Source organism: Xenopus laevis, chromosome 7L (genome assembly GCF_017654675.1).
Source record: "Xenopus laevis strain J_2021 chromosome 7L, Xenopus_laevis_v10.1, whole genome shotgun sequence".
Lineage (NCBI taxonomy): Eukaryota > Metazoa > Chordata > Amphibia > Anura > Pipidae > Xenopus > Xenopus laevis.
This window is the reverse complement of record NC_054383.1, coordinates 131,311,503-131,419,945: the sequence shown is the minus strand read 5'-3', so window position 1 is coordinate 131,419,945 and position 108,443 is coordinate 131,311,503. Positions and strand designations below refer to the sequence as shown.

At 40.7% G+C, this 108,443-nt stretch overlaps 2 protein-coding genes and 1 long non-coding RNA gene across 7 annotated transcripts; 1 reads left to right on the top strand and 2 right to left on the bottom strand.

Annotated features, from left to right (window-relative positions):
• Positions 1-8,000: 8,000 nt before the first annotated feature.
• On the bottom strand, positions 8,001-16,505 carry cox6b1.L (cytochrome c oxidase subunit VIb polypeptide 1 (ubiquitous) L homeolog). The gene is made up of 4 exons (NM_001171702.1): positions 16,488-16,505; positions 13,616-13,727; positions 9,902-10,002; positions 8,001-8,206 (listed from the first exon to the last, which is right to left on the bottom strand). Exons 2-4 carry the CDS (start codon positions 13,719-13,721, stop codon positions 8,153-8,155), a joined length of 261 nt encoding a protein of 86 aa, NP_001165173.1. The 5' UTR covers positions 13,722-13,727; positions 16,488-16,505; the 3' UTR covers positions 8,001-8,152.
• A 23,376-nt stretch (positions 16,506-39,881) lies between these two features.
• LOC121395658 lies at positions 39,882-42,106 on the bottom strand. Its single transcript, XR_005962615.1, has 2 exons — positions 40,760-42,106; positions 39,882-40,613 (listed from the first exon to the last, which is right to left on the bottom strand). It is a non-coding gene; the product is annotated as an uncharacterized LOC121395658 (long non-coding RNA).
• Positions 42,107-45,746: 3,640 nt separating this feature from the next.
• Positions 45,747-104,783, top strand: LOC108696938 (dual specificity tyrosine-phosphorylation-regulated kinase 1B). 5 transcript variants are annotated; one of them, XM_018226645.2, is made up of 12 exons: positions 45,747-46,114; positions 78,601-78,808; positions 85,471-85,625; positions 90,490-90,609; positions 91,444-91,632; positions 92,368-92,515; positions 93,688-93,974; positions 95,866-96,012; positions 97,254-97,394; positions 98,983-99,286; positions 101,114-101,217; positions 103,086-104,782. In XM_018226645.2, exons 3-12 carry the CDS (start codon positions 85,563-85,565, stop codon positions 103,596-103,598), a joined length of 2,016 nt encoding a protein of 671 aa, XP_018082134.1. In that variant the 5' UTR covers positions 45,747-46,114; positions 78,601-78,808; positions 85,471-85,562; the 3' UTR covers positions 103,599-104,782. The 5 variants fall into 5 exon arrangements, with proteins under 5 accessions (XP_018082134.1, XP_018082136.1, XP_018082133.1 ...); XM_018226646.2 differs by lacking the exon at positions 45,747-46,114 and adding an exon at positions 60,769-60,908; XM_018226647.2 differs by lacking the exon at positions 78,601-78,808.
• Positions 104,784-108,443: the final 3,660 nt, after the last annotated feature.

The following is a 108,443-nucleotide window of genomic DNA, read 5'->3' as shown; positions in this document are numbered from 1 at the left end:
TCACATTCAGCCTGCATGGCTGCCCAGAAGTCGGCACAGTCTGCAGCATGCTGCTATATATCATCAATATGTTGGTGCTCTATAAATACTTGTTAATAATAATATACGCATCATTAACTAGACATGCAGCATTTCATATGGGTCCAAGATTAGCTATAAATGAAATACAATTTTCCAATGATTTTAAAGTAATCTGTGAATGAAACTGCAATTGAAAAAGGTTTGTTGTCCTTTGCTGTTCCCTACTCTGCTTTCTCTGACTACTGATATTTTTACTGTATCAACGCTCCTCCTGCCAAGACTGTTTCTGATTGGATGGTCGGTCCATAATTAGAGATGCCACCTCACCTCTTTAAAACCCAACACATATGGATTTTTTTTTTGTTACAACAGCACCACCTGCTGGTCATTTTCCCACCAGTCTGACCACTAAGTAGTCAAGGAAGTTGTCAGGAGAAAGAAAGAGGCTGCTCTGATGTTCTTCTGATTAGGAATAAAATTAGAAACCTTTCTCACATCTTTCCTAAGCAGAACATCAGAGCAGCCTCTTTCTTTCTCTGGGCTCTGATTGGCTGTTGAGAAGCTAAGCTTAGGGCTCGTCACTAATTATCCAGCAGAAAATGAGCTTCCCTGGCTGTAATATAAGCTGATGCTACAGGTTTGCTGATTATTAAATTCTGATGCTAATTGCACTGGTTTCTGTGCTGCCATGTAGTAATTATGTGTATTAATGACTAATCAGCCTTATATTGTGACATTTCTATTCTATGTGTACTGTATATTGTGGGTGGCTCCCTAAGCTCAGTAAGTGACAGCAGCACAGAGCATGTGCAGTGAATCAGCAGAAAAGAAGATGGGGAGCTACTGGGGCATCTTTGGAGACACAGATCTTTACTGCTAAAGGGCTGTGGTTGCCTTGGGCTGGTACAGAAGCACAAAACATCATGTAAAACATGTCTAGCTACTTTCTCCTTTAAGTCCTCCATTCCCATCCAAAATCCCTTCCTACATGCACAGTTCAGGCCAATGCAGAGCTTCTGTTGGAGACATCTATGTGGCCACAGGGCAGGAGCAATAAAAAATGGGGCCAAGAGATGCAGGAAGCGTCTACTGAATTTTCCCCTGTATTGCAGTGGGATGGTCCAACACTGAACATGAAACCATAATGAGTAGTCACGGGCGAATAAATTCGACAGGCGCAAATTTGCTGCGAAGTTCCGCGTTTTGCCGCCAGCTAATAACTTTGTGAAACTGCTATGAAAATTCCAATTCGCCAAAAACCAAAAATCCAAACCAAAACTTTTGGGACCTCCCAACGGCAGAAGAACGGCACCTGTATTGCAGTGGGATGGTCCAACACCGAACATGAAACCATAATGAGTAGTGATGGGTGCATAAATTTGTCAGGTGCAAATTTCTTCGTTTCGTTGCCAGCAAATAAATGCGCAAACCTGCAGCAACAATACAACGGCGTCAAAACATTTTGGAGGCGTGTCGGAAAAGTCGCTTGCGTCCAAACCGTTGGGTGCCCATTGACTTTAACACAATTTCAAAATTGACGTGAGCGGCAGAATTGACACGGGCGTCCCGTTTTGCGAGTTTTCGCCCATCACTGATAATGAGTTCTAGGTCTGTGCCATTAACCAAGATCCAAACCAAAACTTTTGGGACCTCCCAACGGCAGAAGAAATATAGGGCCTGTAAACGGCTGCAGGAATCCAGGGTGATATCCCTATATGGGTGGTACAATAGTCCCACTCTATTATTATTATTATTATTATTATTATTAATAAGCACCCAATAAATAAACGCTACATGAGTGCCCAACACAAGGAGCTGCTTTGTCCCTCCCAGCAGAAATTAATGGAATTGTCCCCAATCCAGTCACTCACAGACACAAACCAGACATTTGCTTTAATTAATATATATATATATTTTTAATTTCACCAGAATTTTTCAAGCCATTATGCTGATTTGCTGGTTATTGTGACGGTCATTAGACAAGGAACATTTCTACGACATTACTATATGAACCTGGGAGTGAAAGAATCTGGACAATCTGGACTAATGTAGTGACATCTTGTGGCCAAATGAGAAAACTGTAGGTGGTGCTTTAAAGGGCTTGTAAATCCAACCGTAACGCTGTCCCACAGCTTGCAATTCACTCACTCTTCTAGCCAAGGAATGGCCAACAAAAAACCGACCCTCAAATTTAGCAGGTTTAAATGTATCTCTTCCAAAGGTTCAACTGGAGCAGAGGTAAGAGTATTCAGAACCAGATTGAGGTCCCAAGGGGAACTTGAAATCTCATCCAAGGTCTTAGTCTTTTAAGTTTTTGGAAGAACATATAAATCAGGGGGTTTTCTGCCCAACGGAACTCAGAAAAATATGAAATTGCTGTAACTTTTTAGTGTTGAAATACTCAGGTTCTTCTCAAACCCTTTCTGAAGGAACTCCACAATATGAATGTCAGATTTTTTGGGTCCACCAAACACCAGGAAGCAAAACTTCTCCCAAGAAGAAAAATACGTATAGTGGAAGGTCTTTTTGCCGCCACCAACATATTCACTGAATATTCAGAAAGGCCTGAGGCTAGCAATTTTATCATTTCAAAAGCCAAGCCACCAATGCAAGTTTGCTTGGGCACAGATGAGTCAGTTTCCCATGAATCAGCTGACTGTTTAAAGCAGTCACTGACTGTCCAGATTTGGGTGAAAGTTCTGGAAATATTTTATTATCTAATATTGCTTTAAGATACAACCCTGATGTTGCTGGACTACAGCTCCCAGCATGCCTCAACCTTCATTATATGTTACATTATTTTGGGATATTAATAGTCCGGCAACAACTTAGGAAAGTTTGGTTGAGCAGTAGTTTTTACTTACCCTTTAAATAGATGCGGATTCTTATTTATGTGGTCTCTTGCACCCTGGTAGCCACCGTGGCAGCAAGCAGGGACCCCCTTGATGAAGAATTTGGAGTCAGTCAAGCACATGCCAATGTTTTTAATAACATTGAAATGTGCAAATTTGACCCCAACAAGAAGTGACCCCAACAGCAGTTGGTGACTGGAAAGCAATTCAGCCACTAGGGGGTCAGGAACCCCCCAAAAAATCCATTGGCTGTAGGACCCTGAGATTGGTCAGTTTGATGAACATGAAGCCCATGGATGGCAACTTGGTGATCAGAAGCTTGAGGGGATGGAGGAGGAGGAGGAGGAGGAGAAGGGAACAGCTTGGCTCCAGCCATAAGCAGTGAGAAAGGTTCTGGGGTGCAGGAACAAATATTAACCAAACTAATTACTAGGAAGAAACTCACCATTTTTGCACCTCGCTGAAGGAAATCTCAATTTTAGTAATTTCCACACTAATGCCACTCACTTTTATAAATGATTATTACCACCAGACCAATAATTGGCCCACTGATCACCTGAGCCCCCCTCTGCCAACAAGTATAAGACCACTAAAAAAGCACTGGTCGTGTGATGAAGAAATCTGGGTTGCATCTACTTCCCCTTCAATTTTTTTCTTTTCCTCATTATATGAAAAAATAAATCTGGGTTTACAGAAGACTCCCTGGCTGAATGCATAATGCAAAGGGTTAAGTGGAGGAGGAATGCTGGTCTGGGGCTATTTCCAAATCGGATGTAGCAATGCTTTACTCTTGGGACGGCACTTTGGTTTGTTGAAATCATTGTGTTTTTGGAGCTACAGACACCTGATAATACAGCAGTGAAAAGAGAAGTAAAGCTTAAAAATAATAAAATTGCTCAGGGTGTTTTTCTAAACTCTGCTCAGGAAGGAGATGGGGAAGGGCACGTAAGGCATCTGATCTCCTCCCAGAGCAACATCAGAACACTTCTCTGTATCAATCTTTGACGGTACACTTAAGGGCATATTTTTAAAAAACACTGTGTTGGGAGTTTCCTTAAATGAGAAGGATCTTGGTGTTTTTGTAGATAACAAGTTGTCTAATTCTGGGCAGTGTCATTCTGTGGCTACTAAAGCAAATAAAGTTCTGTCTTGTATAAAAAAGGAAAACATAATTATGTCTATAGGTCCCTGGTAAGGCCTCATCTAGAGTATGGGGGCAGTTTTGGACTCCAGTCCTTAAGAGGGATATAAATGAGCTGGAGAGAGTGCAGAGACTAAGTGCAACTAAACTGGTTAGAGGGAGGGAAGAGTTAAATTATGAGGGGAGACTGTCAAGGTTGGGGTTGTTTTCTCTGGAAAAAAGGCGCTTGTGAGGGGACATGATTAGACTTTACAAGTACATTAGAGGACATTATAGACAAATAGCAGGGGACCTTTTTACCCATAAAGAGGATCACGTACCAGAGGCCTCCCCTTTAGACTAGAAGAAAAGAACTTTCATTTGAAGCAACGTAGGGGGTTCTTCACAGTCAGGACAGTGAGGTTGTGGAATGCACTGCCGGGTGATGTTGTGATGCTGATTCAGTTAATGACTATAAGAGGGACTTGGATGATTTCTTGGACAGATAATATCAAAGGCTATTGTGATACTAAACTCTATAGCTAGTGTAGGTATGGGTATTTCCTGTTCCTTCACATGGCAGTGGGCACACAAAGGGTTAATCCCCCGCTGTGAGAAAAACACAGGAAATGACAAAATAAAAAGGAACTCCCCTCGCCTTGGCGCCCATTCTTTTTCTTCCTGTCGTGGAAAATACCTCGTTACCAGCAGAGCTTCTCTCCTTCTGACTGAAGATCCTGAGCGGAGATGTCGCATTGTATGTCTGCTGCAGGAGGAGCCGGCGGGCTCATGGCCATCCATTGCCAACAGCGCGATAAGTCGCAATGCCGTTCAATGGAGCGGCGCATGCGCGATAAGACGCTGATGCGCCCATTACACGCACTTATCCCGAATTCGCTGTGCGCAGGCGCAAACTTCCAGGGGCGGGATGGTGCCAAAAAATGTTTTAAAAACCCCTAAGCTGCTATATTGAATTTATATGTAGCGAATTGCTGCTTCTGAAAAATAAGGCAGAACTGTGCATTAAGTGCATTACCGAGTCCCAGGTGTAAGTAGTTACCTATGGGAAGTTGTTCACGCTTGGAGCCCAGATTGATTAAAAAGTAACTGGTATGTGCATATGTTTTGCAGACTGTCTGTAATGAGTCACAGAAGCAGACATTCAAGCTCCAGAGGGAGTTCGTCACATAGAGATGAACCCAGAAAAAGCTCTAGACAAAAATGCGTGGCATGTGGCAATCCTGCTATGCTGGATAAAAGGCAATTTAAAACGTGCCTGACAGATGCGAGTGAACCTGCTCAAGATCAAATGGCAAATATGATGGACTAGATGCAATCCACCTTTAAACAATCCATGTCTACGATGGTGGAAGAAGTCACGGAAAAAGTTATGCATAACCTGAACAAACAGTTATAAGTTATCCAGTGGCAGAACATCGATTAGAGGAACTGAGGATTTTGAAAACTGTAGCGCCTCTGAAGGTGAAATTCCTCCATCTGATGCAGAAACAGAAGAAATAGAGGATATAACATTCAACGTTGAATTTATTGAACCACTCATAAAACATACGAGGGTCACATTGGACCGGGAAGAAGAGGGTCCTCGACCAAAACGTGACAAAAAAGGAGTCAAGTGTTCCCAGTACATGAAGTCATTTTCAAAATGCTACAGTCAGAATGTGAAACCCCAGACAAAAAACTGGGGGAATCTAAACGCTTCAACAAAATGTACCCTTTTTCAGAACAGGATGTAAAGAATTAGGTGTCCACCCCCAGTGTTGATGCAGCCATTACCAGAGTAGCTCGAAGAACAACACTGCCTGTGGATGAAGGGGTCTCCTTAAGAGAAGGCAAGATGCTGTACTAAAGAAGATGTACTTGGCAGGAGGGATGTCATGCAAGATGGCGGTAGCAACCACTTCATTGGCTAGAGCTAATAAATGATGGATTAAGGATTGAGAATGCCATCAAGTCAGGTGTTGACAATGATTTGCTGCAAAATCTATGGGACTAGCAGTTGTGGCCAGAAGGGCTTTATGGCTGTGCCACTGGCAAGCAGACTCCCAGTCTAAGCACAATCTGTGTTCACTTCCATTCAAAGGGAACTTCCTTTTTGGTGAACGCTTAGACCAGATCATCTCCAAGGCTTTGGCCGGAAAATCTGCCTTTCTGCCCCAAGATAGAAAAGATAAGAAGCCCTACAGGAAACAAAAGCCCTCCTTTCGTGATGCAAAACATTAAAAACCAGGAAAGCCTTTTTTCCATCAACCTTGGAGGTCCAGGTTTCAAAACCAAGATAAAAGAACAAAAAACAGAAAAAAAAATCAGCATGAAGGTGCGAGAGCCCCGCTGGCACAAGTGGGAGGCAGATTACAAGTCTTCAGGACAGTGTGGGCTCAACACGTAACAGATCTCTGGGTCCTCAAAACCATCAAAAGAGGTTATGTTCTGGAATTAAAAAACACCCCCAAAAGAAGTTTTGTGTCATCTGACAAGAAAAGATCAGAACAGGACTTAAAAAACATACAGATCACCCTATGGGATCTCCTAAACTAGGGGTCATAGAGGAAGTACCAAAACAAGAGCACTTCAGGTATTTACTCTCACCTATTCCTAAGACAAAAACAAAATGGGTCATTTCGGATCATCCTCAACCTGAAGTCTCTCAATCAACACTTGCATGTTCAAACTTTCAAGATGGAGTCAATGAGAACCATCGCCATGCACATCTGCCCTGGAGACTGGATGGCAAAGATAGACCTTTTAGATGCGTACTTTCACATTCCCATATGGGAACCCCACAAGAGATTCCTCCGGTTTCTGATCCTGGGGAAGCACTTAGTAGTATCAAGCCGCTGCAACTTCCAATAAATGATTAGTGCACATATGGGTTAATGATTTCTTTGCCCACCCGATTAATAAAGCTTGTTAAGTCCCTTTGTGTGCCCACTGCCATGTGAAGGGAACAGGAAAGTGGAAAATCATATTATACTTACCGAGATTTTCATTTCCTGGGCTGGAACATGGCGGTGGGCAGGGAATTCCCTCCCAGGGGTATTTTACTCAGTCAGTAAGAATGGGAGCCAAGACGAGTTCCTTTTATTTCGTCATTTCCTGTGCCTTTCGCACGACAGGGGGATTAACCCTTTTTGTGCCCACTGCCATGTTCCAGTCCAGGAAACAAGTCTCGGTAAGTATGATATGATTTTCCGCTATAGAATATATGTGACAGTAGGGAGGGGTGTGTGTATGGATGCTGGGTTGTCATTTGGAGGGGTTGGACTTGATGGACTTTTTTTTCAAACTGATAGCAACCAATCAGATTTTATTTTCTAACTTTTCAAATCAAATTGCCGATTGGTTGCTATGGGCTATGTCTCCTATGGTAATAAATATGGCCCTTCCAGTAAATGACGGTTACAAAATTATATTGGCAGTTACTACATTCAACAGCTGTAAAAATGAAGCCAGAAGAGGATCACTCCGTGGTGCTCACCGGTACCCAGGCCGGTGCAGTTTTCTGCCGATAGGAGCACTGGCCTGGGGTTTCAGGTAAGTCAATGCAATCACTTGAGGGTGCCTTACATTTGGCACCCCCAAGTGCAGGGTTACTTTAGGGTCAGGGCACACAGGCAGATTCAGGGAGTTGAATTGCCCAGCGACAAATCTCTTCTTCTGGGCGACTAATCTCCCCCAAACTGCTTCCTCTGCCGAGATGGAACTCGGATCGATTTATTTTCCGATGTCACCGGACGGGGAAACTTCAGAAAACTAATCGCTCCGAGTGCCATCTCGGCAGGGGAGGCAGTTTGGGGGAGATTAGTCGCCCAGAAGAAGAGGAGATTTGTCGCCGGGCGATGAATCTGCCTGTGTGCTCTGACCCTTGAGGTTTAATAGAGCACCTGAAGTTCTCATTAGATCCATATGAACGTTGTTGTGTGAGCTGTAGGGCAGTATTTTACACAAGTGACTCTCTTCAAGCAAATAATCACGACAAGAGAGAAAGGTTTGTTTATGGAGGATTTAATTAACATATAAAGGAATTGTATTACTTGCCCTTCACTCAATGACAGATGCAAATATTATCATTGTATTAAGCACTGACACGTTCAAGCATTGATGATACTCCTGTACCAAGCAGAGAAAGCCAGTCCATGGCTTAGATTTTGCCTGGGAATGTGCCACTCTCTCTCTGTTCATCCCACTTTTCAACCTAGAAAAACAGAATATGAATGAAAACAAATATTACAGCAGCCTCGTCTCTGCTCATGCACAATGTCAGGCAGGTGAAGGGATGAGGAACAGCAGTTCGACTGCTCTTCTCTCCATCAGTAAGCAACTAGCGGCACTGAAAGGGGCTTATTTATCAAAGAACAAATTTTAGACCTAAGGGTCAGGACACACCTGCAGATTCAGAGAGATTAGTCGCCCTTACCCTAAGTAAGCTTTTTTTTTTAGACCTCGAATGAGCTCACAACTCAAATGGTTTCTAAATTATGAAAAATCTTAAATGGAAAAAGCTAGGGATGCACCGAAACCACTATTTTGGCTTGGGTCGAATCCCCAAATCCTTTATGAAAGATTCGGTGCAAAATACAGAACCGAATCCAAATCCTAATTTGCATATGCAAATTAGGGGCAGGAAAAGAAAAAAAAAATGGAAAAAAATGTACTTATTTTGTGGCAAAATCACATGACTTCCCTTCCCATCCCTAATTTGCATATTCAGATTAGGATTCAGTTCAGCCAGGCACAAAGATTCAACCGAATCCTGCTGAAAAAGGCAGAATCCTGGCCAAATCCCGGACCGAAAACTCGATTCGGTGCATCCATAGGAAAAACTCAAATCAGTGAATTTGAGGTTAACAACCTGAAAAGTCGAAGTGATGGAGTTTTCGGTGGAAAATAACTATAATTGATTCAGTTTTCTAGTGAAACCCACTGGAAAAAAACTGGAACATCATGAAGGATATTTGTGTCTTCGACAGGTTTTAGATTTTATTTAGGATTCAAGCTATTTCCAGGCTTGGGGTATAATAAATCTTGAAAAATTCGTGTTTTGGTTGTTTTTTTTTTGTTTTTTTAATCTAAAAATTCTATTTTTTTTTTTTTAAACCAAAAAAAAAAAAATACTAGGGATACAACATAACTATTTTGGATTCGGCCGAATCCCTCACGAAAGATTTGGCCAAATACCGAACCAAATTCTAATTTGTAAATGCAAATTATGGGTGGGATGGGGAAAACTATAGTTTATATAAACAAGCTGCTGTGTAGCCATGGGGGCAGCCATTCAAGCACAGGATACACAGTAGATAACAGATAAGTACTACTATAGTTTATATAAACAAGCCGCTGTGTAGCCATGGGGGCAGCCATTCAAGCACAGGATACACAGTAGATAACAGATTTGCTCCATAGTATACAATGGGATTCTTCAGACTTTATCTGTTATCTACTGTGTATCCTGTGCTTGAATGGCTGCCCCCATGGCTACACAGCAGCTTGTTTATATAAACTATAGTAGTACTTATCTGTTATCTACTGTGTATCCTGTGCTTGAATGGCTGCCCCCATGGCTACACAGCAGCTTGTTTATATAAACTATAGTAGTACTTATCTGTTATCTACTGTGTATCCTGTGTTTGAATGGCTGCCCCCATGGCTACACAGCAGCTTGTTTATATAAACTATAGTAGTACTTATCTGTTATCTACTGTGTATCCTTTATTTGAATGGCTGCCCCCATTGATACACAGTAGTTTGTTTCTGAAGCAAACAGCAGTTTTACAAGTGCAGGGCAACACTGGATTATATTTATATTACAATTAAATTTTTTGCTGTTACTGTTCCTTTAATAGGTGTAGGCAGGGAACAGCAACGAATAAAGGACTACAAAGTGACTTACCCATTTCAGGGGGCACATTGATCTGTATACACGACGGTACCATTCACAGGGATACGGATCTTGTCCTTTGCTATCCTTAGCCTTCAAGCAGCGATGATAATCTGAAAAACAAAGGATCCAGGCCCATATAAATATGGATGATCAGAAGAGCAGGATCTGAAGAGGAGCTGTGCTACTTTAATTCTCATCCTCCCGGCACTGGCACATGAGATGTTAAACCTCATAGGTCATGGAGCTCCGATGACATCACTAGGCACCATTAGGAAATTAATTTATAGTATATTCATGGCTCGTGTATTCTAATATATTAATGACCTAAAGTAAAAAGCTGCATACTGCCCCGCCCAACAATTAATGGCTACAAAAAGGATTGGCAGGGGGGTGAGAAGAAGACATGGGTTTTGTATGGGGTGTTATGCTTGAGACTTTATCAGTGTGAGGTGTAGTTTGTTCTAATTAAAGGGGATCTATCCCCCCCATGAATGTTCTCTTTTTAAATAAGAGCTAAACCCTAAAAATTAAAGGGGTTGTTCACCTTTGACATAACTTTTAGTATGATGTAGAGAGGGATATTCTGAGACAATTTGCAATTTTTTTTATTATCGAGTTATTTAGCTTTTTATTCAGCAGCTCTTCAAATTGCATCTTAAGCAATCTGGTAACTAGGGTCCAAATTACCCTAGCAACCATGCATAGATTTAAATAAGAGACTGGAATATGAGTAGGAGGGGGTAATAATAGAAGTTTAAGTAATAAAAAGTAACAATAATACATTTATAGCCTTTAGAGCATTTGTTTTTTAGAAGGGATCAGTGATGCCCATTTGAAAACTGCGTCTGAAGTAAAAGGCAAATAACTATAAAAAACAAATAATGAAAGCCAATTGAAAAGTTGCTTATAATTGGCCGTTCTAGAACATAATAAAAGTTACCTTAAAGGTGAACCACCCCTTTAATGTGACAAAAAATGGCATATTTTATATAGTGAACTTATTGCTCCAGTCCAAAGTGTCAGCTTGTCAATAGCAGCAATGATCCAGGACTTCAAACTTGTCACAGGGGGTCACCATCTTGGAAAGTGTCTGTGACACTCACATGCTCAGTGGGCTCTGATTGGCTGTTGAGAAGCTAAGCTTAGGGCTCGTCACTAATTATCCAGCAGAAAATGAGCTTCCCTGGCTGTAATATAAGCTGATGCTACAGGTTTGCTGATTATTCAATTCTGATGCTAATTGCACTGGTTTCTGTGCTGCCATGTAGTAATTATGTGTATTAATTACTAATCAGCCTTATATTGTGACATTTCTATTCTATGTGTACTGTATGTTGTGAGTGGGTCCCTAAACTCAAACGAATTATCATCTTATCCCCAATCTTTGCAATAGTAGGCACTCCTTCCAAAGGTCACACCGTATAGACCTCAATTAACATAAAAAGAATAGTGAAAGGATGCCATAGACTGCAGAGCTCTGCTGCGTTAGTGCTTTATTGTACACACGACATGTTTCGAGTCACACGGACCCTTTCTCAAGTGTAACAATCACATGCTCAAAACACCTCTTATAACCTTAATTACCACACAGTGTTCCTCCTCCCACCAATTACCTCATTAGTCCAGGGTAATAGTAAAAGTGTAAAATAGGTAAAATCCATAAAACGTATAAAACGTTTAAAAGTCCCAGTGATCTCCAGTGAACAGGTAGTGTCCAAGTGCCAAAGTTCCATATCCTCAGATTCACTCTATAATAAAAACAAAAAATCCAAAAACCCACATCGCCTTAGTCCACTGAAAAATGGACAACTGCTATTTCGTTTAAAAACAATTAAATATACATATTCACATAAGAAAAGGTGGTACTATCCTTTTTTGGATCTACCTGTCCTGACGTTCCAAGACTACATGCATAACTGTGCCTTTCCACAATTATTCTAGAAATACATTCATATTCGACTTTAATAAACTTAATTTGAATGACTATGCCACATGTGAATCTAAAGGGGTCATATACATGTTGAAGTGCCCGTGTGGCCTAGTCTATGTGGGACAGACAATGAGAAATGTAAAAACTAGGATTAAAGAGCATAAAGGGGACATAAGGAATTATAAACCAGGATCTCAGACAGATACGACTGTAGCCCGACATTTTAATGAGGCAAAACATAGCCACGGGCAATTGAAATGGGTGGTCCTCGAAGTAGTACAACCATTAAGTCGAGGTGGAAATTTCAAGCAAAAGATGCTACAACGTGAAGCCAAATGGATTTCAAAATTGAATTCACTAGCCCCAGTTGGGCTTAATGATGCCTGGAGTTTGAAATGCTTTTTATAAGAATTGTAATGATGTACTCTTATTTATTTCAGATATTAATTGGTGCCTATCCTCTCAGTTGGGGGTAAGGTAAGGGAGAAGCTATTGTTCTAATACGTAAATCGTATTGTAAAGTGTAATAGTCTAAAATGAATGTATATCTAGAATAATTGTGGAAAGGCACAGTTATGCATGTATTCTTGGATTGTTAGGACAGGTAGATCCAAAAAAAGGATAGTACCACCTTTCTTATGTGAATATGTATATTTAATTGTTTTTAAACCAAAAGCAGTTGTCCATTTTTCAGTGGACTAAGGTGATGTGGGTTTTTGGATTTTTTGTTTTTATTATAGAGTGAACCTGAGGATATGGAACTTTGGCACTTGGACACTACCTGTTCACTGGAGATCACTGGGACTTTTAAACGTTTTACGGATTTTACACTTTTACTATTACCCTGGACTAATGAGGTAATTGGTGGGAGGAGGAACACTGTGTGGTAATTAAGGTTATAAGAGGTGTTTTGAGCATGTGATTGTTACACTTGAGAAAGGGTCCGTGTGACTCGAAACATGTCGTGTGTACAATAAAGCACTAACGCAGCAGAGCTCTGCAGTCTATGGCATCCTTTCACTATTTTGTTGGGTCCTAAGCTCAGTAAGTGACAGCAGCACAGAGCATGTGCAGTGAATCAGCAGAAAAGAAGATGGGGAGCTACTGGGGCATCTTTGGAGACACAGATCTTTACTGCTAAAGGGCTGTGGTTGCCTTGGGCTGGTACAGAAGCACAAAATATAATGTACAACATTTCTACCTACTCTTTAGTTAAGCGTTAGTTCTCCTTTAATATTCTCTGAAATATTGTCAGTCTTATACAGCTATTATCAGCTCTCAAAACCAGCCAGCAACCCTAGGGTTAACAGACTATACAGGAAGGGTAAATACAGTTAGGGTCCCTCACGATCAAAATCGAGAACCTGGCTTATTCATTTTAAAACTGCCAATATCTCAGAAATGACTAGAAAAGAGAAAAAGAACGTAAAGTGCAAAAGAGCTCAAAGGACCAATCTGAATACATTTACTTTACTCATGAATTGGGCACAGTTCAGAGTGAAAATAAAAACTGAATAAATAGGCTGTGCAAAATAAAAAATGTTTCTTATATAGTTAGTTAGGCAAAAATGTAATGTATAAAAACTGGAGTGACTGGATATGTAACAATACTTCCTCCTTCTCAGCTCTCTCTATATTAAAAATATATTTTATTTTGCACTGAATTTTTCCTTTAACCTATAAGTATCTTTGTGCTTCAGTGCCAAGAACTGACGCCACATTTCAGTGGTCACAAGAGTGAAGTATAAAAGAATTGCACCTCAGTGCTGGAACTGAGGAATGAGGAGACTTACCCAGGTAATTGGTGTAGCAGTGTTTGGTCTGATTCTGATTGGGGAACCGAGCATCAAATGGAGCGGTTTTGAAATTTTCTATTTTAGTGCGGATATCTTCTGCCATTTTTGCCTGCAAAGAAACAACGGAAAAAGTCAGAACTCGTTAATATGAACCTTCAGTTTCTACAGTCCACAAGTACCACCATCAGTTTTGCTAACAAACAAAAACTTAAGTTTTTAATAATAGAACGTTCTAAGCAACTTTTCAATATACATGCATTATGTAATATCAAATATCACTCAGTCTTCCCCTAAAAACAGCTTAAATGATAATAGTCTCTGTGGGATAGCAGGTATAGTAGGGAGAGATGGTGCCTATAGTAACAGTGGGATAATAGTCTCTGGGAAGGGAGTGTGACTGTAGGATAGCAGGTATAGTAGGGAGAGATGGTGCCTATAGTAACAGTGGATAATAGTCTCTGGGAAGGGAGTGTGACTGTGGGATAGCAGGTATAGTAGGGAGAGATGGTGCCTATAGTAACAGTGGATAATAGTCTCTGGGAAGGGAGTGTGACTGTAGGATAGCAGGTATAGTAGGGAGAGATGGTGCCTATAGTAACAGTGGATAATAGTCTCTGGGAAGGGAGTGTGACTGTGGGATAGCAGGTATAGTAGGGAGAGATGGTGCTATAGTAACAGTGGATAATAGTCTCTGGGAAGGGAGTGTGACTGTGAGATAGCAGGTATAGTAGGGAGAGATGGTGCCTATAGTAACAGTGGATAATAGTCTCTGGGAAGGGAGTGTGACTGTGGGATAGCAGGTATAGTAGGGAGAGATGTTGCCTATAGTAACAGTGGATAATAGTCTCTGGGAAGGGAGTGTGACTGTGGGATAGCAGGTATAGTAGGGAGAGATGGTGCCTATAGTAACAGTGGGATAATAGTCTCTGGGAAGGGAGTGTGACTGTGGGATAGCAGGTATAGTAGGGAGAGATGGTGCCTATAGTAACAGTGGATAATAGTCTCTGGGAAGGGAGTGTGACTGTGGGATAGCAGGTATAGTAGGGAGAGATGGTGTCTATAGTAACAGTGGGATAATAGTCTCTGGGAAGGGAGTGTGACTGTGGGATAGCAGGTATAGTAGGGAGAGATGGTGCCTATAGTAACAGTGGATAATAGTCTCTGGGAAGGGAGTGTGACTGTGGGATAGCAGGTATAGTAGGGAGAGATGGTGCCTATAGTAACAGTGGATAATAGTCTCTGGGAAGGGAGTGTGACTGTGGGATAGTAGGTATAGTAGGGAGAGATGGTGCCTATAGTAACAGGATAGAAGGTATAGTAGTGCCAACAGTACTGGAAGTTGTAGTTGAACTGCAGCTGAAGGGCCATAAGTTAGAAAGTCCTTAGTACAAATTATAGCACCTAGAAGCCCCGCCCCCAGTCTATATAAGCCGACTGCTTTTCAGGTGTTTCTCAATGACAGAGAATCGACCTGCTCCCTGATAAATTCCATTAAGAAAGGTGGAAATGTTTAGGAAACCCAGTAAATAGGGGAGGAAGTACAAACACACATACATATATACACACACACTTCTGATGATACTTGGCCATACAGGTGACAGAATTACAAGGTGACAAACACACTGTCAGTCTTCATGTTGGAATTATCTGGACAAACAAGGTCAGTGAGACTGGTGTGACACTGTGTTGGAACATCTTGTTACCCAGATAATTTTAGGGCACAATAACAGACAGACAAGGTCATAAGAGTCACATGATACAATCAATAGAATTCATTACAATACTGAAGTTCGACATTCTGCATCCACAATAAAGCTTGGAAGAAATTCCAGACTTTGGCCCTGCTACTTTTTTTGCCTTTAGCCTTCGAAGATTTTGCCAGAGGTCATGGGTGGGGCATTGTAAGAGGTACAGGGGTCGGACATTAGAGTTAGAATATTGGGAATTGGTCAGTATTTGTCCCCCCTCAACCTTCCTGTTATCTAGGTTCCAACTCTTAAAGGAACAGTAACATCTAAAAATGAAAGTATTTTAAAGGAATGACAATATAATGTTATGGTTGCCCTGCACTGATAAAACTGTTTTTTCTTTCAGAAAGACTACTATAGTTTTTATAAACAAGCTGCTGTGTAGCCATGGGAGCAGCCATTCGAGCACAGGATACACAGTAGATAACAGATAAGTACTACTATAGTTTATATAAACAAGCTGATGTGCAGCCATGGGGGCAGCCATTCAAGCACAGGATACACAGTAGATAACAGATAAGTACTACTATAGTTTATATAAATACCTGCTGTGTAGTCATGGGGGCAGCCATTCAAGCACAGGATACACAGTAGATAACAGATAAGTACTACTATAGTTTATATAAACAAGCTGCTGTGTAGCCATGGGGGCAGCCATTCAAGCACAGGATACACAGTAGATAACAGATAAGTACTACTATAGTTGATATAAACAAGCTGCTGTGTAGCCATGGGGGCAGCCATTCAAGCACAGGATACACAGTCAGAATCCCTATTGACCAGTCAGAGGCCCAGCAGGCAGGACACGTGACTAGGCACTACTTTATGGCCGGAGAGGTCACCAGGAAGCAGGGAATGAGCACTAACCAGCCATAGAGCCGCACTGTCAGCAATGCCACAACAAAACTACAATTCCCAGCAACCCATCAAAGGAGCAGAGTCTTGCAGGATGACATTTGAAACGCACTAATTGCACACACCGAGCCCCCCGCCTGTCCATTCAGACCCCAGTCCTCTCTCACAAATAAATCCATCCCGCGCGAGAATAGGAAATAGCGCGTTCCCTCCCGCACTGCACACTCAGTCCCCTCAGCCCGGACCTGAGACCGCTGCACACTCACCTCGAGTTCGCCTTCCTCAATGTCACTTCTGCACCCGCTGCGGAAATGCGGCTATGAGGCCGGATGTACGTCACGGGCCTACAATAAGGGCACAGGCAGGAAGGGCAGTAAGAACCTGGACGTCCTGCGTGATGAGGTCACGTACGGGCGGCGCTGCCTTTAACCAGCTAAAGTATGGACTTCAGAAAGAGTCAGGCGCAGCCACGTATGGGCAGTCTCTGACTTGTGAGGAGAAGTAAGAGTTAATTGGAGCTCGGGCTCCTATAGGTTGAATTGTCGGCTGCTGGCGCCATTGTGTGCGAGAAGAGCAGGCACGTAGCCGTGAAGCCGACACTTAAAGGGGTCGTTTACTTTGAATAAACTTTTGTTATGATGTAGAGAGACAATTTGCAATTGGTTTTCATTTTTTATTATTTGTGGTTTTTGAGTTATTTTTTATTCAGCAGCTCTCCAGTTTGTAATTTCAGCCGTCTGGTTGCTAGGGTCCAAATTCCCCTAGCAACCATGCACTGATTTGAATAAGAGACTGGAATATGAATAGGAGAGGCCTGAATAGAAAGAGGAGGAATAAAAAGTAACAATAAGGGGCAGATTTATCAACGGTCAAAGTGAAAATTCGAAGTAAGAAAAAAATTGAATTTCCAGCTATTTTTGTTTACTTTGACTAGGGAATCGTCCAAATTCGATTCGAATTTGAAAAAACATTTGAATATGGAAATTTATCATGTACTGTCTCTTTAAAAATTCAACTTCGACCATTCGCCATCTAAAACCTACTGAATTGCTGTTTTAGCCTATAGGGGACTTCCTAGAACCTATTTGGAGTCAATTGGTGGACTTTAAAAATTCTAAAAGTTTTTTTTTTATTTAAAAACTCCGAATTGAATTTGATCGAATACGATGTTCGATTCGTGCGATTCGACTTTCAACGAAAACTACCTATTCACCCGCAATAAAAAAAAAGTTGATTTTTTTTTTGCTAAATTTCAGTTGGTCTTTTTCTATTCGAATTTCTGGGATTTCAAAGAAAACTCCCATTACTTCTAACTCGACCCTTGATAAATCTGCCCTTAAATGTGTAGCCTTAGGGCAGAGACTAGAGTGGCCACCTGGCTGGTATTTTACTGGCCTGGCCGGTAAAAATGATGGTTGATCCCAATGGAATTAATAGGGAAAAATTATAAATATATAAAAATATATAAAAGGTGGCAACACTAGCAGAGACACGCGAGGAGAGTTGGGGAGATTTAGTCGCCCTGAGACAAATTGTCTCTTCTTTGGGCAACTAATATCCCCGAACTGCTTTCCCACCGGCTAGAATGTAAATCGCCAGTGGGTTGGCACTCGGAGCGTTTCGTTTTCCGGAGCTGCCTCACGAGGAAACTTCGGGCGACCACGGAAAACAAAGCGATCCGAGTGCCATCCCACCGGCGATTTAGATTCTGGCAGTTTGGGGATATTAGTCACCCGAACAAGAGGCATTTTGTCGCCGGGTGACTAAATCTCCCCGAATATCCACGTGAGTCTCAACCCTAACAGAGCATTTGTTTTTTAGATGGGGTCAGCGACCCCCTTTTGAAAGCTGGAGAGAGTCAGAAGAAGAAGGCAAATAATTCAAAAACTATAAATAAAAGAAAAAATGAAAACCAATTGAAAAGTTGCTAATAATTGGCTTTTCTATAACATACTATGGGGCAAATTCACTAAAGGGCGACTTTCAGCAGTTCTTCAGTTTGCAATTTCAGCAATCTGGTTGCTAGGGTCCAAATTACCCTACCAACCATGCAGTGATTTGAATAAGAGACTGGAATTATGAATAGGAGAGGCCTGAATAGAAAGATGAGTAATAAAACATATCAATAACAATAAATGTGTAGCCTTAGGGCAGAGACACGTGGAGATTTGGGGAGATTTAGTCACCCAGCGACAAATCGCCTCTTCTTCAAGCAACTAATCTCTCCGAACTGCCTTCCCGCTGTCTAGAATGTAAATTGCCTCTTCATCTGGCGACTAATCTACCCAAACTGCCTTCCCGCCAGCTAGTATGTAAATCGCTGGCGGGATGGCACTCACCGGGCGACTAATCTCCTCGAATCTCCACGTGTGTCTTTGCCCTAACAGAGCATTTGTTTTTTAGATGGGGTCAGCGACCCCCTTTTGAAAGCTGGAAAGAGTCAGAAGAAGAAGGCAAATAATTCAAAAACTATAAATAATATAAATAAAAGAAAAAATGAAGACCAATTGAAAAGTTGCTTAGAATTGGCTATTCTATAACATACTATGGGACAAGTTCACTAAAGGGCGACCTTTAGTGAAAAGCTTCGATACATTCCGTATCACTTCGTCAGCTGCAAATTCGTTACAACTACGCTAATTCACTAAAATCTGAAGTTGCGTCTCTGCAGCCGAAGTTTCACTAGCGGTAATTCGTCAGTGTGAGCATTTCATGGCGAAGTTTCGATGACGTGCGTTTTTGCCTGGCGAAACGTCGTTAGTACTATTACTCTTGGTCAATTTGAATAGGGCGGGTGTATAGGTCATATATATATACGTCTTTATTAGAGATGTTGGTGCAAATGATTGAAGTGGCCACTTATTATTACAAAGGTCCAAGGAAGCAAAATAAAGACAAAAGAGATCCTCGAATGCCCTAGACATGAGCCCACCCTAAAACAAACGTGACATGCCCCTCAACTGGCTGGAAAAAAATATTAACACAAAAATCTTTAATAGTTTGAACATTTGAAGACAATCCGGCTTTAAAACATGAAAAAACGCCAGCGTTTTTTAGAACTTTTATGACTTTTCGGCATACAGGATATGATGTCACTGACATAAGATTGAGGAGGATGAAGCTTCATCTTATCAGTTCGCCGGGTCTAAGCTGGCGAAGGAAATTCTGGCAAAAGAGGTAACGTAATGGGAAATTCACACTTTAATGAATTTGTGGAGTAACGATCATTTGCGCGTGCGAAAATTTATCTGGCGATAGGGTGCAAAACTGCTCTAGCGATGGTCTCTTTCACTAGAGAATTGTCCTATTGTTTTATTAACAGGATATAGGAAAATTCAACAGAAATCCCATCTGCAGGGTCATCGGCAATTTACTAAAGGTGATGTCCCTGCAGATGGGATTTCTGCCGAATTTTCATTAGTGACGGCCACTTTACCCTTTAGTAAATCTGCCACTATAAATTGACTTAAACCCCTTCAAAATGTTTGTGGTCTATGTTGGATTCCACCAGTAGATGTCACTTCAGGATAGGATTAAGGAACCTTGTTGATAATATATATTAAAGCTACTGGCCCAGAGCTCGGCTGTGAGTCTTGTTAAAGGGGAACTATCGCGAAAATTAAAATTTAATATAAGCTTCCTCATACTGATATAAGAAACTTTCTACATACAATCAATTAAATATTCTGTACCATTTCTGAATTAATCAAGTTTATCTTCACTATTCCTCTCTCAGCATCTGTTTCTCTTCATTCTGTCTTCATTCAGCAGTTGGGTGTCAGATATTCATTGACAGTTAGATCCAATATATCTTATAGGGGGCTGCTTTTGCCTAGAAGATGTATTAGAGCTCACTCAAATAAAATCACCAGACATCATGTCTCTCTACATGCAGGATTTGTGCAAAAGGCAGTTATTTTGTTAGAATTTGTTTGTACTGGAATCAGTTATTTGAGTGAGCTCTAATACATCTGCTAGGAAAGGAGCCCCCCTATAAGATATATTGGATCTAACCGTCAATGAATATCTGACACCCAACTGCTGCATGAAGAGAGAATGAAGAGAAACAGATGCTGAGAGAGGAATAGTGAAGATAAACTTGATTATTTCAGTAATAATGCAGAATTTTTAATTGATTGTATTTAGAAAGTTTCTTATTTCAGTATGATGAAGCTTGTATTAAATTTTCATTTTCGCGAAAGTTCCCCTTTAACAGATGGTGGCAGCACAGGACTCATAACAGTATCTCTTGGGCATGTTGAATGTACCCATATGCTTTCACTCAGGGGTGTTTAAAGGGGAACTATCTTAAAAATGAAAATTTAATATAAGCTTCATCACACTGAAATAAGAAACTTTCTACATACAATCAATTAAATATTCTGCATTGTTTCTGAAATAATCAAGTTTATCTTCACTATTCCTCTCTCAGCATCTGTTTCTCTTCATTCTGTCTTCATTCAGGAGTTGGGTGTCAGATATTCACCCCTGCAATGCCCCTGTCTCAGGTGTGTTGAGTCTGGCAGCTCAGTAATTCAGGTGCAGATTCTGAACAATTTTGCAACATTTAGTTGATAAATTTCTCAGCAGTAGTGATGGTCGAATTTATTCTCCAGGCGCAAATTTGCGGCGAATTTGTGCGATTCGCCGCCGGCTAATAAATTTGCGAAACGGCCGCGAAAATTCACTGGTGGTGTCAAAAACGGAGGCCGGCGTCAAAAATGAGACCCCGGCGCCGTTTCGCTAATTTTTTGCTGCAAATTCGCCCATCACTACTCAACAGCATCTCTGGAGTATTAGTAACTATTGTATCAATTCTAACAGCTGCCTGTAATGTAACTCAGGGATTCTGCTTAGCAGGGACAAAAATTTAACTAAATGTACCGATTTAGAACAGGTACAGAGTCGGCGACCCCAACCCTCCCAGTGCTGATTCAGAAAGACATACAAAGGTGAAAAATTAGACTTTACACTTCAATATCAGAAAAACTGTCACAATTAGAAAATAGAAAGTAATTGAAAAAAAGCCTTTATTTCTGGTGAACGGTCTGAAAAAAAGTCTTGAAAGGTGAACAACCCCTTTAAACTTAGGGTTTGCCAAAAATTATCCAGCAGAAAATGAGCTTCCCTGGCTGTAATATAAGCTGATGCTACAGGTTTGCTGATTATTAAATTCTGATGCTAATTGCACTGGTTTCTGTGCTGTCATGTAGTAATTATGTGTATTAATTACTAATCAGCCTTATATTGTGACATTTCTATTCTATGTGTACTGTATATTGTGAGTGGGTCCCTAAGCTCAGTAAGTGACAGCAGCACAGAGCATGTGCAGTGAATCAGCAGAAAAGAAGATGGGGAGCTACTGGGGCATCTTTGGAGACACAGATCTTTACTGCTAAAGGGCTGTGGTTGCCTTGGGCTGGTACAGAAGCACAAAACATCATGTACAACATTTCTAGCTACCTCTTTAGTTAGGCTTTAGTTCTCCTTTAAGTCTTAGCTTGTGCCAAACATGAAAGACAGGGAAGAGGGTGTAATATAATAGAGGGTAGAAAGTGTGCCAAACATGAAAGACAGGGAAGAGGGTGTAATATAATAGAGGGTAGAAAGTGTAGAACCATTAACACTTGATGGATTGGTTTTTGTATTAAGAAAAAAATATATTGTAAACAGACCTGGGCTGGGATTCAATATAGGCCCTGGCATTTCAAGTACCCAGTGGTCCAAGTAGGGTTGCCACCTTTTTCCCTTAAAGAGATACTGTCGCATCAGTTTATAGTGCTGTTCCAGTGGAATTCTGCACTGAAATCCATTTTTTAAAAGAGCTAATAGTTTTTTTTTACATTTAAGTTTGCCATGGGGCTAAACATGATGTTCATTTCCCAGGTGCCTCCAACCATGTGACTTGTGCTCTGATAAACTATACACTTTACTGTTGCACTTCAATTTGGAGTGATATCACCCCCCCCCCAGCAGCCCATCAGCAGCCTATCCACAGATAACCAGGTGGCAGCTACCTGAGACCTCTGCTGAAGGATTTGTTTGCATCGCTAAAAGTAGGAGAAACCCTGCTTTTTTCTGCTTTGGTGCTATTCTCATGTCTACCACTAGGTGGAACTAGGGAGTGCAGCTTTGGTCGTATTGAAATACAACGAGAAGGTGAGAAACAATAGCCGTCTCAGAGCAGTTCCATCCTGAAGGCTTCTCTTAAAGCTCAGAATCTGGTGCCTCCAAACCAAAAAAATACATTGGTTGGTTGAAAAATACAAATTTAAATGGTACAGTGAATTATTTGCAGAGTAAACAGTGTCATTTAGAAATAAAAACGACATCATAAAAATCATGACAGAATCCCTTTAAACATACTGGCCAGCACCGAGGGAGGATGGTGGTGACTTCATGGGGCGGGAAGTGGTGTATTTAGGGGTCGGGGAATGGGAGTTCTGGAGGAGGGGGATTTGCTTGATGTTCGTGGGGAGGTCCTACTCCCGAAGAGCAAAACAAATGCAGGTTGAAAGAAGTGGAGCCTCTGTGTGCGCCATCAAGGGGGCACAGGGGGTACTGTTTGTACTGGGACTTAAGGGGGGCCGGACTGTGCTACACTTTTCAAATTAGCCAGCCCCCCCTTGCAGTGGCGTAACTAGATGTTACTGGGGCCCACAGCAAGTTAATTTTAATTTCATATCCAGAGGTTGTCCTGTTTTACCAATATTTATAGAAATGATATATGAATTAGAGCCTCATGGGGCCCCTATACCTCTGGCTTCCTCTGCAGTTACATCCCCTGCCCCCTTGACAGCGCCAAACCACTGAAGTCCCATAGAGCCGAAGACCCAAAGTTTCGAACAGAGCTGAAGCAATGAAAAGACCCGAAGCCACAAAAAGACTCCCAGTTGAAGTCCTGAAGCTGAGAAAGACCCAAAGCCACAAAAGGTGACAAAGCTGGAGCCACAAAAAGATCAGAAGCCATGAAAAGACACAGTTGAAGTCCCGAAGCCGAGAAAAGACCCAAAGCCACAAAAAGTGACGAAGCTGAAGCCACGAAAAGACTCACAGTTGAAGTCCTGAAGCCGAGAAAAGACCCAAAGCCACGAAAGGTGACGAAGCTGAAGCCAAGAAAAGACCAGAAGCCACAAAAAGACTCACAGTTGAAGTCCTGAAGCTGAGAAAAGACCCAAAGCTATGAAAGGTGACGGAGATGAAGCCACAAAAAGACCCAAAGCCACAAAAAGACTTGCAGTTGAAGTCCTGAAGCCGAGAAAAGACCCAAAGCCATGAAAGGTGACAAAGCTGAAGCCACGAAAAGACCCAAAGCCACAAAAGGAGCCTATGGTAAGTTCCACTAAACACCAATGTATTTTTTTATTTTATTAAACCCCTGGCCACCAAGTATTATTTTAACACTCTATGGGCCACTGACCACCAATGTTGTTTTAAAATATTTTATGGGACCCTGGCGCCAATGTTTTTATTTTTAATTTAGAGGGGGGCCTTGGCCAAAAAAAAAAAATGTTTTAACTTGTTGGGGGGGCCTGACCCCCAATGTTTTTTTTTAAACTTTCATGTGGGAACCTGGCCACCAATTTTTTTTTCAAACTTATAATGGACTCCTGACCATCAATGGCTTTTTATAACTTTTGGGGGGGGGCTTATCTTTTATAGAGCCGTCTGTGTGTTTTACTGTGAGGTGGGGTTGATGGGATCTGGGGTGGGTAGGGACCAGGAAATAATGTATGGGGCCCCGAGATTTTTGATGGTGGCCCTGCTGGCCCTAAAAGTGGTCAGGTTCCATGAAGCTTAAAATCAGGATTTCCTAAATCTGTCTATCAGTGATGTGCAATTTGTACTGGTTCACAAGTGAGTGGCCTGTGATTCAGACTGAATTACAATTTGGGCCTGTTCCCCTTGACTGGCAGTTGCATGCAGTAGATTTATGAAACTGGCAGGTGGACCAAAACTGACAGACGTGTTCATACATGGAAGTGTGTCTTCCCAGAAGGAAGAGTCTTGTTTCCCAACAGAAACATGGCTGACCCACCTCTCCCCCAAAAAAAGTGCCTGTACACATAGTTATAATAACCTGATTCATTCCATGTACTTTCTGCAAGCAGAGTCATGTGCACGTGGTTGGGCTAAGTTTAGAGACACGGTCACAGAGAGGCCACTGAGAGATTTATTAATATCTGTACAGATTCTCTTGTGCTGTATCAACTAAATCCCTGCTTGTTCTCTGCTTCACTGCCTCCTGCTCACACTGTGCTCACCATCTGCTATTCAACATGGATGGTTTTAGTGGTATTTGGCCTGGGGTAAATCAGACTATAGCAGTCATTTGCAAGGTGCAAGATACAGACACAACCTTTATCCCAGCAACTCTCCCTTCCCAGAGACTATTATCCACTGTTACTATAGGCACCATCTCTCCCTACTATACCTGCTATCCCACAGTCACACTCCCTTCCCAGAGACTTTTATCCACTGTTACTATAGGCACCATCTCTCCCTACTATACCTGCTATCCCACAGTCACACTCCCTTCCCAGAGACTATTATCCACTGTTACTATAGGCACCATCTCTCCCTACTATACCTGCTATCCCACAGTCACACTCCCTTCCCAGAGACTATTATCCACTGTTACTTTAGACACCATCTCTCCCTACTATACCTGCTATCCCACAGTCACACTCCCTTCCCAGAGACTATTATCCACTGTTACTATAGGCACCATCTCTCCCTACTATACCTGCTATCCCACAGTCACACTCCCTTCCCAGAGACTATTATCCCACTGTTACTATAGGCACCATCTCTCCCTACTATACCTGCTATCCCACAGTCACACTCCCTTCCCAGAGACTATTATCCCACTGTTACTATAGGCACCATCTCTCCCTACTATACCTGCTATCCCACAGTCACACTCCCTTCCCAGAGGACTATTATCCCACTGTTACTATAGGCACCATCTCTCCCTACTATACCTGCTATCCCACAGTCACACTCCCTTCCCAGAGACTATTATCCCACTGTTACTATAGGCACCATCTCTCCCTACTATACCTGCTATCCCACAGTCACACTCCCTTCCCAGAGACTATTATCCACTGTTACTTTAGACACCATCTCTCCCTACTATACCTGCTATCCCACAGTCACACTCCCTTCCCAGAGACTATTATCCCACTGTTACTATAGGCACCATCTCTCCCTACTATACCTGCTATCCCACAGTCACACTCCCTTCCCAGAGACTATTATCCACTGTTACTATAGGCACCATCTCTCCCTACTATACCTGCTATCCCACAGTCACACTCCCTTCCCAGAGACTATTATCCCACTGTTACTATAGGCACCATCTCTCCCTACTATACCTGCTATCCCACAGTCACACTCCCTTCCCAGAGACTATTATCCCACTGTTACTATAGGCACCATCTCTCCCTACTATACCTGCTATCCCACAGTCACACTCCCTTCCCAGAGACTATTATCCCACTGTTACTATAGACACCATCTCTCCCTACTATACCTGCTATCCCACAGTCACACTCCCTTCCCAGAGACTATTATCCCACTGTTACTATAGACACCATCTCTCCCTACTATACCTGCTATCCCACAGTCACACTCCCTTCCCAGAGACTATTATCCCACTGTTACTATAGACACCATCTCTCCCTACTATACCTGCTATCCCACAGTCACACTCCCTTCCCAGAGACTATTATCCCACTGTTACTATAGACACCATCTCTCCCTACTATACCTGCTATCCCACAGTCACACTCCCTTCCCAGAGACTATTATCCACTGTTACTATAGGCACCATCTCTCCCTACTATACCTGCTATCCCACAGTCACACTCCCTTCCCAGAGACTATTATCCACTGTTACTATAGGCACCATCTCTCCCTACTATACCTGCTATCCCACGGTCACACTCCCTTCCCAGAGACTATTATCCCACTGTTACTATAGGCACCATCTCTCCCTACTATACCTGCTATCCCACGGTCACACTCCCTTCCCAGAGACTATTATCCCACTGTTACTATAGGCACCATCTCTCCCTACTATACCTGCTATCCCACGGTCACACTCCCTTCCCAGAGACTATTATCCCACTGTTACTATAGGCACCATCTCTCCCTACTATACCTGCTATCCCACAGTCACACTCCATTCCCAGAGACGATTATCCCACTGTTACTATAGACACCATCTCTCCCTACTATACCTGCTATCCCACAGTCACACTCCATTCCCAGAGACTATTATCCACTGTTACTATAGACACCATCTCTCCCTACTATACCTGCTATCCCACAGTCACACTCCCTTCCCAGAGACTATTATCCACTGTTACTATAGGCACCATCTCTCCCTACTATACCTGTTATCCCACAGTCACACTCCCTTCCCAGAGACTATTATCCCACTGTTACTATAGGCACCATCTCTCCCTACTATACCTGCTATCCCACAGTCACACTCCCTTCCCAGAGACTATTATCCCACTGTTACTATAGGCACCATCTCTCCCTACTATACCTGCTATCCCACAGTCACACTCCCTTCCCAGAGACTATTATCCACTGTTACTATAGGCACCATCTCTCCCTACTATACCTGCTATCCTACAGTCACACTCCCTTCCCAGAGACTATTATCCACTGTTACTATAGGCACCATCTCCCTTCCCAGAGACTATTATCCACTGTTACTATAGGTTGTACTGTGATAGAAGCAGAACAAATTGGGGCTCTTTCCGTTGGCTGTCAGCTGAGTGCCCAGTGGTAGAGAATGAATTAGTTGAGGCTGTTCATTGGGTGAATATTAATGAATATGAAGGAATGAAGGAGGGTTCAGCTTTACCTTTGACCCATTTATAATCAGTTTCTAGTTACATCCTTGGGGCAGTGCTGAAGGGTTTCTATTTTAGACAGGCTGTCTATACGCATATAGGAATCTACTTTGGTATTTTTATAAGTACATACATGAGATATGTAAGTAAGAAGAGGAGATAAGCAAAATTACAGCTCCCTGGGAAACTATACTTCCCAGGGAGCTAAAATGTGATATCTTGACTGCTAGACAGTATGTCTGTGTATTTGCTTTATTTCCATACCCAATAATCTATATGCCTCACACTTTGCATTTTTAATGCTACTAATGACACATTTGAATGCAAGTCTACTCTTTGCTGTCTAAATGATACGTAACTCAAAGTCCAACCTTTGACATACCAGGACATAGCAACCAGTCCTCTAGCCATTGCCAAGTCCTAAAATTAGACCAATGGCATGTGACCAGTAATACATATCATGCCAGATGTTACTGTCTCGCAATGATAAAGCAAGTACGAGGCTATGGAACTTGTAGAGCCATAACTGGTCATTTTTATTTTAAAAAATTGCAGCAATGCCTTTTAGAAAGCCCTTCTCTAGGGGTTTCTAGACATATATAGAGTAATTGGTCTTGGGCTTAGTTATTACAATATTATGTGAATAAACCTATTACTTCTGCCCAAAATTCACAAGCAACCTGTCCAACCACCTTGACATCCAATAGTGGCTGGCGTTGGATCGGCGTTCTGCCCTATGGCCTCCATGTTGGACAGGATCCTTCCACCATTGGTGCAACAAGAATCTCCATGGGCTCCGATATCACCTATTCATATGATTTCAGTGGCAGTGATTTCAACATCCCGCTAGGTGTTTGTTAGGGAGTCACGATGTTTGTGTTCATTTTCCTGATGAAGGTCTCATAATAATAGTAACCAAAATCATTATTATGACAAGACCTGGTGAGTATAGACCTAGCGATGGGTGAATCTGTCCTATTTCGATTTGCTAAACTCAATGGCGAAAAGTCAATGGGCGTCAAACGCGCCACAAATTTTCCATGCACGACTTTTTTTCATCCAAATGCATTAAAGTCAATGGGCATCAAAATCATTTTGATGCGTGACAATTTTGATGCGCGCGGGCAATTTTTACACGCGCGACTCTTTTGTCCAAATGCATTAAAGTCAATGGGCATCAAAATTATTTTAACGTGCATCCATTTTTACACGCGCAACTTTTTTGTCGCTGCAATTTTTTTTTTGCAGCAAATTTTTGCGTCGGTTTTGCAAAAAAATGGCAAGATGTGTAAATTCCCCGCAAATCCATGCCTGGCGAATAAATACTCCCATCACTATACAGAACTTCTTTTTTTATATGTGCTATTTTTACTGGGACCCAAGCAGCTTTCTGATTATATTGGACAGGTATGAAAGGTACAAGGTTCTCACCAGTATAGATATAGTGAATAAAGTACCCCCTCTTGTAAAATATAAGGATATTATAAGTTACCGAGGAGTTTCATGACTATATAAAAACACGAGGCTGAAGGCCGAGTGTTTTTATACAGGTCATGGAACTCCAAGGTAACTTCTAATATCCTCATATTTTACAACTGGGGGTACTTTATTTATTATAATACACAAGTTTCAGTGAGTCATGGGACAGAAATGACATCAGAACTCACCGTTTATAACTGATGACATCAGAACTCACCGTTTATAAGGATATAATTTACTAGATATTCATGGCTTTTGTGTATCCTATATAATAAATGTTGAAGTGTCTCTGCGTCCAGTCAGTGGGATTGCGCTACTGCGCATGTGCCCCACGGACCGTCTCTGGCGCTACTGCGCATGTGCCCCACGGACCTGCCGGCGCTACAGCGGGACATCCTGCTCCTTGTAACCGTGTTCCCTTCTTTCTCTCCCCCGTTCCCTTTGTCTCTCATTATGTGTCCCATCTGACGTCTCTCGCACCATCCCATTCTCCCTGTACGTTCCCTGCTTCCATGGCCTGCTAAAATTTTGACGCAATCGTTAAGGAAGAAGAGGAAAAGAGCCTTGCTACGAGCAACTGTCACCTCGGCACTGGGAGCCCGGCACTGCCACCTGAATGGATGGGCATGGGGAAAAGAGCCGGACTCTCTTACACCGGGGCTGAGTGGCTGCCCCCGCCTCTCGCAGCCCCTCACCTCCTCCTACTGCTGCTGCTTCTGGCTATTTGGGGGGACACAGGTAAGCGCTCTCTTACTGCCCTTCGGCCTGTCTAATAATTCACATTAACAGTGTCGAGGGTTGCAGTTCAGCAACAACTGGGGAGACATAGTAGGTTAAACCAATTGAATCAATACCCAGCACTGGACTCCTATCCTATCCTATATAATCCTATCCTATATCCTATCCTATATAATAAAGTTGAATTGTCTCTGCGTCCAGTCCCTGTGTCCGTGGGATTGCGCTACTGCGCATGTGCCCCACGGACCGTCTCTGGCGAATTTTCTACATATGTTCTAGTGCCCGTTAATTTTACCTATCATTCCGTTAGCCTGTGGCAAGACAGACAGATAGTAGTCCTTCTGCATAAAATAACCTTATTAAGTCACACAGAGAGCTGAACGACCTCTGCCTGTGCCAGGAACACTAGAGCACATGGCTTCAAATCAATGTCTCACAATGAGCCATGAATGGTCAGACTCACCGGGGAGGGCGATAGAAGGGCCCAGATCAGCTGAACAGTAGAAAACTATTCCAGGGATGCAGAATATCCCTTTGAGCAGAGCGTAGCTGGTCATTAACAAGTGAAAGGTGCAGGGAGTCAAGAGGACATTGGCTTGATAAGGCCTCTCTTTCCTACTGGGAATCTGGGTGAGGGATTCCAATGTGAGGCCAGTCGGTGAGAGCTGAGTGCTAGAAAATTTTCATTGGGCTGTTACTTCTGAAAGCCGTCCTCTACTACATAATAGGCACTGGTAAAAATTCCGCATGGAATTTCAGGAAAGTTTCAGGAAAAGTCATTTTTTTTGATGCTGAGGACATTATTAGGGGAATGTAATAATAGGTGAAACAGTTGATCCAGTTCCAGTAACCAATCAGGAGCTAGCGCTTGCTGTACTAATGGCTGTTAGCAGCCTCAAAAGAAAACTGGCCAAATGAGGGGTGGCTAACAGTCCCCACCTTAAAAGGACAAGGTTGGGTGACATGTCCCCAAGTATGATCCTGCTTCCCGAATGTTATCCACATATACAAAACTGCAACACTTTAAAGGGGAACTATCACAAAAATGAAAATTTTATATAAGCTTCAGTGTACTCAAATAACACACTTTCTAAATACAATCAATTAAAAATTCTGCATTGTTTCTGAAATAATTAAGTTTATCTTCACTATTCCTCTCTCAGCATCTGTTTATTTTCATTCTGTCTCCATGCAGGAGTTGGGTGTCAGATGAATGAACCAATATATCTTATAGGGGGGCTCCTTTTGCCTAGAAGATGTACAGGTATTAGAGCTCACTCTATTAAAATCACCAGACATCCGAGGAAATGTAATAAAAGTGTGAAAAGTTATGCCTTTGCGCGAACAAATTTTGCACAAATTTAATATAGCTTTTGCAAACTGTTTATCGACCACTTCCAACAGTGGAAGACCGTTTGCGAATTTTATAGTTTGCGCCAATTCTTACTGAAACAGTCGTTACGTTTGCTCTAAAGATTACGACACCTTCAAGCGCAATTAAAATTCGCAATGCGTGGAGGGGGGCGAGCTGTCCAGCTGGCTCTGCATTAAGCTTCCAGGACTTAAAGGGGTTGTTCACCTTCAAACACCTAGGGGTTACTTAGTTCGAGTGAAAGATTAGAATAAAAAATACTTTGAATTTTGAAGTATTTCTTTGGCTACTTCGACCATCAAATTGGCTACTTCGACCTTCAACTACGACTTCGAATCGAACTATTCGAACTAAAAATCATTCGACTATTCGACCATTCGATAGTCGAAGTACTTCGACCACCTACTTCGCCACCTAAAACCTACCGAGCACCAATGTTAGCCTATGGGGAAGGTCCCCATAGGCTTTCTAGGCAATTTGGGATCGAAGGAAAAGCGTTTGATCGATGGATTAACCGTACGATCGAACAAATTTTCCTTTGATCGTTCGATCGAAGGAATTGCGCTAAATCTCTCGACTTCGATATTCGAAGGATTTAATTTCGAGGGTCGAATATCGAGGGTTAATTAACCCTCGATATTCGACCAATAGTAAATGTGCCCCCTAGTTGTTTCCAGATAGTTCACCAGAAATAGAGACTTTTTCCAATGACTTTCTATTTTCTATGTGTCACCATTTTTCTAATATTGAAATGTAAAGTTTCATTTTTCACCTTCGAAAGCAGCTCTGGGAGGGGGGGTCGCTGACCCTGTAAACTGTTTTAAATTGATACATTTAGTTGATCCATTTCTTATCTTTGTCTCTGCTGAGCGGAATCTCTGGGTTTCATTACAGGCAGCTGTTAGGGCAAGGCCAGACATGGCGTTTTTACATTGCATTTTTAAAAAAGCTCCGTCAGGCATAAATAAGCCACTGAAACCACACGCAACCGTCAACATGCGTTTTTCATTCGTTTTTCAGCACGTAGGTTTCATTTCCCAACATGCACATCTCATTGTTCTAGTTCGCCATAATTCCGCTGGCTGGAAAGAGAAAATAGAAAAGCTATTTAGAAATAGAAAAACTATTTACATGCAAAACAGAGCAGGAATGATCGTCAATACACAGCGTAATTACGTCACCGGCCGCAAAAATGTATATGCGTCATTTATCTCGCAAGAATTTGGACGGGGGACTGCAGGATTAGCTGTCAAAAGAAGGACTGTCCCTCTAAAAAAGGTATGATACCCCCGGAGGAGGTCATTCAAGGGCAGGATAGGGCTTCTCTAGCCCCCAACCTGCCAGGACTATGTTCCTATATTGAAATCATTATTATTATGTAAGAGATGCCAGCCTCATTTCTCCAGAGCTGATATTAAAGGCATGGTTCACCTTTTTTGCATGTTATAGTATGGCCAATTAGAACCAACTTTTCAAATGTGAGTCACTGACCCCATCTAAAAACAAATGCTCTGTAAGGCTAAAAATGTATTGTTATTGCTACTTTGTATTACTCCTCTTTCTATTCAGGCCTCTCCTATTCATATTCCAGTCTCTTAGTCAAATAAATGCAATGGTTGCTAGGGTCATTTGGACCCTAGCAACCATTTTGCTGAAACTGCAAACTGGAGAGCTGCTGAATAAAAAGCGAAATAACTCGAAAACCACAAAAAATAAAAAATGAAAACCAAATGCAAATTGTCACCAATGACTGCATGCTGGGTCTATAGGGGTTAAATGGGGATTTTACCTTTAAATTTAACTGTTAGTATGGTGTAGAGAGGGATATTCTGAGACAATTTGCAATTGGTTTAAATTTTTTATTATTTGTGGATTTTTATGTTATTTAGCTTTTTATTCAGCAGCTCTCCAGTTTGCTATTTCAGCCAATTCAGGACATTTGGGCTCTAGCAATCATGCATTGATTTGACTAAGAAACTGGAATATGAATAGGAGAGGCCTGAATAGAAAGATGAATAATAAAAAGTAACAATAACAATAAATGTGTAGCCTTACAGAGCATTTGTTTTTTAGATGGGGTCAGTGACCCCCATTTGAAAGCTGGAAAGTCAGAAGAAGAAGGCAAATATTTCAAAAATGATAAACAATAAATAATGAAGACCAATTGAAAAGTTGGTTAGAATTAGCCATTCTATAACATACTGAAAGTTAACTTAAAGGTGAACCAGTCCTTTAAGTTATTTTACTCATAATAATAGAGATGGCTGCCATGAGAGGCACTGAGCCAGCACAGGAGACTACCGTGTCCTTCACCTATTTTGTAGGGTGCTGGGAGATAGGCTGAACTTATTTAAGAAATATAAAACCTTGCAAAGTCTGTTTTGCTCTGAGCTCCATACAACCAAATACAGCGCTATGGGCCAGTCACTTTAAACCAGAGCTATTGGTGTCACTGGGAATGTCAGTACCAAGGTCAGAAACCACAGGGAGGTCACAACAGACCCTTAAATAAACAGTTCAGTATAAAAATAAAAACTGGGTAAATAAATAGGCTGTGCAAAATAAATAATGTATCTAATATACAGTAGTTAGTTAGCCAAAAATGTAATGTAAAAGGCTGGAGTGAGTGGATGTGTAACATAATAGCCAGAACACTACTTCCTGCTTTTCAGCTCTCTAACTCTGAGTTAGTCAGTGACTATAAGGGGGGCCACATGGGACATAACTGTTCAGTGAGTTTGCAATTGATCCTCAGCATTCAGCTCAGATTCAAAAGCAACAGTTATGACCCATGTGGCTTCCCCTCAAGTCTCTGATTGGTTACTGCCTGGTAACCAATCAGTGGAAAGCAAGAGAGTTGAAAAGCAGGAAGTAGTGTTCTGGTTATTATGTTACACATCCAGTCACTCCAGTCTTTATACATAACATTTTTACTAACTATATTAGATACATTTTTTATTTTGCACAGCCTATCTATTTACCCAGTTTTTATTTTTATACTGAACAATTCCTTTAAGTTTAAGGGGGCCCAGCATTGGCTGAGCTAAACAAATCAATGACAGGGGGGCTGGGATAGAATCTGGGGAAAAAGGAATAATAAATCCGCTCCTGGGTTTTGGCATTTCACTTGACATTTAACAAGTCAGCCCAATTAACAAAGGCAGAGGATTTGTGCAAATTTTATACCAGGACCCGTAACCCTGCAAATTGCTACATTATTTCTGTTGCACACAAGTGCAGATGTGGGTGTCAGAGGGAGAAGTTATCTAACGCTGCAGAAGAAACTACAATGTCTGCCAACAGAGGGCAGTAGTGTCGTGTACTGGACAAAGGGCCGAACCTGAGAGGAGTGGGAGAGAAGAAGCACAGCGTCATCACATGTATCACTCATTTGTTTTCTCCTTTAATCATCATGATACAATTTGTCAGAAATGGAGCTTCATACAGAAACTCAAGCAGCCCCATAAAGAAGAACTAGTTCCACTCATACATAAACATAGTTACAGAATAAGCTGAGATGGTTATGTATGTAGTCTGGCAAATGGGCATAGTTTGTCTGATCCACGATGTAGCTTGTAGTAAATTTGTAAAGATATTACTATGGCAGCAAACGTATTCCCTGTACTAAGCACAATTCAGCAGGAACAGTCCCTAAGTTTGCTCATTGTCTGTACAGAGAGATCCCATAAAACTATGGCAGCATAGGTATTCCCTGTACTAAGCACAATTCAGCAGGAACAGCCCCTAAGTTTGCTCATAGTCTGTACAGATCCCATAAAACTATGGCAGCATAGGTATTCCCTGTACTAAGCACAATTCAGCAGGAACAGACCCCTAAGTTTGCTCATAGTCTGTACAGAGAGATCCCATAAAACTATGGCAGCATAGGTATTCCCTGTACTAAGCACAATTCAGCAGGAACAGCCCCTAAGTTTGCTCATAGTCTGTACAGATCCCATAAAACTATGGCAGCATAGGTATTCCCCTGTACTAAGCACAATTCAGCAGGAGCAGACCCCTAAGTTTGCTCATAGTCTGTACAGAGAGATCCAATAAAACCACGCCAGTATATTTCCTCCCCTGTACTAAGCATAACTCATAGTTTTATAGGATTACTCTGAACAGACTATGTGCAAAGCTCCACAGCTGCAATGCCCTTGCATGTGCCTTCCCAACACAGCAAATTCTGGGGTAAATAGCAAGGGATCATTTACTACATACAGGGTAGGGCACAATGTCCAAAAAGGGACACAAGTAGTCTTGCACTTGTATCCGGGGGTCAAAAATAGATTCCTGTATGTGTAATGTAGCCTCTAATTATTCCAATATGACAAATATAATAGGAACAGACATAGTAACCCTTGAATCGGCTAAAAAAAGCATTTAACAGAGAAGGAAAGCTACCAATTCAGTTTATTGCCAATAGTTTAGCCACAATAATGTAAGCTGTAACACTATGTTTATTCTGTAAAATGCTTTTTCATACCTGAGTAAACAGCTCTAGAAGCTCTCTCTGTTTGTTTAGGATAGCAGCTGCCATATTAGCTTGGTGTGACATCACTTCCTGCCTGAGGGTCTCTCTCTGCTCACTCATAGCTCTGGGCTCAGATTGCAGCAGGGAGGGGAGGAGGGAAGGGAGGGAGAGAGAGAGGAGCAAACTGAGCATGCTCAAGCCCCAGCCCTGGAGGTTTAAGCTGAAAGCAGGAAGTCTGATACAGAAGCCCATGAGTACACAATAGAAGGAAAGAAATGTGGTGTTTCTATTGACAGAGGACTCAGAGCAGCATTACTTTGAGGGTTTACTGGTATATTTATATAGACCTTTCTGATAAAGCTTACTTAGTTTTAGCCTTTCCTTCTCTTTTAAAAATTACATAAATCCAATACAATTGTTCTTCCTGTGATAAGAATGAATTATATCTTAGTTGGGATCAAGTACAAGGTACTGTTTTTATTATTACAGAGAAAAAGCAAATAATTTAAAAAATTTTTTACTTATTTTAGTAAAATAGAGTCTATGGGAGTCTATTGGAACTGTCTGGATCCCATACCTGCATTTGCAACTTCTTTACATTGACCAGGGCCGTAACATTGTACATCCTGGGCTCCCCAACTTCTGTCCCCACCATGTGCCGTCAGGAGTATGACCATGAATCAAGCTCCTGAGAGAGCGACCCCCAATTCACCAAGACACGTGTTTTAACAGGGTCCACTGCTCCCCATCCATGGCCACAGGGTCTGTTTCCCCTAAATTTACGCCACTTACATTGACATCATCAGGAGACGATGACTGTCTGGTCCTTATTGGAAAGCTATAGAGCAGTCCTGGGCTTTTCTGGCCTTTTAAATTCTTGTGAAAAACAGCATAAAACGTGTTGGAGATAATGAGGTTTAAATGTATTGTTTAACGTGCCAAGCAGATCCCAGGCTTCCTGTTCCCAATTGCTAATTGTAGAGTGAATCATGACTACAGGCAGAAAGCATCTCTTTGTTGGGTAGTGGGAACGGCCATGGGTCACTTCACGCTGCCGGTCCAGAGAAACACTAAATTCATGCCACATATCCTGGGTGGCCTCACTCGTCTTTATTGAGGTGAATTGATTGTTGTTTCATGGGAAGTTGCTTTTTAATTTAGAATATTTTAAATCAGGGGTCCCTAATATATTTTTTCCTTTACATTCAAATGTAAAAAAAACTTGGAGAGCAACTGTAATAACTTACTGCCCTGGTGGTCTAGTGGTGCGCGGGGACGCCCGCCACGCCGCTCTTCTTGCTGGTCCCTTAGTGTGCGCGCACTTCCACAATTTGTGTGCGCATTGGCGCTGGTGTGTTTACGTCAGCGCGCAATGGCACGAATTTCAAATAGTACTTTAGGGACCTTTGTAATTGTAAACATTGCCTGTTATAGATTCATCTTGTGAGAGTTCCTGGTGCTATTCCTGAGTAAATCTTGTGTTCTGATACCTGTTTTGACCCTGCCTGCCTGACTTTTCCTGACTTCTGTTATCCTGACTTCTGCCTGGTAACCGACTATTCTGATATCTGTATTCTGACCCGTACCTGTCTCGACCATTCTTGATTGATCTCCCGGCTTTGACCCCCGCCTGTCTGACTCCGTTTGAATTCTGCCTGCCCTGACCCGGCCTGATTTGACTACGCTTTCTGTCTACGCTTTGTACTTTGACCTTCTGCCCAAAAGACTTTGCCTTACCATCGTGCCCCTTTGCTCGTCCAGAACCCTTCACTTGGCACCTCTCTTAATAAGACCTGGCAGCATCCGATTAGCCGAGGGCTCCTCCTGAGGTGAAAGGTGGCTGTTAAAGGCAGCAGCAAGAGCTGAGAACAGGGTGCTTAGCATAGGTTTAGGGTGCCGACCGTGACATTATAACGGGCCATGAACACTGAAGGTCATGCTGTCGCTGCTCCTCCCACTACGCAATTGCTCCTCACCACTCTTCTGCAGCGCTTGTTGGTACAAGAGCAGAAACAGGACTACCTGGTGCAAGGCTTGCACAACCTGTCACGCAGGTTGGACGCTTCTGAACAGATGCCAAAGCCGGTGGTCCGATCTCCTGATGCCTTGCCAGTGGGTTCTTCTGCTGAGATGGGTAATGCTCATAAATCCCATGAACCGAAAATTTCTTTCCCCGAAAAATTTAGTGGGGATAGAACCAAATTTTTTGTTTTTCAGGAGGCAAGCAAACCATACCTGAGTTTTTCCCCTCCCTCCTTTATTACTGGAGAGGAAAAAGTGAGGTTTGTAATGACCCTGTTACAGGATGACCCTCAAATTTGGGCCCTAAGATTATCCTCCTCTGACCATGCCCATTTTTCCCTTCAAACCTTCTTTAGCACTATGGCGATACTTTACGATGACCTGGATCGTGCATCATCAGCCGATACCGCGATTCGTAAATTACGCCAGGCAAAACGAGATGCAGAGGTGTATTGCACTGAGTTCCGCCGGTGGGCTGTAGAAACTGGTTGGAACGACATGGCTCTTTGTAGCCAATTTCTGTTAGGGCTCTCTGATACTCAAAGACAACCTAAACAACTACCCTCTATTTACTAATTTGCTTGATCTGTCTCTAGTCATCCAAGTAGATAGAAGACAGGGAGAGAAGGGTACTTCCTTTTCTGCTGGGTTTACTTTTGTTAAGCCATCTAACCCCTCTGTGCCTCTACCTCAGGAGGAATCCATGCAATTGGATTTCACTCATTTAACTCCTGAGAAAAAGACCCGCAGGCGGTCTCAGGGTCTGTGTATTTACTGTAGTTCCCCTGCTGGTGCTGGGTTCTTTTTCGTGGGCAAGAAGGATGGAGGTCTACGCCCATGTATTGATTACAGGGGCCTTAACAAAATTACAATCAAAAACCGCTATCCCCTTCCGCTGATTATTTGATCAGGTCAAGAATGCTACTATCTATTCTAAACTTGACCTTATGGGTGCATATAACCTCATTTGTATCAGGGAAGGGGATGAGTGGAAAACGGCCTTTAACACCAGGGATGGCCACTATGAATATTTAGTTATGCCATTTGGTCTCTGCAGCGCCCCCGCAGTGTTCCAGGAATTTGTAAATGCCATCTTCCGGGACTTGCTGGGGTTATTGGTAGTGGTATATTTTGAAGATATTTTAATTTTTTTCTTCTAACTTGGGTGACCATCAGAAACATGTCCGGGAGGTTCTGTTCAGGTTAAGAAAGAATAATTTATTTGCGAAACTTGAGAAATGCACCTTTGAGGTTTCTTCTGTCCAATTTTTGGGGTTCAATATTTCCGGTAAGGGTCTTGAGATGGATCCCGGGAAGGTTAAGGCCGTATTGGACTGGGCTCAGCCTCTTTCTTTATGTGCAACCCAAAGGGTCTTAGGTTTTGCTAATTATTACTGTCAATTCATTAAAAACTTTTCTTTGGTGGTGTCTCCAATTACGGATCTGACCAAAAAGGGTGCGGATCCAAGTATGTGGCCTCGCGAGGCTATTCAAGCCCTTGAATTACTTAAGAAGGAATTTGTGTCTGCTCCAATTCTCCGTCACCCTGATACTACTCTTCCTTCTATTGTAGAGGTTGATGCCTCAGAAGTTGGCGCAGGGGTAGTCCTTTCTCAAAGGCATCCTATAACCAACAAGGTGTATCCATGTGCATTCTTCTCAAGGAAATTTTCACCTGCCGAAGCCAATTATGACATTGGTAATAGAGAACTGTTGGCTATCAAATGGGCCTTTGAGGAATGGCGACACCTGTTGGAGGGGGCTAAACATACCATAACGGACTTTACTGACCACAAAAACCTGTTTTTGTTTACATCGAATCTGCTAATCGGTTGAATCCTAGGCAGGCTAGATGGGCTTTATTTTTTACCCAGTTTAATTTTTCTCTCACATACAGGCCTGGTTCCAAAAACACTAAGGCGGATGCACTCTCTAGGAGTTTTGAGTCTAATCTGTCTGAACCTATTGAGTGTGTTCTCATCATTCCCAGTGAGTTGATTGTGGCGGTTTTGGGAACAGATCTAGCCACACTATAGTCTTCTGTAAAATCTTCTGCCCGTGTAGGTACTCCTCCGGGGAGGTTATTTGTACCTGAGAACTTAAGGGAACAGGTTCTGGGTGAGGCTCATAATTCTAAAATGGCGGGACATCCTGTGTGGTGGCCTTCATTTTTACAAGATGTCAAAAACTTTGTTAATTCTTGTCCTGTCTGTCAAAGGTCAAAGTCTTCTAGAAACCTGTCACAGGGATTACTAAGGCCATTACCTATTCCTGACAGACCCTGGTCCCATCTGTCTATGGATTTTGTGGTTGATCTCCCTTCATCTTCATCAGGGAAATCAGTGATTTGGATGGTGGTGGATAGTTCAGCAAAATGAGTCATTTCCCTCCCACACCTCCCAACTGCAAAGACTTTGGCTGAATTATTTATTTCTAATATTTTCAAATTACATGGTTTTCCGGTCAGTATTGTTTCTGATAGAGGGGTACAGTTAGTTCCTAAATTTTGGCGAGCATTCTGCTCTTTGGTTGGGATTGATTTGTCATTCTCTATCACATACCACCCTCAAACCAATGGTCAAACTGAAAGGGTTAATCAGTCCCTTGAACAATTCTTAAGGTGTTATGTGTCTGACAACCAATCCTCTTGGGCTGAACTATTGTCCTGGGCAGAATTTGCTTACAATAATGCAACTCATGCTTCTACTGGTCAATCACCATTTTTTATTGTTAATGGTTTACATCCCAAAGCATTTTCTTTTTCTGGTTCATTATCCTCTGTACCATCTGTCAATTCTTCTGTCAAACAATTTGCCAAGATCTGGTCCGGGATGCACGATTCTCTTTCTGCAGCTACGGCCGCTCAAAAAAGGGCAGCTGATAGGTCTCATAGGGAAGTACCCAAATATCAGGTAGGAGACTCCGTTGGGTTATACAAAAAATATCAAACTTAAGGTTTATTGGTCCATATCCCATTACTAAAATAACCAATCCTTCTTCTGTGCATCTCAAATTACCTGACAATTAAAATATCTAACTCCTTTCATGTTTTTTTTTTTAAATCAGCCTCACAGGTCCACAATCATTTCCTCCCCCAGTGTTGGTAGAGGGTCAGCCTGAATTTGTAGTCCAAGTTCTCTTTGACTTTCACCTTGTGCGGGGTAAGTTACAGTATCTAGTGCAATGGAAGGGTTACGGCGCTGAGGAGAATTCTTGAGTTCCTGTTTGTGATATAAGGGCTGATCGTCTCATGAAACAATTCCACCCTCGGGGAGGGGGGGAAATGTAATAATTTACTGCCCTGGTGGTCTAGTGGTGCGGCGGGGACGCCCGTCACACCGCCCCTCTTCATCTTCACTGCTGGTCCCTTAGTGTGCGCGCACTTCCGCAATTTGTGTGCGCATTGGCGCTGGTGGTGGGGGAGCTACTGGGGCATCTTTGGAGACACAGAAGCCCAAAACATAATGTACAACATTTCTAATCTACTTCTTTAGTTAGGCTTTAGACTACTACTACTTATTAAAAAAAAAACTCCCCAGCCTAGCTACAACCCCAGGCACATGCCCCTAACTTTTTACTTACCCCTCGGTGCAAATTCAGGGATCGGAGTTCATGGCAGCCATCTTCCAGGTCTTTGGTAATCTGTCAACGAGACCGGCGTGGCGGCACGTGCTGAGTGAGGTGATTTGATGTTACTGACACACAGTTTTTCAGTCCCTCCCCAATAACCTCACTACTCAAACAGCTGTTCTACTCCACTTACTTGCTGATAGGAGTCAGCGCAGTGCACACAGAGCAGGAAGTAGTAGGCAGGAAGTAGTAAGCAGGAAGTAGTAAGCAGGAGGTGCGTGGGAACTGCATGAAGCAGAGTAATGTTTTGGCTGTCATACATGCATAGGGTTGCCACCTTTTCTGAAAAAAAATACCGGCCTTCCAATATATTTATCTTTTTTTCCTTAGTAATAACATTGGGATCAGCCATAATTTTTACATTTTTGTACTGTAACTTTTTACCTACCCCTCATGCAGATTCAGGGATCGCAGTTCACGGCAGCCATCTTTCCGGTCTTCGGTAATCTGAGACTGAGACCGGCGAAGAGGCACATGCGCAGTTTACCAGTTTGCAACAACTCCGCATGTGCCGAAATGGAAGGAAACGTAGGTAGGGGTTTTTTTTTAAGTTGAGGGCTGAATTCTCCTAAAAGGAATGATGGTCACACAGTGCAGAGGGAAAAAGTAATATCGGATGGCTCGCCTCCCACCATACACAAACCAAATATCATACAAAAACTAGTTTCATACAATATCATCGGTGCATCTATGTGTATTCCTGGTCAGTGTCTTACTGTATATCTGACTTTACCACTGACGAAGGGGAAGTGACGCCCCTGAAACGTTTAATTTTTGTACTCCGCACAAATACAATTTTGGAAGTACTTTGGGTACACCGAATCGAACCGTCTGAGAGCATCTTCTTTCTTCCCCAATTACTGTACATCTGAGACTGCTCCATAGAGTCTGAGCCTTTGTAGCCAAACTCTAGGCAGTGTGTATTGTGAAGTTCAGTGTATTCTCTAGAAACAAGAGTAGTCTGAAAGAATAAGCAGAAAGTAATGTTTTAGGCAAAGTTATTTTGCTTTTCTTGATTTTTTTTTTTTTACTTTGGCCACAGGTTTCCAGTAGATTATCTATGCAGATTGTCATGGGATGGCATATTAGGGTAGGACTAAACAGCCGATTTCTGCGCGATACGACACGCTGCAACAAAACGCCTGCGTCAGATTGCATGCGAAAATAGGATAACTGAATGCATTGTCGCATGGTGTTGCTGCGTTGATCCGACGCGACACGACTGTTGGATGCAGACGCATCGTCTGCATCCCACTGTTGTGTTGCATCGGATCAACTCTGCGACACCATGCGACATTTCCATTAGTTACCTTATTTTCGTCGCATGCAATCTGACGCAGGCGTTTTGTTGCAGCGCGTCAGATCGCGCGGAAATCGGCTGGGTAGTCCTACCCTTAATCTTACCATGTGATGTGATCTGGGGGCATAATTCACAGACTGGCACTGCAATTACCCTCACAAGCGTTCTATGTTTGTTTCGTTTAATTCAATTGTATAACCCTTTTATATACAGTATATATATATAGTCTTTTAATTAAATTGACATTGCATTTACCCTACCGTGAGTCATGTACTCTTGCAGTTATGTGTTCTGGAGGTTAATCTGTTAAACTGGCACTGTATTCACCCAAATATGTTCTTGATATTTTGGGGCAAATTCACTAACCTCCGAAAATTCCCCAGAGATGGGTTCGCTCACAGTGCAAGACTTCGCCAGGCGTAGATTCGCCAGGACAACCCTAATTCACTAAAATCTGAAGTTGCGTCCAGGGTGCCGATGGGGAAGTTGCGCTAGTGTTGGTTTATTAGCATACGGCGTGCAGTTAAAGTACAATGGACATATATGTTGCAGCAAATACATTACACTACACAAGCCCAGGGAACCTTAATAAAATAAAATAAAGTTGTTATATTGCCCTACACATGAGCCCACAGTATAGTTTATGTGCCATATGTAAGGAAATGTAGGGGGGAAGCCGGCTACCCCCCAAAAAAAATTGAGACTTAAATTTCAACTATTTTTTGAATAAGTCCTACTCTATTGCACTTCGCCTGGTCTGAGGTGGTGAAGGCAAGTCTGGCGAGGTAACGTTCAGTAAAATCCACATCTTAGTGAATTCGCGCAGTTACGTCCATTCGACAGAGCACAAATTCGCCAGGCGTTAGGGAGTGAAGTACCTCTAGAGTCTATCGCCTTCGCTAGCAGTTAGTCACTTCGCCCCCTTTAGTAAATTTGCTCGTATATATACACAGCTGGCATTGTATCCTGCCCTCTCTTTTGGGTGAGAAATATATCATGTTGGTTATGCATTTTTTTGTGCATTGGGATATTTAAACCAATGTAAAAACAATTTTAGAAACCACCCTCCGCCTATGGGGGGTGCCAATGTGTAAAGCATCCACCCCGCCCCCCCCCCACAATTTATTTGCAATTTTCTTTAAATCCCCATTACCCCTTTCCCGGAGTTTCTGCTGCTTTCCAAGTCCACAGAGTAGAAAGCCCTAGGCGGGATGTCATATGTTGCACTTTAAATTAATGATGAACTTCCCCTTTAACAACAGCTGAAGGGACCCTGTTTGAATCATTACAATGCAAATATAAACGGTGTACTTTATTCCTCAAATGACCTTCTAGCGACCTGGGCTACACCGAGACCAGCCCACATAATTATTTTAGGATGGCCCAGTCTTTGTGATCCAAACTTAAAATGCAGGCCAGGAAGAAACACAATTAAAGAGGAACATAAAGGGTTGCTTCACTTTTTAATTACCTTTTAGAGTGTTATAGAATGACCAATTCCAAGCAACTTTTCAATAGGCTTTCATTTTTTTATAGTTTTTGAAATATTTGCCTTCTTCTTCTGACTCTTTCCAGCTTTCAAATGGGGGTCACTCACCCCATCTAAAAAACAAACGCTCTGTAAGGCTACAAATGTATTGTTATTGCTACTTTTTATTATTCATCTTTCTATTCAGGCCTCTCCTATTCATATTCCAGCATATTATACAAATCAGTGCCTGGTTGCTAGGGGAATGTCGGACTCTAACAACCAGATTGCGGAAATTGCAAACTGGAAAGCTGACGAATAAAAAGTTAAATAACTCAAAAACCACAAATAATAAAAAAAAAATTTTTTGCCTATACAATTAGGGTTTCCACTTTTTCTGGAAAAAATACCAGCCTTCCTATATAGTTATCTTTTTTTCCAATAACATTGGGATCAAGCTCAGGCTGGTAAAACACTGGCCAGGTGGCAACCCTATATACACTAGCAATTACATTGACAAAAATCTTCTTCGGGCAACTAATCTCCCTGAACTGCCTTCACGCTGGCTAAAAGTAAATCGCTGGCGGGATGGCACTCAGATCGCTTTGGTTTTCCGAAGTCGCCCGAAGTTTCCTCATTTGGCAACTTAGGAAAACTAAGTGCTCAGAGTACCATCCCGCCTGCGGTTTAGATTCTAGCTGGCGGAAGGCAGTTCGGGGGGGATTAGTCAAACCGAAGAAGAGGCGATTCATCGCCGGGCGACTAAATCTCCCCGAATCTGACCCTAACCCTAAGGGCAAAGACACACGCTGCTATTTTAAAAGATTAATCGTTACTTCTTCGGGCGACTAATCTCCCTGAACTGCTATCCCGCCAGCTAAAATGTAAATCGCCGGTGGGATGGCACTAGAAACACTTTGGCTTTCCGAAGTCGCCCGAAGTTTCCTCATGAGGCAACTTCGGAAAACAAAGCGTTTTGAGTGCCATCACGCTGGTGATTTAAATTTTAGCTGGCGGGAAGGCAGTTCAGGGAGATTAGTCGCCTGAAGAAGAAGTGATTTGTTGCTGGGCGACTAATGTCCCGAAATAATAGCGTTGTGTGTCTGCCCTTAACTTTTAGTATGATGTAGCGTGTGATATTCTGAAACAATTTGCAAATGTTTTTTTATTTGTGGTTTTTGACTTAGCTTTTTATAGGGCAGCTCATTTTAGCTAATCTGGTTGCTAGGGTCCAAATTACTGTAGCAACCATGCATTGATTTGAATAAGAGACTGGAATATGAATAGGAGAGGCCTGAATAGAAAGAGTAATAATAAGTAACAGTAACAATACATTTGTAGCCTTACAGAGCAATTTAGAAGGGGTCAGCGACGCCCATTTGAAAGCTGCAGATAGGTTTGCTGCCTGGCCGGTTTGCTGCCTGGCCTGATGGTTGATCACAATGTTATTAATACGGAAAAAAGATAAATATATAGGAAGTAGGGATGCACCAAATCCAGGATTTGGTTTGGGATTTGGCCTTTTTCAGCAGGATTCGGCCAAATCCTTCTTCCTGGTTGAACCGAATCCTAATTTGCATATGCAAATTAAGGGCGGGGAGGGAAACTGTTTGACTTTTTGTGACAAAACAAGGAATAAAAACTGTTTTTCCCCTTCTCACCCCTAATTTGCTTATGCAAATTAGGATTTGTATTCGGCTGAATCTTTCACAAAGGATTCGGGGGTTCGGCTGAATCCAAAATAGTGGATTCAGTGCATTTCTAGGGTATTTTTTTTCCAGAAAACGTGGCAACCCTAGCTGTAGAGTCAGAATAAAAAAGCAAATAATTCAAAAACTATAAAAAATAAAGAAAACCAATTGAAAAGTGGCTTAGGATTGGCCATTCAATAACATATGAAAAGTTACGTTAAAGGTAAACCACCCCTTTAACGTTCCAATCGTTGTATGAAAGGGCAGGCAGCTAGTCAGAAAGAAACAAGCTTTCGTTTTAGTTTGGGCAAAAGGGTGTGAAATAATCATCAATTCCAGTCGCTCCGCGCGTTATTTCTTCCGTTGAGAGCGAAACAAGTTTGAAAGAAAATGAGCCGTAGCCTGGAGGGGCGGGGGAAGTGGAAGGAGGCGTGGCTTTGAATGTAGGGGGCGCCAAGCAATGACGCAGGAACTAATCCCAAAGCGGAGGCGCAAGAGAAACGGCCGCTCAGCGGGACCTCTGCGCATGCGCACTCACGTGATTTCTCCTCGGCGGCTGTTGCGTCGATTTGTTTTCGCAGCCATTTTGTGTTGCATTACTGGGAAAAAAAATTCGTGCCGGAGCGGAGGTGCGCGCTCGGGGCGGTGAGCTGTGACAGCCCCTCACTCGCTGGCGCTGGCCTCCGTGCCCGCCTGTCTTTCCCCAGCTCCTCCGGAGAGCTCGGGGCTTGTTAGGAGGCATCCGGGAAACGGGAGAGCGAGAGCCGGCGCCTCCACATAGCCCCGGCCTCCTCCGCAACGCTCCATGATGTGTGTCCGCCCGCGGAGAGACTCGCGCTGCTCCTGAGGTAAGTGCTTGGGAGGAGGAGGAGGCGGGGTTTCCTTGTTCCACACACAGGAGCCGGGGCGGCAGGTACAAACCAGATGTAATTGTCTTTTACTTTCCCTTTAATTTTCCCTTCACTATAACATACACAGGGAATGATCGCTTTCAATTGCTCTTTTTTATTTTCATTTTCAACGGCCTTTGAAATGATTTGGCTTATTTTGCTCTGCAGCATCTGGTTGCTATGGGCCCATTTACCAGGAAGTGGTTTCAGTGAGAGGAGCAAATCAATCCAAAACTATATTAAAGAAAGACCAATTGCAAAGTGGCGTTTCTGACGCACTAATGGTTAATTTAAAGGGGAATTACTCCTTTTTTCATTGTGGTCAAAACGCAACTTCCCATCATTGAAGCCTTAGTAAGTGGAAAACTAATCTCCCCAAAAAGCTTTCCCGTTGGCTTGTATCTAAATCGCCAGCTGGATGGCACTTGGAGAGCTTCGTTTTCTGAAATCGCCCGAAGTTTCCTCGCGATTTAGATTCTAGCCGACGGGAAGGCTTGGGTTTTCAGGGTAAGGGATCTTTCTGTAATTTGGATCCTGAGCTTGGAATTAGTACTGGCATTGGACCTGTTATCCAGAAGGTTTGGGACCTAGGGGTTTCTGGATAAGGGATCTTTATGTAATTTGGATCCTGTGTTTGGACTTAGTACCGGTATAGGACCTGTTATCCAGAAGGTTTGGGATCTAGGGTTTTTTAGGTAAGGGATCTTTCAGTAATTTGGATCCTGTGCTTGGACTTAGTACAGGTATGGGACCTGTTATCCAGAAAGCATTGGACCTAGGGTTTTCTGGATAAGGGATCTTTCTGTAATTTAGATCCTGAGCTTGGAATTAGTACAGGCATTGGACCTTTTAGAAGGTTTGGGACCTAGGAGTTTCTGGATAAGGAATCTTTCTGTAATTTGGATCATGTGCTTGGAATTAGTACAGGCATTGGGCCTGTTATCCAGAAAGCTTGGGACATAAGGGTTTCTAGATAATGGGTTCTTTCTGTAATTTTGATCCTGTGCTTGGAATTAGTACCGGTATTGGACCTGTTATTCAGAAGGTTCGGTTTAATTGTGGTCAAAACTGCAACTTTCCAGCATTGAAGCCTTACTTAGTAAGCTGAAAACTAATCTCCCCAAAAAGCTTTCCCGTAGGCTAGTATCTAAATCGCCAGCTGGATGGCACTCGGAGAGCTTCGTTTTCTGAAATCGCCCGAAGTTTCCTCGAGATTTATTGCATTTTCAGTTCTGCATAGGCTTTGCTTGCTTTTTTCTGTCCGTAAACTTCTTTAGCCAAGCTAAAATATTCAAACTAATTCTAACAACTGAAACGAAAAGCTTTGATTTATTGTTTTTTTTGCATTTTAGTGATTTTATTGCATTCTGTCCTATGGAAACTTTGTGTGATGCTTCTGCACACCGTATAGTTTGGTAAATCCCAATGCATGTTGGGCATCAAACTGTTAAGCATTCATATTTAGGGTGTTTTATGTTGGTACGGTATGAAATGTGGAGCAAATATGGGGTACAATGCAAGGTTTGTGACAATATTTGTAGAAATTTCATAAAAACCCTTATGTTTAACATGGCTTTGCAGTTTCATAGTTTTTAGTAGAAAGACGTATTTACCCATTTTGGATTCGTCAGAAATTGTACTTTGGGAATAGATATGGTTCTCTAGTGTCTCCCAACTGTTAAGAGAGTCTTCTGGCACATACCGGTAATACACAGCGGGTTCTTATATTGCTGCAGCCAGAGTGTCCGCTGTGAAAATTCATATGCGCTGTTTTCATTTGGGGGTCTCTCCACCCCATCTATCTAAATCTATGGATATTGGGCTCAGTATAGACCAGTAGACCATATTTAGGATGCTTTTTCTTGATTCCTAATGTTATGTGGGAGATTAGATGCTAGAAAGTGGCAGCTTTGATATCATTTTCAGGTATATTATCAAAAACAACTATTTTGGAAAAGCATTGCATTTGGCATAAAAAGACATGGTTACCCATTTTGGACTTCACCTGAATTTGTACTTTCTAAAAAATAAATGGTTTTGGGGGTTCAACTTGTCTTTTTGTGTTTTTACCCTGCAAAAAATGCATTAAATGTGTTGATTTTTCGAGTAACCTCCAGGATGCGCTAACTCATTTTGGGTTCAGTAGAACTTCTGTAATCCTTTGCACAATGGGCATCAAACTGTTTAATGGACCCCTGGCATTGATATTTCGGATGCTTTTTCTTGGTGCCTAATGCTTTAAGGGAGATAGAATGCTAGAAAGTGGAAGCTGTGATGCATTTCATCAAAAGAAAGAATTCCGACTCCGTCGTTTGGAGTAGAAAGACATGGTTACCCATTTTGGATTTATCTGAATGTGTACTTTCCAAAATTATATGGGTTTCTGGGGTCTTTTTTTTTTTTTTACCCCGTAAAAAATGCAGTAAATGTGATGATTGATTATTCAGTAGCTGAAGTGACAAGTTGTATGCACTAACTTCATTTTGGGGTCTCTAAATGGCACATACTTTATAATCCTATGCACAACGGGCACCAAACTGTTCAGTGGACCCCTGGCATTCATATTTAGGATGTTTTTCCTTAGTACCTAATGCTATGCGGAAGATACAGACTTACAAAATGAAAGTTTTGAGGTGAATTTCTTCCAAATTTTCATAAATTCTTACAGAAACCACTAAGTTCAGAAAATCTTTGATGTTTGGTAATTAGGAGTAGAAAGACATCGTTCCCCAATTTGGATTCTACAGAATCTATACTTTTTTAAAAATATATGGTTCCCTGGGGTAAACCTACTGAATATCTGGAATCCAAAGTACCCATATCCTACTGTAGTGTTTCAAAATTCTGTCATTTACTGATGGGAGTTTTTGATCTACAGAAATCAGAAGTCTTCATAAAACGATACATATCTGGTATTGGCACGTTGAGACACATGAGGCTTTCCAAAACTCTTTTCTACTATAAATCCCTATATTTAATTTTTCTCCAAATCTCGTTCCAGAAGTGCAGATTTAGAAAGCTCAGGTTCTCCTGAAAAAAAAACAATGTATAGTTTTCCTAGGTAAACTAAAAAATCCCCCCCCCCCACAGGAAATGCTCCTAAAATGAGAGGGCACAAAATGTTCAAAATATGTTTGGCCACCGAGTGCAAATGCAATGCAAAAGTCTGCTGGCACTTAAAGGGTTAATGCATTGTACATACCAAAAGATTCTTATAGCTGTATTGTTGTAAATGGTGCTTATGATTTTGGTGTTTAGTAATGGTACAGTTGCATTCTGGCTGACCTGCATGTGTCTGAGCACATGCCTACTGTGTAGCTTTTTTAGTACATGGGTATCTTCCAAAATCTGTTGGGCTATTTGGGGACAGCAGGGCTATAAGATTTCTTCCCTTCACAAATATATAATGTTCATGCTGTTTTATTTTGGTAGGTGAACTTTTCTGAATGAACTGTAATACTCCCTTGCAGATCGAGGTTCAAACATGTATAACTTTAATGCTGAATTTAAAAAAAAAAAAAAAGTAAACTCTTTAGTGCAAGTAATGAGCAGTATTGGAGCAGAGAAATGTGGTCTTATTATACAGATGCATTCATACTGTGTATAGGAGTTATGTTAACTCAGTTAGGTGCTGTGCTTTCAATCAGATATGTAGGGACACCATGAGACTCCGACAGCCTAGCCTACCAGTGTACATTATATTTCTGACTGTCAAGAGGGTCACTGACCCTTTGCAAAAGCTGGAGGTACTATGTATTCTCTCAGTACAGAAGGGTGCTGGATCTTAGTGTGGTGCCACAATTTAAGTATGGTAAGAGAGGGGTTAGTAAAGAGAATGTAGTAAATACGATGGCAGGAATCCAGAATTCCATATCACTTTAAGAAACTGGTGTTTTGGGGTATTAGTGTAAGATTGGGGGACAAGGCTAGCACCAGTGGCCCATGGACCTAAAGTTATGCCACTGCCTTTAACTAGCATTCATGTAAATACTACATGGGTACCTTTAAATTGATTCATTAATGGTTTTTATGATGTCGTTTTTATTTCTAAATGACACTGTTTACACTGCAAATGATTCACTCTACAATATAAAATTTCATTCCTGAACCAGCAAGTGTATTTAGTTGTAATATTGGTGTGTAGGTGCATCTCAGGTCATTTTGCCTGGTCATGTGATTTCAGAAAGAGCCAGCACATTAGGATGGAACTGCTTTCTGGCAGGCTGTTGTTTCTCCTACTCAATGTAACTGAATGTGTCTCAGTGGGACCTGGATTTTACTATTGGGTGCTGTTCTATTGGGTGCTGTTCTTAGATCTACCAGGCAGCTGTTATCTTGTGTTAGGGAGCTGCTATCTGGTTACCTTCCCATTGTTCTGTTGTTAGGCTACTGGGGGGGGTGATATCACTGCAACTTGCAGTACAGCAGAGCACAAGTCACATGACTGGGGGCAGCTGGGAAACAATATGTCTAGCCCCATGTCATGTTTGCTCTCTTGAGAAATGGATTTCAGTGCAGAATTCTTCTGGAGCAGCACTATTAACTGATGCATTTTGTAAAAAAACATTTTTTTCCCTTGACCGTATTCCTTTAAGGTCTTTTAGAAAGTGAGGAATTAAAATAAATAACGAGGAAACTTCTGGCGACTTTGGAAAACGAAGCAACGCGAGTGCCATCCCGCTGGCGTTTTTTTTTTTCATCGCCAGCGGGAAGGTAGTTCTGGGAAATTGTCATTCCGTAGAAGAGGAGATTTGTCACCGGAGCGACTAATCTCCCTGAATCTGCCCGTGTGCCCTTACCCATAACTGGGCTTGTAAAGGTCTCCATAACATGACAACAATGTTTCTGCTACACTGGAACTACTGTGTTTCTTTTAATTCCTCACTTCCTAAAATACCTTAAAGGTATCTATGTAGTATTTACTTAAATGGGCCAAAACTAATACCCCAACTAAAAACTATCAATACCCCAAAACACCTCAGTTTCTTATTGATTTTTAACTAGACAATTCTAATTGTTTCTTGTTTGTACTATATCAGTGTGGCTTCTAACATGTATATTCTGTACAGTAAGTCTGCCCACTGTATAAACAGGGTGTTTGTCGATATTATAGTTTTTGCACCCCTATTATTGTGTCCCCAGCTGGAAAAATCAAAGTAACAAAACATCCTTATTTGGTGTTTATATGAGCAACAGCCATATCATTATACAGATTATTTATTTTCATGGTGTGAATTCTGCTTACATGTCATAATCCTGGCAATTCCACTTATCTATAACACAAAATATTCCTAATACAGTGAAAGTCTGATTTTAAGTTTTCTCCCATTTTACATTATATTTTTACAGTCCCACCAATTCCAGTTGGTGCTTTTCTGTAATGTCACGTGTTTTCCTCAGATTTTACACCAAAATTGTATCCAAAAATGACTGCCCTTTGTGGTTGTTATTGGTAAAATTGAGAGGTTATAAATACTAACCAGATGCATACTTTGCCATGATTATGTTTGTAAATAGTCCATTTAGTCTGAACCTCATAGAATCATGTACAGATCACTTATTGCTGTATGTGACTGGTAGAGAAGTCTTGCCCATGTCCCCTGTAGTGTAACATTAATGCAGCAATGCTTAACCCCTGCTATTAATACAGTACATATTGTATTTATTAGTAAAACAGACTCCTGTGCTTGTATCCCTTGAGTATTTGAAGAATAATTTGCATTTCCCTTAATTTACATATTCCTGGATGTTACACTGTTTTTTTCTTCCTGGTTTCCTGAAAAACGTAAATGGGGGTTCTACTGTATTTCAAGGCCATAAAGCCACACATATCCTTTTATGTAGAAACATGTTATATTAACGGCAGGCACACACCAATGTGATGTTTCCAAAAAAAAAATATTATAGCAATGCCCGATTCTTCCCAGTAGTGCATATAAATAAAGTGTGTTGCGTGTATAGGCCATTAAGATGTTGGGTACATGGTTGTCTGTGATATTTAGTAGAAGGAATTATAATAACTTTTTTATTCTGTTTGCTTAAAGGCATGGTTCCCCTTTAACGTAACTTTTAGAATGGCCAATTCTGAGTAACTTTTCAATTGGACTTCATTATTTATATTGTGTAGTTCTTTTAATTATTTGCCTTTTTCTTCTAACTCTTTCCAGCTTTCAAATGGGGGTCACTGACCCCATCTAAAAAACAAATGCTCTGTAAGACTACAAATGTATTGTTATTGCTACTTTTTATTACTCATCTTTATATGCAGTCCCTCTCCTATTTATCTTTGGGTAATTTGGACCCTAGCAACCAGACTGCTCAAATTGCAAACTAGAGAGCTGCTGAATAAAAATCTAAAGAACTCAAAAAAACACAAATAAAAGAACAAATTGCAAATTGTCTCAGAATATCACTCTACATACATTATACTAAAAGTTCATTTAAAGGTGAGCAACCCCTGTAATACTGTATAAACCTTGTGAAATATATATACCTTCAGCAAAATATTGAGAAATTGCCATGATTTTTTATTATGGTGTTTTTCACCATAATTTTATTATGGTGTCTTTTTTATGGCAACTTGTATGTACTGTTTGTTGCAGATGCCAACTCATCCTCTGGGCATGACAAAGTATCTGTATTAGGACTTGCTTAGCTCAAGTAACTGAGCATCACTTATTAAAGTGTTTGCTAAACATGCCCTGCTCAGCTATTTGGGTATCAGTTGGGTCAGATTTTAGGTTTAAACAATTTGATGCAAAAATGTTTTGTTTGTTGGACATTGTGCACCCCTCCTTACATGCAGTTTGTGTACTACAACATGCATTTTATCAACTATCTCATGGGAGTTATATTACTGTTTACTAAATATGCAGAGTTGAGTGGCTAATATGGTTATTTCATTGCTGCATTAATAATGGATTATTTAACCCTGTCCATGTGGTCTGTTCTTCTTAATGTTGCTAATAATGTTTTGCCAGACTAGCTTCATTTCTTTTTATGAGAAGGTGAGCAGGGACCTCGATTCTGGGATGGCAGAGGATGTGATCTACTTAGACTTTGCTAAAGCATTTGATACAGTGCCACACAGAAGGTTACTGGTTAAATTGAGGAATGTTGGCCTGGAATATAGTATTTGTACCTGGATAGAGAACTGGCTAAAAGATAGACTACAAAGAGTGGTAGTAAATGGAACATTTTCTAATTGGACCAGTGTTGTTAGTGAAGTACCGCAGGGCTCTGTACTAGGTCCCTTGCTTTTCAACTTGTTTATTAATTACCTGGAGGTGGCCATTGAAAGTACTGTTTCTATTTTTGCAGATGATACTAAATTGTGCAGAACTATAGGTTCCATGCAGGATGCTGCCACTTTGCAAAGTGATTTGTCTAAACTGGAAAACTGGGCAGCAAACTGGAAAATGAGGTTCAATGTTGATAAATGCAGGTTATGCACTTTGGCAAAAATAATATAAATGCAAGTTATACACTAAATGGCAGTGTGTGGGAGTTTCCTTAACTGAGAAGGATCTAGGGGTCTTTGTAGATAACACGTTGTCTAATTCTGGGCAGTGTCATTCTGTGGCTAATTAAAGCAAATAAAGTTCTGTCTTGTATAAAAAAAAAGAGCATTAACTCAAAACATAATTCTGCCTCTTTATAGGTCCCTGGTGAGGCCTCATCTGGAGTATTGGGGGCAGTTTTGGACTCCAGTCCTTAAGAGGGATATAAATGAGCTGGAGAGAGTGCAGAGACTAAGTGCAACTAAACTGGTTAGAGGGAGGGAAGAGTTAAATTATGCGCTTGTGAGGGGACATGATTAGACTTTACAAGTACATTAGAGGACATTATAGACAAATAGCAGGGGACCTTTTTACCCATAAAGTGGATCACCGTACCAGAGGCCTCCCCTTTAGACTAGAAGAAAAGAACTTTCATTTGAAGCAACGTAGGGGGTTCTTCACAGTCAGGACAGTGAGGTTGTGGAATGCACTGCCGGGTGATGTTGTGATGCTGATTCAGTTAATGACTATAAGAGGGACTTGGATGATTTCTTGGACAGACATAATATCAAAGGCTATTGTGATACTAAACTCTATAGTGAGATATAGTTGTATAGATATAGGTATATATAATTTATGTGAAGGTATAGAGGGGTGTGTGTATGGATGCTGGGTTTCATTTGGAAGGGTTGAACTTGATGAACTTTTTTTCAATCTTATTTAACTATGTAACTATGTATGTGCTGCTCACGCATCTGTTGCAGATATGCCTTGTATGTATTATGTCTGGAATAGGACCGGTATTGGTGGGAACAGGAGAAATATAAATATAATCGCAATGTGCTACTCTTCTTCCTGTTGGACTGAACCACTCTGCACCCACGGGTGACAGGCCCTGTAGTGTGTAAGGTTTGTGTAGCTTTATTTTGCACTGTGTTTGGTACCTGGGAGTCCCCATGTCACCTTGCAGATATATACGGGGTGCTGTGCCGCTATTTGCTACGAGTGTGCTTATTCTAATGGTGTGGCCGGATGCAGTTTGATGAGCTGCATTAACTAAAGAGTCAAATTTGTCAAACGATCTTGTGACTGGTGCTTTAAATAGATGTAGTTGCAGCAGATCTTGCAGCAAGTTACGGCCCACGTGCTCAACCTGGTTGGAGGCTGGAGGCAAAGGACATTTGATCTGAAAACACTTATAACATGTCTGTTGAGATGGCTCGTTGCCAGTGGAAAATTTTTGGCTGCCGGGCTGAGAGGTAGATCTGATTCGCTGGGATATTGGTTACAGATTGGGACTGGTAACTGCACTGCGTTATTTATATCTGCATGTTCCTGGAAGGAGCAGTGGCTTTGAAAAGAGAGGGGTATTTTTGGAGTGCCTCAACTGCTCCGGTTTCTCTCTTTGTTTGGGCATAATCATTCACTGCATCATATATAACCTAGCAACATGCATCACCGCGGAGGGACTCGCACGATTGGCTGGAAGTAGCATTTGTGCCGGCCAATAGGAATGCTGTTGCCATAGCAGAGGAAATGTTAGAGGTGAGTCTGCAGAGGCATGCACGGGAACATTTCTGCCCTTATGCTTAGTGCTGAGGGAATCTTTGCTACTTACAAAAGACTGATTGATGACACGCAAAGCAGCAGTTTGTGCTGCCAACCAGGAGAATTTTCTCTTCGACAAATAAATGTGATAGTGTACAGTGAAATGAGCATAGCCGTGCCATTCTTCTCTTTCTCTGCCCCTCCATATCTAATTATAGGCTTCTTTTTGTAAATCATGCACTCCTAATCTCACGAGGGAAGCCATATTTTACACATTGTCCCCCTCACCCCGTCTCATCCATAGGCTGTGTCTTTACATGTGTTATATATGGATATGTCTGGGGCAAGCTTGCTCTATATCTTTAAAAATCTCTGCCTGTGTAGCTGTACTTGTTTTGTTGCTAGGTGTGTTCACTGTATATTTAATGTGCTGTGGATGCAGGGCTTCCAGCTACACTCGTGTACTGTAGCCGTATTGTGAACGCAAGAAAACCGTAACAACGACATTTGATGCTGCACAGGAATACGACAAGCTGCAGGTCCTGCATTTGTCCTACCCTTCAGCCACAATCCGGTGCCCCTTTAAATGAAAGGCCCTTCATCCCATGATCTGTATTTTTGCCTTAACGACATTTATAAAAAATAATGTTTGTTTGCTGCAGATTTCTAGCAGCTCACCTGATGCAGCGATTCTGGGAGTTGTAGTTTTGCAACATCTGTCGTGCAAATGGCTGCCAGTCCCTGGTTAGAGACTTCTTCCTTTATGACAACAAAAATAATCTCTTCTTGTAAGCAAAAGAAAAACAAAAAAAACAGAAATCAAAATAACTGCAGGTTTGAGGCTGGTACAGGTATGGGACCTGATATCCAGAATGCTCTGGACCTGGAGTTTTCTGGATAATGGATGTAATTTGGGTCTTTATACAGAAAATCATGTAAACATTAAATAAACCTAGGCTGGTTTTGCTTCCAATAAGGATTAATTATATCTTAGTTGGGATCAAGTACAAGCTACTGTTTTATTATTACAGAGAAAAAAATGTAAATCATTTAAAAAAAAAAAAAGAAAAAAAGGATTATTTGGATAAAATGAAGTCTATGGGAGAAGGCCTTTCCCTAATTCAGAACTTTCTGGATAAGGGATCCCATACCTGTGCATTATGCTGGGTAATGTGTAAGCCTCTCTGTTATACAATATATTGGACATGACCTCTTTTGTCAGTGGCTTTGTCTTCATATGGCTGCAGAAGTCCAAGGTGACTTTTAATAAAGTAATTTACAGTAGGGGTAGAATTACCCTGTATATTGGGCTCCAATCAAAAGTATCAGGGATGAGTCAGGGTGCTTAGGGGCAAAAACATTAGCTACAAAGAGGCTGTGTACATATAAAATCATCAGCAGCCCCATGTGCTGACAAGTTGCATTTGTACTTCAGTTGCACATTCGAGCCTCATTCACATCAGTTCAAATGTCAGGACGCTTGATTCACACTTTGTCTTTGTTCTGTGAGTCTGTGGCTACTGAGTGACTTGCAGCCTGTGCCTGGTGGGGAGTAGTCGCATTTTTATAGCCAGATCAATACAGCGATCAATATGTGGTATTTGCTATAGCCCTAAAAATGTGTGTGTGGATTTTGATCACTTTGTAAGCTGTATGGGGCAGGGACTCCCCTCTCCCACCACCAAAAATACCCAATGTTTTGGTCTCCATACATATAGAGTATATAATATGGAATATATAATGAAGGACTGTACTTGCACCACCTAAACTGCAGGGGTTGTTTCTGTTAAAGGGGTGGTTCACCTTTAAGGTAACTTTTAGTATGTTATAGAATGGCCAATTCTATGCAACTTTTCAATTGGTTTTCATTATTTCTTGTTTTATATTTATTTGCCTTTTTCTTCTGACTCTGTGCAGCTTTCAAATGGGTGTTGCGGACCCCATCTAAAAATCAAATGCTCTGTAAGGCTACAAATGTATTGTTATTGCTACTTGGTATTCCTCATCTTTCTATTCAGGCCTCTCCTATTCATATTCCAGTCTCTTATTTAAATCAATGCATGGTTGCTAGGGTCATTTGGACCCTAGAAACCAGATTGCTTAAAATACAAATTGAAGAGCTGCTGAATAAAAAGCTAAATAACCGAAAAACTTTAAAAAATGAAAACCAATTGCAAATTGTCTTAGAATATCACTCTACATCATACTAAAAGTTATCTCAAAGGTGAGCAATCCCTTTAAGTAGTTAAAGGGCGTTGTTCACCTTTGAACACTTGGTTGTTCTCAGATAGTTCACCAGAAAGAGACTTTTTTTGTTTACTTTGTTTTCTTACCCTTTTTTATCCTATTTTCTGTGTGACCGTTTTTCTAATAATGAAATGTAAAGTTTTATTTTTCAGCTTTAAAGCTGCTCTGTGAATGGGGTCGCCAACCCTGTAAACTGTACTAAATTGATACATTTAGTTGATACAGAGCAGAATCTCTGGGTTTCATTAAAGACAGCTGTTAGAATTGATACAATAGTTGCTGATACTCCAAAGATACTTCTGAGAAATGTATCAACTCAATGTTGCAAAATTGTAACAGTCTGCACTTGAGTTTTCGAACTGACAGACACCAGAGGCAAGGATGCTAAACTTTAAACTTAGATTTTGAAATAATGTCAAATACAAAATGGAAAGTAATTGAAAAAAGTCTTTTTCTGGGGGAAAGTCTGAAAACAATTGAACTGAAAAAAGTGTTTGGAATGTGAACAAGCCCTAAAGGCCGTACTGAGTTTTTACCCTGAAATGACTTAGCAGGACTATTTAGTGAATGAAGTTTGCAGGTTAAATCATTTTTGCACAGTCTAAACTGACAATGGTAACTATACTGCATCTAAAGGGACATTATATAATGTATTAGTAGTCTTTCATGTTAGGGCAGCTGCAAACTTGCATAACATCTAGGTCAGTGGTCCCCAACCTTTTTTTTTTTTTTTACCCGTAAGCCACATCCAAATATAAAAAGTAGGGATGCACCGAATCCACTATTTTGTATTGGCCGAATCCTTCGTGAAAGATTTGGCCTAATACTGAACAAATCCTCATTTGCATATGCAAATTAGGGATGGGAAAAACATTTTTTACTGCCTTGTTTTGTGACAGTCACACAATTTTCCTCCCTGCCTCTAATTTGCATATGCAAATTCGGGTTCGGCCGGCCAGAAGGATTCTGCTGAATCCTGCTGAAAAAGGCAGAATCCTGATCCGAATCCTGGATTTTGTGCATCCCTAGTAAAAAGAGTTGGGGAGCAACACAAGCATGAAAAATGTCCCTTGGGTGTCAAATAAGGGCTGTGATTGGCTATTTGGTAGCCCCAGGTGGACTGGCAGTCTATAGGAGACAGTTTGGCAGGACACCTGGTTTTTATGCAACTAAGACTTGCCTGAATTTAAACATATGCACCTGCTTTGAGGCCCCTGGGAGCAAAATACAAGGGGTTAGTGATCAAAATGTTACTGGTTGGGGATCACTGATTTAGGTGGCCATCAACATGCTTAGAATGGCTCCATGCTGATCTGAATAGCACTCACCTCAAATTGTGGGTGCACTTTTTGGTCTGATTATCATTGAAAACACATCAGCTGGGGCTCAAGTGCACCCCCACTTGAGTAAGGAGATATTCTGAGTATTTTATCACCTGCTTAATGGGCAAGATCCTTACACAAAGCTGCATCAATATGACCTACATTTATTTGCCCTCTGAAGCTGCCATTGCCCCATTTGCTTGACTGTCACGTGCTCTTTCCCTTAGCCCAAAGCCTCACTGGCAGCAGCACAGGTTAGGCCCAGTAGCCGCCTCTGTATATTATTCACATGAGCAGCTGTGATTTTGTGCTCGAGCCAGTCCCTAGTGCCGCCATTGCAACCAGTCGCTATTGGCTGCAGCTCTGAGGATCTCGGCTCATTTATTAATATAGGTACACCGGCAAAGTAACCCATAGCAACCAATAAGCAGCTGCCTTTGATTGGTCCAGGGCAAGTTAGTCTGATGGAAACAGTTGCCGGATTGGTTGCTGTGGGTTGTTGCACTTTTGTACCTGTGCTGGTAAAATGGATTGCAGGCACAGCGATGGCAGACCGTTACTATGGGCTGCGCCAGTAGAAAGAATTGGTGACAGGCGTACAAATATACAGATTGTTCTCCCAAACTCCCCCACGCTTGCTGCTTTATCAGCTGCTGCTTTTTTTTTTTTTCCTCCTGAACGAGAGGGAGCACAGAGTTCCTGAGGAAGCAGCCAATCAGCGCCAACTCTAAAGGGTTCTAACCAATTGCGTGCCGCTCTCCTCCGTTCCCGCTGTGTGAGCTAGCCAATTATCTGCCTGTTGCTAAGGCGTTGGTGCAGCTTGGTTAGTGCTCGCGCATCCCTCCCCCACACTCCTTCCCGCCCGCACTTGGACACGTCCGCCGAGCGCCTGAGAGACGGGCGGGTGACTCAGCACAATCCAACATGTCTCTGTCAGTTAGAAATAAACCCTCCTCCTCTTTCCTGCCGCCCAGAGGTGCACGGAGAACTGCCACCCTGAGCAGCCGACCCGCACACACACCTCGGGGCAGCTCAGCGCTTGCCAGCCTTATCGGGGATCTCCCTGGGCTGGTGGGGCCCCAGTAATATCTCTATTTAGTTTATAGTCGGCCGCAGAGTGCCCACTGCCCGTCAGGCGTTAACTGCCCCAATCTTGACAGGCAATTTCCCGCCCGTTTAGAAGCGGAAGCGGCTGAGGGGAAGGCGCGCGCACAGGCGGAAGCGGGGGCCGCGCCTTATCGAGAGCGCGCGCTGTCCCTGACAGATTTGCTTACGTTACTATAAATGGTTTGAAGCTGAGGGAGGCGGCATAAGGGAAAGCTGCTCCCCGGCACAACGCCTCACCGAGCGCGGGGACTTCAGTACTGTGGGAGCTCTGGGAAGTTTAGCGCTTGTGCCCGCGGTGCGCCTCCCACTCCCTAGCAACACCCCCGCCTCCAGTGGTACGTCCCAGGGTGTGGAGCTTCAGAGCTGGGAGAGCCCGGAGTTTGGAGCCGGGGAGACTGTCGCCGCTGCTGCTACATTCCCTGTGGGTCTGGCTGGAAACGGGGGAGTCACAGGAGGGCCGATCCGGCCTGGGCTACGGAGCGCGACCTACTCGGCCTGTACCTGCCTTACGCCTCCGCAATCCCGGCCCTCTGCAGTCAGCGCTCGGGAACTGGGGAGAAGCCCATGTGACCTTCCATGACCCGTCTTCCCCCAAACCCTGCTCTTTGCTGGGCACTGGGCTCCTGGCAACTGTGTGCCACTGGGCACGGATTGGCTGTACTGGCAGTGCCTTGTGTCTGTGCCCCCATCAGCAACATGCTCCCCCAGAGATAGGCCTGATTGTACTGACAGCGCCTCCTGTGCATTCATCTTTATATACACACTCCTATACCATTTATATACACGGATTATCATGGCCCATGGGCTCAGTTGATGATTAGGGGCTGATCGGCCCGGGATTTCTCTGTCTCCGGACTCTTTCGAACCTTTTGTCGCTCGGGCATTTACAAGAGATCTCGATGGTGATCACATCCAGCTCTGAAGAGGTTCCCCCTCAGAGAATGCTCTCAGCACTACACACCGAGTGGATCAATAAGGATCCTGTTTGTTACCTGCCCCCTGCTCACTGCAACAAGAAGCCCTCCAGAAGTTGGTATCCCCCCTATCTTAATGGGTTATAAAGTCAAAAGTGCTCCAGTCTGACCTTCACTGATAACCAGACTGCTGATGTTGGACTACAGCTCTCTGCATCCTGGGCTTCAGCAGCTATCAGGAGTGTGGAGAGTTGTAGTTCAGCAGCAGGTGTCAGTGCTTACATTTATTATAGCTCAAACCTTTCTTTAATGTGTGACTATTGGCGTTAAGGCAGAAATCTAATGCAGTTCTTGTGGTGTGTGTTTTTTTAAGCTTAGGGGATGCTGCAGTTTCACTGTAAATGCCTGAAACACCCCCCAGTTCTCAAGTCTTATCTGTGTATTCTGACAGATTAAAATTGCAGTACTAAGTACCATTATATATTTATTTTAAAGCTTTTTTTCCTGATTACAAATGTGTTTCTACTGCAGATTTTATATCTGATTTAGCTAGGCCATGCCAGTACTGCTACTGCTTGTCTGCTCCATGTATAGCAGTCACATGGTGACCAGCAGCAAATAAATGTCAAGATCCATTAAATCTCATCATTTCAGTTGATACCCACCCTGTCTCTAAGGGAAGTTGAATGGATGTTTCAGGAAAGATAGAGTACGATTCCGCAGGCTTGTAACATTGTAATGACTTGTATCAATTCTTCCTTTCCCACTCAGCCATTTTAGTGTGATAACTACTAGATGCAATATGTAATAAGCACACACAGAGATGTTTTGTTTTTTTTAAATTTATTTTTGTACCTGTGAAGTTGTTTCCCATGTACTATTAAACTTTGTGGACAGGGGTATCCAAAAGGTAGATTGAGGGCCAGTAGACCTTTAGCTGGTGATCAGTAGATCTCAAGACTGTCAACAAACAGCTTGTCTATCACCCTCCTGTTTCATGCTTTTCATTCAGATATTTATTACATTAAGCTTACATAAGAAACAGTTGTTGTTAAATATAACAATATACATTTTAAATCCATATTTAAGTAATATTTTCCATTGAACAGAATGCTTTTATGAATGTAGATCATAATGGGACAACATCACTAAGAGTCGACCTCGCGTTAGTAAAGTATGGGCACTCCTGGTGTAGGATATGTAAAATCCCAGTTTACTAGGTGTTGGGATGCACCTCCACTTAGTTGCAGTTTACCCCCCCCCCCTGCATTTATATTACATTTGGTTAGAAATAAACACATTTTACATTTACTGACTGTTTCAAACATTATAACAATGGACTACAGCGTCGTATAATGCTACTGTATTTTTACTTTAGTGAAATATCCGTTTACATTAAAGGGGTAGATCACCTTTAAGGTAACTTTTAATATGTTGTAGAATGGCCAATTCTAAGCAACTTTTCAATTGGTTTGCATTATTTTTTATAGTTTTATATCTGATTATATTGCCTTTGTATTCTGACTCTGCAGCTAGGGTTGCCCCATTTCTGGAAAAAAATACCGCCTTCCTATAAATTTATCTCTCTTTCCTATTAATAACATTGGGATCAACCTCCGCTTTCACATGGGTGTCGCTGGCCCCTTCTAAAAAGGAAATGCTCTAGAAGGCTACAAATTTATTATTGTTACTTTTTATTACTCCTCTTTCTATTCAGGCCTCTCCTATTCATATTCCAGTCTCTTATTCAAATCAATGCATGGTTGCTAGGGCAATTTGGACCCTAGTTACCAGATTAGCTAAAAGCAAAGTGAAGAGCTGCTCAATAAAAAGCTAAATAACTCAAAAACCACAAATAATAAAAAATGAAAATCAATTGCAAATTGTCAGAATATCACTTACTACATCGTACTAAAAGTTCTCAAAGGTGAACAACCCCTTTAAGTTATATTTTGCCATTTATCTTTGTTAAAATGCCGTGGACAAAAAGCCGTGACTAATACACAGCCAGTGTGAGTACATTTAGCGAAACTGCCTGAGGCCGAGCAAGTGCTGAACTAAAGTTTTAGCAGGCAGGACACGCCTATTTTTAATTACTTGTAACTTTCATGTCTTTGGAGTCATGTTGTGATTTCACCAGCTATAGAAACATATTTTCAGGAGGTGGTATAATAAGGCATTACTTTGCATTTATTTATTACTTGCTCTTTGTTTGACTGCTTCTGTAAGTTGTTATTTTAGCTGCCCTAGATAGTTTTGTTGTGTTTTTGAATATTGCCCTTGGGATTTCAGATGTATCCACATTGTATCTTGTAGGTTTTCTGGGGTCAGAAAATTGTCTGTGAAATGCTATCGCTGGGCCATGGTAATCCGCTAGTACTGTATTTAACTTACAAAATTATTGCCATTGATAAAGTTTGTTTTATAAGGAACCAGTTTCTTGTATTGTTTTGCTCTTACTTGATCAGACCTGGCGTGCCAAATACAAAAACTTCTGAATTGGTGGAAGCAGGGCCACTTTTATTAACTCTTTTAGTACAGGTATTGGATCAGTTATTCGGAAACCTGTTATCCAGAAAGCTCCAAATTATGGAATAGCCGTCTCCCATAGACTCAATTTTATCTTAATAATCCACATTTTTAAAAGATTTCCCTTTTCTCTGTAATAATAAAACAGTCGCTTGTACTTGATCCCAAATAAGATATAAATAATTCTTATTGGAAGCAAAACCACTCTTGGGTTTATTTAATGTTTACATGATTTTCTAGTAGACTTAAGGAAGGAAGATCTAAATTACAGAAAGATCAGTTATCCGGAAATCCCCTGGTCCCGAGCATTCTGGATAAAAGGGCCCATACCTGTAAAGCCATTTCTGTTTAAATGTTGCATTGCTCTTTATAACGTGTAAAATCAAATCTGCAGTGTAGTTAAATGTTGTGTAAAAGGGGGTGTGTCTTGGAATCAGACTCTAGTTGTGTGGCTTTTGTCTAAAAACAGAATTTGAGCATCTGTGAATTTCTTACTTAAACTCTGATGTAGCAATCATTTTCCTCATTTATTAGCAGCATTCTTTAAAATAAATAAACTCCTGTGGTCTCATTGGAATTGGTGGCATTTTATCCTGCTGTTATGCCACTGAGATTTTATGATAGACTTGAGCAGAAAGAAGTATATTTATGCTGTGTGTTATAGTCTGTATAAAATGTGCAAGTCATGGTTTTGACTGTGTTGGCTGAAATTTTAATTTCTGAGACGCGGCATTATCTCCAATAGCACCAGTTTAAACCCATGCAGAGAGGTTTCATTAGATTTTCTTTATTAGGTTAGCCATGGCTGCATCCATTATTGGGATTCTGTCCTGATTCTTAAGGTGGTGTTTTTATTTCTAAATGACACTGTTTACACTGCAAATAATTCACTCTACAATATAAAATTTCATTCCTGAACCAGCAAGTGTATTTTTTAGTTGTAATATTGGTGTGTAGGTGCATCTCAGGCCATTTTGCCTGGTCATGTGCTTTCAGAAAGAGCCAGCACTTTAGGATGGAACTGCTTTCTGGCAGGCTGTTGTTTCTCCTCCTCAATGTAACTGAATGTGTCTCCGTGGGAGCTGGATTTTACTATTGAGTGTTGTTCTTAGATCTAATAGGCAGCTGTTATCTTGTGTTTGGGAGCCGTTATCTGGTTACCTTCCCACTGTTCTGTTGTTAGGCTACTGGTGGGGGAAGCAGGTGATATCACTCCAACTTGCAGTAAAGAGTGACGGATATTCATCAGAGCACAAGTCACATGACTAGGGACACCTGGGAGATTCATATATGACTAGCCCCATGTCAGATTTAAAAAAATACTGAAAAATCTGTTTGCTCTTTGGCGAAATAGATTTCAGTGCAGAAGTCTGCTGGATCAGCACTTAACTAATGTTTTGTAAAAAAAAAAATCCCATGACAGTCTCCCTTTAATCCAGAATTATTGGTGAACACCAATACACAGATAAATGGTGCCCTTAACCAAATAACCTATGACAGTTTGCATGTTTTAAATGTAGTAGGCCAATTATTAAAATGTCACGCATCTATTGATTGAGCTCTTTGGTAGGCTGAGGGTTGTAACAATTCCTTGCAGTGTCACTCAAGTCACAGGGTCTTTATAGCCGTATGTTTTACTATACATGCTAATGCTTTTTTGTATGGTGTGTGCCCGACTCTGACAGATAGGAGCATCCTTCTGTCTGACAGAAACTGTCATTTTGACAGAGAGCAATTCATTTTTTTAAGTTCCAGGGTTGCCTGTCATGCAAGTTGATTCCATATTCCTTTTCTGTTTGCCATATTCCAATACTAATTGGAATCAATGGTCGAAGTTAAAAAAAACTTTGAACATCAAATTCAAAAAGACCAACCGAATGGAAGTTAAAGTGGGCTGAATTCAGGCCTACTTTGAATCGTACGATCGTACTTTGAATCAAAGTTTTTTTAACTTCGATCTCCCAAACTCCCCCAATTGCCTCCATACAGGTTGTAGGAGGTCCCCCATAGGCGAAAACAGCACTTTGGCAGCTTTTAGGTGGCAAATGGTCGAAGTTTTAAAGAGACAGTACTTCAAAAAAATTAAAATTTCGAAGTTTTTTCAAATTCGAATCGAAGTATGACTATTCCCTACTGGAAGTACACACAAAATAGCTCGAAATTCGAAGTTTTTCACATCAAAACTTCACCTCGACCTTTGATAAATCTGCCCCCTAATTCTATTTATGAATTTCTGATTCAGTTACCAGTGTTTCTAATGTGTATTTTTTATAAATTGCCCCATCTGGCTATTGGTGTGGAACATTTAAGACCACATGCTTGTGTGCTTTTTAAATGGGTTCTTCACCCAAAAACCGTTTGTGTGGGTTTTCTTTTATTACTTCTAAGCAACTTTCTTTTATACACTATTTAAAACTTACTAGTGGCTAAAAGTTATTTGTAAATGAATTTGCTACAGAAAGCAGTGTATGGTTGTTTTTACATTCTCTGCACTCCTTGCTCTAAAGCTCCCCATAGACGTGACGATTCCTTTGAATCCTTCAAAATTATCGTGCGGTTAGTGGGATTCGAACGATCGTACATCTTTCGATTTTTCGGCCAACATCTGTCTGGAAATTGATCGGCCAGGTCAAAAAATCTTTGTCGGTCCCAGTGCAATGTATCTATGTTTGCAGGGCCAAGCAGGCAGCTCCCCTTTGTTTTCCTGGCAAATTGGTCTTTTTAGTTGATGGTCAATTCATACGATCGTTCCGAGAAAATCGTGGTCTCATGATGAGGATCTGATCTTTTAAAAATCTCAACATCTATGGCCAGCTTTACTCCTGAAACAATGTAGCAAGCTGTCACCTGATATATGCCAGAAAGGCATGATCAATTACTATTTTCAATAGCAACTACATTTATAAAATTTTTTTTTTTTTAAATTCTACATTTTTATTGTACATTAGTTTATAACACAATTTCTTTTATTATCTTACAATGTTTTTTGAGTGGGACTCCTTTAAGTCTCTATGTTGAGCAGTGTTTGCTGGGAGCTGAAGGGTGTCCCTGTCTAGCAATCTGTAGCTGACAGCCAAGTAAAGAGACATCCTTGTTTAAGTACAGGTATGGGATCCATTATCCAGAAACCCGTTATCCAGAAAGCTCAGAATTCCCGAATGCCCATAGGCTCTGTTTTATCCAAATGTTTAAAAATGTTCATATTTTTATGTAACAATAAAACAGTAGCTTGTTCTTGATCTATTCTAAGATATAATGAAGCCTTATTGGAAGCAAAACCAGCCTATTGAGTGTATTTAGCGTTTACATTATTTTCTAGTAGACTTAAGGTATGAAGATACTAATTATGGAATGTTCCATTATCCGAAAACCCCAGGTCCCGAGCATTCTGGATAATAGGTCCCATATCTGTATAACATACACTGCCAATAAAAACTGTGTTCAACACACACGGCTCATACTGGTAGAGATACAAATGTACCATTCCATAAGCAATAAGACCAAATGCTGTGTCTGGGGCTGATTTATGGATATAGATGTTTAGTTGCGTAATTGCCAGCAGCAACCAATCAGCAATGTGTTTTGAAGAGTCTACTACAAGTTGTAAAATGAAGGCAAAGAGAATTTGTGTGGTTTAGAAAGAGGCTGTGAGGCTAGTTTGTTCAGATCATGATTACAGAACATTAACAAACATTCGTATGTATGGGTTATTAAAGGGGTTGTTCACCTCTAAATTAACTTTTACTAGAGTGATATTCTAAAACAATTTGCAATTGGTTTTTATTTGTGGTTTTTGAGTTAAGCTTTTTATTCAGCAGTTCTCCAGTTTGCAGTTTCAGCGTTCTGGTTCTGAGGGCTAAAATTCCCCAAGCGACCATGCATTGATGTGAATGAAAGACTGGATTATGAATAGGGCCTTAATAGAAATGAGTAATAAAAAGTAGCAATAGCAAATGTGTAGACTTACTTATGTGTATACTCAAGACACAACTAGAACACAACTTAGAAGCCTAAACAGACAGGAGTCCAATTTAACCTGTTCAACACACAAAGCTTCGCCCAGTTCAAGAAACCGAACAGACAAATTGTATGATAATTTCGGTCTATTCAGCCCACAGGAACAGGTTAGAGAACAGAAAGTTAGTTGTAATATTGGTGTGTAGGTGCATCTCAGGTCATTTTGCCTGGTCATGTACTTTCAGAAAGAGCCAGCACTTTAGGATGGAACTGCTTCTCCTACTCAATGTAACTAAATGTGTCTCAGTGGGACCTGGATTTTACGATTGAGTGTTGTTCTTAGATCTACCAGGCAGCTGTTATCTTGTGTTAGGGAGCTGCTATCTGGTTACCTTCCCATTTTTCTGTTGTTAGGCTGCTGGGGGGGAAGGGAGGGGGGGGGGTGATATCACTCCAACTTGCAGTGCAGCAGTGACTGAAGTTTATCAGAGCACAAGTCACATGACTTGGGGCAGCTGGGAAATTGACAATATGTCTAGCCCCATGTCAGATTTCAAAATTGAATATAAAAAAATCTGTTTGCTTTTTTGAGAAATGGATTTCAGTGCAGAAGTCTGCTGGAGCAGCACTATTAACTGATTCATTTTGAAAAATGTTTTTTTCCCATGACAGTATCCCTTTCATGTAACTGAATGTGTCTCGGTGGGACTTGACTTTTACTATTGAGTGCTGTTCTTAGATCTTCCAGGGAGCTGTTATCTTGTGTTAGGGAGCTGCTATCTGGTTACCTTCCCATTTTTCAGGTGGGGGGGGGGGAGAAAGGGTGATATCACTCCAACTTGCAGTAAAGAGTGGCTGAAGTTTATCAGAGCAAAGTCACATGACTGGGGGCAGCTGGGAAACAGACAATATGTCTAGCCCCATGTCAGATTTCAAAATGGAATATAACAAAATCTGTTTGCTCTTTTGAAAAACAGATTTCAGCGCAGAATTCTTCTTTTTCCATGACAGTATCCCTTTAAGGGCAGTACTATGGGGTGATTGGCAACATTTTCTTGCCTGCCGTATACACAGTTCTCGTGATTTGTGGGTCGAATTTCCCTCAATCCTAACCCACTCCGTCCCTTCTATTTATAGACCTGCTCCTGCCCTGTGATGTCATGAAAGAGGGCGGAGCAAGTTGCGTTTATTAATTTAGGGAATGGAAGCTGGCAGTGTGAGGTTGCTTGCGGCGAGAGCAGAAGGGAGCGATCCGCTTGGTAGTCTGCCCAAACCTGCCAAACCCGCGGGTTTTGGGTTTTCCCTTTATCACTCTCCAGTTCCCCTGACAAGTAGACAAAATGCTCTTTTACCCCTCATTTGTCCTGACTGGTAATCGCCTGGACCCTGCCAGTGCAGTTGATATAATCTATCTAATATGCAATGTTTTGTCCCAGGTGATTATTTACTCTAAAGGTCACTCCCTATGTTGTCAGGTTTCACATAAAAGTGCCACAGTATGCAGCATTTCCTACCCATTATATTTCACTGTTGTTTACTATAAAACTGAATTACTGAAGGTAAAAATTAGATACGTAACGAGTCTCATTCTTGCAACTGTGTTGCTGACCGTACCTTTATAAGAAAAAGAGTCATTGTATATGTAGAAGTCGGTCACTGCTCTCAAATTAATAGTAGTTGTTTATTTAGCCGGCTTCCTTTTAGATTAAATGTTCATTGGAATGAAATAATAAATAAAAGGGAAGTGACTCAGTCGAAACTTTCATCCTGCCTATTCATAGTGTTGTTCTTGAGTTTAGGTCAGACCTTAAATGAACTCTGTTTATCACTAGGCAATCTGGAACCCCTTGGCACAGTTACTGAAACAGCCACCAAAGAAAGCCGTGTAACTTATGTGCTGCATATTAATATCTTGCTTGTACAGTACAATGCAATGTTTGCCTTTTTGTTAAAGGAACAGGTATAACAAAAAATGAGTGTTTTAAAGAACTGAAAATATCATGTGGTGTTGCCCTGCTCTTGTAAAACTGATCTGTTTGCTTCAGAAACACTATTATAGTTCATATAAACAAGCTGCTGTGTAGCAATGGCAAAAATTGAAAAAAAAATCTGGCACAGGATTAATAATGGATAACAGATAACACCATTATATTATGTTCTACAGAGCTTATCTGCTGTCTGCCGTGTAACTTGAGCCTTTGAAAGACTGCCCCCATGGCTACACAGTAGCTTGTTTATATAAACTATAGTAGTACTTATCTGTTATCTACTGTGTATCCTGTGCTTGAATGGCTGCCCCCATGGCTACACAGTAGCTTGTTTATATAAACTATAGTAGTACTTATCTGTTATCTACTGTGTATCCTGTGCTTGAATGGCTGCCCCCATGGCTACACAGTAGCTTGTTTATATAAACTATAGTAGTGTTTCTGAAGCAAACACACCAGTTTTACTAGTGCAGAGAAACAAACAATTTCATTTTTTGATGTTACTGGTCCTTAAAGCTTCTGTCACTGAAAGTGCTTCCCTAATATAAAATAACTAATATTTTCTTAATTTTATTATTTTTTGTGTTCAGACAAAAAACAAAGTGTAAAAGGAGCAGTCAGCACGACTTCTTACACCTTTTTCTTTTTAAGTTGTAGTGCAGTCCCCAGTGGCCACTTATCACCGGTCAATATTGAAGAAATTGTAATTGAACAGCACCACTCAATCTTTTTAAGATAAAAATGCCTTTATTGCAGCCTGAAGGCTGTTCAATTACAATTTCAGACAAAAAAACAAAACCTAACTTTCAAAGTTGTATTTAAACTTAGCATTTTGGGAGCTGCTATCTGGTTACGTTCCCATTGTTCTGTTGTTAGACTGCTGGCGGGGGGGGGGGTTGATATCACTCCAACTTGCAGTAAAGAGTGACTGAAGTTTATCAGAGCACAAGTCAGATGACCAGGGGCAGCTGGGAAATTGACAAAATGTCTAGCCCCATGTCAGATTTCAAAATTGAATATAAAAAAATCTGTTTGCTCTTTTGAGAAATGGATTTCAGTGCAGAATTCTGCTGGAGCAGCACTATTAACTGATTCATTTTGAAAAAAAAAATTTTTTCCATGACAGTATCCCTTTAAAGGGATACTGTTATGGGAGAAAATGTTTTTGACAAAACACATCAGTTAATTGTACAACTACCAGTTTGCAGTGCCTAGCACTGTTTTTATTAATTTCTGCAAATGCTTAGCCTCATCATATAAACCTGTTACATAGATTTGCCTGATCTGTCTTCGTGTGTGTACCAAAGCAAATAGTCCTTTTTTTAGTAGAGCTGTGGTACCCCATCACGACTTCTGAAGGCTCTATAAGGCTTGTTTCGTGGTTTAACCTGTTTTTGGCTTTAAAATTCAATAAGGAGGTATTTTTAGCTCAGCTGGTATAAATACAGTCAAGCAACCCTGATATCCCATGTGCTCAGTACTTGGTTACCTTCTTTGGCATTAGACATGTAGTCTTGTATCGCTGTTCAGCTGCATCTCCGCTTTAAGCACATTGCTGTTCATGTTGTTCCACTATAAACTCATGTGCAGTGAATAAAAATTAGTACTTTATTTTATTTACAGTTGTTTGGCAGGAGATTATTAACTTTGCCAAAACTTATTTTCTAGGTGCCTGCGGAAAAAAAGTATTTCCTGGTACTCGTTAGATCGTGTCTAAGTCCTTTCTGATATGTGGGGGAAAACAGTTGGGTGTTCTAAGGGAAAGACTTGGCATCAAAACTGGAACAGTTCATGAAAGTGCAAAGCTTTTCCAGCAGTAGAGGCCAAAACACCCCATGTGCCACTGGCCTAAAGCTTATAGGTTGGGTGCTTAGTGTTTAAAGGAGAACTAAAGCCTAGCTGAAGAAGTAGCTGGATATGTTGTACATGATATTTTGTGCTTCTGTACCAGCCCAAGGCAACCACAGCCCTTTGGCAGTAAAGAGCTGTGTCTCCAAAGATGCCCCTGTAGCTCCCCATCTTCTTTTCTGCTGATTCACTGCACATGCTCTGTGCTGCTGTCACTTACTGAACTTAGGGACCCACTCACAATATACAGTACACATAGACTAGAAATGTCACAATATAAGGCTGATTAATAATTAATACAGATAATTACTACATGGCAGCACAGAAACCGGTGCAATTAGCATCAGAATTTAATAATCGGCAAACCTGTAGCATCAGCTTATATTACAGCCAGGGAAGCTCATTTTCTGCTGGATAATTAGTGACGAGCCCTAAGCTTAGCTTCTCAACAGCCAATCAGAGCCCACTGAGCATGTGAGTGTCACAGACACTTTCCAAGATGGTGACCCCCTGTGACAAGTTTGAAGTCCTGGATCATTGCTGCTATTGACAAGCTCAAACTTTAGGCTGGTGCAGTAAGTTCAGAATATAAAAGATGGCATTTTTAGGGCTTAGTTCTCCTTTAAGTAGCCCAAGTGCTCCCACTTATTTGTGTAAACCTGTCGGTTTGTTAAAAAAAAACAAAAAAAGTAAATGGAGCTAAAAAAACAAAACAAAAAAACATGAAAGGTAAAGTGACAATAGAATCTATTTACATTGAATTTCTGCAGAACTGTGTGGCCTTGGAAGTGTCAGCCATTGTTGTGTATTTTTTTTTTTTTTTAATAGATCAGGATTTTGGTTTAAACTTAGAACAGCTTGAATTTGGGGAAAGTCTTAGTATATTTACCAATTACTGCCAACTTTGGTTGTCAAATTATTTCATAATTTCTGGGAGGTCTTGTGCCTAAAGCAGGCATGGTTGTTAGTGAAACATATACTGAAAGCAGTTTTCAATTAGGGCTGTGTTTTGACATTCGGTTCGTTGCTAGAACATCAGTATGTCCAGTCCAGTGTCTCATTTCTTCTTTTTGCCAATTGGCTATTCCAAACTCTTGCACTGGAAGCAGTGGATGTTTAGGAAGCAGATTGATTTAAAGAAATGTCGTTCCAGTTCTTCTTTAAAGGGGTTGTTCACCTTTAAATTAACTTTTAGTATGATTTAGAGAGGGGTGTTCTGAGACAATTTGCAATTGTTTTCTTTTTTAATTTGTGGTTTTTGATGTATTTAACAGTTTATTTGGCAGTTTGCTATTTAGGCATTTCAGGTATCTGGTCGCTATGGTCCAAATTACCATAGTAACCATGCACTGATTCGAATAAGAGACTAGAATAGGAATTTGAATGAGCGTTTCTGAAAAAAGATGAGTAAAAGTTTTGATAACAATACATTTGTAGCCTTACAGAATATTTGTTTTTTTAGATGTGGTCATTTGAAAGTTGGAAAGAGTTAGAAGGCAAACAATTAAAAAAAAAAATACTATAACAAATAATAAAGTCCAGTTGGAAAGATGCTTAGAATTAGCCATTCTATAACCGACAAAGTTAACTTAAAGGTGAACCTCCCCTTTCCGATTCACCATGGAATTTATATTACAGGGCAATACTGTTTGGCTGCCTGGGATTAAAAGAACTGTAATCAAGTTTCTATTGGATTATTGTGGAATTAATGTAACCTGAATGCATTTTGTTATAAAGTGCAAAGAAGTGAGAGATTTACCTTTCATTGATCTTTGTGATTCACCAGACAGAGCTTGGCATAGTTGGCCAGGGGGAAACTTCTCTGCTGTCAAGTTGTATTTATGGGGCCATGTTTATTGAAGAATGTATAACAGTGAACTGCTTTTACTCTTTGATGAATATTCCCCCAAAATATGTCTAGAGTTCCCTCATTAACTGAGCAAGCTGTGTCTGAACTGACTTACAGAACGGCTAGTGGGAAACTATTGGTTTAGATTAATTTCATTCAATTTCAGAAAATCTGTAGTAATATAAACTAAGAAAATATATTTGTGGTGTACCGAGTAAAAAGCCTTATAAAGGTGTGTTGCCCCTTTAAGCATATGTGCTTTTCAATCTGTTCAGTCATTTATGTGAATCCTTTAAACGATGTAGTTCTCATAGCAGAATGAGGCTAATACAACGTCTAACATTCTCTTAAAGGAGAAGGAAAGGCTAAAACTAAGTAAGCTTTATCAGAAAGGTCTATATAGATACACCAGTAAACCCTCAAAGTAATGCTGCTCTGAGTCCTCTGTCAAAAGAAACACCACAATTCTTTCCTTCTATTGTGTACTCATGCACTTCTGTATCAGACTTCCTGTTTTCAGCTTAAACCTCCAGGGCTAGGGCTTGAGCATGCTCAGTTTGCTCCTCTCTCCCTCCTCCCCCCCTGCTGTAATCTGAGCCCAGAGCTATGAGTGAGCAGGGAGAGACGTCACACCAAGCAAATATGGCAGCTGTATCCTAAACAAACAGAACAGGTCAAGAGCTGGTTACTTGGGAATGTAAAGTATTCTGCAGAATAAATGTAGTGTTATATCTTGTACTATTGTGGCTAATCTGTTGGCAATAAACTGCTTTTGTAGCTTTCCTTCTCCTTTAGGGTAGGGACACACTGGGAGATTTAGTCGCCTGGTGACTAATCGCAGCGACTTTTCTCCCCGAATGCCTCCCCTCACTCTGCGCCTGGATAAAATGAAAAGTCGCCGGCGCTAATCACACACGGCGATTCGTTTTCCGAAATCGCACGAAGTTGCCTCACGAGGAAACTTCGGGCGACTTCGGAAAACAAATCGCCGCGTGTGATTAGCGCAGGCGATTTTTCATTTTATCCAGGCGCAGAGTGAGGGGAGGCATTCGGGGAAGATTGGTCGTGGAAAGTCGCGGCGATTAGTCGCCAGGCGACTAAATCTCCCCAAATCGCCCAGTGTGTCCCTACCCTTAATAGTTATGGTTCCTCATGCACAGTCTGGGCTTCTGTATTATACTGTATAATACTCTGTATTCTAGTGAATTTTCTGTATGTGCCACTCAGGCTGGGTAAACTTCTACATTCCCTGTGGTACTTCCTACATGTTTGTTTGTTGTTTGACTTTTGCTTCTGTAGCAATTGCAGATGTAATTTAACACCTTAAATTTTGACAGTTATTTAGCAATATGAATATACACATGCACAGATATTTTGTGTTTCAATGTATGAGCTTGCATGCAATGTAACATCTAACTCTAAAGCTCCCCATAGACGTGACGATTCTTCTTTGGTGAACGACCGATTTCGTTGCAATCCGTCAAATTATTGTGCGGTTAGTGGAATTCGAACGATCGTTCATCTTACGATTTTTCGGCCGACATCTGTCAGAAAATTGATCGGCCAGATTTAAAACTCTTTATTGGTCCCAGTGCAATCTATCTATGTTTGCAGGGAGCTACTCTTCAGTTTGCTGGCAATATCGCCTGAAATGGTCTTTTTAGTTGATGGACACATCGGATATTTAAACGATCATTTTGAGGTAATCGTGACCTGACGATAACGATTGCATCTTTTAAAAATCTTTACAACTATGGGCAGCTTTACATGTACAATGGGATTTTTCCTCTAAGAGATGTGAATGCTGATCAGGGCTGCTGCAGTTTTATCCCGTCGCTACTTGTGTTGGGAGGGGCTCTCTAGTTTCCTTGCCAACCATGAACTGGCTGCTGGCAGCTGTGTTTAGTCAGCTGTGTGCCTGGTGGAATTATGGGTATTTCTGCTGCTGAGACAGCACAGCTGACTTTTTATTTTTAGAGACCTAGGCAGGAGACTAACCCTGCCCATAGATACTGGCCCTCCATTGGATACCTGTAAAGCAATCTGCACCAATTAGTTAAGGAAATCATTCCTCCGAAATTCAAAAGGGATTGTTTTATGCGAGAAAGTTCACTGGTAGTTTTATTTGGTCTGCACTGTTTGTCTGCACTGGACAGCACACGCTAGTGTCAACTGATGCACAACACAAACGCCAACACTTCATTTATCCAATGAAAAAACAGTGCTGTGAAATGGTTTCAAAAACCAGCCCCTGTCATCATCCGGCACTGTGTAAACATGGGTCATTTTGTTGTACAGGTATGGGATCCATTATCCAGAAAGTTCAATTACGGAAAGTCCATCTCCCATAGACCTTATTTTCCAAATAAGTTTCCTTTTTTTCTCTGTAATACAAGTGTTTTTTGTACTTGCTACAAACTAAGATATAATTAAAGGGGTTGTTCACCTTCCATCACTTTTTTTTTTTAGTTCAGTTGGTTTTAAATAGTTTACCAGAAATAGTATTTTTCAATCACTTTCTATGTGTGACTGTTTTTCTAACATTGAAGTGTAAAATTTCATTTTTTTCACCTTCTAAAGCAGATGAGGGGGGGGGGGGGGGCAGTCACCGACCCTGTAAACTGTTCTAAATTGATACATTTAGTTGATACATTTCTTATCAGTCCCTACTGAGCAGAATACCTGAGTTACATTAAAAGGGGGTGGTTCACCTTTAGGGTTAGGGCACCCCCGGGAGTTTTAGTCGGCCGGTGACTAATCGCCTCTTATTTGGGGCAACTAATCTCCCCGAACTGCTTCCCCATGTCTTCTGTCTGCTTCAATGAAATAACGCCTGTGCCAATGCACTCGCAGCACTTCGATTTCCGAAGTCGCCCGAAGTTTACTCGTGAACCTGAATCTCCAGGTGTGAACTTACCCTTAAGGTAACTTTAGTATGTTAAGAATGGCCAATTCTAAGCAACTTTTCAAATGGTCTTCATTATTTTTTTTTTATATATAGTTTTATAATGATTTGCCTTATATTCTGACTGCAGCTTTCAACGGGGCATGACTGACCCCTTCTAAAACCAAATGCTCTGTAAGGCTACAAATGTTTTGTTGTTTCTACTTTTTATCACTCATCTTTATATTCAGACCTCTCCTATTCATATTCCAGTCTCTTATTCAAATCAGTGCATGGTTGCTAGGGTAACTTGAACCCTAGCAACCAGATTGCTTAAATTGCAAACTGGACAGCTGCTGAATAAAAAGCTAAATAACGCAAAAACCACAAATAATAAAAAATGAAAACCAATTACACATTGTCTCAGAATATCACTCTACATCCTACTAATGGTGATCTCAAAGGTGAACAACCCCTTCAAAGGCAGCTGTTAGAATTGATACAATAGTTGCTAATACTCCAGAGATGCTGCTGAGAAATGGATCAACTCAATGTTGTAAAATTGTAACAGTCTGCTCCTGATTTACTGAGCTGGTTTACTCAAACACCAGACAGGAGCATTTAACTTTACACTTAGATTTTGAAAAAAACATTAAACAAAATAAAAAAAAAAAGGAATGTATGTAATTGAAAAAAGTCTATTTCTGGGAAACGATTGAACTGAGAAAGTGTTTGAAAGGTGAACAACTGGGAGCAGTTTGTGATTTTCTAGTAGACTTGAGGTATGAAGATCCAAATTAAAGGGGTTGTTCACCTTCCAAACACATTTTTCAATTCAGTTATTTTCAGATTGTTCCCCAGAAATAGACATTTTTTCAGTTACTTTCCATTATTTATTTTTTACAGTTTTTCTAAAATCTAAGTTTACAGTTGAATGTCCGTGTCTGAGTCTGGCAGCTCAGTTATTCAGGTACCATAGACGTAACGATTAAAGATGTTTCCAAGAAAGATCATTTGTTTCAATACACACGTATAGAACTGAATCGTCAGATATACATATAGAAACAATAAAATTCTACCTGTATCTGACGATTCAGCACTAACAATGGCCGATGTTTGGGTCCCTTCAAAGGAGCCCGATCAAAATTTTCCGTCCAGCCCAATTGACGAGCCGACTGATATCCAAGTCTTCTGCCGATATTTGTCAGCTCTTTTCCCCCACCATACACGCACCGAATAGCGTACAAAAATTTGTTATCTGTATGTCTATGACCACCTAACAGCTGCCTTTAAAGGAGAAGGAAAGGCTAAAACTAAGTAAGCTTTATCAGAAAGGTCTATATAAATACACCAGTAAATCCTCAAAGTAATGCTGCTCTGAGTCCTCTGTCAAAACAAACACATTTCTTTCCTTCTATTGTGTACTCATGGGCTTCTGTATCAGACTTCCTTTTCAGCTTAAACCTCCTGGGCTTGGGCTTGAGCATGCTCAGTCTGCTCCTCTCCCTGCTGTAAATGAGCAGGGAGAGACTCAGGCTGGAAGTGATGTCACACCAAGCTTATATGGCAGCAGCTGCTATCCTAAACAAACAGAGACTGTCTAGAGCCGTTTATTCAGGTATAGAAATCATTCTGCAGAATAAATATAGTGTTCTAGCTTGCACTATTGTGGCTAATCTATTGGAAATAAACTGTCTTGGAGCTTTCCTTCTCCTTTAGGGTAGGGACACACTGGGCGATTTGGGGAGATTTAGTCGCCTGGCGACTAATCGCCGCGACTTTCCACGACCAATCTTCCCCGAATGCCTCCCCTCACTCTGCGCCTGGATAAAATGAAAAATCGCCTGCACTAATCACACGATTTGTTTTCCGAAGTCGCCCGAAGTTTCCTCGTGAGGCAACTTCGGGCGATTTCGGAAAACGAATCGCCGTGTGTGATTAGCGCCGGCGACTTTTCATTTTATCCAGGCGCAGAGTGAGGGGAGGCATTCGGGGAGAAAAGTCGCTGCGATTAGTCGCCAGGCGACTAAATCTCCCCAAATCGCCCAGTGTGTCCCTACCCTTAATGAAACCCAGAGATTCTGCTCCGCAGGGACAAAGATAGGAAATGTATCAACTAAATGTATCAATTTAGAAAAGTTTACAGCGACCCCCCCCCCTCCCAGGGCTGCTTTAGAAGGTGAAAAATGACACTATACAATTCAATATTAGAACAGTCACACATAGAAAATAGAAAGTAATTGGAAAAAATTATTTCTGGTGATCTATCTGAAACCATCTAGTTATTTGAAGGTGAACATCCCCTTTAAGGAAAACCCCAGGTCCTGCACATTCTGAATAACAGGTCCCATACCTGTACAGTGTACTGCAGGATCAAGGCAGCAGGTGAACACCTGTGTGGTCGGAAAGACATTGTTTAAATTTCCATACTAATTGTCACAGTAACTGACCCGCAGTCTTACTAGTGTTTCTGGTTACTACTACCTGGGGCCAATTCTTCCTCTTTGTTCTTTATCCTTGGTGGTGAAAAGTGCTTCACTTTATTCACCAAAAATGCTAATGGGCAAGTCCACTAGTCTCCGCTTATGCCATTTAGCTTCAAAATCTTAATTGTAGAGCTACAACCTTTTGTATCCTAATTGTGTTGCCATCAGAGACCTGAAATGTGCTGTCCTTTTCTTTCTTCTCTAACAATTGTGTTGCATAGTTAACTCGTTGTCTACCCTCTGGCTTGTGTTTTGTTGCTTTCCAGCCTCTGTCTGCAGTGTAACTGAGTAACAGGGAGGATTCGGCACAACTTCTACTTGCTCCCTTCTCCTCGTCATGTTACAATACATGTACTGATGAGTGGAACCTCTCACTGGCAAGCTAATATGCATACGCAATTCACTGATTCAAGCAGGATGTCTGAGCATCCATCTTCCAGGGAAACTAACACCAACAATTAAATATAAGTGCAGGTAACTTCAAGTTTAAACTTACTAAATCACTAACATCTTTTCTTTTCTTTATCTTTTTATATCCTGTATTTGCAACATGGTGGGGAGGATAGGTCCAGGCACAGTGGGGCTCATTTATAAACACTGGGTAAATTTGCACCTGGGCAGTAACCCATAGGTGATTAGCTTTTTACACAGACCCTTAAAGGGGTTGTTTGCAATTTAAAGGAGAAGAAAACCCTCCCCCCCCTCCCCTGTGTTGCTTCCCCTCCCTTCTCCCCCCTGGCCTACCTGTTCCGCTGGGCAAATGCCCCTAACTTGTTACTTACCCTTCTGCGCAGGTCCAGTCTACGGAGTTCACCGACGCCATCTTCTTCCAAGCGATCATCTTCCTGCTTTAACTGGCATTTTGGCATGCGCCAAAAGTCACGAAGTTTTCCGATTTCACTTCGTGACTTTTGGCGCATGCGCAGTAGATCCGTACTGGCGAAATGCTCCTACTGCGCATGCGCCGGTCAAAGCAGGAAGAAGATCGATTGGAAGAAGATGGCGTCGGTGAACTCCGTAGACTGGACCTGCGCAGAAGGGTAAGTAACAAGTTAGGGCCATTTGCCCAGCGGGACAGGTAGGCCAGGGGGGAGGAGGGAGGGGAAGCAACACAGGGGAGGAGGGGGGAGGGGTTTTGCGCCGACTGGGTTTCCTTCTCCTTTAAGCAATCTAGTTGCTAGGGTCTAAATTACCCTAGCAACCATGCATTGGTTTTAAAAAGAAACTGGAATATAAATAGTAGAGTATGAATAAAAAGATGAGTAATAAAAATAGCAATAACACTACGTGTAACCTTACAGAGCATTTGCTTTTTAGAAGGGGTCAGCGACGCTCATTTGAAAGCTGCAAAGAGTCAGAAGAAAAAGAGAAATAACTATAAAACTATAAAAAAGAAATAATGAAGATCAATTGAAAAGTTGCTTAGAATTGGCTGTTCCATAATATATAAAAAGTTACCTTAAAGGTGAACCACCCCTTTTAAATTGCAGATTGTCTCAGAATTTCACTCTCTACATCATACTAAAAGTTATCTCAAAGGTGAACAACCCCTTTAAACGCTCAAAGCTATCATCCGTTGGTTGTCATGGGTTACTGCCCAGGTGCAAATTTGCCCAGTGTTTATAAATGACCCCCAATATGTCTTGAAACATTTGCTATGAAAAAATGCACTTGTTTAATTGCGTTTTGTGATGTATCTTTGACACTAAAGCTTTCCCAGAACTACAACAACCTGTATGCCACCCCTAGTATCTTCAAAGGGGACGTGTCTCATGTGTGAGATGTAGTTCTGCAACAGCTTACAACTGTCCTTGTTCTAAAGCTGGAAGAATCAGTGTTCATTTCCACTCCTGATAATGACAATGTAGAACATTTAGTTCTGTAAAATGCTAATGAATTAAAGGGACAGGACTTAAAAAGTCATTATTATTATTGATATGGGTCCGATTCTAATTTTCATTAGTGTTTATTTGCTTTTCCAGATTTAAATGCCTTCTGACCATTCAGTCTCCAGGCCATTTGGAGATGTATGTTCCTGTACCTATCTTACTATTTCTTCTACATACTGCTTGTATAAAAACATTCTACAATGCAGCAATATTTTGATGATACTCTGCATTTACTGAATTATGAGTGTGTGAATCTGCCTCTTCCAACTCATTGTGGCAGAATATATATTTATTATACAAGTTACTAATTTATCAAATATGACTAATCATGTGAATTTCTGCTTGCCTTTCACAAAACTCTTCATGTTTACTGTTCAGCGCTTGTGCATTGCCATTATTTTTCTCTTTCAGGTGAGTGTGTTTCTATTAAATGTCCATATAGAATATATACCATTTTCCTGATGGAATCCACTAGTGCCCAATGTCTGCTGCTTGTACCTTTCCTGTTTAATGTTGGGTAGTACTGGAAACATGTGGTTCCTTCAGTTGGGAACTGATTCTAAGCTCTAGACCGCTCGGCTTTTTGGAAATATTCTGCTGCTGAAATTCCTGCTGGTTGATATTTATTCTTTGCTTTATAGCACTATAATTATTCAGTCTCTTCTCGAGTGTTCCCAATCTAGGGGTATGCCTGTATAAAGCAATATCTTGCATGATGGGGATGTTACCCATGTGGTCCATGTACTTTTCAACCATTTTTTACTCCTTGCACATATTAACGTCTGCCCTAAAAACATTTTGCATATACAGGTGACGTTGCGCTAGCGTACACTAATTTGCATATGGCGGGAAGTTAAAGTTGAATGGACGTATATGTTGCAGCAAATACATTACACTACACAAGCCCAGGGAACCTTAATAAAATAAAATAGAGTTGTTATATTGCCCTACACATGAGCCCAGTGTGTAGTTTATGTGCCATATGTTAGGAACTGTAGGGAGGAAGCTGGTTACCCCAAAAAAATTATGCTCTTTTGCAGCCTATCACCCTGAAAAAGGAAAAGATGCCAGCGTTTTTTGGGAATTAGAAAAATGTTCAACTATTGTTTAGGAAGTCCTATCTACTCTATTGCACTTCACCTGGTCTGAGGTGGTGAAGGCAAGTCTGGCGCAAGAGGTAACGTTCAGTAAAATCCGCATCTTAGTGAATTTGTGTAGTTACGTCCATTCGACCTTGCGTTAGGGAGCGAAGTACCACTAGAGTATATCTCCTTTGCTAGCGAAGTTACGCCGACGCCCGTTAGTAAATCGGCGAAGTACCGAAATGACGTCACACTGGCGAATTTTGGTTGTAAAAACAGATTCTGCCCTGTTCATGATGTCAGTGACTTCCGTTGTATCCACCTGTCATAACACCCCGTGGATTTTGGTCTGAAATTCACACAACTTTGTTTGTACATGTATGTATTATCTCTCCAAAATCCACCACAGATGCACAGAGCATTGAAGTCTATGACTTAAATTAACTATAAGACTGGCATAACGCCTAATAGCAGCTAAACAAGGGCTCCATGGCTTCTTCCAGATGTTTGCAGTCAAGTCACAATATGTTAATTTTCAGCCAGTCTGTACTTAAGAGGGGGGGTGTATTCTTGCTGCCCATATGGCTCAACTGTCAAATATGCTGCTATTAAATGACCAGTAACACCCCCCCCCCAAATAGCTATAATGATAGCCAAGGCTTACTTCCCCTTGGTTTTTTTCAATTCTTCAGCTTGAATTTGACGTGAAAGTGCCCCAAAGGGAGAATGGTGGCTTGAATTCCTCTTTGAGCTGAACCGGAAGTCGGCTTAGATAACCTAAGCTTTTTTGGCATCTGCAGCTTAAATGTATGTTTCTATTACTTCAGACAACTTTGGGGGTAATAATGTGAGCATATATTTAAGCTGCAGACATTGATAATAAAAAAAGCTTAGGTGCTTTAGGTTGAAATTCAAGCTTGCTGCTGCTGCATTTTCGCCTTTCTCCTATGGGGCACTTTGAAAGTCAAATTCAAGCTGAAGATTTTGAAAAAATCCAAGGGAAGTATGTCTTATCTATTATTATAGCTGTTTTGGGGGGAATTAAAGGGGTGGTTCACCTTTAAGGTAACTTTTATTGTTACATAATGGCCAATTCTAAGAAACTTTAATTGGTGTTTATTATCTATTTTTTATAGTTATTTGCCTTTTTCTTCTGACGCTTTGCAGCTTTCAAATGGGCATTGCTGACTCCCTTCTAAAAAACAAATGCTCTGTAAGGCTACAAATCTATTGTGATTGTTACTTTTTATTACTCACCTTTCTATTCAGGCCTCTCCTATTCATATTCCAGTCTCTTATTCAAATAAATGCATGGTTGCTAAGGTAATTTGGACCAGATTTGCTTTAGATTCAAATTGAAGAGTTGCTAAATAAAAAGATAAATAACTCAAAACACAAATACTAAAAACAAATTTCAAATTGTCTCAGAATATCATGCTCTACATCATACTAAAAGTTCTCAAAGGTGAAAAACCCCTTTAAACATTAAAAAAATGTGATGTTAATGTTCCTTTAAGCCAGTGAGTGGTTATGTCTCAGGGAAGTTACCGTGTTTTTGGAGCCTTCTACCACAGGAAGGATATGTGTCCACTTCCATATTGTCACTGCTTTCTGCACCCGGCTATCCCAAAGAGACTGCTGCATCAGATAAACCGAAGCACATGGCTCCAGTACAGTTCACATCAACCAACAAATGCGGTCTGTTATCCGACGGGATTTTTAACCCTGCCCGATCGAAGTTTGGCCGAGTTTCGGCCAGATATTGATCGGGGAAGAGGGCCCACACACACATGGGCCAATAGGCTGCCAACTCGGCTTGTCGCCAGCTTTTATCGGCCCATGTATGGCCAGCTTGGCTGGGATCTGTTGGGACGAATGAAGTTCTGTATTGGCAGATAAAGAACTGTGATTAATTTCCCATAGAAATAAAGGGGTTCTGCTTCTAAACCAGTACATATTTAAATATTCTGACCTTTAAGGGATACTGTCATGGGAAAAAAATCATGGGAAATATTTTTTTTTTTTCAAAATGAATCGGTTAACAGAATTCTGCACTGAAATCCATTTCTCAAAAGAGCAAACAGATTTTTTTATATTCAATTTTGAAATCTGACATGGGGCTAGACATATTGTCAATTTCCCAGCTGCCCCATTAACTGATGCGTTTTGAAAAAAAAATGTTTTCTGATGACAGGATCCCTTTAAGTTAAAGGCGCACTAAAACTTAGCTAGAACATGATGTTCTGTGCTTCTGTACCAGCCCAAGGCAACCACAGCCCTTTAGCAGTAAAGATCTGTCTCCAAAGATGCCCCAGTAGCTCCCCATCTTCTTTTCTGCTGATTCACTGCACATGCTCTGTGCTGCTGTCACTTACTGAGCTTAGGGACCCACTCACAATATACAGTACACCTAGAATAGACATGTCACAATATAAGGCTGATTAGTAATTAATACAGATAATTACTACATGGCAGCACAGAAACCAGTGCAATTAGCATCAGAATTTAATAATCAGCAAACCTGTAGCATCAGCTTATATTACAGCCAGGGAAGCTCATTTTCTGCTGGATAATTAGTGACGAGCCCTAAGCTTAGCTTCTGAACAGCCAATCAGAGCCCACTGAGCATGTGAGTGTCACAGACACTTTCCAAGATGGTGACCCCCTGTGACAAGTTTGAAGTCCTGGATCATTGCTGCTATTGACAAGCTCAAACTTTAGCCTCGTGCAATAAGTTCACTATATACAGTCATTTTTAGCCACATTCATTTTTAGGGTTTAGTTCTCCTTTAACAAAAAGGTTTTCCCTGTAGTTAAACCTACTGATACCACCACCCAAAAATAGCTAATAAGCCTAGTGCATTATTGGCACCACTGATAGCCATACTGCATAGTTCTGAATTTCTACCTTCACTCTAGGCAAGCAGAAATGCCAGAAAGGTTGCTGGGAGTTTGAATGCAAGAGAAGAGACTTGGGTGGCTTTTGCAGCAACAATATTGGATATTTGATTGGGTGACTCAAGCATAAATAAAGGGTGGGATATTGCCTAATTTCATTGTTTACCCTCTAACAGACACAAACACACTCAATTATGAAATGTCTAAAGGGGTGGTTCACCTTAACGTTAACCTTTAGTATGTTATAGAATGGCTAATTCTAAGCAGCTTTTCAATTGTTCTTCATTTTTTATAGTTAAATTATTTGCCTTCTTCTGACTCTTTCCAGCTTTCAAATGGGGGTCACTGGCCCTATTTAGAAAATGAATGCTCTGTGAGGCTACAAATTTATTTTTTCTTTTTATTAGTCATCTATCTAATTAGGCCTCTCCTATTCATATTCCAGTCTATTATTCAAATCTGTGCATGGTTGCTAGGTTCATTTTGCCCTGGCAACCAGATTTCTGAAACTGCAAACTCTAGAGCTGCCGAATAAAAAGCTAAATCACTCAAAAAGCACAAATAATAAAAAATGAACCAATTGCTGATTCTCTCATCATACTAATGGTTAATTCAGAGGTGAACACTGCTTTTGAGGGCTCTTACTCATGAGCGTTTTTACCTGCGTTCCGTTTTTCGGCGTTCAGCCGCAGGGGAGCGCAGGAATAGGCGCATTTCACTATTTCATGGGGCTGTACTCACACAGGCGCATGTAGGCGCCGAACGCAGGTTGAGACGCAACATGCTGCATTTTTCCTGCGTTCGGTGCCTACACGCGCCTGTGTGAGTACAGCCCCATTTGAAATAATGAAATGCGTCTATTCCTGCGCTCCCCTGCGGCTGAACGCCGAAAAACGGAACGCAGGGGAGCGCAGGTAAAAACGCTCATGAGTAAGAGCCCTAACAGAGACAGCACTAGAACAGCTTTGTGTTGAGTTGTCTGCATAAAATGCTGCAAATCACATTGCAGATCCCAGTCTTAGTTCAGGTACAAATGGAAATACAGACACTATTCTGTGCACTGAATAACCTGTTCTCATCCTGGGCAGGGGGGAAAGTGAAATATGTATATAAATAATAAGGTATCGTTACATTTGAAGATAATTTCACAGCGAATCCTTGAACTTTGTCACAAAATGTATACGTGTATAACTCGATATGACCATGGATAAATAAATGATAAATGAATGCATACATAATAGTGAAACTTCTTTCCCTTGTTTTGCAGGTGGCAGCAGTACAGGATGCAAGTCGTCGTCCTCATCCTCCTCCTCTTTCTGTCTGGCGGCCCCTTTTGCCTTTGTCCCCACTGAGGCAAACATGTCGAGCCAGCACAGCCACGCTCCTTTTTCCAGCCTTCAGTCAATGGCTGATCATCAGCAGGTAACTCAATAATCACTTTAAAACCTCCTCTGAAATGGTTGTGAAACAGTTTGTACAGATTTGTGGTCTTTCAACACTTGCTTTATATTCTACTTTAAGGGCAGAGACACGCTGCAATTCGGGGAGATTACTTGCCTGGCAACAAATCTCCTCTTCTTTGGGGCAACTAATCTCCCCAAACTGCCTTCCTGCCTGCTAGAATGCCACTCAGGATGGCACTCGGAGCTCTTTGTTTTGCGAAGTCGCCCGAAGTTTCCTCATGAGGCTGCTTTGAAAACGAAGCGCTCAGAGTGCCGTCCCGCCGGCGATTCACATTTTAGCCGGTTTGGTAGATTATTCGCTCGAAGAAGAGGAGATTTGTCTGTGTGCTCTGACCCTAAGTGTAAGGGCACACGCTCAGATTCGGGGAGATTGTCGCCCAGCAACAAATCGCCTCTTCTTCGGGTGACTAATCTACCCGAAAAGCCTTTGTTTTCCCTGTGAAGCAAATTCAGGCGACTTTCGAAAACGAATTGCTCTAAGTGCCATCCCGTTGGCAATTTAGATTCTAGCCGGCAGGAAGGATTTTCGGGGAGATTAGTCGCCCGAAGAAGAAGCGATTTGTCACCGGGCACTTAAATCTCCCTCGAATCTTAGCGGTGCCCTTACCCTAATGGTTTATAGCTATTGTTTGTTTGATAAGTGAATGTATTGCTTACTTCATCAGGTATTCGTCATATGTCTCAATATAGCACCATCTAGTGGTCACAAGACAGTGTTGCAGTTCTATAGAGGCAAGCCTTTTTAGGCTTTAGATCAGTACTGTACATAGAGAAAGTAGGGATGCACCAAATCCACTATTTTGGATTCGGCCTAATCCTTTGTGAAAGATTCGGCCTAATCCTAATTTGCATATGCAAATTAGTGGTTAAGATGGGGAAAACATTTTTTACTTCCTTGTTTTGTGACAAAAAATTGTGCAATTTCCCTTCCCGCATATGCTAATTAGGATTCAGATTCAGTTTGGCTGGTCAGAAGTATTCGGCCGAATCCTGTTGAAAAAGGCTGAATCCTGAACCGAATCCTGTATTCGGTGCATCCCTAAGAGGAAGTATTCTCTTCCTTCTTTGTAATTGATAGTACTGAGATTAGTATTATACAATACAATACCTCTTGATACACACAACATATATTACATAGACACTTTATGAGCAGTAATTAATGCTTCAATTATTGGCTGATCCCAGGTACTGTCTTTTAGGAGCGTCCATCCTGTTGGAATATAACCCAGGTCTGGGAAGAGGTAGTCAATTTGACATGTTTATTATAAATGTCAAATTCCCAAATACATGTTTCCTGGTGTTAGAAAACATGGTCCCTGGTAGATACCAGCGTATACTTTTGAGATTGCTATTCTTCTATGCTATGAAAGCAATAGTGGTGCTCTAGAAGCTGTCATAAAGGAACTGGAAGAAACCTGAGCAGCTGTTGCCCAGACACATTTGAGAAAATATAGAGCCCATGCATACATGATAGATCACAGACCCAACACAAACTATTATACTATGTACTATAATTAAAACTGTAGAACAGGTATATGACATGAAACGAAAGGCTTTGGCACAACAGTGTATACCTAAAGCCCAAACTTTTTCCCCTCCCTTTTTCTTTATTATACTGGATCATTTATCCCGTTGTTCCTACTGTTGCCAGTCTTGAAAAGAAATGGTGTACTGCCTTTTAAAGGAATTGTTCAGTGTAAAAATAAAAACTGTGTAAATAGATAGGCTGTGCAAAATAAAAAATGTTTCTAATATAGTTAGTTAGCCAAAAATGTAATGTATAAAGGCTGGAGTGATTTGATGTATAACATGTCCGTCTAATCACGACTTCCTGCTTTTCAGCTCTCTTGGTTTACACTGACTGGTTACCCTGGCTACCAGGCAGTAACCAATCAGAGACTTGAGGGGGGGCCACATGGGTCATATCTGTTGCTTTTGAATCTGAGCTGAATGCTGAGGATCAATTACAAACTCACTGAACAGAAATGTCCCATGTGGCCCCCCTTCAAGTCGCTGACTAACTCAGAGTTATAGAGCTGAAAAGCAGGAAGTTGGATTCTGGCTGTTTTATTAGACATCTGTTCACTCCAGCCTTTACATATTACATTTTTGGCTAACTAACTATATTAGAAACATTTTTTATTTTGCACAGCCTATCTATTTACACAGTTTTTCTTTTCACACTGAACTATTCCTTTAAAGGAATTGTTCAGTATGAAAATAAAAACTTGCTAAATAGCCCATGCAAAATAAAAAATGTATCTAATATAGTTAGTCATACAAAAATGGAATGTATAAAGGCTGGAGTGACTGGATGTGTAACATAGTAGCCAGAACACTACTTCCTGCTTTTCAGCTCTCTTGCTTTCCTCTGATTGGTTACCAGGCAGTAACCAATCAGAGACTTGAGGGGGAGCACATGGGTCATAACTGTTGCTTTTGAGCTGAATGCTGAGGATCAATTGCAAACTCACTGAACAGTTATGTCCCATGTGGCCCCCCTTATAGTCACTGACTAACTCAGAGTTAGAGAGCTGAAAAGCAGGAAGTAGTGTTCTGGCTATTATGTTACACATCCACTCACTCCAGCCTTTATACATTACATTTTTGGCTAAAAATTTTAAAAACATAATTTATTTTGCACAGCCTATGTATTTACCCTTTTTTTTTTTTATTTTTTTTTTTTATTTTTTTTTACACTGAACTGTTCCTTTAATGGCCACTCATTCCCTGATCCATTAGCTGCTAAAGCAATTAAATTAAATGTTCTAGAAATGTTTTAAACCCTCTTTTAAATAACAAGAGACAATGGAATCATCCAAGGTAAAAGCCAACTTGTCAGTTTGAACCTGCCTACGTAGCAGTTGCCAATTTTAGAACAAGAAGCCCAAGTCTTAGCTTTTTTTTTTTTTTTTTAGCAATGTGTGAGCTTCACGGACATGATTAGTTAGAGAAAATACCGACACCTTGGAGGTGTTGGCACTCACTCCCTCGCAATTAACTCAGTGAGACCTGTTTAACACCTGGGTTGTTCCCTCTAATTCTCTAATTCTAATGGTTTGAAAACACTGTGGCCTCATCAGATATTTTGATTGTCCCCCACTGTGTCTCATTGGCTTTGCATAGCTCGCTAACCGTACTATGATTGGTCACCTGTGATAACCAGGTGTGATGCATCAAAACAGCAGCATGGCCAGAAGATTGACTCCCAGCAGCAGACAGAGGCCATGAGTAAACTACCTGGGCTATGAGTGAGGCTGTGATACAAAAAGTCTGAATGACAAGTCACAAAACTATTTACATCACCATTAGTGTTTATTTGCATGAAGCATCAAATGGAGTTGAGGTATAAGGAGCCTTAGTCCAGTATAACAAATCCAGATACAGCATAGATTGTTTTCAGTGTGGCTATCTACCAGAACTTCTTGTCTCTTTAAAGGAGAACTAAACCATATACGTGAATATGGCTAAAAGTGCCAAATTTTATATACTGAATTTATTGCACCAGCCTAAAGTTTCAGCTTGTCAATAGCAGCAATGATCCAGGACTTCAAACTTGTCACAGGGGGTCACCATCTTGGAAAGTGTCTGTGACACTCACATGCTCAGTGGGCTCTGATTGGCTGTTGAGAAGCTAAGCTTAGGGCTCGTCACTAATTATCCAGCAGAAAATGAGCTTCCCTGGCTGTAATATAAGCTGATGCTACAGGTTTGCTGATTATTAAATTCTGATGCTAATTGCACTGGTTTCTGTGCTGCCATGTAGTAATTATCTGTATTAATTACTAATCAGCCTTATATTGTGACATTTCTATTCTATATGTACTGTATATTGTGAGTGGCTCAGTAAGTGACAGCAACACAGAGCATGTGCAGTGAATCAGCAGAAGAGAAGATGGGGAGCTACTGGGGCATCTTTGGAGACACAGATCTTTACTGCTAAAGGGCTGCGTGCAGAAGCACAAAACCTCATTTACAACATTTCTACCTACTTCTTTAGTTAGACTTTAGTTCTCCTTTAATAGCTTATTCACGTGTTTCTTTGACCTATTTCATAATTGCAAATGACTGCTAGATTAAAACACAAACCCTGAGGATTTTAAAGGATTTTTTGAAGTCCATTCAGAATTGTGCTTTAGCCTTCTGCATGTATCTCAGCACTGAATTAAGTTTAGAAATGTAAAGTACCTAGTTTTTTGTGTGGGTATTTCTCAAGTTCAAATAGTGTGTTTAACAAGAATTCTTTAGTTGTTTTTCTGTGCTAGACCAAGGCTAATACAACCCTTTGGCAGTGAATGTGCCTCCAAAGATTCCTTCAGCCTTTCATCATCATCATCATCTTTTCTTAGTCAGCTTATACACAGCAATATACAGTTCTGATTAGTAATTAATTGATTCACATTATTTAACACCACAAAAATCGTTCGTCTTCGTTACAGTTGCTTTAATACTTAGCCCTATATCAAATGTATCTTTGTTCACTTTCTGCTTATATTTTGATTGTTTCAAACACCCCCCTAAACCATAGCTTCTTAAGAGCGGCCAGGAGCACACTGAGCATGTGCAGTGTCGCTAGCAGCCAAAATATGGCCTAACTATTCAAGGGGAGTTACTGTGGGGGAAAAATATGAAGTCAAGCTTCTCAAGCAGAAGTAATCTTTATTAAGCACCACAGGTTACAGAACTACAGCTCCCAAAACATCTTCATGGTTTAATTGAAGGTTACTGTATTTTAGTTCAACTATTTGTTTGGTTGCCTGTTCCTGTTTTAACCCATGTTTATTTCTACTTTGTAACGTTCTTTTTATACCTGTCACTGGCAGGTCCTGCCTGACATGACCATATTACAGAGGCGGATTCCATTAACCTTCAGAGATTCAGCAGCTGCACCGCTAAGGAAGCTTTCAGTGGATTTAATAAAGACTTACAAGCACATAAATGAGGTGAATAGTGGCATAATTAAGAACTCCTCTAGCATTAAATGTTTTTCTTGGTGTTATTTTCAAAAGATTTAATACCTTTCTGTTTCTCGATATACACCACTACTCCAGTGGAATACTTTTTCTAATTTTGTCCTTAAAGGATAAGTAAACCTTTATAATAAGTGAATGAGGGTGCTTTTCTAAGTACTTTTGCAATGTACATTCATTATTTATTTTTAATGATGTTAAAGGATGCATGTACTGTTAATATAAATTAATTTTGTCACAACAGTGCCACCTGCTGGTAATTTTCCCACCATTCTGACCAAGTAGTCAAGGAAGTTGTCAGGAGAAAGAAAAAGGCTGCTCTGATGTTCTTCTGCTTAGGAAAGATTTGAGAAAGGTTTCTAATTTTTTTCCTAAGCAGAAGAACATCAGAGCAGCCTCTTTCTTTCTCCTGACAACTTCCTTGACTACTTAGTTGTCAGACTTGTAGGAAAATGACCAGCAGGTGGAGCTGTTGTAACAAAATTAATTCATATTAACAGTACATGTATCCCTTGATATCTTGGAATTTAAAAACCATAAATAATGAATGTACCTATATTGATAAAAAAAAGTGCCTAGAATAGCTCCCTGGTCAATTTTACATTCACTTATTTTAAAGGTTTACTTATTAACTGACCCAAATTATAATGAACAGAACATTTGTCAGTGCAAGTTTATAGTTAGGTCTGTCCACTAATAAATAAGGGTTTATTAGGAGGTTTACGCACACAGATAAATTGTGGGTGTCGTTATTACACCCGCTGGATAAATAAAAGGTTAGTAAAATGCAAATTTTCTCCTCTCTAGGTGTATTATGCTAAAAAGAAGCGACGAGCACAGCAGGTGCCTCCTGAAGACTCCAGCACGAAGAAGGAGAGAAAAGTGTTTAATGATGGCTTTGATGATGACAACTATGACTATATTGTAAAGAATGGCGAAAAGTGGATGGACCGGTATGAAATAGATTCCCTCATTGGAAAAGGATCCTTTGGACAAGTAAGTGAGCAGCATCCCAGGTCAATTATTTCTCCTTAGCTTGTATCTATCTGTTTTTCTTCCACGGCATGGGAACAATGTGAATAATCAACAATTTAAATGTCTTTAAAGGGGCTGTTCACCTTCAAATTAATTTTAGTATGATGTAGAGAGTGATATTCTGAGACAATTTGCAATTGGTTTTCATTTTTTATTATTTGTCATTTTTGAGCTATTTAGCTTTTTATTCAGCAGCTCTCCAGTTTGCATTTTCAGCCATCTGGTTGCTAGGGTGCAAATTATCATAGCAACCATCCACTGATTTGAATAACAGACTGGAAAATGAATAGATGGCTTGAATAGAAAGATTAGTAATAAGTAGCAATAAAATTAAATTTGTAGCCTTATGGAGCATTTGTTTTTAGATGGGGTCAGTGAACCCCATTTGAAAGCTGGAAAGAGTCAGAAGAAAAAGACAAATACTTAAACTATAAAAAGTAAATAATGACAACCAATTGAAAAGTTGCTTAGAATGGGCCATTCCATAACATACTAAAAGTTAACAGAAAGGCGAACCACCCCTTAAATGTCTGAGGACAGGGTGATCTATAATGACTGATACTACAGTCTGTTCATGCTCTGTTCCATTGAAAACTGCCTTTTGTCAGCTTCTGTATAACCTTTATATGCAGTAGTTGTTTTGCTTTATGATAAATTTATTTTATTCCTAAAATGTCGAAACCTTCTTTTTTTTAGGTGGTAAAGGCGTATGATCATCACGATCAAGAATGGGTAGCTATCAAAATTATCAAAAATAAAAAAGCCTTTCTGAACCAGGCTCAGATCGAGTTGAGACTTCTTGAGCTAATGAACAAACATGACACAGAAATGAAGTATTACATAGGTATGTGTTCCCCAGTTTCATGTGTATAGGTGAAGGATAGAACCGAGTTGTGTGTTGGGGAAAAATTAATATGATATTTTCTGTGATTCCAAAAAGCTGGTGTAGAATTGAAACAATGATAAGAGTGGCTTCTAAACTAGAAAATATAATGGTGGCTAAAAGAAAAATATGATGTGTAAACTACATGGAAGCTTTGCCATCTGACATTACACACCTGTTGATAAACATGCTATGTCTTCATCCTCAGAGATAAATTGTGATTGTGCCCTTTACTAATCAATTAAATATTCTGTATTGTTTCTGGATTATGTTTATGTTCACTATACCTCTCTAAGCATCTGTTTCTCCTCATTCTGTCTTCATTCATCAGTTGGCTGTCAGATATTCATTGACGGTTAGATCCAATATATCTTATAGGGAGGCTCCCTTTCCTAGCAGATGTATTAGAGCTCACTCAAATAACTGATTCCAATACAAACAAAATCTAACAAAATAACTGCCTGTTGCACAAATTCTGCATCTAGAGAGACATGATGTCTGGTGATTTTAATAGCATGAGATCTAATACATCTTCTAGGCAAAAGTATAAGATATATTGGATCTAACGGTCAATGACTGAATCTGACACCCAACTGCTGCATAAAGAGAGAATGAAGAGAAACGGATGCAGAGAGAGGGATCGTGAAGATGAACTTGGTTATTTCAAAATAGTGCAGAATGTTTAATTGGTTGTATTTAGAAAGTTTATTTTTTCAGTATGCTGAAGCTTATATTAAATGTTAATTTTTGCGATTGTTCTCTTTGTCATGTGATTCAGTAAGGGAAATACACTAAACCAGAAATAGTTCATTTATATGCATCCCCATTACACAAATGAAGACTAAAATATATATGGTATAATTTTCCTTTAAATTAGTGATGGGGTTCAGGCCGACCTTGCACCCCCCTTTGCCGGGGCTTTATAGTTGAGCGCCTGCTAGCCCTGGCCCTTTTGTGATGTCATCGGCAGGGCAGGTTGGCGCGGGTCTATAAACGGTAGTCGGGTTTGGGCGGGTGGTGGGAGGGCTGGTGCAGGTTGGGAAAAACCCGACCCCCACATCACTACTTTAAATGTCTAGTTTTGTCCAGGAATATTTGTTCACTTTTTGATTGAATCTTTTTTTTTTTTACAGTGCACTTAAAACGGCACTTCATGTTCCGAAACCATCTTTGTCTGGTGTTTGAGCTACTGTCATACAACTTATATGATCTTCTAAGAAACACAAACTTCCGCGGCGTTTCCCTGAACCTCACCCGCAAGTTTGCGCAGCAGCTTTGTACTGCTTTGCTTTTCTTGGCAACTCCTGAACTTAGTATAATCCATTGTGACCTGAAACCTGAAAATATCCTTCTGTGTAACCCTAAGCGCAGTGCCATCAAGATTGTGGACTTTGGCAGCTCTTGTCAGCTTGGGCAAAGGGTATGTGGTTTGTTTTTTTAAATTGCAGTAGTGACAAAAAATTACTTATACATTCATTGTACAGGTAATGGGACCCATTATCCAGAAAGATCCGAATTATGGAATGACCGTCTCCCATAGACTCCATTTTATCAAAATAATCCAAATTGTGTAATAATAAAACAGTAGCTTGTACTTGATCCCAATTGATATTTAATCCTTATTGGAAGCAAAACCAGACTATTGGGTTTATTTAATGTTTATATGATTTTCTATTAGATTTAAGGGATGAAGATCCAAATTACAGATTGATTGGTTATCCGGAAAAACACCAGGTCCCTAGCATTCTGGATAATAGGTCCCATTCCTGTATCACTCTTTGTTATAATGCTGTATACCATAGCTTTTATTCAATACAGTTCTAATGTAACATTGTATTTAGGGATGCACCGAATCCAGGATTCTGCCTTTTTCAGCAGGATTCGGCTGAATCCTTGTGCCTGGCCAAACCAAATCCAAATCCTAAATTGCATGTGTAAATGAGGGGCGGGTAGGGAAATCACGTGACTTTTCATCACGAAAGAAGTTTTTTTTTTTTTTCTCCACTTTTTCCTTTCCTGCCCCTAATATGCAAATTACTATTCGGTTCGTTATTCGGCCAAATCTTTCAAAAAGGATTCAGAGATCCAGCCGAATTCCAAATAGTGGATTTGGTGCATCCCTAATTGTATTATTGGTTATTTTTACTGCACATGTAGTACATGGCCATATCTACCAGACTGGTGGTGGGGAAAATGTCAAAGGCAAATTTAATCATACTAACAGTACACGTATTATTTAATATCTTGGAATAAAACAAAATTAAAAATGAATGTACATTTCAAAAGTGCTTAGAATAGCATTCTCGTCAGTTTTACATTCACTTATTTTAAAGGTTTACTTATCCTTTAATGATTGTAGGGCCAAAGCTCTAAGCTAAGTTTAATTTAGGATGTGGCAGTTTTGCACTCTGTTTTGAGTGATTTAAGCATATTTGCTATTAAATTTCTCTAATGAAGTTTACTGATCATTGATGCCAAGCTAAAGCACAAAGAAACATGATAGTGACTTGGGTTTGGGCACACAAGCATTCTGCACGCTTCTTTATGACTAATGAATACTTTTTAGGTGTAGAGAAACGGATGAGCTGAAATCCACATTTCCTGTATCTGCCTTTAAAAACAGTTTTGGCCTGTATTTTGGCTACACAGAGCAGAGTGGAGATCAGGCTGAAATACGCAAAAGCATAAATTTTGAAGCCAATATCCGCACTGTGTAGCCGCTCATAGGCGTAAACTGTTATTAAAGGCAGATATGGGAAGCATTGATTTCAGCTCCTCTGCTTCTCTCTGCCTCATTAATATTTATTAGGCAGAGAGAAGCATATGTGTGCCCCAAGCCTTCAGATCCAAAGTCCAAATGATTTTAAAACTATTGCACAAGTGCTATCGGAGTATTATGAAGTTGTTTAGAGGCACCTTTTGCAACAATAACAATATTGCAGTGTGGGGATTGATTATTTATGCTGACTTGGCTGAAGTTGGGAAAAACCTGGCCTAGTGAGGGACAGAGCACAGTCCTAGTATCATAGATGTGTAACTGTTCTAGCATCCAGCTTTTACTACTGCTCTTGCCCCTTATAGTACAGTCGTGGAACACAGGTTAGAGCTTTCATTATAACCAAGGTATATCATTTATATTAGGGATGCACCAAATCCATTATTTTGGAATCCTTTGCAAGAGATTCGGCCGAATACAAAACAAATCCTAATTGACATTTGCAAATTAGGGGTGGGATGAGGAAGGACTTAAGTTAATGTTTTGAACTTTGCTCTATTAAAATCTAAAAACATTTTCCTCCCTCCATCTAAAGATCTACCAATATATTCAGAGTCGGTTTTATCGTTCACCTGAGGTTTTGCTGGGGATGCCGTATGACCTCGCAATAGATATGTGGTCTTTAGGCTGTATTTTGGTGGAAATGCATACAGGAGAGCCTCTATTCAGTGGCTCCAATGAGGTAAGCATTTGTTTTATGTTATATTATTGTAGAGTAACCTTTCAACCATTTCTTAAACTAATTCTGGGCAGTTGTTTAAAGCTGCCCTCCTTACGAGCCATGACATTGGGCAGCTTATTTTATGTAGCTATTGTGATATATAATAAATCAATATATGTACATTTTGGCCCACTTTGAAGCCTTTTTCAAGGAACACATGCCTACCTACCTTCCTTCCTACCTAATGCTGTAGTAGTTTTGCAACTAGACAGAAATTTCCATCTGATTTGATACCTTACAGAATAAGAATTTTTTTTTTAAGCTTTCAACACACAATAGTTCATTTAGAGCAAACTGAAAATGCAGGTATCTATACTTGAACATTTTTAATGTTAACTTCCTGGTTTAAAAAAATCTGTTTACTATTGGAACTGTATAGTGTAATATACCAGAAGCCTTGAAAGCTTTTGATATGGTCAGGGGTTGTTGGCTTTTAAATGTAGAAGTACTTGTACACACAGCAGATTTCCAGGAATCTCTTTCATAAATGTCTTGTGAAGCTGGAGGTATGGTGAGGGAGGATACCAGCATAACTGGCTATTCAAGGTGCTGGTTCAGCATCTGAATTTGTTAATGTGGATGTTGTGTTGTTCCCATGATCCCGATTGAAAATGTGAATGTCATGACTTCATGATGTTGATTTATTGTATGTATAATTTAGCAGCAGTGTTAATAAATAAGAGACTGTGCCATAGGTGTTCACCTTGCTTGAACCGCCAGTTGTAATTGTTCAGCGGGTTGTGCATGTTTATATGTATCTTGTTAAAATGCAACATGATAGTGTGGCCTCTACAAGGCTCCTGAATACTCGGGGACCGGAAAGATCTCTCACACACACTCCATCTGACCTTACTATATACCACAACATTACACAGCCACTATACGCCATTGTATAAATAAATAGCCATTGGATACAATTGTTCTCTATGAGCACATCTGCACTTTTTCATGTTCTTTATCATGTTCTTACTACTGTAATATCACAATGATACACCCATCATGTCTGACGTTTAGCCTTATTTACTTAACATATTACATCTGCTGAGTGTGCACTGTCTTGTCCTGTCCCTGCACTCTGTACTGTACAAACGTATATGGATGAAATGTCAATAAACTCACTCTTGACAAATAAGGAAATTCATATGCTTCTGTATAAGCTGCTGGTTATGCTTTTCAACTGCTTTCTTCTGCCTATAATTCAGGTGGATCAGATGAACAAGATTGTGGAGGTTTTGGGCACTCCCCCTAACCACATGTTGGATCAAGCTCCAAAAGCAAGGAAATATTTTGACAAGCTTCCTGAAGGAACGTGGACTGTTAAGAAAAATAAAGATCTCAAAAAGGTACATTTATGTTGTTTAATTGCAGCCTGTCATGATTTTTATGATGTAGTTTTTGTTTCTAACTGACACTGTTTAGACTGCAAATAATTCACTCTACAATATAACATTTCATTCCTGAACCAACAAGTGTATTTTTTTTTAGTTGTAATATTGGTGTGTAGGTGCATCTCAGGTCATTTTGCCTGGTCATGTGATTTCAGAAAGAGCCAGCACTTTAGGATGGAACTGCTTTCTGGCAGGCTGTTGTTTCTCCTACTAAATGTAACTAAATGTGTCTCAGTGGGACCTGGATTTTACTATTGAGTGTTGTTCTTAGATCTACCAGGCAGCTGTTATCTTGTGTTAGGGAGCTGCTATCTGGTTACCTTCCCATTATGCTGTTGTTAGTCTGCTGGGGGGAGGGGGTTGATATCACTCCAACTTGCATTAAAGAGTGACTGAAGTTTATCAGAGCACAAGTCACATGACTGGGGGCAGCTGGAAAACTGACAATATGTCTAGCCCCATGTCAGATTTCAAAATTAAGTATAAAAAATCTGTTCTTTTGAGAAATGAATTTCCATGAAGAATTCTGCTGGAACAGCACTATTAACTGATGCGTTTGGAAAAAAAAACTCCCCCCCCCCATATCAGTATCCCTTTAATTTATGCCCCTTCCAAAGATTCCATGGTCTCCTGCCCCTGTTAGAGGATTTGGGATATTGTGGATTACAAGGCTATGGGGCTGCCCTCTCTTCATGGTCCAACAGTAGATGTTGCATTATTGCAAATAAACTTTATTTCAGTGGAGTTTGTTCTCTTAGGGAACTACATACTTCCCTAATGATAGCACCACCTGGTTTTATAGTATAGTGCTCATAAGGTTTTGGCGTTTTCATGTTAAAGGAGAACTCAACCACCCCACTAATAAAAACTCTTACCCAGTACCCTAAAGGTAAGGCCACACAAGGAGATTCGGGTAGATTTTGTCGCCTGGCGACTAATCGCCTCGTCTTCTGAGCGACTATCTCCCCGAACTGCCTCAGCGTGTTTTCCCATAGGCTATAATGAAAAGTCGCCTACGCTAATGCACACCTGGCGATGCGTTTTCCATAGTCGCCCGAAGTTCGGGGAGATAATCGCTCAGAAGATGAGGCGATTAGTCGCCAGGCGACAAAATCTCCCCCAATCTCCTCATGTGGCCTTAACCTGAATAGTCCACCCTCCCTGCTCTACTCCCACATTGGTGATAACACCTATAAGTGCCCCTAATCCTTTACTCGCCTATAAGTGCAGAGTAATTGATTGTCTCTTCTGGTACTGGGTAATGGTCTTCATTAGTGGGGCAAAATAGAGTACTCCAGCACACGTAATCTGCTCAAGGGTTATTACCCGTGTTTAATGTCAAGCCAAACAGGTTACAACGTTTCGGGGGCGTACTCCTTCATGCACCGTGAACGTTAAAGAGGGACCAGGTGTGCATCTGCACTTCGTTGACTGAACTTCATTAGTGGGGGTTGAGTTCTCCTTTGAATGATTGCATGCATAAACCAATTGCTGTTGCTCTGCTGCCACCATTAATGTACATTCATTTTATGTGCTGTTTTAGGACTACAAGGTGCCAGGAACGCGAAGACTTCATGAAGTTTTGGGTGTGGAAACAGGAGGTCCTGGTGGTCGCAGAGCAGGAGAGCAGGGACACTCTCCTTCAGACTATCTAAAATTCAAAGACTTAATTTTAAGGATGCTGGATTATGACCCCAAGACTAGAATCACCCCTTTCTATGCCCTCCAGCACAACTTCTTCAAGAAAACAACTGATGAAGGGACAAATACAAGTAATAGTAATTCTACAAGCCCTGCAATGGACCATAGTCACTCAACAAGTACCACCAGTTCGGTGTCTAGCTCAGGTAAAGATAGCTTGATTTATATATAATGTGTATATATTCTGTATTTACTTAAACACACCATTTACATCCAATGTTTCCGGAGCTACCTTGTTCTCAGTTGCTTCACGAGAGGCCTCTCAGACTAACATGATAACTGATCTACATATGCAATTTAGCAGGTGCACAAGCTATTGGAAAGCACTGTTTATAGCGTATGTAAGTGCTAAACTGGACAGATTTAGCTTACCCCTATAGGCCAGCAGCTAAACCACACTGTGTTTTTAACAACTGCAGAAGTGTTCTCTTTATTGAGCCATAGATTAGCACAGTCTGTTGCCTCTAGGGGTGATTAGACAGTTCCATAGCCCAGCCAGGGTAAGATTCTCCTTCACATTTAAGACTTTTCATTAACCTTACAGACTTTATTTTGATTGCTACTTTATTATTATTAACATGTATTTTTAGGGTGCCAACATATTGTACAGCAATGTAAAATAAAATTGCTTATACAAAGAAATCACATGAATTACTTACATATAACAGAGTTGCATGCATAACAACCAGTACCGGTTCAAAAGGTAAGGAAGACCCTGTAAGCTTACAATCTAAAGGGAAAGGGAATGAGACACAAGGTGTGGGAGTGGGCAAAATCAAAAATAAGCAGGTGATGGATGGTTTTGCATTTTGTAGCTAAACAGAGTGAGGATAGGCGTCTCTTCATTAACTGAAACTGTGATATCCTTTAAGGCTTTGATTGACTTAGAAATGTAAGATAACCATACACTGAAAGATCTGCTTGTTTGGCAAAGTCTCCAAACAGGTGGATATTTGCCCAGTTTGTCCACCAACGTAGTGGCCTAATTTGTGTTGATTTGCACACCAGTGGCCTATGCTGAGCCATCAGGAGATGGCTGCATCAACATGTCAATGCTGATGCCACTACAGAACCCCAATTTATTTTTTTCTGGGAGCACATGAAATCTGTTACATATAAAAAAAAAACAGTTTACCTTTGTATGACTAGGGGGAAAAAAACTAACAGTTCCAGAAAAAACTAAAATACGGACACCAGAAAATAACCTTTTTTATTATCTATCCTAACATTATCTTTAAATGCTATACATAATTTTGCCATAAAAGTATCTACCTGATGCCTTTACATTACCTTTCTTTTCCCATTTTTTTCCCTATGAGGAGGCTGCCATATTTGTGCAGCAGGAGTCCGTTAGCATTAGAAACTGTAACTGACAAGTTGAGAAGGGACAGTCGGGTTGGTAAAACAGTCAGGTTTAGGAACTTCAAGTAACAATTACTTACAAAAGCAGAACTATCAACGAGAAACGATCAACATGACCTATAGGTAACTTTTCATGTAGATTAATATTTTGAAATACATTTTTTTTTGTCAGTATCACTTTAATGTTAATGCCTATGGAACCCAGGGTGTCTTGAGGGACTATGCCCTGTGTTCCACAGGTCTTAGCTGAAGAATTAGACTGCTCCAGATAAGACTCTACTCCAGGGGTGCCCAAAAGGTACATCGGGATCTACCAGTAGACCTTTAGCTGGTGATCAGTAGATCTCAAGACACTGTCAACAAACAGCTTGTCTATATCACCTTCCTGTTTCATGCTTTTCATTCAGATATTTATTATGTTACGGTTACATAAGAAATAGTTGTTTGTTAAATATAGCAATATACAATTTCTGTTTCGAGTTTTTCAAGTACTATTTTCCATGGAACAGAATGCCAACAATGATTTTATGGATGTAGATCATAACTAAAAGTAGACCTTGCATTAGTAAAGTATCTACTGCTTGCTAACCAAAGTGCTTTTTATACTGCAGGAGGATCTAGTGGCTCTTCGAATGATAACCGTAATTACCGGTACAGCAACAGATACTATAACAGCGCTGTTGCACACACAGATTATGAGATGCAGAGTCCACAGGTAAATAACCTTCATTTTTTTTTTGTTTCCTAAAACCAAACATGTTCAAGAAGATTTGTCATGCCATATTTATTGCCTCCACGTTTCATTTTATGTAATGGTGGTATTTGTGAAGCTTTCAGACTGTTTGCATTGGTTATTTGCTGCTACGTCTCTCACGTCTATTCATAGTCACACTTCTTCTAGCATGTAGGTACAGGTATGGGATCTATTATCTGCAATGCAAGGGGACCTTGGGGATTCTCCATTTTTCTCTATTTTGGATTGCCGTTACTTAAGTCTAGTAAATAAATGGGCAAAAAACAAACCCATAGGATTGTCTTGCCACCAATATGAATTTATTAGTTGCCATTAGGGATGTACTGAATCCACAATTTTGGATTCGGCTGAATCCTTTCCTATAGATTCGTCCAAACACCGAACACTAATTTGCATATGCAAATTAGCATTCGGTTCGGCCGCGCAGAAGGATTTGGATGAATCCTGCTGAAAGGCCGAATCCCAAACCGAATACTGAATTCGGTGCATCCCTAGTTGCCATCAAGTACAAGATTTGTCTCATTACAAATTAAGAGAATCATTTAAAAAAATTATATGCTAATATAATATGCTACAGAGCTGCTTGTTTATATAAACTATAGTAGTACTTATCTGTTATCTACTGTGTATCCTGTGCTTGAATGGCTGCCCCCATGGCTACACAGCAGCTTGTTTATATAAACTATAGTAGTACTTATCTGTTATCTACTGTGTATCCTGTGCTTGAATGGCTGCCCCCATGGCTACACAGCAGCTTGTTTATATAAACTATAGTAGTACTTATCTATTATCTACTGTGTATCCTGTGCTTGAATGGCTGCCCCCATGGCTACACAGCAGCTTGTTTATATAAACTATAGTAGTACTTATCTGTTATCTACTGTGTATCCTGTGCTTGAATAGCTGCCCCCATGGCTACACAGCAGCTTGTTTATATAAACTATAGTAGTACTTATCTATTATCTACTGTGTATCCTGTGCTTGAATGGCTGCCCCCATGGCTACACAGCAGCTTGTTTATATAAACTATAGTAGTACTTATCTGTTATCTACTGTGTATCCTGTGCTTGAATGGCTGCCCCCATGGCTACACAGCAGCTTGTTTATATAAACTATAGTAGTACTTATCTGTTATCTACTGTGTATCCTGTTCTTGAATGGCTGCCCCATGGCTACACAGCAGCTTGTTTATATAAACTATAATAGTACTTATCTGTTATCTACTGTGTATCCCGTGCTTGAATGGCTGCCCCCATGGCTACACAGCAGCTTGTTTATATAAACTATAGTAGTACTTATCTGTTATCTACTGTGTATCCTGTGCTTGAATGGCTGCCCCCATGGCTACACAGCAGCTTGTTTATATAAACTATAGTAGTACTTATCTGTTATCTACTGTGTATCCTGTGCTTGAATGGCTGCCCCCATGGCTACACAGCAGCTTGTTTATATAAACTATAGTAGTACTTATCTGTTATCTACTGTGTATCCTGTTCTTGAATGGCTGCCCCATGGCTACACAGCAGCTTGTTTATATAAACTATAGTAGTACTTATCTGTTATCTACTGTGTATCCTGTGCTTGAATGGCTGCCCCCATGGCTACACAGCAGCTTGTTTATATAAACTATAGTAGTGTTTCTGAAGCTAACTTTAGTTTTACCAGTGGAGGGCAACACTGCATTATATTTTTATTACTTTTTCAATGTTACCGTTCCTTTAATGCAACCTATTTCAGCTGGGTTTTCGTTTTACCTATGAACGTCATTTGTATTTGTAACTGCGAACAGATTTTCTCATGTTTTGTGTTTATGTCCCCCTTTCTCTTAGGCTCATTCACAGCAGCAGATAAGACTGTGGGCTGGCGGAGATGTCCCAATCACAAACAGCGATTCCTACCCTCAGATCTTACCTCACAAACCAACTCCCAGTCAGCCGCAGCATTTTCATGGAAACGAACCGCATCACCCTCACCCGCTGTATCATCATGTAAACAGGCCGCACTATCACCGGCAGCTCATCACCTCCTCCTCTCCGCAAATCCCAGAGTCTATGGAGCTCGGCTTGGGACACAGACACCCCCAGTCTTCCTCCTCATTGCACCCACATCACCCTAGCTTAGACTGCACTCCTTTTGGCTCCTCAAACTTACACTTAGGCGTATCCGCTTTCCGGACTAGAACAGTCAGCGGACATACGGATTCGGGCGTGCCTCTGAATTACCCCTACTCTAGCAACACATCCAGCATGGTTGGACCCCCTCACATCCGAAACAGGACGGAAACGGAAGAGAGTGCGATGTTAGGCGTTTGTGTTCCTCAGAGTACAGCAGCGAGTTCTTGATGATTCTTTAATGTACAAATAAAGCCATACCAATAATAGAAATACTGAATTCGAAAAGGAGGGCTGACAGGCTTTTGAAGGGTTGGGGTTGTGGAAAAGGGTGAGCTGGCTTTTATCACAACCATCAAAAAAAAATGTCAAGGTTTAGCTGTTAATGTGAATTGTTTATTTATTAAAAAAAAAAAATCACTACGAGAGGAGTGTGAAGTGTGTGTTGACCATGCGAAGCAGTTTTAACAGACTTCAACTGGACTGCTCTTTTTCTTTTTTCTTTTACCTTTAAATTTTTTTTTTTAATTGCTTTTGACACACTGGTAGAAGTTAACCTGTGCAAAGACTTCAAGACATTTCCAATGCTTCCATTTCTATCATAATCTCCTCTTCAAAAGAAGCAGGAGAAACCCAGACTTACTTTGCACGTCAGTGAACTCGTTTACAGGCCAAAACATCACTCTGCAAAACACTGTCCGTGCCAGTTGCCCCTCCGCTGCCATTTTGCCATTCATATAGAATTCCTGTGTTGTCCCCCCAATCTATACCAACCTTGCTAGGGTGCAGATACTGCACGTCACTGGAATAACCTTGGCTGCTAACTCCACTCTCTCAACTGGAATTGCTGCTAAAACTCTTTTTAACAGTTTTTTGCTTTATAAAAAAAAAAAAAAAAACCTCAACGGTTCCCATGTCTTTTATTTATGACTTCATACCCGGTTGGTTTTAGCTGTTTCAGGAAAGATTTTTTTTTTAGGAGCCATTCATTATTTTACAGATTAATGCTGCAGAAGTTCAGTGTTCCCCCTCCCCGTATGTCTCTTAAAGGGATACTGTCATGGTAAAAAATGTTTTTTTTTTCTTTCTTCAAAACACATTAGTTAATAGTGCTGTGCAACATACAATAGTTCAAAAGACTGCAACTTCCGTATCGTGGTTCTCTATCTAGAAACCTTGCTGCTTGAATTGGTTCCAGTATTCCATATAGCATAAAATAATCAGATGGCACACACTTCAGCAATTGTGCTAAAACTTTGGTGATTTATGGACATCTCAATGTCCATGTGCCATCTGATTATTTTATGTTATACAGTTAATAGTGCTGCTCCAGCAGAATTCTGCACTGAAATCCATTTCTCAAAAGAGCAAACAGATTTTTTTATATTTAATTTTGAAATTTGACATGGAGTAGGCATATTGTCAGTCTCCCAGCTGCCCCCCGTCATGTGACTTGTGCTCTGAAAAACTTCAGTCACTCTTTACTGCTGTACTGCAAGTTGGAGTGATATTACCCCCTTCCTTCCCCCACAGCAGCCAAACAAAAGAACAATGGGAAGGTAACCAGATAGCAGCTCCTTAACACAAGATAACAGCTGCCTGGTAGATCTAAGAACAGCACTCAATAGTAAAATCCAGGTCCCACTGAGACACATTCAGTTACATTGAGTAGGAGAAACAACAGCCTGCCAGAAAGCAGTTCCATCCTAAAGTGCTGGCTCTTTCTGAAATCACATGACCAGGCAAAATGACCTGAGATGCACCTACACACCAATATTACAACTAAATACACTTGCTGGAATGAAATTTAATATTGTTGAGGGAATTATTTGCAGTATAAACAGTGTCATTTAGAACTAAAAACTACACCATAAAAATCATGACAGAATCTCTTTAACGCCTCCCAACTCCTTTTTGATTTTTCTTTTTTTTTCCCGCTGCCCCTTTTAAGTGACACCAATTGATTTGATACACTGAATTCTGTTTTTAACACTACAAAAGAAATCTTTTTATGACTGCATTTATTACCTTTCTCCCTTTTTTTTTTTTTTTTTTTTAAATTTTAATACCGTGGCCTCTGTTCAGTGTGTCCAATGATGATGGCACGCCTCTTTGCGTTCAGTATTAAAACCTTTCCATTACAGTGCTAGATGCTGTAACAGTAGGGTTTTTTTTTTTGTTTTTAATGCTTTTAAAATGTAAAAACAAAACCTGTCCTTTTTCATATCTCTGTGGATAGTAAAAGTACTGTTATTTTTTTTTTTAATTTATTGTACCAAAGATGGTATTGAGGCATCACTTTAAAAAAAAAAAAAAAAAATCAGACATGTAAAATGATTGTCTTTTTAAATGTTTTCCCCCTTTTTATTTTTCCTTTCCTCTCCTCCCGTTCTTATGTGTTTATGTTTTAATTGGGCTTAAAAATACTGAATCATGTGTAGTTGCTGTTTGGACTCCAAGGCCATTCACATTCATGTTTGTTTCAAGTATTGGTGTTTCGGAGGATCCTAAAAATAAAGTAATAGACAGCTACAGAAGATCAAGAGCTCAGTCTGGTTGTGTTTCGGAAGTGCGAAAGTACGCTTTTTAATGTTTTATTCATGCTGTAAAATATTTTCAATTGCTTCGGTGATTTGAAAAGAAATAGACGTCTGTTGATATGTTTTTTTATTTTGTGCAAAATGAATCCATTTTATAGGATGTGACTAAACAAAGCGAGAAACAATTTTACTTTTTTTTTTTATTTTGTTTTTTTTTTTAATCAAACGAAAATCTATGTATGCCAAACCTCTTTAGGAATTGTGTATACTGTCTGGCATGCTTGTTACCCATCAATTTACTGTTTTTCATTTCTGCTTTTGTATATCAGAGTTTATTAATGTTATTAATGCACATTTAATCTAGTAATTTTTTTTTCCTTAAAGACTCCAATTCAAAAATGTTTAGAAATGTGGCAATCTATTGGCTTTAAAGGGATACTGTCATGGGAAATCTTTTTTTTTTTTTTTTTTTTTCTCAAAACACATCAGTTAATAGCGCTGCTCCAGCAGAATTCTGCACTGAAATCCTTTTTTTTAAAAGAGCAAACAGATTTTGTTATATTCAGTTTTGAAATCTGACATGGGGCTAGACATTTTGTCAATTTCCCAGCTGCCTCCAGTCATGTGACTTGTGCTCTGATAAACTTCAGTCTCTCTTTACTGCTGTACTGCAAGTTGGAGTGACGTGACCCACTGGTAACCAGATAGCAGCTCCCTAACACAAGATAACAGCTCCCTGGTAGATATAAGAACAACACTCAATAGTAAAATCCAGGTCCCACTGAGACTGATTCAGTTACATTAAGTAGGAGAAATAACAGCCTGCCAGAAAGCAGTTCCATCCTAAAGTGCAGGCACAAGTCACATGACTGGGGTCAGCTGGGAAACTGACAAAATGTCAGATTTCAAAATTGAATATAAAAAAAATCAGTTTGCTCTTTTGAGAAATGGATTTCAGTGCAGAATTCTGCTGGAGCAGCAACTATTAACTGATGTGTTTCACATGTTTTTCCATGACAGTATCCCTTTAAGCTTTTCTTAATTAATTTTTTTTTATGTTTTGGGTTTTTCCCTCTTCTGTTCCACAGATTCTCCTTTGAAACAGGCTCGGCCTGAGGAAGGGAAAAAAAAATTACTTGCAACCTTTTTGCGCAGCGTTACAGGGTATTTTTGATTGTAAAAGGAAGTAAACGAAAACCATTCTAAAGACTTTGTTCTTTCACAGTTGTGTAACTGTAACTGAAACACTTGACCATACATTGTCTATCATGGAATTGCAAACTTGCAAATATGTGTAACTTTAACTATCATTTTTGCTCCTTTCACTCCGATTGTTCTCATCTACTACGTGACTTTCTCTTTTCAAGTATAGACCATCTTTCTACTGCACAAGAGATCAATAAATGAGGCACTGCTTTGGACTTGTGCATCTCGCAGTGTAACTTGTTCTAGCTGTGTCCGTATTGGGGATCTGTTTGATTCTGCTGTTGCTTTGCTTCATGCAATTGGAATGATCTGATTGGTGCTGGCGCTATAACTAGATTTCACATTCGCTTTCTTCTCTTCATTTAGTCACTAATTCTTTAAAGCTGGATTTGTGCATGTGTTTTTTTTATTTATTTATTTATTTTTTGTTGTTAATATATGCATTAACGGTTTGGCTTGCTGCAAGGACTACTTTTTTGGGGTTACAACAGCCCAAAAATGTAGGGCACTACATACTGAGGATAAGTAAACCTTTTAAAATAAGTGTTAAAATAGGGAGCTATTCTAAGCACTTTTGCAATGTACAATCATTATTTTTAAATTCCAAGATATTAAAGGATACATGTACTCTTAATATGAATTAATTTATTTACAACCACCTGCTGGTCGTTTTCCCACCAATCTGACCACCAAGTAACATAGTAAGTTAGCTTGAAAAAAATCCATGTCCATCAAGTTCAGGGATCCCCAACCTTTTTTACCCATGCGCCACATTTAAATGTAAAAAGAGTTAGGGAGCAACACAAGAATGAAGAAGTCCCTTGCGATGCCAAATAAGGGCTGTGATTGGCCAATTGTAGCCCCTATATGGACTGGAAGCCTACAGTAGACTCTACTTGGCAGTATATTAAGCTTTTATGCAATTAAAATTTGCTTCCAAGCCCGGAATTCAAAAATAAGCTCCTGGTTTGAGGACACTGAGAGTAACATCCAAAGTGTTGGTGAGCAACATGTTACTCACAAGCTACTGGTTGGGGGATTACTGATCAAGTTCAACCTTTTTTAACCTGCCTAACTGCCAGATGATCCAGAGGAAGGCGAAAACCCCCATTTGAAGCCTCTTCAATTTGCATCAGAAGAGGAAAAGATTCCCTCCTGACTCCAAAATGGGAATGTGACTAGTCCCTGAAGTAGTCAATGAAGTGGTCAGGAGAAAGAAAGAGGCTGCTCTGATGTTCTTCTGCTTAGAAAAAAGTTGATGTTCTTCTACTAAGTAGAAGAACATCAGAGCAGCTTCTTTCTTTCTCCTGACCACTTCCTTGACTACTTG

Bases quoted from the DNA above. Each gene is read 5' to 3' on its own strand.
- cox6b1.L (NM_001171702.1), bottom strand. From the start codon at position 13,721: ATGGCAGAAGATATCCGCACTAAAATAGAAAATTTCAAAACCGCTCCA. The intron at 10,003-13,615 runs GTAAGTCTCCTC...TTTGTTTTTCAG, and splicing joins CTGCTACACCAATTACCTGG to ATTATCATCGCTGCTTGAAG. The intron at 8,207-9,901 runs GTAAGTCACTTT...CTGTTTTTCTAG, and splicing joins CAATGTGCCCCCTGAAATGG to GTTGAAAAGTGGGATGAACA.
- LOC108696938 (XM_018226643.2), top strand. From the start codon at position 60,779: ATGGTGATCACATCCAGCTCTGAAGAGGTTCCCCCTCAGAGAATGCTC. The intron at 90,610-91,443 runs GTGAATAGTGGC...TCTCCTCTCTAG, and splicing joins CTTACAAGCACATAAATGAG to GTGTATTATGCTAAAAAGAA. The intron at 91,633-92,367 runs GTAAGTGAGCAG...TCTTTTTTTTAG, and splicing joins GAAAAGGATCCTTTGGACAA to GTGGTAAAGGCGTATGATCA.